Source organism: Patella vulgata, chromosome 3, assembly GCF_932274485.2.
Source record: "Patella vulgata chromosome 3, xgPatVulg1.2, whole genome shotgun sequence".
NCBI classification, from domain to species: Eukaryota; Metazoa; Mollusca; class Gastropoda; family Patellidae; genus Patella; species Patella vulgata.
The window spans coordinates 46,974,252-47,118,430 of NC_065881.2; the positions used below are offsets into that span (position 1 = coordinate 46,974,252).

The 144,179-nt window shown below is 34.5% G+C and overlaps 3 protein-coding genes and 2 long non-coding RNA genes across 5 annotated transcripts; 3 read left to right on the forward strand and 2 right to left on the reverse strand.

The window, feature by feature from the left end:
• The first annotated feature begins 8,524 nt into the window (after positions 1 to 8,524).
• Positions 8,525 to 44,451, forward strand: LOC126815524 (mothers against decapentaplegic homolog 6). Its single transcript, XM_050541212.2, has 4 exons — positions 8,525 to 9,569; positions 10,179 to 10,235; positions 16,009 to 16,080; positions 39,914 to 44,451. Exons 1-4 carry the CDS (start codon positions 9,173 to 9,175, stop codon positions 40,447 to 40,449), a joined length of 1,062 nt encoding a protein of 353 aa, XP_050397169.1. The 5' UTR covers positions 8,525 to 9,172; the 3' UTR covers positions 40,450 to 44,451.
• A 4,098-nt stretch (positions 44,452 to 48,549) lies between these two features.
• On the reverse strand, positions 48,550 to 68,731 carry LOC126815592 (dymeclin). Its single transcript, XM_050541305.2, has 16 exons — positions 68,601 to 68,731; positions 66,151 to 66,292; positions 65,550 to 65,696; positions 63,948 to 64,072; positions 61,566 to 61,674; positions 61,331 to 61,456; positions 60,702 to 60,835; positions 60,194 to 60,385; positions 59,652 to 59,836; positions 58,831 to 58,956; positions 58,461 to 58,574; positions 56,587 to 56,681; positions 56,224 to 56,356; positions 55,598 to 55,780; positions 53,679 to 53,795; positions 48,550 to 51,631 (listed from the first exon to the last, which is right to left on the reverse strand). The coding sequence occupies exons 2-16, from the start codon at positions 66,288 to 66,290 to the stop codon at positions 51,458 to 51,460; spliced, it is 2,100 nt and encodes a 699-aa protein (XP_050397262.1). The 5' UTR covers positions 66,291 to 66,292; positions 68,601 to 68,731; the 3' UTR covers positions 48,550 to 51,457.
• A 2,354-nt stretch (positions 68,732 to 71,085) lies between these two features.
• Positions 71,086 to 76,387, forward strand: LOC126814974 (mucin-2). Its single transcript, XM_050540464.2, has 4 exons — positions 71,086 to 71,341; positions 72,219 to 72,588; positions 73,537 to 73,862; positions 74,064 to 76,387. The coding sequence occupies exons 1-4, from the start codon at positions 71,168 to 71,170 to the stop codon at positions 75,762 to 75,764; spliced, it is 2,571 nt and encodes an 856-aa protein (XP_050396421.1). The 5' UTR covers positions 71,086 to 71,167; the 3' UTR covers positions 75,765 to 76,387.
• A 4,444-nt stretch (positions 76,388 to 80,831) lies between these two features.
• On the forward strand, positions 80,832 to 88,346 carry LOC126816013 (uncharacterized). Its single transcript, XR_008787753.1, has 10 exons — positions 80,832 to 81,039; positions 81,688 to 81,716; positions 82,740 to 82,760; positions 83,559 to 83,579; positions 84,488 to 84,625; positions 85,347 to 85,428; positions 85,873 to 86,019; positions 86,781 to 86,846; positions 87,228 to 87,326; positions 87,941 to 88,346. It is a non-coding gene; the product is annotated as an uncharacterized LOC126816013 (long non-coding RNA).
• A 2,588-nt stretch (positions 88,347 to 90,934) lies between these two features.
• LOC126815387 (uncharacterized) lies at positions 90,935 to 91,962 on the reverse strand. The gene is made up of 3 exons (XR_007677882.2): positions 91,874 to 91,962; positions 91,595 to 91,727; positions 90,935 to 91,137 (listed from the first exon to the last, which is right to left on the reverse strand). It is a non-coding gene; the product is annotated as an uncharacterized LOC126815387 (long non-coding RNA).
• Positions 91,963 to 144,179: the final 52,217 nt, after the last annotated feature.

Sequence of the window (144,179 nt, forward strand, 5' to 3'; positions counted from 1 at the left end):
ACATATTTATACATTATGATGTATACAATATACTTACTCTGAGGTCAAATGTATCGTGAGTATTACAAGACGACGTAAGTAAAATACGTATACAAATTCAAGTAAAGTTACACCTTATTTTAAAAATATACAGTATATGCCAGTGAGTCATTTATATCATTTTATGACGTACTATAACATGTATAGTAGTATTTTGTACTGCTTTTCTCATTAATTTGGAAACACTAAAATCAGATAATACCAACATGTTTACCTTTTTTGGTGCCAAGTAAATCATTGTAAACTGTTAACCATAATTAAACTCAATTTTCGTAAATCCTATTTAGATAAAATAGTTAAATAGTGTATGGATATTACCAGGACAACATACCAATGTAACTGGTGAAGTTGTATCAGATGCTTTAAAAAGTTTAGGCATACTCTGTCCTGTGCGCGACGCCTAACCAATTATTTTTCACCGGCAAAATAAGACATCACTTTATTCTTACAATAGAGGCAACTTTATCAGTTTTAAATTGAAAATCTCATTGTGGATAGGACTAGATGAATAATGATCTGCAGAACAACAGAAATTATGCTAGACTAAAAAATATATTTATTTATTTGACCATAACAAATGCAGTACACCTGGTATATTGTTGAGAGCAGATTTGGGTTATCTGTTCCTTGCGTCCTGACTGTTATGGGTTGTGACGTTCATGTACATATTTCCTCATAAATAAAAGCAGATCCTATGTGGGGGTGGGGGAAGGGGTACTGAAATTGAAGATGGATTTCTGAGACGATGCTCGTCTTCATTTTATCTAGATACGGATATCTGCAGTGTGGAGTGTGGAAGATCGAAATCTTGTATGTATATGCTTGGTTGCTAATGTTGAAGAAGGCGTTCTAGGAAGCATGTGGTCAATATTTCACCCAGGAAGAAATAGTGATGGTACATAGATGCTCGGTGTTTCACTCCTGGGCAAATGCTGGGTTTGATTCCGAAGAAGTTGGTGGTGTGGCCAGTGTTCCTCCAGAAAGTGAAAAGGTTTTGATCTGTGAGCCGGTGACGACGAGGTAAAGATATGGCTATTGAACTAGTTTGCACCATGCAAAGATTTATGGGGTCATATCTTGATGTTCCAAAGCCATCGGTCGTAAATTCATTAGTAACAAAACTGTTAATTACATTTCCCACCGCTGACTGTCATGAGTATTTGAAGAAGGTCATGACTAGTGGGTCCATCTTATGAATACAATGAGGTGGTACCGTGGAGCTGATTAATTATATTAACTCATTGGGTTGATCTTGATAAAGCTATTTTCGGTTTACGAAGAACTATTAAAATAACATTTTGAAAAATAAAAGTATTATCTAAAAAGGATAACATAATAATACGCCGTTAATCTTTGGTGCTGTCAGTAGGATTTGTTGAAGCCTGTCCACTAAAAAAACCGCTACCAATACAGTCAAATGACGAAATCTACCAAGAGATCTAGCTGGTGTTCCTCCTATTAAGTTTTGATTAGCTCGGTTCTAGGAAACATTTCATTAATGGAACGTAAATGGGGAAAACAACAGTAACTTTGAAGTTTCTTGTGCCATTCACTTTGGTAGCGATAATGGGACAAATTGGTCTACACATTTTGAAACCCAGTACACTTTTCATAGTCTCTTAGAAATATATTTCGAGCTTTATGGGGTTTTCTCATAGAACTGATCCTGTAAAATATTTGAAACGTTTTATGTGTCTTGCAATTTCGTCGTACAATGCCGTCGGGTCTGTTTCACCATCTGTATTGGCGTGTGGACGATCTAATGGTCACAGATTGAGACAAAGAAACCAATTCTGAGAATTATTTTAGTCCCACAATGACGCATGAATCAGTTAGCCCACTTCAGTTGAATGTCTTTTGAAACAAGAGAACAAATGCATAACTGTCTTAGCAAACGTATAACCAAGAAGACAATAACCGTGTTGTCATACAATGAAATGAAACGGGGTTACTGTTCTGCTCCAACGGGCTGATAGTAATTGTGCCCGGACAGCGGCGCTACGACCTATACTCATATTTCGAATTCCATCTGTCAAGGGTTCTTCTTTTATGTGGACGTCAACGTGGTTTTTCGTCCTATCCCAACGACTAGCCACTGTTCCATGTCAGGCCCTGCATCACTGTCCTGCATCACTGGCAATGGGAAACCACGTTGGAAAATCGCTAGGTACTTTTTCGGCCAACACCGGGATCGAACCTCGGGCCGTATGTATGTTATAGGGAGTCAGCGCCTTACTCGCTGAGGCTCACGACCTAAAATAGTTTACTTGTTAAAGCTTATTCATTTCGTCATTTTGGTTGCAAGGTGTATACTTGCCGACCACATAGATTTAATACGAACGTATATAGGGTGTATAAATTATGACTACAGACAAGCCAGACAATATAGATAGCCTATAACTATTTATTTATCTTTAATATATTGTTTTATGAATACTTGTATATAAAGCATTAAGGCTAATTTGTCATCATGAATTGAGCTCTGGCGCCAGTCAAATGTTATGATGAAAAATAAAACTACGATATACATCCCTAAAGGAAAATACTTTAAAAAACACCAAATACAAGTATATAATCACGGATCTTGGTATATTGCGATTGAAATACCGGTTTTTACATTACATAAATTATCTGAAGTGACTAACATGTATATGTAAGTGCAATATACATATTGTAGGCCTATATCAGACTTAATATTGAATCCTTTCTGAGAAATTAGAAAAAAAAAGATTTTATCTCATATTATGTCTAAAATATATAACTGTTGTTTGTCGTATTCGAAGATGCAAACAGCTAATATATTTCGGATGTCTTTATTGCAGACTCTACTTTCCAAATGCCGCAATGATGCTTATATAGCCTGTTGCATAAGTTTATCCGCCCTTGATGAATGTGCTATTTTTATCGACCAATCCCATAAATTGTTATTTGAAAAGTAAGTTGGCAAAGGTAAGTAACTCTCATCGGACAATCTTAGGAATTGGCATATTCAAAATCGTAATTATTAACAACCAATTATATATTATGTTAATGAAGACCAGAAGTTCATATAATAATGTAGGGTCATTACTTTTATTTAGAATCGTTCGTTCGTTCGTTCGTTCGTTCGTTCCCGGAATTTTATGTCCACGTGATATCGTAGGCAAGTTATTATGAATGAAATTGCCAAGTATAAGTTCAATAATAATAAACATAACAGAATGACATATTTCAGACAAAGAACGAATAGTAATAATAATAACAAAAGTCAAACATATAGATGTTAAACATATTTGAAATCAGCGAAACATACTACAGATTTTGATAAAACAATTAAATGTAAATAAATTATAAATATATTCATTATTTACATAAATCATTCAGTAAATGGACATGAATATGGTTATCTACCCTTATAAAAACGAAGGCGAAACGATTGTTTTGTAAACTGTTGTCTGATTGGTTCGTAGACTGTAGCTACATTCTAGGCCAGGGCAGATAATTTGAAATCGTGGAAACCCTATGGATTAACCCAGGGTATAGAGAAGTAGAACGGAATGAGTACACTGGGTAACCGTGGATGACTTTTAACAGGAAAATATACTGATTTTAATTCGTTTCCCATGTAAAATATTCAGTCATACATACAGCGCTGGTCGAAAAGAAATATGTTATGTATGAAATACGGTATACCGTTATTGGCCTCTTCTCGTATTTCAATTATAGGTTCTTGACTAGAATGATTTGAATTCCGGTGTGGACCAAGATGCACATTTCTAATTCCAAGATCAAATGACAAGCTTGATGCGTGTCGAAAATTATTTTAGACTAACGAATTCTCTCGTCCAGGAAACGCCCTTGTCTTTGACCGTGTTTTTTCATATTTTCGAAGAAGCTGTCTGGCCCAGAGGCGTACGCAGGATATTTGGTGTATGGTAGAAGGGAGGGGGGGGGGGGGGTCAAATTTGGAAAAATCGGGCTGTCAGTGGTGATTTGTGGCGCATATGGATAACCTTCAATTTGATTAGCTACAACCTAACTATATCAGCAGTATACTACTACTAATAAATAATAATGTCCTAAAACCCAACCGAAGCTGCTCTTTGGTAACATTATGGTCAGTATAACACAAAAGTTAAAAGAAAACCCTAGTTAAACATATATAAACTATTAATTAGACATTAATTAACTTATCCAAACCATAATCAACTCTTGGTGTCATCTTATGTGTCGGATTTTCACTGGATTGAAATCCAATCTGTTGTTCAAGGCTCATTGATGATTAAATCCAAAATTGGAGAGAGAGAGAGAGAGAGAGAGAGAGAAATGGGGTTTAACGTCCACTCGACACAAACTAGGTCATTTCGGGACTAACATACGGTTTATTTTTTTATTTCAATAATTCTCTTGCGCGTAGGGGTCTTTGGCAGTGGGGGGAAACCGGCGGACCTGGAGAAAATCCACGAGGTTGGACAGGCGACCCTACTCCTTGTCACGTACAACCGGGGATTCGAAACCACGCCAGCTGACTCAATGACAGGATTTATGATACAGCACGCACGTGCTAACCATTCGGCTATCCAGCCCCCCACCTCCAAAATTGGATAATCGAGACTATGTTTTTTATCGTACCGACTATAGTAATTCAAAAGCTAATTTCTCGGTTCATAGAGGAGCAATTTGACTGAAATTTTCAACATGTTCTATTTACGCTATCTATCTTTAAACTATTATAGCGAGAACAGTCAACTCTTTTATCTAATCTCCCATAATGTACGCGATTAAAAGAAAACGTTTCTCAAAAGGTGGGTTTTAAGATTCCTTTTAATTACTGTCAACTGACGCACAGTGCTTTATTATAGGTCTATAGGAAAATCGTTAGAATTCCACACTTCTGCTAAGCGTCTACCAAAAGAAGAGTTAGCAGTTACTGATATAATAAGGTACTTAGTTTCGGAACGAAGATTTCTGGTAGGGTGGGTAGGGTTGAATTAATTCTTTAATATATACAGGAGAGTCATCACATGACAAAGCACGGAACGTCAACATGAGAATTTTAAAAAAACGATTCTGGTCTTAATCGGTAGCCAGAGAAGTTCTTTCAAAACAGGCGTAATATTGGTGTATAATTGAAATGTAGAGATGAGTATCGTCAGCATAGATATGATAATTCAGATTGAATGAAATATAAAAACACGCCCTATGGGAATGGTATAAGCGGTAAAGAGCAGTGATTCCCGACGCACAACTGAATTTAAGTTCTATAGAAGAAGACTTAACGTTATTGATGACTACGGATTGGTAAAGGGGTATGAGATATCGTGACAATAGCAGCGGAGTAGGTACCACTATAAACTATGGTACATTTTGAATTAAGAACTGAACATACAGGACCAGAATACGGAGAGCATATAAAAGTTAGGCAATGAGGCTTCGTTGTTCTTTCTTGCAATCGCGCTAATTTTGGTCGAGAAGGCCTATGCCGAGAAGGTCATGTTTTTAGAGCATAAATACTCAAGAAATATAAATCCTAAAGTTTCGAAAACGAAAATGAAAAATGCAGCATCAAATCCACCTATATCACCATAACCAACAAAAAGATCCTAGACAGCTTGTGACAGTGAAAAATGTATACATTTTGACTCGGGTCTACTTTTTCAACATGAAATTGCCGTTTCTCTTTTCGTTTTTCTACCATGGTGGTTACCCTGGGGCCTTGAGCATGCGGGGTCTCCAAAACCTAACACAAGCAACCAGAACTTCGGCAGTCGACATATGTAGGTATCTACATCAAACCTAGTTTGAAGTCGGTCAGTGATAAATAACGGAGTGTCATATCCGCGAAGGCCGTAACGTTACAACATAGTAACCGACCGGAGTCGATTTTTGACGAACGGCCGTCAAACATTGTAAGAACCTTGCTATAATACGAGATTCAATCAAGAAATCAAACTATTTCATGTGATCGTGATGTGATGTATGCACGGAAAAATTATACAGCTAACTACAATTACGTACGCCATTCTAAGCCAAAATTCGCTATAACACCCCGTCTTTCAACTGTCTATATGAATATTATGTCGTCGACAGGTCCCTAAAAGAGTCCAAGTGTGGGAAGCCATATTACAACCCTTATGGTAATAACTACCCCTATTGTAATAAATGTAATAAAATTTCTCTTACGTGTGCATATCAGATAAAATAATCCTGCTGATAGCATATTTAAAATCCTTTACTACACCACATTTAGGGCTTGACTTACATTAATTAGGGGTTATACGGCTATACCCCTATTGTAGTAATTGTAGTAAAATGTCTCTTAATCCCTACTGTATTAATTGTAATTGATGTATTTTGCCATACAATAAAATCGACGTCTCAACATCTAATTTCAAAACTCTATATTTTGATTACCATTTCTGTATGAATATAAGTAGTAGTAGTTAGTTGTATTTTACGTCCGCTTCCACCGAGGTGATATCGCAGACAAGGAATAATGCCTTTATACTGCGTAGAATATTATGAAATTACACCACTGGAAACGTGTTTAAAAGCCGTTAATAAGATTGGAGAAAATATTACAACAGGGCCGGCGGAAACAGTTCATGATTGTTGGGGTGGGGTGGGGGCGCTACCATCCTAGGTTGTGAGGCGCGGGTCCAGGGGCCGCCTAGGCCCTGGAAGCTAGCGGCGGTCTAGATCGTCGGAGACGCTTCTGAGCGATTTCTGGCTAATGAAATTACTCAGCAGTGAAGTGAAATTTTATTTCTTTTCTAATTCCCTTACCATGAAAACACAGTCGATGGTGGTTTAATCCTGTGATGCTGACAAATGCATAATACCAAGGTTGTGGACACTGTAGATGTTACAATTTTTATCCGATTTTGATGAAATTTACAATGTATGTTAATAACCGAAAGATCTCGGTTCCTTTCGATATTGGCGCATATAGGACCGTCACTTCCTGGTTTATGGCCCCTGATTGTACGAACAATCACATTTTAGCTTGTGGGTCGTGTACATGTAGAAGTCACAGTTTTATCGGACTGTAAAAACCGTTCAAATATATCATAGTTACACCATAATTACGGTTGAGTTCAAATTTCGGGAAAATCGGACCGAAACTGTCCGACAAAATGGCGGCTCCGCTTAAAAGCATGTAATACCCAGGTTAGATTTAAATATTAAGGCCACCTACAGATTTCGTAAAGGTCATGAGATGTAAACAGGGCTAGCGCCAACCCTAACCAATAATCCTCGGCAAAATCACGTGCCCTAACCCTGTTTACATCTCGTGACCTTGACAAAATCTGCCGGTGGATTTAATGATTTGATATCCAATTTTGATGAAACTTAAAATATATATTTATATCCCAAAGATCTGAGTTCCTTTGAATATTGGCTCGTAGTGGACCATAACTTTCTGGATTATGACCCCGTGATTGTATGAAATATCTCTTTTTTTTAGCTTATGAGCCCGTCACAATTTTTGTCTTATTTTCAAAACTGTTCAAATATATAACCGTTACACCATAATTATGGTTGAGTCCGAATTACCTGAAAATCGGGCCGAAACTTCTCGTGAAATAGCAGCTCCCCGTTTCGCAAATAGTATAATAAAAGCATGTAATGCAGGTTGTGGACCATCCAGAGGTCACAAGTTTATCCGATTTATCCGAGCCTCTACAATAATGTAATGTAATGTGTACCCCTATTGTAATAAATGTGTTAGGGTTTATGGGAAATTTTATTACAATTATTACATTTATTATATAATAGGGGTTAGTATTACAATAGGGTTAAGATAAATTTTATTACAATCGGGGTTGTAACAGGGCTCACTGGTGTAAGAGGCCCTATATAGAGCCCACCGTGCTCTGTGGTTAATCCTACGCTGTTGTAAACGTAAGCGCGGATACATCAAAATCAGTTTGGCTTTAATTATAAAACGGATATATCGTCATCCTCGATTGCAATCACGTTCTTTTTAATTACATATAATATTCTCTTTATAACAAGGCGCCATATATACCCGTGTACAGGAGATGCGTCGTCTGCTAGATATCAATAAACTGGACGAGTTCATTATTAGCAGTCATACTGTATAGTTCAATATTCACGGGGTTTATTTGTAATTCAGAATGGTAATTGTCGTTTTAATCCTATCTATTCACGGGTCAGAAAAGCTTCCAAGGCAAACATCCAGAAAGGACATCGTCAATCTGTGGGCTCCCCAGTAAATTAAATATAGTATTTTAGAGCATGTGTATTGCGTCGATTCATATGTTAAATTGTATTGTTGTTTTAAAATGAATTCTCAAAAACATTCAGTAAAACATTAGATTTATTTAACTTAAATATAACCCACGCAAAATATCTGCAGCTATAGCCGAGTTAGAGCGGCAAGCCAGCGATATGTGATATGTGTTTGTGCCTCAATCAGTTTAGACGGCAGGCGCGCCAAAAAGTCTAGACTCTATGAGCGACCAACCAATCAAGTCGGCCCTTTTGTCGACCACTTCAGGCGAGTCTACGATCTAGTGGAGGGATATCAGATCATACCTTTTGTTTTATTGGTAGTTCATCGACAAACAAAACATAATTGAATCTAATTAAGTATGGTTTCGTGGTACAATAGATGATTAACCTCAAGATCGAATCAACGAAGCCAATCAATGACGGTTGTTGAATTATACACATCAATGAAGAACCCGTCTCCCCTCAGAAATTATGCGGCTCAAGTTGAGAAGAGAACAAGCGAAGATTGAGTTGAGGTTATGTGAATAGTAAGGCATTTACCGTTGAAAGGTAGCTAAAAGAACGGGAATGTAATGTGGTGAACGGATTTTACTGAAGTTCTGTTTTTAAGTCATGTTCTTTATGGAATATTGTGAAACGTTATAATTGTAGATTGTTAGTAAAATTCAAGTTTAAGTTCGTATCACATCACACTGTCACAGTTTGTCCGTGTCATATTTAGTGTAGTGTGTGTTAAAAATTGCAACTGGCCTGAGTGTGATAAACAAGGTATAACGTGGTAAACAGTGGGGTTATTTGGATTTTTCTTTTACTGTGGAGCATCACACCGTGCTGAATTGAGAGTTTTATACGGCTATGAGGGTACTAGCCGACCGACACGGTGGCCCAATGCTGTATGTTTCGGTCTAAACGAAACGCCCTCGTGAAGCGGCTTTGGAAGCATAGAGTAACCAAAAATGAAGGCGACAGTACGTCTGAAACTGCAGAGGATTTAGAAATCAAGTCAGTGGCACAATCTATGCTCAAAAGACTTGAGGAAAAACAATTACAGCTGTTAGTTCAGTCTGTAGAATCAAAAGGGGGTGAAACAACGGACTGTGTTTTGCTTCCGAAGGGGGACCTCAAACTGGGAAGAAGGATGGTCGCCCCTCATATTTTGTGTTGTCAGATATGGCGTTGGCCTGACATATCAGAAAATGTGGAATTAAAACGTTTATTGTGTTGTTCATCTGTAAATGACCAATCGCACATTTGTTGCAATCCGTATCACTGGAGTATACTAATCAAACCAGGTGAGAGTGAGAATTGTTTTCCTTCATGCGAGGTCGCCATATTGGTTTCTTCCTGCGACCTGATTGGTCAAATCACAAGAAGTCTTCATTTATGCATTATTTTTATGCTAAAATGCAGTTTCTCTTGAAATATCTTCCATACAGCGTCTGTGCATTAAGTAAATTTAAAGTTAATATTTCAGTCTATTATTTCTATAAGACTAAAGAGTTATATCCTTTCCAAATAAAGCTGAATATAGCCCAAGCTATTCCGAGATCTCATGCTGAGAGATAACATCTCCGGTGGCGTATTACTGGCGAGCAGTCGCATACCTGAAATAATTTATGATTTTAGCCATTTTAAATTGATTTCTTATATTAATTTCATGTCTAACATTTTCTTCGAGCTCTTTAGAGTGGACATCTGTTGTTTGACTCGGGTCAGACATGTGGTTAGTCCGAGCGGCGATCAAAACCGAGACAACCTAATACCCCGAAACAGACGTACAATTATTGTATGGCGCCAGCCTCCATAGGGCAAGTTTATCACTAGACGGAACACTACAATTATCTTTACGAACAACGCTCGAAAATATTAACATCCTCCACTATTTTTCTTTTTCTCAACAGATGTACAGATGCCTGCTCATTGTCAGTTAGATACAGAACGGGTAAAAATTAACACAGGTAAAGTATATTGGTCAACAAGTAATAATAAAAAAAGCTCGTATTACACCCAAGTTTTGTTTAGGATATAATTCCCCGCCAAGCAGACGACAGCATTAAATAATGACACATTGGAGACTGCGTAGGAAAAATAGTACATACAATTAAAGGATAAAAAATACCAGAATAATACATTGTATTAGAATGTCAACACAGGCTTGTGTTCCTATGTGAATTTTTATTTTATTTTTGAGTTTGTGCAGCCTACAGGATATGTTGGTATTTTGTTCAACAAAAATATGAAAAAAAAAATCTGTCCACCTATAAACCTTTATAAAAATGTACACCAGACAGTTCAACCAGTGCAATATTTGGCAATTAAGAAAAAATTACATGGAGATAATTTTATGATAAACAAAAAGACAAGATTCCTAATGTGTGTTGCTCTTGATTACTCAATTCACTTTGCTAATTGGCCAAGCTTCATTACACAAAATAAATACTTTTATTTCCATATTACTTAAAATATTTATATGTTAACTGCACTTCAGATTATTGATTAGGAATTTATCATTAGACATATTTTAATTTTTTACAAAAGGGTGTTATGTCTATTTAGATTTAAGTTGTAATTGGTAAGGCGTTGATACTCAGTTTAAACCATGAATGGAATAGACTTTATTCTTAATACATTTGATTGGTTGACTAGTCGGCGTTACATGTATATCCCTGGGAAATATTTAATATATTAATAGGTGATATAAACTGTCAAGTGTGATTATAGTAGTAATGCATGATAAGTTATTGATCTACATCTATGTAACCCAGATGAATAAGAACATTAGTATTTGGTAGGCCAGGGAAATAATGTGTTCTTGCTGCTGTAAAACTATTATTTAATGCAATCTCAAAAATGAAGGTTAGAGTGATATGTCTCAATTATGGTTTTACTAAGACACATGAACATGTAATGGTCTCATGCATTAGGTGGGGCATGCTGACTAGTTTCATTGTACTTTAGTATTTGGTTAGATTTTCAAATAAATATCAAATGAAAATACCATTGATCATGAATTGTACGTGACAAGGAGTACCTCTTGGGTTTTCTTAGGGTCCTCTGATTTCCACCTTAGGAACAAGCAAATTATTTATATAACATGGTACCATCATATGTTAGTCCCAAAATCACATTTATGTTTAGTGGAGAGAGAAATTAAGTTTAACGTCCACTCGACGCAAACTAGGTCATTTTGGGACTAACATATGGTTCAATTTTATTTTAATGATTCACTTGTGCATAGGGGTCTTTAGCTGTGGGAGGAAACCCACAAGGTTGGACAGGCGACCCTACTCCTTGTCACATACAACCGGGGAATCGAAACCACGCTGGTTGACTCAATGACAGATCTTATGATACAGCGCGCACATGCTAACCATTCGGCCATCCAACCCCCCCCCCCCTTATGTTTAGTGGACATTAAACCCGATTACCCCGACTATCGATCATGAAGTTTATCCAATTTAAAGTCCAAAATGACAAATCTGTGTAATAGTATGTGGACTTAACATGTCTAGATGACGGATTTTACAATAACAAAAAAGTATCAGTTCAAATGGAAATAATCAGCATACACTGTATCATCCATGGTACCTGTCCTACCATGTGAATCGCGCTTGAGTCTACATAGCATTTACTAACAATTTTTGTATAAGACTCATTTAGCATTCTGTAAGTATTACGCCTGTCCAACATCGTGGTTTTTTTTCCGGGTCCTCCGGTTTCCTCCCACTGCTAAAGACCCCTACGCGCAAGCGAAACCCCTACGCGCAAGCGAATTATGGAAATAAAATTGAACCATATGTTAGTCCCGAAATGACCTAGATTGTTTCACTTAAATCCCATTTCTCTCTCTCTCTCTCTCTCTCTCTGTATGTATTATGTGAATTTTTTTAACCCCTGAATATTGTTTTTGTATTCTGTATTATGCAATACAAATAAACTTGAGCACTTGTATCTGATATCAATATAAATTGCTACGCTCAGGAGCCTAGTTACCCAATTTCTCTTAAATAAGATCAAAATCATATAGTATTACTCAATTACATGTAGGTCTATATCTACATTTACATCAGTAACATGGCTAACATGTCAATTAACTGCAGTATGAATGACTGAGAAACATTAATTACTTCTATTATAGCCTACTTGTGAGATTATGCAATTATTACCATGGCATATATCTCTATTCAATGCATTATTTGAAGTGTAAAGGCTGTAATTGACAGCCAAGGTCACTGTTATTTTCTTTATTTTTAAAATTTTATTGATGAATTGTTTAAAAAAAGAGTAAATCTGTATGAAGTATTTTTGTAACTGTAAAATATCACATATGGTTTTACAATAACAATTTATGCTATGCTATAATGTACATGTACATTTTAGTCCTTTTACATACACGTATGATGTGCATGTATAAACACAAGAATCATTGTTGACATTTGATGCCAAGTTGCCAATATGGTCCAGCAGTAATAGCTTAGACCCGCCAAATACATCTTTCAACTGCAAGGGTAAATTGAATAGTCTGTGATATCACTATTGTTGAAGCAAGATGTAAAACCTCCAAGAGAAAGATACATGTGAAGACCACAGGGGAAAAACTGGTGATGTCCACATTATGCTTTTGTTCGATTACTTCCCCATAATTTTACCCCTTGGTCCCTTCTTTCTTCTCCATAAATATTGTATGGAACAACTGGACATGCCACTCTCTACAGAGGGTTTTTTGAAAGGCATAAAAGGGAAAAACTGGTGATGTCCAAACCATGGTCAGTCAAATCAAATGCCCAAAATACACCATAGGAATGCTATGGGAGTGTGCACCAGCTTAAATGTTCTCACTAAATGCATGATTCTTCATACAAACTTGAAATATTTAAAAAAAAAATTCCAAACTGAAGAAATGAGTGTTTAAACTGGAAATTTCCATTTACTTAAAAGTCAGAAAACGTGACATCACCAGTTTTTCCCCTGGAGTCTTCATGTAGATAAATGATGAGTCAATTGAACTCATGTATTTATGAACCAATATTTATATTTTAACTGCTCATTGGCTGGCAAGCATACGCTTAGTGTGCTAGTCTGTTAAAGCCTGCGAAACAAATAGCTGTGGTAAATGTCAGGGATTAATAACATGGGTCATTAAATGCATTTTTTAAAAAAGAAATGTAGATTACTAGTAAAACAGTAAGTTCATGATACAAGGGTTAAAGTTGCCAATGACTGTTAAACATACATTATGCAAGTGCTAAATATGTATATTGCAGGTCTTTCTTTAGGCCTGAAATGTTATCTAAATTATAAATTATTTAACCTACATGTATCCAGACCATAATCAACTCTAGATGACATCGCTAGCCTGCGATCTTTAGTGGATTATGAGCCGATTTACTGCATAACTTTCCTTCAAGATTTAACGATTAAATGAATAATCGAGACTATGCTGTTTATCGTACTGACTTTAGTAATGATGATCAAGGCTAGGGGGAAATTTCAATCGCTTAGTTCTCGATTCATAGTGGATGAATTTGAATGAAATTTTCAGCAAATTGCCTTTAGATTATCTTGTTTCTAACTGTTATAGTGAGAACTGCCAACTCGTTATCGAATCTCCCATAATGTATCTTTCAAATAACAACAACTAAATAGAAGTGATGATAAATAGTTAATGGGGCAACTCCTGAAAACGCAAAATAATTAAAATTCAGAAAATGCAAAATAAGTAATATTCAGAAAGTGATAAATTATGTTTGATTGAAACCCAAATGACCATGAATATGCTACAGGTTGAGGGAGAGAGAATTGGGCTTTAACATCTGCTTGACACTAACTAAATGTACATGTAGGTCATTTTAGGAGCATTTTAGGAGGACTGACATAAGTAAATTTTATTCCAATAATTTGCTTGCACTTAGGAGATCTGTAATACTGGGAGGAAACTGGAAGACCACGATTAAACCCACAAGGTTTAGCAGGCAACCCTTCACCTTGTCCAGTACAAGCTTGGTATCGAACCATGCCACTTAACTCAATGGCAGACTTTATGCTCTAAAGAACACTCAACCACCTAGCCCTCTCCCCTCTACAGAATCTACAGGTTGGGGCTTGATCCAATGTAGGGCAAGTAGATCACCGACTGTCAATGTACTCATTTTTAAAATGTATTCTATAAAACGGGCAATGAACATCCTTTATGGTTATAGATAAACTCAAATTGGGATGAATATCTAGAAAAATCTTGTCTTGCCCTAATAATTACAATGTAATATGGTTACTTCTTTCGCCTTTCAGTTCTGTTGAGTCAGGGAAGCAACAAACGTTTTATGAATTACAGTGATAGTAAAATTGATAAGGAGATACAACGGTTAATTTATGCAAAATCAATCGCCACCTATGTTGAAAAATAATTTAATCATCACTGGCTTTGATGCTCACCTGTTAAATTACCTATAGAAAAAAATAATTTATTCATATTAGCTATATAGAAATGATCTATTCCATTGATAAAATAACAATATTTTTCACACGTGTTATAGTATGTCATGCAACATCAGTAGGGCTAACAGGTACGATGACATTGTACATATTCACCAGACCTGGGAATGCTCTCACATCTGTAATAAAATGATATGTGAATGGGGCTTTATTTACTTTTTAGTATGACCACCCATGGGGTCACTTATTTTGCACTAAATATGAAATGAATCTTTTATGTACCAAATAATTGAATAATTATTGGTCTGCCAATACAAACATGAGGTGCATGCTCATAACATGCAGGAATTAACAAATAATTGTTACATTATATTGGCATCTGTAATTCTTAATTTACATACATAACCAATCGTTGATTTACATGTACATAACTATACATAACCAACTGTTAATTTACATAACCAATTGCATAATTTGTTGTACTCTACTGACAACATCAACACCCTTTCTTGACAGGTTTTCAGCTATTCTTATCATGCCATACATGTAACTACACCTTATTTAATTTTCTGACAACTGGACATCCTTACTTGTCAACCCTTGAAAGTACCACATTGAAAAGGCGGAACATCTAATTAGCTGGAAAATTTCTGTCAACTTTTGCATATGGACACATACGTTCTGTAGTCATTGCTATAAGTATATTAAAGCATGCTTTTGTCTTACCGAATAGATAAAATCAAGGCAACATTCAGGGTCAGTTTTAATTGAGGATTCAATAATTTAATTGACATCTTTATTATGATTTATGGACATCATTATGGAAATTAATATTTTTCTAATCTATTTTCAAATGATGCAATTTGAATTAGCTATACAAGTACATGTTTAAGTGAATGTTTTGTGGTTCATTTTATATAATACAACTTTTAAAGGATCTGCATTTATAAGGGTGGTCACAAAATACCAGAAAGTTTCCATTGTACATTTAACTTGTGAACCGTAAAGTATAAAATATTACAATGTATGTTGTCTCATTCCGTATGACATTGGCAGTTTGAAACTGACCGGTGCGATCCACGATTAATATTTTATTTGACTTGTTTAGGATTGATCTACATTTATGGACGTGCACATTCTTAGAATCTATTTTACCAGGGCAGTGCCATTTGAGCACAATTTTAGGGATATCTTAAAAAATCCCATCAGCATACATGTACATGTGGTTAGCTTGGAAATTTTATGAATATTTTGCATATTATAATACCTATTACAAAAATGTTATGAATTATTTTCCAGATCGACTGATGGGTGAGCAGGAGTCAACAGAAACAGGATTAACACCAACAGCTCACAGACAATATCTAACAGGTAAGTTTTCATAGTCGTCTTCACTAAAATATATACATAGACATTAAGGTGTAGCATACTTATGCTGTTAATGTAGTTCAGTCAGGACAAGACTAGTACGTCCTTGGTTCTAATTCAGTTTCAAAGAGCCTCCAGTAGTTTTCAATATACATGTACATGCAGGTTCAATATACAATGGGGTAACGCCAGTACTGCTATCAAAGGATATCTCTGTAGTCATTCAAATTCATTAATGGAAAGTAAAGGTCTGGTGTATAATTTGGTACTGTACAATGTACATAAAATATTCCTTGGAAGCTGGAATTTGAAGAAAAGTAGGTGAAAATACCACTATTCCTCTCCCCCACAATTTCAGGTTTGTCTTTTGGGTTTTGTTTGTGTGTGGTGCAGTCCTCCTGCACTTACTGTTAGTCTTAATATGAATACACTGTAAAAATCCACATTTGCCTGATTGAATCTTAAAAGACATCCATGTAAAGATCCATGTAATTCAAGCTGTGGCAAATAAAAATATAACTGTGCTTAAGGTGCAGTGAAAGAAATTAAACTTGTACTACATTTGGAAAGCATATTATCACTTTGAATGGAATATAAATTAAATACATTAATTACTTTAATATACATTAATATAAATTAAATAGATTAACATACTTTAATATAAATTAACATACTTTAATATAAATTAAATACATTAATATACTTTAATATAAATTAAATGCATTTTTCCTCCGTGTATATGTACATTTATATATAGGTTAAATGCATCAATATAAATTAAATGCATTAATATAATGTAAATTATATGTGACCTGTGGTGGCAAAATGGGTTGGAATGGGTAATGTCTAATAATGAGATACAGACAAAACAAGTGTAAATATTGATTTTGATCGAAATATCAGATTTTCACAAAAATGAGTCTATAGATATATTATCTATGGACCCAAAAGATCAAAATAGCAATAAAACATTTTAAAACAGCGAAATTAGTTATTTTTCTGCACTTGCAGCCGGACGACCAGTCAATCCTCTTGGCATCATTGTAAAGCGGCAAATGTCTAGTTTATAAATATGACCAAAGTATTGCTGATTAATTCATTTTGAACGAATATAAACAAGTTTTAAAAAAACCCTACAACATATAAACAAACCCAGCTTGTTGCTATGCAGTTGACACAATTCGTTTGCTGATTGGCCCAGAAAACCCTGTGCAAAGCATTATGGTATCCTGGCTGTCTCGAGGCTCAAGCTGACGATAGAAATTTGATTTTGGCGATAATTTTTTGGGGTACATGCAACGCTCTCTGAGAAGTGGCAGAAAAAAATCTTAAAATTCTGATTGTGTCTAGATTGCCGTTGAGTGTTGACCAATACCATGTGTCCGAATACCGCTGCTGTAAATTAATCAACAAGCGGATCATGTCATTGAGTAAAACTAATCAATTGTTACAGATTAAGGATTAGTTGATTGATAATTAACAATGAGAAGGCTGTCGACAAAACAATATTCCGATTAATTAATCCAAGCAGTGATAATTTATAAGTGATAGACCTAGACTTAATTAATCCAAGCAGTGATAATTTATAGACCTAAATGGAAATAAACTAAATGGCCAATAATCTTCGTTCCGAACAGAGAATTTTAAAGATGCAAAGTATACTAATATACATATTTGGATATTATTGTTTCAAATTCTATTATCACCATGGGTCGGAAAAATGAGAACAGTCAATGAGTCGAAAAGCTACGATTCTCAAGTCTGCCATTATTTGTCTTATTAGGCCTACATTGCGGCCAAAACGCAAAACATCATTTTAATTCAGTCGTGTGACGGCTTCTTTGATGATGAAGAATCTAAACTTGATTACCCAATCAACAATCTTAATCCCCTGACCATTGGCACTAAGGTGGTAATTAATTGATGGGATTAACTGAAGTTATTCTCACCAATATAATATACAAAACATAGATAACTAATGTATGGACTATTCTCATTTGTTCCAAATTATAACACTATTATTCCAAATGTGAATATGCCACATGTGTTGTGGATATTTTGTTATATGAAAAGACTAAAACAGTTCATTTCGGGTGAGATAAATATAGTTGGCGGAAAACAAATATATAAACATTTTTTAAAATAAAACAAATGTCAGATCAAATCTTTACTGCGATTTTCATCTTGGCATTGCTGAAAACCTATAGAATAAAACATTAAACAACAAATTAGCAAATAAACGACATGGTTGCTATGTGATTTTGTTTTGGAACATACCAATATCTTTAATTTGCTTTTTCTCAAAACTTACTTTCTTTGCTTAGGCAGCTTCAACCTAACACAGCTCAGTCAATTTTTGCCCGATTTAACAAACAATACATCATTTTGAAGGTATTGAAATGGAGAATGTGAAAATAACAATAACTCCATTTTCAAAATTTCCTCATTGCGACTCAGTTTGTCAGCACGGGTCACATATGCTTTAATATAAGTTAAATACATTAATAATGCATGTCAAATGTGTGCAGTTTGAAATATGAAGTAAAGTATAGGTGAAGCCATGTAGACTGACATGTGAAACATTATTTTGTCAGATGTTTTTTGGTCATATTTGTCAGGGTATGTTAGGATTGTTAGCAAATGTAAGATAAATATTATTTGTGTTATTTTTTTTCAACTGTATAGTTTTAAAACTCTTAAAGCTCTGGTTTTTTGTTTGTTTGTCTATTTCTCTACAACATGTGATCGCGGGTATTATAAGATTTACCATAACTAACAGAAAAAAAAAAATCCCAAATAAACATTGGGTAAATACGTGTTCATGTATTTTAGCCCGAGATGCAAAAGGTTGTCTGACCAAATTACTCCATTTTCTGAGATATTCACGTACCATCTTTTATAAAGTAAATTTTAAATTTTTATGAATGTTATGTGGTCAGATATATTTCAGTTTTTAGTTCACAGAACAAAGATTTTCTTGGTCCCTGTCAAAACAAGTGATATGTACCTAGTTGAAATATGGTAATGAACAAACCACCATGTTTGCTGATTTTCAAATTTGACAGGCTAAAATGTGTAGGCTACAAGTAGAGGCCATTTTAGAAGACTGAAATCCCCTTGCATTCATAAGGATTGAAGCTCTTGACTGAGTGTCTCCAAACTATGTAACTCTATCTTGGTGTGATGAGCGCAATGTTTACTAGACTTTGCTGTTGAGGGTTCCCTTACAAACGAGCGTGCTGATTTCTCTTGTAACATGTTTTAGAATTTAACTGCACAGAATTTACAATAAATGGTTTTATACCTAGCACTATACTCCTACTTTAACATAGGTAGTTGGTCTTATTTTAAATTTGACCAATGTGGTCAAGTAAGTGTGTTAGCTAGCTTACCCATCGTCCAGAAATGGACTGATCTATTGTATAGGGGAAACAATATGGGGCTAGCCAACTGTCTCCTGTGTGCTCTGATAGGCATCAAAGCTTTTATACCCAGCCTGTCTAATATACTCTATCTAACTCCACTATTTTACTGCTTAATGTTTTATTTATAGGAGCCAAATTTTACAAATATGACACTTTATGGTGTGCTGTTAATCTTGCCAAGGTTTTGCCATTTTTATACCCTTAAAACTTTTATTTTTGGCAGACGGGCTATTTTTATTCAGATATAGAAGTTTATTGTGTTGAAAATATTACATTAAAATGAAGAGAATTATCATGATGTTGGACAACTTTTAAAGAGCTAATTGAAAACAGATTTCTGGTTGACAAAGTGCTTTCATTTATCATTTTATGAAACAATTCCTCCTTTATGATCCAACTAGACATTTTCTCTACTGTCGCCAATTGACTGTAAATCTGTCCAAAGCGACTTATTTTATAGGTTTTATAAAAGGAAATTATACACCCCTACTAGCACAGTAAATATTATTATATATCTGCTGCGTACATGTAGGTACATTAGATATGTAATTCTTATACATGTACTTGTCATCATACATGTATGTTACAGTTATTTAATGTTTTATTTCTCCCGACCAATTGTGTATATTACTCTTAGTACATGACATTCTGTTAATAATATTGAAACAATAAACAACAAATTGTTGAACTTTGATCCTCTATACAGGCATCAAATCAGGTGTTCTTATAAGGAGGTTTCCAGTTTTGTCCTTTTGAAAATTGATTAAGTAAAATGTTCAGTTTGTGGGATGAATAGGAGTTTCAAACTCTGTTGATGAAAAGTTTTGATAAACAGAATCTACATGACAGTATGGACTACTAATTAATGACTTCACTTACATGTATTATTAGGAAATGAAATGGGTTTAACGTCCTACTTTTCTGCACCACAATAACTTGGGATGAAAAGTTGTGATAAACTGAACCTACATTGTATATGTAAAAACGACTTCGGTACATGTAACTTTATTCATTCAAAAAGCTTGTCAAAGTAACATATTATTATGAAGTATGAAGTTGTATGTAGTTTGGCCAGACCAGTCTCAATGACTCATGGCTAGTTTGAAGTTTCATGTCAGGAAGTCAGGAAGACAGTCATTTATTTTGCTTATCAAGTTGGTGTAACTGACCAGCCATTTAGGATCCAGACATCTTGAGTGGCCTAATCCTCCCTGACTTAATCTCATTAATCAAGATAATAAAGTATAAATGAATGTGGGAAGGTAATTAGGTTGGGGATTAGCTTTTGATCTGTATAGGTTAGTCTTATATGTCAATAATTTTTTATGACTGGCTCAGTAAGTATTCACCCCAGATTTATCTACTGTTTCCAGGTCTTTTCTTACTAGGGGGTAACAGCTAGGTGCAAACCGCTAAATAAATATCACTTCAAATTCTACTAAAAAAGCATGTCTTCATGTACATGTACATTGTATAAAGTAGACAATACAGTCGACTACTCTAGAAAATCATGGTTAATGAAATATTAATCCATTATTTTTTAATACAAATTTTTTCCCTTGATTTAAAACATATAAAATCTTTTATAAGCTGATGTTAAAAACAACATTAAGCAGTTTTGTGTTGTTCTTTTCTGTTGACAGACTGATTTGTTTTTTTTATAAAAACTAATGCATGTATAAATATTACATGTATATAATATATACAATTATTTTCACTGAAATAAAGATTTTATTTATGTAGAACTATAGGGATGATTTAATGTTATGATTTGAATTCAATGATTTAAATACATTTATGCAGTTGCACACAACCTAGGAAAGTAGATAGCCTAAAGATATTATAGTTAGATGAGAAGGAGAGGTTTACATATTACCTATCTTTACTCAGCAGACGGTCTAATTATTTATGGGCAGTTTATTTTATAGAATAAAAGCATATTGATGCCATACCAGAGTCTTGTCTCTTGTTAAAATATGCAGTTTAAGTGTCAAGTTTCCTGTGTTATCACAAATATTTGACCTCTATGAATGCAACTTTTCAGACATGATGCCACACAACTTCATGTTTTTATTGTGTTGTCTGTGGAGGAGAAACTGATGCGTAGATCTGCATGTAAGCACCTCGCCTATCTTAATGAAGTATTTTGACTCGTCTAGATTTTAGCATTGTGCATCTTTTTATAGGAAGATATTTGGTTCGGTTGACCAAGATAAGGCCTTATTTGTTGGCTTATAAGAAAAAAGCCATATTGTTTTAACCTTTTATACAACTAGAGGAATTCATAAAAAATATATTAGATTTAATTTAGGAGTTACATGTAAGGCATGTTTTTTTTCGACATTATTTACATGTAGGCTATCTGTTTTTTGAATCCTTCAATAACTTTTAAGGGAATGAGTCATGGCCTTTTGATTGTAAATTATGGTGTTGGGACTGTCAGGTAGGATTTAGATTAAAAATATTCTTTGACAGCGATTTTACATGTATGTTTAAAAGACCTTTCGGTCATAAGTTTTTAAGTTCTAAAGACCTTTCAGTCATAAGTTAAGGTACAGGGAATTTCTTTTAGGATTAAGAGTTTAAAAAGTGACAACCTTTCACTGGCTTTCAGTCATAAATTGTGATATTGGGATTGTCAGAAAGGATTGAGCATGATTTTACATGAAGAGTGTTAAAATTGCTAGCTATGAATTATGATGGTGTAGGTAAATAACCCTATCTGGTGTAAAGTGCTAAAAACTGTTTGCAATATACGATTAGTCCACTTATTTCAGTTGACCATACCCCCAGGGGATAAAGCCAAGAGGACTAGACTGTCATTAATATTTTATGGTAAATCATAGACACAGACAGATTGGCCAATAAATACAAGCTATGATAATCTCCCCAGATAAACCCCTGTATGTAATATATTAATAATATCCCATGAAAATTGATTTTAGTAAAACATTATTTGTAAACTAAGCTGTCAGCTCATTAAATTTTGATATTATATCCAAACTCCTGATATAATGCATTGATGGCGTCGACAGAATTTATAGATTGTAAATAGCACATCAGATATTATTTCACCATATTGAATTTTCTATCTAGATTTTATCTAGAGGATGTATTAACAATCAATATGTTTATCAAGAATTATGGAGCCATTGTTCAGATGAATGCGACACGATATATTTTTATCAGTTTAAATTTGCGTTATCTTGTCATTTGTTGAAAGAACTTGAAGAAGTGAAATTTTCCACTGAAAATGTTGAAGTGCTTTTAGCCGATCTAGTTTACACAACATAGGTAGTCATAAATACAGTAGGAAACTTGAAACCTGGTCTAAGGGTGATCAGCCCCAGTTTTTGAGAGCTAAAAGCCAAGCTTTATGAGATTTATGAGCCTCTTAGTAGGGTTGCTAGGCTTGAGTTGAAGACAAGCATTTTAGTATAGGTAGACAGCTAGGGTCAAGTTTTACCCCCGGTATGTCTACAAAGTATCCATTACCTTTTATCTGCAAGCCTTGATCCATCATTTTCAACTTCATACATAACTTAAATTTTTTTTCTTTTTTGGGCTGCATAAATTCTTATAAAATTAAACAATTTATTCAGTTTAATGTTGTAAGAGTAATGACCATAATTTATGCTGTATGTACCTCGTACATGTTGTACTTTGCTTTATATTTATTATTCTGTTAAACAAATATATTTGAAACGGTACTTAAAATAGTTTGAATGTTCGTATTATCGTGGAAAAAAGGGAGTTATACACTTATTATACTGGATATTGTAAAGATCATAAATATAATGGCCATTTTGTGTGTTTGATGAAAGATGCATTGTTTGGGCAAGCCAAAAGTTTGGTTAAATGGTTTTGGATGGTTGTTAACACATGATGCATGTGCGTTAAATATTTAGAATGTAATACAAGACATTGGACAAGGTAAAAATTGACTTAAAGTATGTAGCCAAAGAGTAGAGAATCTAAGTATGTTACACTATGACAAGTAATGCTACATATGAAACACTTTTGTTCAGTCAAGCAGAAGATATCCATATTATAGTTACTCATGAGAAAGCAACCAACCATTGTGACTGGTCATGATGGACGGACCAATAAAGTATTGCCTACATCATTCTTGTCTCTTTACAGAGTCATTTCTTAGGCAAAAATAAATAAACTTATGTCCGTTTAATGAAATATTAACAGAACATTTCATTAGTGTTGAAGAACATCATTCTAATACAATTATTTTAACACACTTGGCTGAATTTTGATGGATTAGCTCTTAACTAAAAGTTACTTCTTAAGTTGTAATAAATAAAGCTTACACTGCTTCAAAAAAACCAACACCCTTACATGAATAAGCTTACATACGTTGTAATAAGGACTAGGACTAACAGAAACTTATTCATCTTAACAGTCGGTTGATTTATGATGGACGTGTTTCAAAAGATGATATCTTTTTGTCGAATAAGCTAGTTGTATTAAAATAAAATATAATGTAAGGATGTCTAATAATACATTGTATTTAAAGGCTTGTTGTCTGATCAATTTATTTAGAAGAGATGTGAATATTTCTTTGGTCACACATCAGGTCAAAGGTCATTGGCGCCCGTGGCACCGGGCATGCTTAGTGAATAGCTAGTGAAGTGGGGGATTATATAAGATTAAGAGATTCTTTTGACATTGAAAAGGTTTGACTTAGAGTTGTAGTCTGTGCAAACATTGGCTCCATTTGAGGCCCAAACATTAGAAAAGGCAGAGACACAAATATGTCAACCTACTTGATGGGCAACCTTTACAAATGAAAGAAAAATTCTTTTGATTTCATAATTATTTGACTTTCCAAGGAGGCTTGTGCAAGGAAATTTTTTTTTCACTGGAAAATCTGGGAATGTAAAGTGGGATAGATGATATTATGAATAGCGTAGGGTTAAATCTGTATGTTTTTAAGAGTTATACTTATATCGGGGAATTTTACTGTTACGGCTACACATACTTTAGTTGTAATCAGTATGAAGGGTTTAGACAAGTGTTTTAAGAGTGGTGTTTAAGAGATGTCCTTTCATTGTGAATGAGGTCAATACTAGGACTGGTCACTTGAAGTTGGTCAGTCTGTGTACACATCCTTCTTTTAGGGTGGTCAACTCCATGCTTTGTTACCATAGTAATTTAGCCATAACTTCATTTGGTCACCCTCGGGGTGTCAAGTTGAAATTGTTTCCTTTGATTTCAGTCGGTGATCGGAATATGAATGCATCAACTTGATGAAATGTCTATATGAGTTAGTATTATGGGATAATTTAGGTGTATCTGATCTGAAACATCCAAGATTGAACTATGAGTACAGAACATACATGTCAGCCTACATGGTTTGCATTTAATTACATACATGTATCTCATTTTCCAAAGAAGTAACAAATTTAATCATTGAAAAAAAAACCCTTGAGAGAATGAGTTTCAATGTTAAATGGACATTAAACCCCTTTTCATTTCTTTGCCCCTAGCATGTGGCACCACAAGTGACTCCACAAGTTGCCAGTCTACTTTGGGCCAGCTCTGGTGACCCTACACAATCATAAACCTGGGATTGGACCTATGACTTGCATAGATAACGGGTCATATAATATACAAATGTATTAGACCACATGCTGTCTGATTGTAAACTGTTTTAGAATGAGATAAATGTACAAAGAAATAAGAAAATTGAAAACAAATTTATATTGGAGCATACATGTATAAATTGTTGGTACATGTATGTACATGTGGTCTGTTTATTCTATATCAAATTGCAATTTGACTTAAGAAAATAACTGGACCTACATGTAAAATAGGAAAGAAAGGTGCATGTACACTGTAGGCTATACACATAGGTTATAATAAATGCATGTTATTAAAAACGTGTCATACTTTGTACCACCCAAACAGAATATTACATATATTTTTTCAATTCATCTTGGTACATAAATGTACAAAGAAACTGCTTTACATGCATTGACATACCAGAATATGCAAGTATACACAGAGTGAGGACTGCTTCAGATACCTGGGGAGCCTCCCATTTCATCTTACCAATATCCTGGGGAGCATTCATTGTGGGGTATATGTTCCAGATGTTGCCGTGTCAACATGTTGTAGAACATATAATATCTAGGGACCATTCATTGTAGGGCTAATGATATCTGCCAGGTGTGTTTCAGTACTGGAGTAACTGCCTTTGGGAGCTTTTATTGGTACATGAAATATCACTAGAATGTATTCGATATTTTGTGATCAGTTCTATTTTTTTCCTGCCAAAAAACAGACTTACTCAAAGTAAATGTTTGGCAAGTCAGACATTCTGCATGAGTACATATGTTATTGGCAGGCAGAAATACCACATTGATACATATTCTTACAATTCGTTACTTCAACTATAGAATTAATGATATTTAAATTAAATGGAGATGACTGTAGAGCTCTTATATTATGTTAGAATTGAACAAGGTTTGCAGGAGCTATATACAGAATTAGCCTATAAACAGGAATGATTCTCTAATCATAGTCATTGATTGAAGAACTACAAACAGGAGAACAGAACTGATTATTCCATGATAGTCATTAATAGGAATGATTCTGTAATGACGGTCATTTATTGAAGAAATACAAACTCAAATGATTCTCTGACAATCATTGATTGAAGAACTACAAGCATGAATGCTTCTCTAATGATATAATATTTTTTATGTTCTAGATCTAGAAACCAAATCTATCATGATTTATTTTTTTGTATTGGATTTGATACATAAATTATTTTTAGTAGGATAATTTTTTTTACTATGCACATGTACCAGGATGTGCGGCTGGTTCCTTTTAACTGTGATTGTTTAAAATGGGGTTGGGGTTGGTTTGTGATTATACTTCTTATTTCTTGATCAAATGTAAAAGTAGTGAGTAGAATTACTGACCGTATAGGTTGGTCAGTATATCTGATACGTTCTATTTCAATCTTTCCTTCCTCCCACAGAGTCGAGTGCTTCTGTGCGTCATACATATTATATAAACTTAATGATTCTTATTGTCAATGTTGTAGTATTAACCAGTTGAAAATAAATAAAAAATAAATGTATCACATAAGATGTAAACATGAAAGAAGTAATATAATAATGCTAATTTTATAAAGATCCCTGTAAAGAAATGGCTGCCCATGTTCAGCTAATGCGAAGTCTAGTAAAATACTGCCCTGGAAAATGTTTTAGTGGTGCTTATTATACAGGTCACTGATATTTACAAACCTCATGTTTTGTACTTGAACCAATAATGGTAGATGCTTGGACAATTATCAAGTTATCATCTACTTTCAAGGCCTCAAAAGTTTTGTTTTGAAATCTGCTGGGATTGTTTGCCTAGTAATAAGGAACTGTAAAACCGGAAGAGAGAGCTGTGCTTTATTATTTGCTCCATTGTTTATTGGGTGGATTGATAATGATAAGAACAAGAGCATCATGTACTTGTAATAGGTGACAGTAGGTCATACATGTATCTTTTTAAATACATGTAACCTCCTACAATAAACAGCAAGTTACATGTATGAACAGTGATTGATGTTACTGTGTTGACCTTGAAAGAAAGGATTATATTGTTTGATTTGGCAGTGATTATTGATCAATGTTTTCTCTTCATTGTTGTCTGCAAATACAAATTCTTAAAAAAAAATTATCTCACTGCAAGAATGTGCATTTGATGTTTTTCTTGGTTAAATAGATCCAACAAAATAAAATCGTAAGCTCTGTTGCACATAACATGTTCAACTTAATGTATGCTTTGATTATTAATTATCAAACGTGTAAACGGAAGGAAGTTTGTGTATTTTATCAATTTTTTTTTTTTCAAAATGAAGTCAAACAAATGGAATGTTACGTGATTGTCTTCTTCGTCATACATCGACTGATGTGATGGTATATACCTAAGTCTAGAGATAATTTCCACCTAAAAAAAACCCCCTCCACTGTTGGGTGAAAACTGTAAATGTCAATCATTATGTCAATATATCTTCTGACAGACACTTTTTAAGTTCATTTAAATCTATTATCAATACCACTATTGTAGGTCAGATATAAAGTTTATCGTTTTCAAATTTGGCATGCATGTATGTCGATGTAATGAAAATCTTGGCTAGGATTGGCAACAAGTATTGATTGTGCAAACTGTAAAAATTCTAACCATAGGTGTTTGTTTGCGATTCAAGGACATTGAAATGGCGGTCGATTAATAGGGGAAACTTCACGAAAGAAGTGGTTGATTAAAAAACATATCAACACACAACATGCAGCAGCAAATTCACCAAGATGTTAATTCGGTGTTGACGCCACAGACCTACTTGTGGACGGCAAATTGTTGCTAAGTTTGTAGCGGCTTGCGATGGTAGTGTTGACTTAAGAGGAACAAACTGAATAGGGAGTTAAGACCACAGTAAATGGCAGTAAAAAAATGAGTTTACATTAGGAAGGTTATGGCAGAAAGCCAAGCCATGGGTATTACCTTGCAGGTCATGCTATTCTGGACTTAATTACTTTAGTGGATAATTTAAATTGCTATTTGTTATATACCTGAATTCTCAAAAGAACGAAAGGAAATCCTTATGTACATTTTTTGTGCTTGCAGATTGGAGATGGTTGCCAAAATGGCTGCTCGGTTAAATAGAATGATAGATGATAGAAAGAATTTAACCTAAATATAGAATTTTAGTTTTAAATGTATTCAGGTTTTTTTCTATGTTAAATTTATATGCTTTCTATTTTGAACTGCATGTCAAGTCATTTCATTTCGGTGTTAAAAACAGGTAAATCTATTTAAAAATGGAACATGCCAAGTAACATGCTTACGCCCAATAAACTCTTAACTTCTACTGAATGTGACATGTTCAGCTTATTTTCTTTGCTGTGGCTTGTCTGATATCATCGTTATTACAACTTGCTCTTGAAATTTTGATAGGAAAATGCTTCATTTTCTGAGAGAACAATTTAATGATGGTCGCCAAGATTGTGAGTTGTGAGTGAACTACAGAAGGTTGTTTATAAATTGTGTATATTGTTTTCCCTTTATAGAAATATTCAGCCAGGATTAGATATGTAGGCTAAGATAGAACTCCTTGGAGTCTTGCAAAATTTTATCTTTTAAAGAACTATGGCTTAAAGAAATAAAGAAGCATTTGTCTATTAAGATCTTAATTCTGACTTAATGTAAACTTGCTACAAGACTTTGCTTTTTCTGCACAAGGAATGCTTCTGATTTCACAATATTAACATTAAGTAATCGTGATGGAGTGATTGACAACTTAATAGATGTGAACTATTTTATGATAAAACCCAAAGGGTTAGGATCACAGTTTGATTATAAAGTTCATTGGTTCTTTTTACTCTCTAATACAATCAGATTTATTTATGAATGTGGTAATAAATGTACATGTATTTTCTGTAGACCTACTCGTATTAATATAATACAACAAAATTTAAAATTCAAATAGAAATAAACTTTGAGGCTACCATCTATTAAAAATATTTTCCTTTGGGTATTCTCGAAGAGAATATTGCCATGCTTACATAGTCTTCTATGACTTTTAAATGCAGTGTATGCATGAACCTCTCTCTACTGTAAATTCCTGTTTACTTGAGTAATAAATGACGAAACTAAACTCAGACTGTGTTCATATTGGTATTATATCAAAAGTTAACAGTACCAATCCATTTTGTGTAAATGAACACTAACATTTGTTGTAATTTGCTTCACGTAAAATACTGGATCTTCTTTCAATGGTTGGTTCAGACTAGAATAGGATAATTATTCATTCTTGTGAGTTTTTGCAGTGCCACCAAACGGCATAACCCATATACATGTACTTTGCTTTTGCAAATTTTAATCGCATTTGTTGATCAAATTATATTTGAGTCAAGTACTTTGCTACATGTACCTGCTCAACCACAATTGACAGTCATTTCGGGTGAATCTGGTGGTGGTTGTTTTGTTTTCTAAGGTTATAATAAAAAAGATGAAAGTTAAAAAGATAAATTTTGTCTTGAATGTGTTTGAATGTACCTATACCTTGACTACAATCTTTTTATACTCAAAACCACAATTGTTTAAGGGCTTAAAAAAATCTTGAAAGTCATGCCCCAGTGAGAGAAGCAAACAGTGTCTTATGTTGAGTCAATCAGACACCAATATAAAAAAATAAACATAGACACTTAAGTGAGGGCAGCTAATTGAATGTCAAGTGATGCTTTAACTACAAGCTTGTATGTCTGGAATACAGGTAGAGGGATATAGGTCTCCTACATATAACCTGACTTGATCTCCATCTTTTACATGTTCATCTGTTATTACGAGAATAATACAAGCCTTGTCTGTTACTAATCACAACGTGTCAAAATGGAGGAGATACAAAAAGGGTTCTCTTTCACGATATAGCAGCTAACAGATACATGGTGATAAACTCAGCTTTGCTAACATTTTATTTACCGCTGTGTTGAAAAAAATTCTAATTTATGACTGACTTCCTAACTTACACCAACCCCGATAATTTATCTCCATGTTCGCATACTTTTCTAGTGCTATTTAAAGTCAGATGTTGTTACAATCTATAATTCAGTATGTGTACTGTAGAAACAGGGAATATTATCAAAATGTATATAATGTATATAATATTTTGTTTTTCTTTTCTAAATATTACATGTATAGTAACTATTAAATATTCAGAATATACTATGGTGATACTATATCACATGTACCCATTTGTTCTTACATGATACATAACAAATATTAGATACATATTTTCTGAATTTTTCTCTCACTACTATCAGCATTTCCACCACTACCCATAAAGATAGTAGACTGTCCCCTATGTTTTCAGAGATTGCCAAAAATTTTTCCATTAGTGGTAGAGTCTATTATGAAAGGAAGGGACTGTAGTTTGTCTTGCGAACAAAGAACCATTCTTGTGTGGTTTTTGGCTGGGCCCTTGTGCCAATGATATACAAATAAACTAGTTGTGTTATTGAGTCAAGAGCAGCATTTATACACTGCAAACATGCCGGGTCAAACTTTGTGAATGGGGTAAGGGGGCTGGCTTTCACATTCAATGTTGTTAAGAATGTCATTACAAAATCATGAGATTGTATTGTTGAAATATAGGGTCAGTGAGGTACTAATATCTACTATATTATTCTATACAGTACTCTCAATTAACAACTTTATACGAAATACCCTATACATTATAAATAACTCATAGAATTACTATATTCATACTATTATTTCATTTTAACTTCTCTAACATGAAAGATTTCTTATAAATACTAATGTCTGTCTTGAGAGAAATTTGTTTTTCACATACATTTGTAATACATACAGAATGGTTAAAAGTTTTAGACAAGATTGTTATTTTCTGTGGTTTTTAAATGCAGGATAATGAATAAAGGCATACGCCATGCAGTGTACTATAAACGAAAATTGCCACACAGAGTGACACTACACTGTATAGTCCACTCTTATTTTGAATTCCAACTATCACGGGTTTTTTTTACGTGCACATCAACGTTTGCACAGAGCCACAGTTTTCATCAGGCCATGTAACCAGAAATCATGACACCAAACTTGACCAAACCCTTTTAAGAAAAATGTACTTTACAATTTATCTACTTCACTGATGGGTGACAATGATTCTTCTGATATGTCTGGTAGATGTAACTACATTATATTGAATGTTTTAGTACTTTAATGCAAGAAGGAATTACGGTTTTAGATGAAAAATATTTTTTGTAAATCTGATTTAACTTTTTTATGTTATGTCACCTTCTGATCAGGTTTTCATTTTTTGAATATATTTAAATAAATAGCTGACATGTTTTTAACAATTCTTTGAAATTTAATATCTAATGTTATAAATTTGCATGATAAAATACATGCATTTATTCTAGGAGATATATTCTTATCTTGGGTTGGGATGAGAAGAAATATCTATATTTATGAAGATGCCAAGTTGTTAAGATGTTTATGTGTTGCAATACCTGGGGCCATTTTCCTAGCCGAGGTTGAACATTTCTAAAAATTGGATTCATTGAATCTAGCACATGCATTTTATAGTGAATTGCCACAGACCACCTAGAGAGCGTCTCATGTTTACTTGCGAGTAAATTCTCGTTTCTTAAGAATGCAGTTGTATTGTGTGATACATTTTTTTTCTCTCTCTTGTGCCGTGTTCTCTAACTGCATCAGTGACTTGACAGTTAAGATATAATTTGCTATCCAACATAATGGCCTAACTATTTTGCCTTCCTTTTATAGTTGTGGTTAATAGAGGCCCTATAGAAGCCCTCTGTATTATTATACATTGTTCAACTTGCATAAAGTACACATTATATTCACCTTTATCTAACTCAGTGGGCTGTGCCTTAATTCTTCTGGAATTCTATAAATTTGGACTTTCTGGTTGTCATAATAGATTAGCTCATGTCCCTGAGATAAATAATTGGACTTATAGAGATTCCCTCCACCCTACATGCAGCAGATTTTGAATAATTTATGTTGGTATTATTGCTCCTCTTTATAAGATGGATTAAAGTGTTGTAATTTCAGCAGAAGACACTTCAGAATTATAGAGATAATAAATTTTGGTATTGAATATTCTCAAAAAGATTTGAATTAGTGATTATTCATGTTAAAGACATTAGAGCATTGTAAAATTGAGTAAACTATTAGTAATGAAGATGCCTATGTATAAAATATCCTTGCTTATGAACATATGACTAATAAGTAAACTAAAACGAAAATACATTACTTGATTTCCAAATTCTGCAGAATGACTTGAGTTATTTTTCTGTTTACATTCATTGCTGTTGAATGATGTTTTTGGGAACAATTACCTATCTTTTGTAATAAACAAGTCAGTGTATTATTCAGGTTTTTTTAAAATACATTTCACATGGACCCTACTCTATTTGATCAATGTACAAATTATTTAACTCATTTCAACAATTAAGCGATGTCGAAAGCCCTTAAAACTGACTAATTCCTCTCTGAACGAAAACACAAACACTGGTAGCCATTCTGTGTCCATGTTCAGTGATTTTTCTGCTTTCAGCCAATGAGGAGTTTGGAATGTGTGCTTTAATGTTTGCCATTCTACATGATTGTTTGATTTGGTTTTGAGAACTGAATGCCTGTGAAGAAAGTGCGACAGGAGAAAAAAAGGAAATGTCATTGAAATGTACGTGACGTTGATGACAGTGGCATTTGGGGTGTGTTGCTTGCTCTCACTGTGTTGTCATTTGGCTTTACATCATTTGTGTACTTCAGATGCAGGAATGGTTTCTGTTACGTGTACTTTAAAATGTAGCTTTTTCAGAAATGGAACTCAAGAGTTTAACCCAGGTCAAATAATTTTACTCCATTGATACATTACAAAAGTGCCGAGGGTTGATATAAAGAGAGATGGAAAAAGATTAGCCCAGGCACCAGTTTCACAAAACATTCTCAGACTTAAGTTAAGGATTCACTCAACATTGTTTGCCTTATTTTAACTAAAATATAGCCCTTTATAAAACTTTTGTTGTTTTGATGTATCAAATACATCAGTAAGACACTACATGTATGTGCAAATTTTTGTGTTTCTGGATCAAAGATATTTCTCATAAAGTCATGTATATCAGGAATATGATAAGATGGGTGTACGGGATAAGTCCAACAGTTTATTAAATATGGCTAGATCATCAAATGCCTTTCATGTCAAAAACTTGTCAATAAAAAGTGAATCATTCTCATGTGTAACTAGTTGGCTAATAATAAATGATAAGTTTGAAACATGTAGCCTGTATTATTGGACTGGCTTGATAAATGATAATTGAATCAGTGGCTATGTTTTCATACTTGAAGTTGATTTATTTGGCACATCAGGTTTAGCAACATTCACACACAAGCTATTCTGGAGGGGTTTTGGAGGAAGCAGGCGGTAGGGGTGCAGACATTAATCTGAAGAGAGACTGTCGTCCTGTTAACAGATCACTTTATGCCTTGAGTGATTTTCTCTGTTATTCATTTGGGTTTGAGCTGGAGACTGTTATAAGATTAGGATTTATGTGTAATGTGTTGTCTAGTCATTCTGACTACTGATATTCAGATAGCCCTGTTGGCTGCCACTACAACCACAGGCAATATAGCAATCAAGTACAGCTCATCAAAAAGAAACATCCCATCTGCTTACAGATAGCCTCCCCTGTGTTATGGTTATTTACAAATAACTATAGCTTATTAATATTTGTGTAAAATCCCCATCAAATACATTAATTAGTAATGTTTTTTTGGTGAAGGTGAATTAAGTACATTCTGAATCGAATTGTAGTTGAATAGACTATTAGACTGAATGTGGTGAACTCATTCACTTCAAAGAGAAAGGCTTAAAAAAATATGAAAAAAACCTGAAAGTATTAAAGGAAAGGGAAATAATACACATATGAATGCAGAGAAGTGGTTTAAAATTAGATTCACATGTTCTCAGTCATGTCTGTCTCAAGACTTTGAACAAAACAACAACTAACTTACATATATACGTTTAATTCATGAAAACGTGCAAATCTGTCTGCAAAATAATGTTTGAATTAGTTGTTTTCATTTTCATAAAAGGTTTTTAAAAAAAAGAGAAAATGGCAGATACAGAGAAACCTGCATATTATCAACAAACATAAGCACTCCATTACGAAAAGCCAACATGGCAAAACTGAGCAAATACTCTAGACATTTAACTCAGCCTGTCTATAGACAAGTCAAGTTAGTATGAAAACACTGGTACATAAAGTAATCTATTGAAAGGTATTCATCCTTCTATTGAAAAAGCCACTACAGGTTTCAAGTCTTGTACGGTATTGTGCTTGAGGTTTATATATGCCCTGCAATAACACGCTACTGTTTTTCCATGTTAAATCACATTATGTAAAAGTCAGTCGACTCACTTAATATTATATAGGCCAAATGGTTAACCAAAATTTTTTTATGACATTCTTCTTCTCTGTTGCCAAACATCATTCATTTGCGTGAGAGTGTATTTAAAATGAAATAAAATTCTGGTGTTTTGACCTCTCAGGTGTATTTCCGTACATCTGTATTGCGTTATGATTGCCGTCTAGATATTTAACTTATTCCAAGACAATTGAATAAAGAATCTTTTGACAAAAAATAACCTGTTATAAATGTTTGACTACCTTGTATCCACCCAACATATTTGCGTCTAAACCGGAGATTGTAAAATATAAATTGATATTAGTTCTGCAGTGCAAGTTGGGGGATTATCTGACATATATCATAATAATACCCACATAAATGTTTAAAATGAATAATGACATCAAGTAAATTACCCCGTCTTTACAGTACCCAAAAGATTCACAAGAATGTTATCAAATCTGGTTACATATATCATAATAATTTTGTCTAGACCTCTAAGTGATTGGCACCAGCCAGATTGGAAGCAAAAGACATTGTAGATTTACCTGCTTGCCTACAAGTAAATTACTTTTCTTATCATCTCTCTTGTCATAATTCATATTTATAGACTTGGCTCATTTACCTCTTGTTAACTGGGATGGTTTTTTTTCTGATGAAAAACACAAAAGGTAAATTTAACTAGGGGTAATTATATCCTCCATTATATATCATCTCTATTAGATTATAGTCTTCATCTATTGATGTTGAGGTTATGGAATTTAATAATACTGGGAAATTACCGATTAAAAGTTTACTGTTATTTTTGTTGGATTTAAGATCATAGATATTGATTTTATATGTGATCGGAAACACTTCTGCAAAATGTATACAATGTACATCATTCTTTTTTAATACACCTACATTGAGAGAAGGAAATGGGATGAAAGTCTCGGGTGTTTCAGAAATTATTTATGAATTATTTTAAGTCAACGTCGTCGTTATGTTCTTGTAAAATATTGTGGAAAGCACATATAAAAGAGGTGTTTAAAGATACGTTATGTGAGATTTAGATAAAGAGCTAGCCATTCTTGCTATAATAGTTTGAAAATAGATAATGTAAAATGAATATATGTAATTTAAAAATTTCATTCAAATCACTGTATTGCGAGCGAAGATATTAGCCTTTGAAGGTTTGACAAGACGTGTGCAATAATTTCAACCACCATACTGGTTGTTCAAAGCTAAGTCTCACTCCTCCATTTTTAGCTTGAATCAAAATATGTCTGAACTGTTCTAATCTGTTTAATATCGGAGAAATCTGATGCCATCGAGAGTTGATTATGCCCTGGATAAGTTAACTAATGTCTAATTAATAATTTAGAAAAAATTTCAGGCCTAAAGAAAGACCTGCAATGGGCAGATTTAGCTCTTGCATAATATATGTTAATTTAGCTTTTGAACTTGATTTAATAAGATAAACTTTTTGAAAATAAATGAATGAAATGAAATGGGGTTTAACGTCCTACTGTTTTACTCCGAACTGGGCTAATGAAGACGGGCATACGTCATACAGTGTGCTATGAGAGAAATTTTGCCCTGACAGCAGCACTAGGCCTACTCTTATATCAAATTCCAACTGTCAAGGGATCTTTTACCTGCATGGCAATGTGTACACGGGACCTTGGTTTTACGTCCCATCAGACCAACTAAACAGCTGAACTTGATTTAATAAGAAAATGGTAGAATATAGTTTTTAGACAATTTTCAATTATGGTTCTGTATTGTTTTCTGGCAATTTATCTTTGACAGTCTTAAAAAGTTTAAAGATAAAAAAAAGTAAGTTTTTAAAATGTACTTGAATATGTATAGGTGAGTGTATACATGTAGTTTATTATAACTAGGTGGTGGGGAAGTGTATATCAGTAAAATGGTGGCGGTTAGACGACCAACTACTTATATGCAGGAATCACTACTTTAATTTAGATGGTATTTAATTGTTCAAATATGTTATGACTCGATTCGAAATATTACACCTAGTGTGTAGTTTCTGTTGCTTATTGTGCATTTGTCGTGACATATGTTTTTAGTTTTGGCGAGAAGGGTTTTGCCAAATTTATGTCAAGTGTTTATTATGGTAGCAAACTGTTTTGGATATAGAGAGGTAATAATACAGTTAACAGAGCTTCACTGATTTTAACTCCACCTGTAAAGGTGAGCGGAGAACTGGAGACCATGAACAATTACAGGTATTCCTATCTGATAAGACCATGGTTACACTATCCCTAGTCACCTCTTCTTTTTTTGACATAGCCAGTCATTTATATAAAAGTCCCTCTGATATATACAAGGCCACCAGTATTTAACTCGGCCCATTATGTTGTACATTAGATACTAACCTTGTCACCCCTTTCTACCAAAAAAAAATCTCCAGCCATACCCTTGTCATTGTCCTAGAATTTATGAATAGCTCATCTTATAGGTAATTAGGCTATTTAAATCAGCAGTAGAATGGATGACTTGATGGTTGATGTAAAGTTACTCGACACCTGTGTTATTCTACCTTGGTGGGAGTTTTTGTTTAAAATTATGAAACCAGAAAAAAAGTCAAGATATACCAGTACTTGGATTTTATCAGTGTTTTCTTTTTTAATTTTTATGAAAAATTAACATTTTATGTCTGCATTCATAAGGTTTTAATTTTGATACCAAAATATTAAATTTTTCTTAAAAGCCTCATTCTAAAGGTCGAAGGATATGAATAAGTAGTAAAGCTGTCTTCAATGAATTGTATATATTATACACACCCTTAAAATGCATTTTTTAAAAGCCGTTATTAACTGAATTGTATTATTTGTAGGTATATTAAAGATAGGTATTAGGTTGGTGAAGTAAAGTCTATATGAACATACCACACAATAGACAAGCCCATTTATACCATGTAACATAGACACCAAGACTCCCAATAAGATGGGCCAAGTGAGATAAGCAGTATGGCTCTGATCTCAAACCTACATAGCTAGCAAGGCTACCGCAAATACACTCCTAGTTCATCATAGCTTATTACCACAAGACACACACAAAAAACCCAACCTCACTAAATTCATATACTTAATGATGTTATATCACTATGGTTCTTAAGGCAGTGTTTTTTTGCGGGTAATGATAATATACAAAATTAGTCAGACTGACGCTGTGTTCAACAATAAAACATCGATTTTATTTTCAAATACATAGACATGTTTCCGCACACTTATGTTTTGATATGCATGAGAATAAAGATGATATCGGTTGTTTTTATGTTGAAATCTTTTTCAGATTAAATCATGAAATATTGTTTGATGTGATATGTTAGTCTGGGCATTGAATGCGATTTTCCTTTAATAGCACAACAAAATAGATAGTTGAACATGAACATGTATGCGATAGAAGATTATAATCTTGAATAATTAAAAATATGTCCTTGTCCCACCTACATGATTTCATACCATTGTATTGAGACTTGTATGTTTTATAAATCCATAATACACCTTTTTCCTATTTCTGTGCCATATTGAATTTGCATTTATTTAAAACAAATGGAAATTAAACATACATTATGCAAGAGCTAAATCTGCCTATTGCAGGTCTTTTTTTGGCCTGAAATATTATATAAACTATTAATAAGACATTTATTAACAAAACAAGACCATAATCAACTCTTGATGGCATCAGATAGTCGAAATTTTAACTAGATTAGAATGGTTCGCGATTTAAAAATTTAATTTAAATACGGGAAAGCAAGGCTAAGTCTTGAATATACCAGCGCCCTGTTACTGCAATGCACACATCTTGTCAAATCTACAGTGATAACTTGGCTCAGATTGAAGTTATTTTAATGAAATTTTCAATATTTTCATTTTGCTCTATTTTTGAGCTATTATAGCAAGAATGGTCAGCTCTTTATCTAAATTATACATAATGTATCTTTAATAAAACAATTTTTATATTCTATCCTGTGCTCCATAGTCCATGAACATATTAGCTGTACATGTATATAAAGTTTCTCTCTCTCTCTCCCACCCACTAGTGATATTGTAAATTGTATTGGCCTAAGCCTATCTGTTGCTTTCTGTTGTGGAGCCAGTAAGACTAGCTACAACAGTTATATATCTCTGCTTGTCAATTCTAATATGCCCTCTACTCCACTAGCCCCTATACCAGTTATGTTCACTGGCATTCTCCTGTCGTCCCAAACATACACTACATAAGACTGGCTGGCTGAAAATATCACTAGTTTCAAGTGGTCTTGTACTGATAAATACACGATATTGTAATTGTTTTAAACACCATCCGCATGACTCAGGGCTTGATTATGTTTTTGTACAACATTGTTTGTTTGTGGGAACTTATATCTTTAACATTTAAAACTCCCCTTACTGGAATAGCTTGATGGCGATAGAATTCTCTGTACAGACAGATAGCCTGGCACATACTAGACTATTAAATGGAGACTTGCTTTCATATTGATTCGTTTTGTAGAGAAAACAAGATAAAACATAGCGTAAATTATAAATAATGGTAGAATGTGGAAGATGTAGTTTGATGCTAATACAGTAGGTAAAATGTCTGCCTTCCCATCAAAATCAATTCCAGTATTTCCATGTGCATTACTAAAGGGTAAAAATTCATAAAAATATAAAGTATGATAAAAAAATAATGTGAAATTAGAAATAAAAGAAAAAAGATAAGCTTGATAGATACCTTGAAAATAGGTTAGTTCTGAGTTTCCTTAGTTATTGTAAGCAATAGGTACATGTATTTTTACTGCACAATACATTTAGAAACCAACTATTTTTTTTTTTTTGAAAAAAAATTAAAATATTGGTTTGTGGTATCGAAAGTTTTCTTATTTAAGAATGAGAATTATTGAGAAACTGTCTCAGAGTGTAGAATGAGTTATATTTAATGTGAAACATTGATTTATAAAGTTTGGTCTATGTATTCTTTGTAAAGTGATTTCCTCAATCATTTCTAGAAGGTTTACAATGACTAGACCCTTTTGATTGGGCTCAAAAATAAAATTGTTGATTTTATTGGATCTTAGGTGATGATTTGTTTTGTGGGGTAAGCACTCTACATTAGATCAAACTAGTGTTGGGATATAAATGTAACTGATTTTGTATTCCACTGTCAACTCATTAAATCAAAAATTAAACAAAAATTACTAAATATTGACTAACGCTTAGTCTTTAAAGTGTGTATTGTAGAGCTTGCCCAATCACTGATGAAAGTAACACATCAGATCAGCGGAATTCCTTCCTTCTTGTTTACCTAAAACATAGAAGGTTTGAATGGGGCATTGGAGAAATATAAAAAACTATAATAGTGTCGACATACTTTTTCCATTTATATTTTTTAATGTTTTGTAATAATGTATTCCTTAATGAATATTAAAATCTGTTAACTAATGATTTTGTGTTTTTTTTTTCCAGATACATCTAGTACAGCTCCTAGAGGTCCTCATTGGTGTTCTATAGCCTATTGGGAACTTCGACAGCGTGTAGGGAGACTTTATCCTGTTTTTAACCCAACCATTAACGTGTTTCAGTTACTACCTCGTGGGGACGGAATGAGCCTCGAAATATTACAAACCGATGCAAATCTGGAATCTGTGAGACGAACTAGAGAAAAAATCGGTATTGGCATTATTTTAAGTAAAGAAACTGATGGTGTGTGGGCCTATAATCGTTCACAGTTTCCAATATTTGTGAATTCTCCAACACTGGATGACCCAGATTCAAGGACGTTGGTTGTGCGAAAAATATTACCTGGTTATTCAATTAAAATTTATGACTTTGATCTGGCAAAACTACTTGAAAACACTAGAGATCCAGCATTGTTAGATGGACCCTATGATCCGTGTTCCATCCGTATCAGCTTTGCAAAAGGCTGGGGACCGTGCTATTCAAGACAGTTTGTGACATCATGTCCGTGCTGGTTAGAAATTTTATTGAATATTAATAGGTGATAGTTATTGCTGACGTTAAAATGTTATATTAATTTACTGGTTAAAAGTTAGTATATTGCTGATCAATTCAGGGCATTGGATTTAAATCTTTGGCCAGGGCAGTGGATAGCCATTCATCAGTTTTAATACGTATGTAAAAGCTAATTTGACGAAAATGCTCCTAATACAGTATGCAGCATGAAAATGAAGATGTATAGATTTAATGAATATAAATGTGCTATAATAGAGAGTATATCGACTTAGTTCACGATGAGTGGTGAACATTTATTTCTGGTTAGTGCTGACACAATATAAAATGGTGCCATGATGTGAAGTTAGCAGGTGATTTGAATACAAATCATCCAGACTTCGCATCAACCTTGAAGTGCCTTGTTCCATAGAAGAAGAAAAATTGTAATATAGGCTACAAGTTCAACTGGCAAACAATCCAGCATCAACTTCAAACCATCAATTTATTTGATGCATTAATATATCACTATTTACAGTATAGTACAACATGAATTACCTCCCTTGATTTTAACACTTGGATAAAAAAGATGACAAAATTGACAAACATATTCAGACAGAAATTCCTTCTAAATAGAGCACCCGAAACGTTCTTACAACAAATTTATAAAATTATACCGTAACGTATAGATAAAAATACTTAAAGATACATTATGGAAGATTAGATAAATAGCTGGCAGTTCTAACTATAATAGTTAAAAGCTAGATAATGTAAAGGGTATTTACTGAAAATTTCAGTCAAATTGAGCCACTCTGAACCAAGAATTTAGCGATTGAATTTACGTCCTAGCCTCGATCATCATTACTAAAGTCGGTGCGATAAAAAACATAGTCCCGATTATCCCTTTCATGATTTAATCATGAAAGAAAGTTGAGCAGCAAATCGGATCTAATCCAGTAAATATCGCAGGCTAGCGATGACATCGAGAGTTGATTATGGTCTGGATAAGTTAATTAATGTCTAATTAATAATTTAGATAACATTTCAGGCCTTAAGAAAGACCTGCAATAGGCAGATTTAGCTCTTGCATAATGTATGTATAATTTTTAAAGTTTTAAAATATTAATTGAACAGGTTACAAACTCAGTTTTTTCTCAAAAGAGTATAGACATTTTAATACTGTAAAATGATTTATTCATAAAGTTTCTGTCTGAATTTGTAAAATTTAGGAATCAGTCACCATTTTAGAAATATCAAATAATATAACAGTATTACCTGGTAGCCTACTTTTGCTGATCTTTTCTTACATGATTTACTCTCTTACTGAATTAATACAATTCAAGGAATTTCCATTTGTTTTAAAATGATATAAAATGGTGGCTGATTTTTTAAATGAATCACTTGCATTTTGTCAGTATAATCTGGTATATATCTTGTCATATGGAATTAAGTGTACATAATGTCGACACATTACTGTGTAATTTATATAAATATGTGCAATGTAAATGTTGCATTAACAAAAGGGGGACAGCAGTGTTGCCTGTATTTGACATAGCGGGTATTGTTAATTGTTTTATATGTTTGTATTTGGGGTCACGGTATGAATGTTAAGTGATGAATCTTGTGTAATGTTTTTTTTTTTTTAAAAAAACCTATATGTTGTGTTGATGTATCTCGATTGTTGTATGATAGTGTTTGTTTGTTTTTTTTTTTTGTTTTTTTTTTCTATGGTTGTTGAAATATTTTTTACATAATTTTTTATTGAAAAATTATCATCAAAATAAACACTTATTGATATTAGAAATTAAATTTTCATGACAAAAATCAAAATGTTGCAGATATATATACTTATATGTCTAAATAATACCTCATAAATATAAAATAAGCTTTAAGTTTGTGTGGCAAATAATTAGTTATTATTGCCTTTAAGTGTGTAAAAATGCTTAGCCTGTGGGCTTAGAAGAATGTGTAGTTTTATCCCAATGGTCACCACCCTTTGCTATAGTAAGGCAGACAGGGACAGCACAAAGCAGGTTTCTGCTTCAGTTAATAGACCATCCATCATGGCAGACAGACAGATTATAGTCAATAGATTTAGATATTTTGAACTAGATTAATATAACCCTCCCTCTCCTCTTTAAATACTCGTCTTTATCTAAAAAATCTTTTACTTTTCTAATCTGTAGACACAAAATCCTTTGATTAATGCCGACTGTTATGAACTTTTTCTTTTGTTGTTTAGTTACCACCGAGTCAACAATATAGTTTACTTTTCAATAAAATAAATTCTCTTCAAGGAAACAATGGCTTTTAAGTTTTAATGTTAAACTTGATCTAACTACTTGCTTGATAATTTATATCTTTGAATGACTAGTACAATAGTCATAGTTTTTTTTGTAGTCATATCAAAGTTTTTATTTCTTTAAAGATATTTAAAAAAAAAAAAAATTTAAAGGATGATTTTGGAGGTACATGTAGTTATTTTTTTTACAGTAGTTGTAATAAAAACTAATATGAAAGGTTATAATAATGTGTAACTTTAATGAAAAGTCTAGCCTTTTAGCATTCCTGTGTAAGTCATCCTGTCCAGCCTATCTGGATTTGCTAGATTTTTTCGAGTAGAGACCAAGAAACTTGTCTCCAACCTGTCACTAAAATTAAGTCCTGCTCACCGATTTGGAAACTATCTGACTACTGCAGGGATAAAAAGGTGTACAATCTACCTTAATGTAGGTTCTGTCAATGTCACATAAATTCATACACTACCATAAATACACTTTTAACTCATTTGTATAGTATACCATAAAAACTGTGCAATAAATATTCTAGTAAAAACAGAATAGTCTGAAGGTTTTAATTGTTCATTGTTCTTTTAAGGTATATTTTAATAAATTCACAAATAAAGAGGCCACATAATGTTTAAAAGATACAGTCTAATCGAAAACTTAGTTTAACCAAAATGTACACTTGGAAATTTTTTAAATACTCCTTGAATGTTAGATTATGACCTCAATAAGATTTTTACTATCATAGTAACTTTTTTTTAAAAAAATTTAAAAATGCTATTCATCAATGGATTATCCTGTTGGTATGGATTTTTTTTTTATAGTAAATGTGATAACACTTTGTACATGTACATTTTTTTTTCATTTAAAATGGTTAGTAAATATCATGTCTTAGAGCATTGCTGAAGTTTGTATTGTGCTAGATCTTTTGGGGTAGCTATAAGCTTAGTTTTTTCTAGACTAAAGTAGCTTCTATTTGATTTTAAGATCTATTTTATCTTTTAAACTTTAGAAATTATCCGAGGTATTTTGTTATTTAGAGATTTATCAGTTTTAATAACAGGATAATAAAAAATGGCATTTTTATATTGTAACCAGTTATTACGATAATTGGTTATTTGTTATGGCATTATTACTTTAATATTTTAATGTCAGTTTTTGTATGTTTATTTATAAATGGGATAGAAAGCGAGGTGTACATGTTATTTTAGTGTAATTGTGTTGAATTGCCAAAACGTTAAGCTAAAATAATGAAAACAGGTATATAATGAAATACAGACAGGTATAGTGTTGAGATTAAATTCTTCTTAATCTACAGAACATATGTTTATGTTATTTTAGCCGATTGTTTACGGAGAAAAATTGAGCGGCACTGCTTTCCCCTTAACTGTATTATGATTGGTCTGTTGGTTTGTTGTCCATATTATCATATCTAAAATGTCATTTGATTGGTTATCTTAATTAAATTTAGCCCATCTAATAATTTCAATATAAAATTTTATTTAAGTGAAAATGAATGAAATGAAAAATAACATTTAACGACAAATGGATAGTGCTGTAATAATTTATTAATGTTAATGTTTCTTTTGTGTAGAATATATTATTATATATAAAACTATGGACAACAAACTAATTGAAATATTATATGATTATAATGTATGTATAATATGTATTGTACAGAACTCTGTATGTAAGTGTTTATATTAAAACAATATGGGCAAATCCCACAGAATTACAACAAAAAATAAAAGGAAAAATCTTAAAAATCTAGATGCTTTGTTATTATTGGTTTTTGAAGCATTACAAAATGTAATAAGACACTCTGCACCAGGAGCTTGTGAGAGGAACATGCTGCAGTGCAATTTATTGTCCCCAGGGGGACCATTAAAATGGCTTAGTCTGTCTGTCTGTCCGTCCGTCCGTCCGTCCCACTTTTTGGGACACAATAACTCTCTTTCTAATTGAGCTAGAATGTACAAACTTTGTGTAGGTGTTTATGGAGTTCGAAGATGAGCATTTTCTGCTTAGGCTAAGCAGAGATAAGCAATTTGATTGGTTGATGCTTTGGGATATGATAACTTTAGTTCTAATTAAGTGAGAGTGATGAAACTAGGTGTATAGTTTCATTACATCAATACCTTGACTAGGTTCGATAATGATCATTTTCTGCTCAGGGTAAGCAGAGCAATAAGCAATTAGATTGGTCGAGACTTTGGAAAACAAATCATGCTCATTCTAATTGAGCTAGAATGTTCACACTTGACGTAGGTGTCTATTATGTGAATGCCTTGATGGAGTTCGAAGATGAGAATTTCTGCTTAGGGTAAGCAGAGATAAGCAATTTGATTGGTTGATGCTTGGGAACACGATAACTTAAGTTCTAATTAAGTGAGAGTGAGGACACTTGGTGTATAGCTTTATTGCATCAATACCTTGACTACGTTCGATAATGAACATTTCTGCTGAGCGTAAGCAGAGCGATAAGCAATTAGATTGGTCGAGACTTTGGAACACAATAACTCCTAATTGAGGTAGAATGTTCAAACTTGGTGTAGGCGTTCATTAGGTGAATGCCTTGATGGAGTTCGATGTTGAATATTGTCTGCGTACGGTAAGCAGAGATAAGCAGACAGATTGGTTGATGCTTTGGGGCACGATAACTTTGGTTATAATGAAGTGAGAGCGATGAAACTCCGAATATAGATTCATTATATCATTACCTTGACTAAGGAGCAATAAGCAATTTGATTGGTCAAGACTTTGGAACATAACAACTCTGCTTTTAATTGAGGTAGAATGTTTAAACTACATGTTGATGTTCATTAGGTTATGTCTTGACTGAGTTCAATGATTAACATTTCGAGGTGAAGCTAAGCAGAGCTGACCAATTTCATTTGTCGATGCTTTGGGACAAGATAATCTTGATTCTATCTGATAGAGAGTGATGAAACTTAGTGTATAGTTTGATTGCTCGATACTTTTGAAAAAAATAAATGTAAGATTAATTAATGTGTCATCTATTTATTTTGGGATTTCGGAGGGGGACATCAGCCTCACTGTTGGCTTGTTTCATTTATATTGGTCTTAATGCCCATGATATTGCATGTACTGGTCTTAGCCCACAGACCATACATATGTATTCATTTGAATTCTAAAAGGGGGTGGAGCACACAATATTAAATACCGGTATATATTAATTGGGTGGGGTGGGGTGTCAATGCTTCCGTTAATGAAATATCCATAAGTCACTAATTATGCATTTTTGATAAAAAAAATTTGATGGACAAGGGGGGCAATGCTCCTCTATTATTCATATTCCCGAAGACAATGTTCACACGCATCATCAGCAGTCACATGACTCATGTCAGAAACTGCCAAAAATGCAAAACTTATGTGAATTCTGTACCATGCAGAAACTGAAATATACTTCATTGGTCATTGTAGGGTGGGGACATTTAGCACTTAATTTTACCTCTGACTATGTTACTGGTGTGATATTACAGAGAATTCTTTTGAACAAGACAGTGGCATTTATTTCCAGAATCCATGTGAAAATGAAATGAAATGAAATGGGGTTTAACGTCCTACTTTTCTGCTCCTATGCTGGGCTAATGAAGACGGGCATACGCCACACCTAGTGCTATGAGGGAAATTTTGCCAGGGCAGCGGCACTATCGCCTACTCTTACATCGAATTCCAACTGCCAAGGGATCTTTTACGTGCATTCTAATGTATACACGGGACCTCGGTTTTTCATCTCATCCGAAGGACTAGACAGCTGTCCTTGTCAGGCCCTCCATCCTGCATCACTGACAAGAGGAACCATGCCGGAAAATCTGGATGAACTTTCTCGGCCAATGCAGGGATAGAATCCATGTGAATGCTCCAATAAAATTATTAAATAGCAGAGAAATCAACTGGACTGATGTGACGAGCACAAGTCTTCAGAAACATGTACATCTGTTTCTCAATAAAAAATCCCCAGCAGTTTCTACATTTCTACAACCTGCTTTTATGTAGGTTTCCAATTTGGCTAAGCAGCTTGTGCAGGCTATACAAATGTTGTTATGCCATTGCTTAGGACCTTTCTTTTAAAGTCTGTCCCTTTGACATTTAATTTATTAAATTATTAATTTAACTGATCTTAAAATTGATCTTTAAAAACACTTTAGAAATATATTCATTAAACTCAATTCAACAACTGGTTACCTGTTTTAACCTGTACATACTTGATAATTATATTAAAATCTGCTGTTCTGTTTGTTAGATTGAAATGATTGACTCCTCCCCGTCCCCACTTTTAATCTTTCTCTTTGAAATGGGGTCGTATATTGTTGTCGCCCCTGTCCTTCGGTTAATATCCGATTGACTTTAAATTTATACACAGTGTTTACGGTCATGAGATGAAGAAGCCTATTGATTTTCACCGATTTCCCATCATTACTGCCAGAGTTATGGCCTTGATCACTAAGAAAAATCTTGTGGATGCTTTAGAGACCATAGTTATCATCTGATTGATTTTATATTTATTTATACACCGTGTTTACGCCTATATTTAATCATTTTTTCGATTGACTTTAGATTGATACAGAGATTAAGGTCTTGAGACGAACAAGTATATCGATAACTTGAACAGCTAAATCCATGATATTAAATGTTTTGTATACTAAACGTTAGCATGGGCCAAACAAATTCTAATCATTTTCTAATAATTACCTACTGAATGAGTTGTTACTCTTAATCAGATTTAAGTGTATTATAAATGTTTCATTACCGACAAAAGTAAAAACATGTGACAACTCTTGTTCACTGCCGGACATTTTACCTGCCTGGCAACCTATCTATTATACATATAAGTAGTATGTTTGAATAATTACATAAAAATGTTTTTAGTACAAATAGACAGATCTGGAGTTCTGAAAGCAGTAATAAAATAATGAGAACGGACCACACTCCACCATCATCTTTAAACCATGTTTCATTCAGTGTTTTGAAAGTCACAAAATGGAATCCAGATTTTCATGTCTCAAAAGTTTGCATATTTGAAACTGCAGTTACCTAGAGAAGGCATACAAGTACATTATTACAGTATGTATCTACACAAGTTAATACACTGTACCCACTTCATTTATTACTTTTGGATTAAATTATTGAATAAATACAAAATATAACCAACGTTTCGTAGGTATGTGAACTCCTCTAAAGAGAAGTAGTTTAAATTGTTCTAGAAAGTAATATAAAGTCAAGCCAAAACACATTTTTCATATCTTGAAAAGTCAACATGAATTATAATTTTTTGAGTGACATCCAGATAATGATATTCCTTGACCAGTGATAGTCTTTTTGCCAATATGTTTATAATATATAAAGGGGGTCACAGTGAGTAAGACACTGGCTCGCTAACCTGGAGGTCGGGTGTTCGATCCCTGCATTGGCCGAGAAAGTTCATTCAGACTTTCCGGCATGGTTCCGCCTTGTCAGTGATGCAGGACGGAGGGCCTGACAAGGACAGCTGTCTAGTTGTTCAGATGTGACGAAAAACTGAGGTCCCGTGTACACATTGGCGTGCACGTAAAAGATCCCTTGACAGTTGGAATTCGATATAAGAGTAGGCCGTAGTGCTGCTGTCCGGACAAAATTTCCCTCATAGCACACTGTATGGCATATGCCCGTCTTCATTAGCCCAGTTTGGATGATGTTCTTGAACAAAAGTAGGATTGTGTAAAATGGCCTTAAGAACTAGAAATGAGAAGCTTGTAACAGCTTGTTAAAAGGGGGGCAACTCACAATATCAGCTATTTTCTAGTTAATAAAATATGCCCCAGGACACACCAAAATGCATAACAATAAAAGACACAATAAAATGCCTTTCGTATAAATAATTTTTATTCCACTTCTCTGCATGACCAATAATACATGTAACAAATAAGTCAAGTATTTATATCTTTGACAGGAATAAATATAAATAATAAACTTAAAGATGCATTATGTAAGAGCTCAATCTGCCTATTGCAGGTTTTTATTTGGGCTTCAAATGTTTTATAAATAAATATTTAGACATTTATTCACATGACAAGCCTATAATCAACTCGCTAAATCATTGGATGGCAGAGGTTTAAATGAATTAAAAATTTACTGATAAAATGGATAATCGAGACTTGGCCTTGATTATCATGTACCGTAGCTACAATAATTATAATCAATCTCGCTACATCTTCAAACAATCATAACTAAAGTAAAGTAATTTGAATGAAATTTTCAATACATTAAGTTTTCATTATCTGTTTTTAAACCATTATTCCAAGAACGGTCAACTCTTTATTTAAATCTTACATAATGCCTGTTTAATATATCAGAAATAGATCAAATTATAAATTGTTTTTTTTTAGAAAGTAATAACAACTGACAATATTAATATTTAACAAACAGCAACAACCCTGTAATATATCATATTGAAAACTATATAATAAATATTGTTATACCCATTATTTACAATACTAAATGTGTATAGAAAATATCTTCAACAAAATTATTTTTCTTTTCTAACTGATTTGGGGGAAATAGTTCTAGAATTGGATAGTGTGTGAAGAAAGTAAGGAAGGAATTGGTGACGATGTTCATCCTTTCTAGTTTCAACTATTATACTACAGGTAAGTTTAAATAATAGTAATGTTGAGAGTAAATTACACTGAATTAATTAACTTTGTATGAATGAATAAAACAATAATCTTAACTGTTTGTTCTACTAGTTCTAGGCAGATTATTGAAAAATGAACACACTTTCAAACTGTCATACAAATAAATATTCAAATATCAATAAACCATCGAGTTCCAGTATGATTAAAACCCAAACTATCAACTGATGACTTTTTCATTAGGCCATATAAATTAAATATTCTCAGATAGGTCTACTCCTGTGTCACTTAAAAAATGATGTACAACCATTTTTATTTGATAAAATAAAAGCAGTCTCATTATTTACCAAACTTTTATATTTTCTTCTGGTTACAAGAAGTAACTCAATAAATCGTTTCTGATTGAAACCTGAATTGTATCATAGGCTCAGTTATCAAGTATGCAACCTTGATAAATGTTATTGACAATCATAATATTTCTATTAAAACCAACATAAAATAAATGTAATGTCTTGAAATGTGATGTTTATGAGAAGTCATTTAGCCCAGGCAGAATTGATCCTTGATATGTTTTTTGTATGGCCTTAATGATATAACTATCAATTTAATACATAATTTTAATGCAGAATTTATTTATATAAATTAAAAGTCTTGATTTGTATTCAAACATATACATCTTGGATGTATTACTTATATTTTTAATATATACAAGATAAATGCCTTTAAAAAGAACCATACACAAACACCAATGTGGACCTTGTAACAAAATATATTTACAAAATATGTATAGTAATATTTTACACTATAAAACAGAAATAAATTGGACAAATCTCCAATCCCCCAACAATTTATGTATATTAACCGAATTAAAAGAAGGATTTATTAATTAGTCAATGATCTAATCTACGTACACTCTTCTCTATACTATAAGACACCTCCTGATAATGACACCCACTATAAACATACCAGTAGTTAAAGTCCTGCAGTGAAATCCCAAAACATTTATCTGATGTACTCAGACAGTTTTGGATCTAATAACTTATTACTGAAGATGCATTTTCAGTTCAAACAAGCCAACACATTTAATTCAAATAATATATTCAAAATAAAAAAAGATTCATCTAATTATTGAATTTTAAAGTACTTGGCAAATTAGAACATAGCAATTTGAGCATTTGCTAACTTGAAACCATTATTAAATGCTTACTACTTATAAATTATATTCAAATGCATGTATCTAAGCCATAAATGTGCCGATTTCTTTCAAGTTTTGCACATGATCTAGCCTGAACATGCCCAATGGACCTGTATAGTCAACATCTTCGATTTACACCATTAGTAATTTGACCACAAGGTCAACATTAGATAGTAGCCATTCATCTCACAACCATACATATGACTATGTATAAAAAAATAATTTGTTTACAATAAAATTATTACTATGTACATATTAACAAAATGATATCTTGAAAGTAAGAGAGAGAATGTGTTTAATATTAATCTATATACATGTAAGTTGTTCTATCATCTAAATATTTACTGCAAAACAAAAAACTTAATGTGTCACATTTTTCAAATAGCCCAAAATATTTAGGTATGGTAGCCAACTAGTTCCACAAGACAATTGACATTCTTGTTCAACATTAAAACACCATCAAAACAAAAATGATGATTAATTGATAGGGTAATCAATATGGTTGATGTTAATGGTGTAATTATCTGATATTTATTTAAACTGGAACATTACCTCTTTTTCAATTTATAAGAAGCCTTCCAATTTAAGTTAGAAAATAGGATACAGTGGATGGCATTCAATTTCTGTTTACTTTAACTTCATAACGCACTAAATTCCTTGCGCCGCAGTATTTGTAACTTAAAATGTAAATGAGATATATATATATATACACAGAACATTATGAACCACAGTTCATAATTGGACAAACTTGCATTGAAAATAAAGATTTTATCTCGGTGATTTGAAGTAAACAAAATACACCAATATAAAACAGAATGGCAATGAATATACAAATGAAGTTTTGGTATCCTCTGATACAAATGTGAATGAACAATCCAGGTCTATACTGACCAATAGTCTATCAATAAGCACTGTCTTCTTCTTTACAGTACTGACACTGTAGAACTTATACCAATTTTAATGTTCCTTCTGCCTCTGAATTACCAACTGAGAATAGAATAATTCTAGAAGGATTAAAGTACATATTAGATGATTGATGTACTAATGACCAGATATATGGTATAAAAAATTCTTCTGGTGAATCTTCTTCCACGTATTTAAATTTCAGATCTGGAAATTTCTGAAATACAGAGAAAACATCAATGCATGAAGTAAACTTTTAACAAATATAAAATTCTCTATATGTAAACATAACTTAAAGATAGATTATGTAAAATTTAGATAAAGAACTAGCCATTCTTGCTATAATAGTTCGAAAGTAGATGATGTAAAATGAATAATTTGAAAATTTCATTCAAATTACTCTATTGCAAGCGAAGAAATTAGCCTCTGAAGGTTTGACAGACGTGTGCAATAATTTCAACCACCGTACTGGTTGATCGAAGCTAAGTCTCGGTCCTCCATATTTGATTAAATCAAATTTAAGTATCGCTGAACCATTCTAATCTATTTAATATCGGAGAAATCTGATGCCATCGAGAGTTGATTTAAGCCTGGATCAGTTAATTAATGTCTAATTAATACTTTAGAAAACATTTCAGGCCTAAAGAAAGACCTGCAATAGGCAGATATAGCTCTTGCATAATGCATCACACTAACACTATTTATGGAATAACAATCACTGGTTTATTAACATGCAACGTTTCGACGATGATACTCTCGTCTTTATCAAGCAACTGATGAGAGTATCATCTTCGAAACGTTGCATGTTAATAAACCAGTGATTGTTATTCCATAAATAGTGTTAGTGTGTTACTGTTCAATTACTAAATGCCACTTAAAGAAGTGCATAATGCATGTTTAACTTTTTAACCATGTCAGTTTCTATCATTTTCAAACTACATTATCAGCCTCTGGAATCACGGCTGAATAGGACATATAGCTCATGTGCTGTTAGCATTGCAATACCCACGAAAGTCTAGATGCTCTGACTAAATAAGAAGCTAGGTTGCCAGGCAACGAAACATATGCCCACAGCATCTAAATCGCATATTTATTCTTTTGTAGATAATTGGAAGCACTTATTAATAGACAATTTCATACAGATCAGATTATAATTTTCGTCGTTTAAGGGTTCACAAGGTTCTACAAACTGAAACAAGGGCCTTAACTTTGGAAATAATTTACAGAAATTTTTGAAATTCGACCGGCTTTTTCGTTTTACTAATTCAAATAATGCATATAAATTTCATACAGAACGGATTATAGCTTTGTCATTCGAAACAAAGTAAAACAAGGGCCATAAATTTAGAAGTAATTGACAGAATAGGTTCCTTCATTTCACTAATTTAAATAATGCCTATAAATTTCATACAGATCGGATGATAACTTCCATCATTCGAGCGTTCACAAGGTTTGTCAAGGGCCATAACTCTACAAGTAATTATTTGAAATTGCTGAAAATCAATAGGATTCTATGTTTCAGTAATTTAAATGATGCATATAAATTTCGTACAGATCAGATGATAACTCACAAGGTTCAACAAAGTTAAACAAGGGTGATAACTCTAGATGTAATTATTGGAAATGGCTGAAATTCAATAGGAGTCTTCATGTCACTACCGGGGGGTAATTCAAATGATCTGTATAAATTTCATACAGATCGGATGATGAATTTTGTCATTAGAGCGTTCACAAGGTCCAACAAAGTGAAACAAGGGCCATATAACTCCAGAAATTCAATATCATTGTATGTTTTACTAATTTAAATGATGCAGATATATTCCATACAGATCAGATGATAACTTTTGTTGTTAAAGCATTCACAAGGTTCAACAAAGTGAAACAGGGCCACACCTCACCTCCAGAAGAAATTAACGGAAATTATTGAAATTAAATAGACTTCTTCATCTCCCTCATGTTAACAACATATATCAATTTCAAAATAATCAGATGACAAATGTAGTCTGTAGAGTATTCACAAGAAAATGTGGCTGACGGATGTACGTACATTCGGATGGGGTCGACGGTAATATACGACCACATTTCCATGAGGGCGTATAAAAATAACTTGACCAACCATGTCAACATAATTGCTTTGTTTAATTACTTCACGATTCTACAAGAACTACCCCAGTTATTGAGGCTGACAAACAGTGTTATGACATTTGATATTCTGAAGTTACAATTGTACATTGTCATACTTGATAAAAAAGTTAATTACTAACCTGAAGTCTTTCTCGTCTAAATTTAACCGAACCCTGTTTAATATATTCCAGTACTTCATTAGGTGTAAGGTTACTTCTACCAGATTTCTCTAACATAGCTGAGAAGTAATTCAGTACCTGAAATATATAATGTCAATATCTGAAGAAAGTGTAACAGAATTTTGTTTAAGTGAATCATATTTGTGTACTCAAATTATCTTAAACCATGGTAAACATTTATCAAAATTATATCTGAGTCAGATAATTTAAATGGTGCACAACATACATACTCGTAGGTTACCTGGCAATGAAAAATACATTCGCCAGCAGCTGCGTCATCCAAGTTAAACAACACATAAAACTTTCAAATAAATTGGATTATAATGGAAGCCTCTATGATGCCAACCAATACAAGTTTCAGGACAATAGGTTCTAACAAGATTTAGTAACAACAGGGCAAACAATGGAGGTAATTATTGAAAAAACATTGAAAATTAATAGGCTTCTTCATTTCATTGTGATAGGCAGCCAATATCAATTTCTAAAGCTGTCAACAGTTCCCTGTTGGTGGGGAAAATAAGACACACAGATTATTGCATAGCTGCTAGTGTACCAACAAGAAATGTGAACAACTGCCAGACAAAGAGAAATTGGTGAAGGAAATATACAATCACATTATTAAAGTGTGGGAGAATAAAAAAACCAAAGACGGCCTTTAAACTAAAGATGCATTATGTAAGAGCTAAATCTGCTTATTGCAGGTATTTCTTTTGGCTTTAAATGTTACACAAATTATAATTTAGATATTTATTAACATAACAAGCCTATAATCAATTCTCTAGACCATCGGATGGCAGATATTTAAATATTCAACAATAAAATGAACAATCAAGACCAAGTCTCGGGTTTCAAGCACCATTGCTATGACAGTCCTTCACGCTTTAGGTGTGCTTTCTCTCCTGCGCTCCTCAACTTTCCTTTGCGGGAGTCATTAAATATGCTCGCAAATTAGCTAAATCGTTCTTCTAAAAGTTGACATTAATACACTACTTTCAGATTTTGTTTACTTTTAACCTGCATACGTTTATGTACAGTGACCCCCTTCGAGCTATCAGGGTTTCTAAGATAACTTTGAGGCTACCATATTATTCACCAAATATATCGAACCTCTTTTTCATTCTGATATCGAATGCTAATGTCTGGCTTGTTTTAATTGAATAGAAATCTTTAATCAGCCAACAGAATATGATGTTACTTGACAGCTTCGTATGTTGCCGGATGTTGATTTGAAATGACTCTGAGACTGATAGAATGTCTGACTCTCTAAGTTGTTTTTATCATGGACCATATATATGGTCTATGTTTTTATGTACCGCTTGTGTCATTGTGTTGATTATCAGTACTGGAATGTCAGAATATGTATGCAACATATTATAAGTGGAATACTGGAGGGCAACTAGCGGTGGATAGAAATAGGTTCGTAAAATTGGTTTTACAGAGTGTGAAATAAAGTTAAATAATTAAAATATAATACAAAATAGGCTAATCAGTGTTTTCTTCAACGTTATAGACAGTATCTTCCATAAGAACATATTAAAAAAATATTAAAGCATAAATGCAATTTTAATTTAAAAAAATATAGAAGTACTCTTACAATATAATTAAGAAAGGTTTTATACGGCAGCTGATTTCTCATTTCTGAAATTGACAGACGCTTTTTTTGATTTTGTAAATGTGAAGCACTGCTACGATAATGAACATCTACACTTTATCTTCAAACAATCATTACTTTGCTCAAAATAAAGTAATTTAAATAAAATTTTCAATATATTCATTTATCAGTTTCTATTTTGGATCTATTATAGCAAGAACATCCAGCTCTTTATCTACATCTTACATAAGGCATCTTTAAATATTTTAAAATTTTGTAGGAATCTTACCGTTTCAATATTTTGAATGATGTCTTGAAATGTAGGATGTGTACGATACAAGGTGAATTGATCACGTTGATATAGTAAGGTATAGATTAGATTAGGATTATGATGTAAAGATGAAGCTAAACAAGAGTTGATAATCTCTAACACCATTCTTATAACCTCTTCTAAAACATTCATATCTTGTAACTACAAATAAAATGGGCAAAATATTCATAAACAAGTTTCAAGCAATAACACAACACCTATTTATTAATAATAAGATATTCATTCAATATGAATGATAGACATTTGTTCAATGGTACGCTGAAAGTCGAAATATGGTAGACCAATATAATTGTACGAGTGACCTGTGCGTTGCCTTCACATTTTTTATATTTTTTTTTGCACAGTCCACTAGTCCTGTGTACTTAAACCAACATAATCAATTAAGATATTTTTTATCAAGCATAATTAAGTCACATATTTGACCAACAAAACTTATCTTGACATGGAAGTAGGACATTTCTGGCGGCCAATAGGAAAGATAAAATAAAATTTTGTAATAAATTATATGAGAATTATATAAGATGAGTTAAACGTAATATATATAAGGCGAGTTATATGTAATTATATTACAGAGTGGGACTTACTAATAAAGCACTCTCATCCTCTTTATCTTCTGTATTTTCTTGTGTCTTATTTTCTATTTGTTTTGCACTTGTAGCTAATTCACTGATTTGATCTATTAATCTAGATTGTTTCTTACACAGTTGAGAAAACAAACTAAAATGAAAGGGTCAAGGTTAGATTAAAGGCCTATTTATCTCTCTGGTGGTCAATTAGGTCTCCTCAACTTGGATTTAGGGAAACATTGTAGTGATAAAATGCTAAACGAGAAACATATTTATAATTTGACAATGAAATTCTATTAAAGGGAACTTACTCTGAATAAGAAAGACATATAATGGACATTAACAACCTTGCATTGCTGAAGACACACACTTATTAGTTACCTGACTATTTTCTGTGCCACAAATGGATGTAGATTGATAAACTGAGATGACATATTTGCCAAAGCTGCCAAACAATTAGTATGTAAATATTTATCCTGAAAATGAACAAAGATATAAAGCTTTAAAATTATATCATTGCCACAATACATGACATATTAACCCTTAACTGGTCGTCGTCATTTTGACGTCATGACGCCAAGTGGTCGTCTAAATAAAGGCTGAAGTGAAATATTTTGTATGCCTATTTCAATCGACTATTGCCGGATAATTATAAGTGATAGACTCTTGACACCAATAAAAAAGTTGAAGGGGATAAGTTGATCTATAATTTGCAAATCATTCTAAATCATTTTCATCAGAAATATCATCTTCAGAATTGGTGTCATCGATATAATCCGAATCGAAATCATTCATAAGCATTTAAATCACTTTGAGAGTCTTTAACCTTCCCGACATCGTTAAATTATGTTTGATGTCAAAAAATGTTGAACAAAGACATATTTTGTCAATGCCACATATGTGTAGCCAAATCAATTAAATACGAAACTAAATACTCAAATGCGGCTTATAACCAGTGCCTGCCAGGCAGGATACATCCACATTTTGCAAGAGATGGATAGAGAAGAAGCTAAAAACAAAAACGATTTTTTGTACAATCAGGGGCCATAATCCAGAAAGTTATGGTCTGAAATGCGCAAATATCAAAAGGGACTCAGACTATTGGAATATAAAGATATGTTTGTTAAGTTTTATCAAAATCAGATAAAAATTGTGACCTCTAGAGGGTCCATAACCTTTGTATTACATAATCCAGAAAGGTATGGTCTGAAATGCGCAGATATCAAAAGGGACTCAGATTTTTAGAATATAAAGATATGTTTTAAGTTTCATCAAAATCAGATAAAAATTTTGACCTCTAGAGGGTCCATAACCTTTGTATTACATACCGTATTTATACAAAGAGTGGCCATTTTGTCAGGCACTTTCATTTCGATTTTCCCGAAATTCCAATTCAACCTTCATTATGGTGGAATAGTGATGTATCTAAACATTTTTTAAAATCGGAAAAAAAATTGTGGCCTCTAGAGAATCCACAAGCTAAAAATGTGATCTTTCGACCAATCAGGGGCCATAATCCAGGAAGTTACGTTCGGATATGTGTGATTATAAAAGGAACCAAGATCTTTATGATAAAAACATATATTTAAAGTTTCATCCTAATCAGATAAAAACTGTGGTCTATAGAGGGTCCACAACCTAGATATAACATATTTTTACACTATTTGCGTACAAGGGGCAGCCATTATGTCCGTCAGTTTTTGCCCTATTTTTACGAAATTCGAACTCAACCATCATTAGTGTATAACTGTGATATATTAACACGTTTTTTATTTCAAATCGGATAAAAATTGTCAACAAGCTCAAAACATGATACAATCAAGGGCCATAATTCAGGAAGTTACCATCCGATATGCGCGAATATCAAAAGGAACCAAGATCTTTGGGTTATAAACATGCATTTCAAGGTTCATCAAAATCGGATCAAAATTGTGACCTCTAGGAGGTTCACAACCTCGATATACCATATGTTTACACTAGTAATTTTACTAGCCAGTAATTGTTTAGAAATGGGAGCTTCCAGGACCTAGGCAGCCTCTGGCCCCTTGCCAAAAGTCCTGTTATTTATGAAACCCTATCCAGATTGGAGCGAGAGTGGCACCTGCTTGCCATTATCCCCGCTGTAATAGATTACTATTATGTACATCACTTGTTTCCAGGAGCAACACCTCTTAACGTTTGACAGCCACACCCCTCTCTATGAAATAGATGAATATTATAGCAACTGTTGTCATAATGTGTAATACAGTACTTACTCTCATGCGACTCAGATTAAACTGAATTGTTCGTATTAAAACTAATATCAACAATCCTCCCAATGTTACTTCTGTTAAAGGCCGTTCTTTAAACCATAATACATTCTTTATTGTCTACAAAAAAACAAGGCAAGATATATGAAAAATTTAATTGGAACTGTTAGCACAGTGCAAGGTAAATATAATATAGCACACAATATATCAAAAGAAACGGACCATCAGGGATAAAAACTGACCCAATTATGTGGAATATTGAGCATTCCCAGACACTGATTAAAGCAATAAGCTATAAAAATTATATTACCTTACTTCTATAATTTTTTATTATCACAAAAAGACAGGCACATAAAAAAAAGTACTTCTGACTTACTATTTCGTGAATGGCTTTATTAAATACTTCATCTTCACTCAATATTAGAAGTATAATAAGAGCCATATAGATATGATGAGAGTTCCGTTCCATGGCTTGGTATAAGATCTTTAATAAAGGCATTACCTACACAAACAAATAAATCAGCTTTATTTTATTTCTCACCATCAATAACAATTTCAATTTGAACAAAATTATGAAAACAAGGGAAACAAAGCTACACAACTTAATATTCTGGTTCTCAGAATATCCTTAAAAAAAATCTGATTGTTTTCTTTAAAGATAGCCATGCAAAACATGAAAATCCACCAACACAGCAGCTATGTCTTGAAACAAGGATACCTACAGACAGTAGCATATTCGAAAGGAAAACTTCAAATGACGTTTAAGAATTAGAGAGTTTAAAGACTTTATATCCCATTTCATTCCATAACCTTTTAGTTTTTAGGCTATTTTTTGAAGGACATGTTACACTATGACCATAACAGCAATAATAGTATTACCATCAATGCGTATAGGGTCTAACGTCCACTCGACAGACTAGGTCAATTCAGGACTGACATACTGTTCAATTTTATTTCAAGTGGGAAATTAAATGAAATGGGGTTTAACGTCCTACTGTTCTGCTCCTAAACTGGGCTAATGAAGACGGGCATACGCCATACAGTGTGCTATGAGGGAAATTTTGCCCGGGCAGCGCCCTACGGCCTACTCTTATATCGAATTCCAACTGCCAAGGGATCATTTACGTGCACGCCAGACTCTATGAAAGACCTTATGATCTAACTCGCAGGGCACTATGTATAGGCTAATATACTTACCAAATGGTCTATATTTGTTCTAGATAGTAGATAATCTTTAACTCTAGGGTTTCGGTGTATTAATAAATATAGTAATAATGTGGTTTGATCATCACGTAGTGTAAGACATAATGTCTGATATAACTTAGAGAAATCAATTTTAAATGTTGCTACAGCATGTGTTGGACCCTGTGTAGCTGATTGATCTGAAATAAAGAAAGGAATACCATAAATAGAATTAATAATCTTTTAGTAATTGGATAGAGCATTTAACTGTAACTTATACTTATGGACAAACAATTACTAAGTTATTTGGCAGATGTTTAACCAGAATAAACTTTTTCAGCACATTTTTAAATTAAAATATAATTTAATAATTATGTATTGTTCAATTACAAATAGTGAACTATTTATCTGACAAAATATCTTGGAAATATATTAAACAATTAAATTTACACCATGTTAGTTTATATGTATAGCCTACAAATCTTTAAAACACATTCCAGTTAAATTATTTACCCACTTATTTCTATAGTAGGGCTTACTATTAAAATTCAAAATACCTTCGGAATCCAAAAACGAACAAAGAACTTCACGATAGGGATTGTGTAATCCTCTATCACAACTTGTACAATGGTTTGTCAGCACCAAAATAAATAAAAGACTCTGATTGGCTAATAATGTTTCTGTAAATTCATCCTCCTTCTTCTTTTCTTGTTGTCCCATCCCAAGGGTTACAACAGACCACAGACTAGCTGAGAAAACAAATTAATTTAAATCTATACTGATGTCTTTTATCTTCAATTATGTCTAGCCATTTCTAATGACAAAATTGTTTTACATGTTTTACAGTAAAATCTTAAAAGCTTTTTCAGTGTTTTTCTGTCAAAAGGAAAGCACAAACAGCCAGTCACCTAGGTACGTGTATCAGGCCATACATAATGGCAACATGTGGCCGTCACAACAAAATGGCTTTTGCCTACAATGAATGCTCACATCAAATTTGATACTAAAACTGGTTGATACTAAAAATAATCAATGAGACCTAGAGAAATTGATAAATTAACTTACAAGCTACAGAATTTGTCAAATGGACAATTAAACTGCCTCCTTCTTCAGATCCTTTATATAATTCAGCTGGACATTTTTCTTGATTTATATAGTTCCATAGTAAGGCTTTTAATAACAAAGGGGCATGGATTGCACTGAAAAAACAAAATTTATCATCTCTCAGGTATTTGCTATTTCTGAAAATATATTGAAATATATCTGGTATTTCTGAAAATATACTGAAATATATTTGGAATACAGTAAGTCCCAGATTGGTTGATTAATATATTGTCGTTACATTCATCTGCCATCTGATCACAATGTGTTTTTAGCACTCTAAAGGTCAGAATTCTTTACGATTTGTTTATCGGATCATAAGGAAGTCCTCTATAGAAATGTAGAGCTTTTCTAAATTAAAGATGGGTAAGTTATCCCTTGGTGTCCATTCAAATTTATGAAATGTTCAATGGGGTTCGCTGGCCCAAATGAACAATCCTAACATTAGCTTGATGCCTTTGAGAGAATACTCTTCGAAACGTCGACCAAATAAATTAGTAGCAGTTTTTCCAGAAGTATGTGCATAGCCAAGAAAAGTTGTATCGGCCATCAGATGATAAACATAAAATAAAGTTATAATATAATTAACCTACCATTTTCCTTGCATCATAAATCGATATAAAACAAAATTACTGGTAGCTTGTGTTTGAAACATCTGTATAGATAATAATACCAGTAGCGTATTCAATGATTCAAGATGAAGAGCATAGGTAAAATTCCTAAAATAAAAAACACATTGACTATTCAAATATCATTATAAATCAAACTTTAAAATTCAATGACGAGAGGTGTTTAATAATGTTTCATATTCTATAAAATATTACTTACAAAACTGGAACATCAACCAATAATTCTATTAAAGAATTCATCAAATCTTCAGCCATTAATCCCATCTGATCCCCTGATTCATTTTCATCTCCACTTTCCCCATCTGAGTCTATAAATAAAGATTTATTATTACAATATATGAGTAAAACTCCTTTAGTTTTCTTGATATGTAATATATCAATACACATCAATTATATACTATTCAAAAAAAGTAGGGGATATTTGATTTTGGGGGCATAATACTAAAATATGCAAATGACTACGAAAAAAGTCACTATAGAACCTAACAGAAGAAACATTTCCAGTTACATGTGACGCCCAAACGCACCAATAGCTACCGCATGGACTGCAGGTGATGCTTGGGATCATCATGGGGGTCCAACCCAAGATTTGCACGACTCTGACTTTGAATGTTACAGTCATTGTGGCATTGAATTCCAGGGTGGAAACATCAGTTTAATTGTTTTAGTGACCAGAAAACAAATTTTGATATGCGTCGGCTTACCCAAAATGAAAGGTTACGTGCCCTTGGCATGCTACAGATCGGCACAACACAGGCGGTTGTGGCGCGGACGATGAATGTTTCTCAGTCTGTCATAAGCAGGCTATGGTCCAGATACCGTGATACACAATCTGTACAGGACAGACCACGCTCAGGTCGACCAAGGGCGACAACTCAAGCCCAGGATCGATTTATCCGTACCTTGGCCTTGAGAAATCGTGTCATCACAGCAAATCAGATCAGCGCTCGTCTTCAAACAGACACTGGTGTGAGAGTGAGTGGCCAGACGATTCGGAATCGACTGCATAGGGGTCACCTTCGCGCCCGACGTCCTCGCATGATCTCTTGTTTGAGAGATCATCACATTCAGACAAGACGTCGTTGGTGTAGGGATCGTCAACACTGGGATAATCGACGCTGGAGCAATGTGATGTTTTCAGATGAGTCAAGGTTCACTGTTGATTTTTTGGACAGACGTAGGAGGGTGTGGCGTCGTCGAAACGAGCGCTTCCAAGACGTTAACGTCATCAGACATGATCGATTTGGGGGTGGTTCTGTTATGGTGTGGGGAGGCATCACTGTTGCTGGAAGAACGGCTTTACATGTTGTTGCAGGGCGTGTTACAGGCCAGTACTACCGGGACAACATCTTGGCAGTCCATGTTGTGCCGTTGGCACGACGTCATGGCCGCCGTTTCATCTTCCAGGATGACAACGCAAGATGTCACAGGGCCAGGATCGTTACAGGTTACCTCCAACAACAGAACATCACCACATTACCTTGGCCAGCACTGAGTCCCGACCTCTCCCCCATCGAGCATGTCTGGGACATGCTTGGACAGAGGTTACGTCAACGTCAACAACGTCCTGCCAATGTCCAAGAACTTGCTGCTGCGTTGCAACAGGAATGGGACAATCTGGACCAAAATGACCTTAGACGTCTCATTAGGAGTATGCCACGTCGGATCAATGCTTGTTTGGCAAACAGAGGAGGATTTACCCGTTACTGACTTGGTTGTGATGCTGTGGTAACTTTGCTGTTTGACCCCGGGTATCATTTTACCCTTATAATGGTCAGTCTGTGCCTTACTAAGTCTAACGATCATTTGGAATAAATCGATGAATGTGAACTTCATTTCATTTTGTCATTTGTTTCTTCGTCAGTTTCATTAGGTGACTTTAATAACACTTAAAAATCAAATATCCCCTACTTTTTTTGAATAGTATATTAAATTCTAAGGATCCATCAAGGATTTCACTTATCTGATTATTACTGATGAACTATTTGAAACAAAACAAGCCAACAGTGATGCTGATGTCAGCCACCTCAATCGCAGAAAAAATAGATCACAGATATTAATTAATTGCACATTCATCTTTTTCTAAAGCATCTAGAAATCAAACTGCTTGTATATACATAGCCTACTCAGAAAATGTGCGCGATCAGATCTAGTCAAGATTTTAAAGTAGTGAAATTATACATCAAGTAAGTTTCATGATTGGACTTAGTCATGGTTTTCAAGAAGTGAAACTATATACCAAGTTCCATCAATAGTCCTAGATTTGAAATCAAAATTATCATATCCTAAAGCATTGACTTATCAAATTGACTTATCTGCTTAGCTAACTAATCAATAGATGCCTGAAATTTTTTTCTAGGCCATAAGAAATAACATGTTTCATTTAAAAAATTTAATAATTATTCAAGATAATCTAAATGACCCAAGTAACCTCAACGGAACATATCATTAATGCCAGAATAATATTACAGATATTTAATCTATATTTAAAACATTGCGGAAAAACTACATGTGTGTAGGTACAATATTTATCTCATACAGTTTTTAGGGTCAGATTCATATCAGATAACAATATACTTACCAGCAGGATTAGCCCTACAATCAAACTGTTGTAATAGTAATTCCTCACTCAGATGTTCCACAAAATATTTACATAAGCTTCGAATAATAAACAATGCATTATAAGTCTGCCAGATAAAGATGTTGCTAAAAAAAAGATTAAAAAGAGAAAATATTATTTCCGACAATTGTTTGTGAAAACTGTCTTCAATATCTAATACCAGTAAATAAAAATATCAAAATTGATAGCATCATTACTTTTTACCGATGTTGAATACACATTCTTGACAAAAGAAAGCAGAAAGAATCTTCTTTTTATATTCTGTTCTGTAAAGATTCAAAGCTAAGTAAGCCAGGAAATGTAGAAATTCCATATTAAAGAAGTAAATACAGCCCATCACATTTATAAAATTGTGTGGGAGCCATAAAAAGCTCCTGCAAATTTAAAAAATGAGAAAAAAGCCCCTGTAAGAAAACTTAATTATATTGCATGAGTAATTCTACAATTTCTTGAATTAAGGAGAGCCAAATTGTATTTATGCTTTAGTCTTGTTTAGTATTTGGTGAATATGTTTGATGAATATGGTTGTGTCAAAATTATCATCATTGAAACTTATATAGCTCGAATGTATACAGTTTAAAAATAAACAAAAAATGAAAGTAGTTTATTAATCTCAATATTTAGGAGAGCAATTTAGCTAATTTGCAGAAGTCTTTAATGACTTCCGTGATTGAAAGTCGAGGTGCGTCGAGAGAAGCAGGAGCGAAAGCACATCTTAAACTTGAAGGACTGTCCTGAAAGTGATCTTTTTGTGGGAAAATGTCATGTGCAGATTTACAAAATACATTGTACAAATCATGATTAAATTGTATAAAGCTGAATGACTCCATTTTACACAAAGTCTTGCATCTATATAATTCTAGGGAATACATGTACATATAAACATGTCTGCAGAACCAATTACAAATGTATCTGGACGGTCTTTTAAAATCAACATTTTGGATATGGGAAATTTAGCATATCTAATAATGGACAAATAGTGAATTATTTGGTACTATTCATGAGACGATAATATTTGTTCAAAAAAAAAAAGCGAGAGAGAGAGAAATGGGGTTTAACGTCCACTCGACACAAACTAGGTCATTTCGGGACCAACATATGGTTTAATTTTATTTCAATAATTCGCTTGCGCGTAGGGGTCTTTAGCAGTGGGAGGAAACCGGAGGACCCGGAGAAAACCCACGAGGTTTGACAGGCGACCCTACTCCATGCCACGTACAACCGGGGATTCGAAACCACGCCAGTCGACTCAATGGCAGACTTTATGATACAGCGCGCAAACGCTAACCATTCAGCGATCCAACCCCCTCGGAAAAAAAAAAAAAAAAAAAAAAGCTGGCATGTTTCAAAGCACCAAGAATCAATGCATACGTATGTCAAGCTCCTCAAGATTTTTCAATACTGTTAGTGCAGTTTGACCTGGAACCCTGTTTAAATTGATAAAACTAATGATACTGTTTATCACATAGTCTCAAACCTACATATTTCCCAATAGTACTAGGCAATCAACCCATTAATAACACAAAATTATCTTTCAAGAAATACATTGGCAGTTGTACTTACTCCTCACATTGTGCTGAAGCTTTCAGCTCTGTGGCTCGAATTAAAAAGTTGTGAACTAGTGCTGCAAAATTACCAGTATGACAGTTATTGATAGCAAAGTTACGACTGATCTGAGATGTCGCTTCTTCTAAAATACGAGAATCAGACCTGAAAAGTTGAACATAAAATATATAATGCAATCTTGACAACCAAAAAGTTAAATGCAATACTATGTCTAGCACTGACCTGGTGATTTTAGGCTTCCAAAAACAGAAGCAAATGTTTCTGTTTTGTATTTCCACAATGCAAAAGATAATGTTAGCAAATGATTTCTAAAAAAGGTTACATAATATCTGTAGATAAGGGTGCTTATACTAGTTACTCTGTCCATGTTACTAGATACATTTTGGGAGATTAGATAAAGAGCTAGCAGTTCTCACTATCATAGTTAAAAACTAGATAATGTAAAGGGAATTTGCTGAAAATTTCAGTCAAATTGATCCACTCTGAACCGAGAATTTAGTGATTGAATTTTGGGAACAGCCTCGATCATCATTACTAAAGAAAGACCTGCGCAATAGGAAGATTTAGCTCTTGCATAATGTATGTTTAATTTACTTACGTGTTAATTGGTATCAGGAATGAGAATGAAAGTAGCTGGTTCCAGAAAGGATCGATTTTATCTATGGCTTCAGTGCCAGCAAGCTTCTGTAGATATTCATTAGATGACAAGTCACTCAAACTACTACTAGTAGCCCCCATACCTAAAAATATACAAATAAATTAGAATAAAAACATGTAGAAGACTATTAGCAGTTATTAAATTCAAGAACAATTTATAACAACAGTGTCAGTACAACTTTAACTGGCTACTTTACTTACTCTGTAAATCAAATAATATACACCTTGTCTTTTACAACTATTACTATTAGTTTAGTGGCAGAACGACCAATTTTTTCAATGACATTGACAAACTGAAGACATCTTAAGTTAATTTTGATGATAATTTATACTGGTAAGCTTATAGGCAAAGCAATGTTTGCAGTTTCTGTGACAATTTTTCAAGCATTGGGCAATAAATTGTAGGTAAATCAATGACTTGATGTTTCTATGGTTATATGTGAGGTAAGCTTATAACACACTGGTTCTAATAAGATGGGGGGCCTGGACCAGTAGGTAAAATGTACTTTTTGATAGATAGCATGGAAACAAAAATGACCATCTTTCTGACTTTCACTTAAAGCGACAATATTGTACTCGCATCCTGTCTTATCCTAGACTACAATTCATACACCATTCAAGGCTGTGCGCAAGTAAAATTAGGTTCAGTTGCAAATTTTCAACACAATCATCACAGTTTGCATGGAAATAAGTAATTATGTTACAAATAGTGAAAAGTGGAACACTGAAATCTTAATCTTATCTTACCGAACAGTTTTTCTGTATTTTCTAGAGACATGAAATCATGTGATTCTGGTTTGGCGGCCATTTTAAAATGAACAGAAATTTTGCATAGCAGTTGGGTTTAATCAAACCATACAATTATGTGGTAAGGTTTCACCTTTATTTCAATGGGAATTGGTTTATTATATGTTAAGCTATGTAAAGTACAGTTTGGGGTCAGTGTAATTGGAAATTAGGGAGTTATAGGCCAGTAACATTTTTGCTGCCAAAGGACTACAAAATTTGCTCAAAGGCCTTAGGACGATACACTACTATGTAGCAGAAATGTTATAAATAATTAATCAATCTTTGTTTTGAAGAAAAAATTGTCAATTTTGCTTATTTGAATCCCGATGTGATTAGTGTTGGGGGTTTGCCACTTGAGGTGTCTTATCTATCCTTAGTTCATCTCCGAACGTAGGTCTCATTACACTTGCCCTGTATGTTCAGGAACCGGCCTATTGACTTCTTGTCGAAAAAATTTCAGTTCCCAGTACATCTTACTGGGCAACTTTTTACTGCTAAACGGTCGCATCGCATGTAAGTCCCTGTGAACGCCAGTACAATGTAAAGGAACATTTTAGTGAGAAAATATGACCTTGCTTACCTTGCTATAGTCAGTATGTGCGACACAACATCCTGTTAATAGTCAGTATGTGCGACACAACATCCTGTTAAAAATTAGTCCCCTTCTGCTAACAGCTTGGCAGAAGCCATTGAAATCCAAATATAGGGTAACACACAAATTTATGTATCTCGGCCATATAAGATGAAACAAAATTTAGGTAAGCAGGTGAATCAAAATTGGAATTTGTGAAAAAAATTGACTGTAATTGGGCTAGGCAAAACAATAAATGAATGAAGATTCTCAATTTTTTAAAGATTCCAATTGTTTCCCCCCTGCTTTCCTAAATTTCGTTTTGTCATATATGGCCGAGTTATGTAAATCTATGCGTTACCCTATATTTAGATTTCAATGGCGCCTGCAAAAGTGTTTTTTAACGTCATGTTGTGTCAGTAAACAAAATTGACAAGATTTTTCATCAAAACGACGATTGATTATTGTTATTTATAATATTTCTGCCACATCCAACTACAATTAAACATATAATCCTACCTGAAACGGGTATAAATCATTGTATTTAAAATCGGGGCGTTCGTTAAGCCAACTGAACGCCATTTTTACTAGATGGGAGATGTTTGACGGTGTATGTTGGATAAAAACAATTAATGCTTCATTAAATTAAATTTGAATATTTGGGGTTAGGTGATAGTTGTGCCACTACATTGGCCTCTGTAAGTTTAAAATTATCTTATTTTTAAGATGTTACATTATGATTAATAACCTATTATTACCGGTAGGCAAAGCCACGAAAGGCACACAATCGACATCGTAGCTAAAAACAAGCACATCAGTATATCTCAACGTAGCTAAGAATCTCTGTGCAAAAGAGTGATGTCAATGGTATCAACACAAAAAAGTTTTGAAACTGGACCTAGAATCTAGTGTCAAAAACATGAATGATTATATATGGAATTGATGTACTGAAATGATTTTGTCACTGTTAATTCACACAATTTCGTGGGTAATTCAACATTATTCCCCATACATTAAAAAAAGAATCATACCGAGTTTGAACCGTCTGTTTTAAATCATATTCCTAGAAAGGAACTAGCTCTTTATTTCCTATATTCTTGTGATGATAATATAATCCGTCAAAATAATTGTTTTCTTCTCCATCCACGTTGGTGAGCATGCGTACTCAGCAGTTCCGGAAGACGACATCCTCGTTTTATCAGGATAAAGACCACTTTATTCTCTCGCCATTGACTTTGAACCATGTTAACTCCATTTTATCTTTAATCTAAGACAATACAAATTACTTTTTACATTTTAATATAATATCGGATAAGCTGATTGTACCGTCTGAGTTTAGTGATGTAGAGGCTCAGCGAATATTCAGTGCTGATCAGTTTGCCCATCATCAGCGCTAGAAAACGAGTATAAGAACTAGCTTACACGTATTATCTGGGGACCATGGGGATACCACCAGCCGCCAACGGTCATCTGAGGGAGCGTTGTCATCGACAGGTTTAATTGTGCCAGAAAAAAGAAACCGCCTAAACCAGGAACAGTACTAATATTACACTTTGTAATTAAGATTTCTTTAAAAATGCATTCCCTCAGAAATATTTATATATATTAATATATATTATGGAAAGTAGAGACACCCAATCATATATTAATATATATTATGGAAAGTAGAGACAACCAATCTTAGAAAATATTTGATTCCCTGAAAACATCCACGGGGGTGCACATAGGACAAACATGTAAGGATATTGCTAACTGGCAAACGGTCCTGCGATTAAACACCAGGAAAAGAAGTTGAGAGAGGATAATCCAAGAAATTATGGTAAATAGACAGCGAGTAACGACAAAAACAAGTTACAAAGGACCATCGCCCATTCAAGTCAAGTGACAAACAAGTCTGCGTAAAATGGGTTTTCTTTTTGGATTGGGGTAATTTCTTGCGATCAAAATGTTTTGAGAAAGATTTGAAGCAAATACATCATAGATAAATTAGTTTAAATATGTTTTTAGTCCAAAGATATTATCAAATCATACGGTTTGTACGCGGGAATGCATCTTTAAGATGTCTGAAATTGTATGTGGTTATGGTATCATAGTTGGGAAATAATACGCATTCATTTTAAGTTGTATATTCTTGTATTTTTATAGCAACTATTCGAATACTTTTCGAATTCTTGCTTGATATTCGCCGAATAGTCGAGTAGTGATTTAGTTCGAATGGTAGAACACCATTATTTGCCCAGACAGTCGCTTATCCGCCCATTCGTAATGGAATTCCAATTGTCAAAGGTTCTTTTAAATGCAAGAAAGATTAGACGCTGTTCCTGAGAAGTGGAAACCAGGCTGGAAATCCCGAATAACTCCCTCAGCCAGCACCACATGATTAGTGATCCATTGCCGAACCACAAGAAGGCAAGAAAAGGATAATATTGTAAACAGTGTTTATAGCATTAAGGTATACATATATACACACCTGCATACTTAATCCTCAGGGGCGTTCCTTATAGTGAAGATATATCAAATAATATAGGGTCTGATTTCACTGAATTACGACAGCGAAGCGGTTAAGCGCACCCCAAAAAAATATTAGTAGATCCTAAGTGCATCAATCTTCAGACATTTCAGAGAATGAACAAGGTTTATAATGCAACCACAGGGCAATGCAGTCAGCAGCTGACACAGACTATTAATTAATCCGAGTGAAACTGTAATTAAAATATCGCATCAGCATAACTGCTGGAATTTTAAAACACCGTAAATAAAGTTTATGTTCTTAATATGCAAATTCAGCCGACCCTGTAGCACGAAATTGATCTTGAAGATAATTTTGTGATGATATCTAGCCCGTTTAACTACGGTAACGAATTAGATAAATATAATGATTAAGAAACAAAGAGTAGTGTAACTGATTGTACAACAACGCAGCAAACGAACTTAGTTATCAACTGTCTGGAATCTCGGAGAATTGTTTCTATATGAACGTCAATATGCACTAACTAATGTCTGCTACTTTAACAGATAATCTCAAGAATGAAATTCAGAAGAAAAAGCCTCGTCCAAACTTCCTTTATAAACAAAGCCAAGAATAATTACTATCCTTGTTTTTCCTTGTCAACAAATAGCCCGAGGCCCATGTTGTACATGACAACTTATGAATAGATCTTTATGCCAGAAACACGTATACAAGTTATCCACAAAACTAACAGTATGGGAATATATTTTTTAATGTCATAATTTTGTAATATAGAGTTATTATTAAGCAATGAGTTTCAATGCTTTGCAAAAACAATTGACCTGAAAATTTCGCTCGAATGTACAGGAATGAACTGTCACACAATTTAATGGTTTACCACTTTAAACTGAAGCATAGGTGGATCTTCCGACGTAGAAAATCCTTTTTCATAAATTAAGATGTTGACGTACTGTTGACTTTTTGACATAAAGAAATAGAACAAGCAGAACGGTTTATGTCATAACCGTGTAAAACATCCCTAAGAGGAGACAACTATGTCGAATTAATTGACTCATATATCATATCTACTACCTCCGCCAAACAGTAACTTGTCTTTAATATTACTTTACAAACGTTCTTGTTGAAGGCATGGAAGTACCATTGTCATTCTTAATTTATTTCGTGATCCATCTATTGTTAGTGGAAAATGTCCAGGGACAATCAAAACTTATTGAACCCCCGTCTAGGTCGGCTATGTGGCGGTATGGATTTAACACACCTAGAAATACAAAGGACAACGGGTTGAATTGTGGTGGCATCAGCGTAAGTTTTTATTTAATTTTTTAAACTTTAATTTAATTTAAATAAAAAAAAATTCTAGAATCATACGTCATGTACATGTACATATTATACTAGGATGTAAGATGATTTAAAGGAGCCAAGTCTCTAACTCAATATTTTCCATAATTTTCGAAATTAGAATTAGAATTCAATATTGACCAATTTCAATCAATATTGGTGATATTATCTTGCCGTGAAACTATAGGTTCCTAATATCCAACATTTAAGACACAATTAACATATAATCAGTACACGAGTTGTGTACCCTATGGTTTCGGGTGCCATTTTGTAATGAACAAAAAAAACATATACAACACAATGTGGAATTAATTAGTAAAGGCTGATTCACAAACGACAAAATAATAATTTTAAAAAAGTGTAGAATGCACTAAGCAGGCGTAAACCACTGCCGTTCAATTTGACATGTTCATGTATTTCACCGAACATAATTAATAAGAAATTACAATATTTTTTTTTCAAAAAATGAAAATGAATCACTTTACATAAATTCATATTACATTATTATGTGTTTTTAGAACCATATTTGTCTATTTCAAGGTTAAAAAAATAGAACCGGGCGCCCTTTAATGTCTAATAAACTGCCAGATCTCAATTTTGTTTCCCTGCAAGAGATGAATATGTCCCCAGACCCCTGCCACCTTTGGGCCTTTAAATGTTACAAGGGAACTAAAAATGTTGCTGAAGCTCCTCAACTTGTGTACGGATATGATCGACACTATTAAAACTTTGAAGTTGAGATCTCAGAATTTTAATCATTCTATGTATTCATGGATCACATCATATATTATAAATGTGTATAACCTGAATGCAAGAAGTCTTGTTTGTGTGTTTTATTTAGACCTTGAAGGCCAATGAAGACAAATGTGGAATATGTGGAGATCATTATAACCGTTCACCAAAACCAAACGAAGATGGTGGAAAATATGCCACAAGAACCATCAGTAGAACATACACGCAAGGTGAAACTGTGGATTTTACCGTGGATGTGACAATTGGTCGAAGAGGTTTCTACGTATTTCGACTATGTAAATTGGTAGGTGTTTTTGAAGCTACCGAAGACTGTTTAAATCAACACGTGTTAACACTTGCCAATGGAACTTCACGAATAAACGTCCCGTCAAGTCGTTTTACGAAAAAAACGTTTCAGCTTGTATTACCGAGTAACATAACCTGTGATCGATGTGTTATACAATGGAAATATGTAACAGGTAAGATATGGAAGCATTTTGAGTAGCTCGTAACCGAATTATAAAGTGTAATGATGGTGGATATGTTTGGCATAGTTGGTACTGTTTTATTTCCCACCCAGTATTACCCGTTTGAATGTAACGAAGAGTTAATCAGGGAAAGTGACAAGGCATGGCCAGAAAAAAAGTTAGGTTGCATTGAATCACATTGTCAGCCCAGATTACCTAACCTTTCGATAATTCTATCGCATTGAAAAACCAAACCTTCCGACAATTTCGGTCGCATTGAATTACATTGTTTGCCCAGATCACCTAACTTACCGACAATTTCGATCGCATTGACTTAAACAATAATTTATTCATTTATACAGCACAACAAAATCCAACCAATGAATACTCTTGGGCGCGCTAGAAAGCTTAAACATGGAATAAATTTATCATTAAAACAAAGTTAAAAAATGAATAAACATAGCAAATATTTCCTTCCAAACGATCTAGCAGCATTGATTTGTCCATCGTGTTAGATGCCGTGCTGAGATCCAAGAGCATCAGCACTACTGATTATTTTCTGTCCACATTCAGAAGCAGCTAGTCATTGTAAACGTGCAACAGGCCTGACACACACAAATTGATGTTTATAAGCTCCATTTATACTATTCTAGAAAGAAAGAATTTTACTATCCAGGTTCGGTTTCTTCAAAATTGGTGACGGTTGGTCACAAGATGCGGAAGATACTAAAAGAACAATTCATCACAAGTGATGGGTTTGAAATCTGAGTTGCATCTAGTTTCGTCACTAATATTACTATCATAGTACTGATCTTATTAATGAAATAAATTGAATTTGTCAGCAAGTCAAAACAAACAAAAATTCATCCTTTGATTTTAGTAGAAGTGGCGAATCTATTTACAGTTCTATGTAAGTTTGTTTTTCTGTAACCTAAAAGACAATACATATATGCTTTTCAGATAGCATGTGGGGTTGTAATACAAATCCAAGAAAATGTTGCTTTGGTTGTGGAATCCAAGAAAAATATATAAACTGTGCAGATGTTAAGATTGATGCAGTTGCCACCGCTGCCACCACATCAGCCCCTACCACTACTGCAGCCCCTACCGCTACTGTCACTCCTACCACCACCACCCTATCTCCTACCACTACTCCATCTCCCACCACAACGTTACAACTAACTACTCTACCCCCCGCACCTGTTGTCAACATAGTGCAACCTTCGGAAGCCGCGACCCAATCAAGTCAAATGGTTGCCACGACTCAAACCAACAACCAACACTCGGTAAGATTATTTTCATCAACATAGTTCATATTCCGGTAATGTTTACAGTATTCAATTTGAGAAGGCACTTAGTTTTCTTCTCCGAATGTTGAATCATAATTTAATAAAGCAAAATTTTAATTAATGAGATAAATAGATATTAAAACAAGTGATAGTCTGTCTGTTCCCTTTAAGACCGTAAGGCTATTTTTTTTATTGTAGCATATCCATGAACTTCTAGAGGCACAAAGAGCACAGCTAGAAGAGTTAGCAAGATTAAGAATAGAAATGGAAGAGATGAGCAGCAAGAAAACAACCCAAACTACACCAGCAGCCACGACTCCTGCTCCCGTCATTAGTACTATGGGACCAGCACCAGATGATCCACAGAAGCTCAAAGAATTTGTTCAAGCATTCCTTTCAGTTACTCGAAGATATCACGGAAATGTGCCACACACGCCCGGAACACTTATGAATATACTGGAGAAAGTTAAATTATTTGAACCAACAACTACAACCCCAGCTCCCTCACATGCTGAATCATTTTTAAAGAATGTGCTGTTTCCTAGCAACGCGCAACAACCACAAGTTCAGCCAATGGCAGTACCCGATCAGCCACAAGCGTTGAATTTAGGTAACCAATATCCTTCAAACCTAGCACGCCAAAATGCGTATCCTTCTGTGTTTCCGAATCCTGTATCAAACTACCAGCCCCAGTCTAGCACATATTATAACCCATATCCACCTGAAATCATGAATGGCAACCCAACCAGCCCACTTTATGGTTTGAATCCAGAGGCCGCATCTCAAGCGGCGGGTGAACAACCAATGTTTGACATGTCTTCCTTCGCAAGTCCAATGCTTGAGATGGGCCAAGCTAATGAATTGGGGAATGGTGGTGCTAGTGGGTTTTCTCCAATGGCCATGATGGCTCAAATGCTTATGGCTCAGTCACAACCTGCAGCAGGGGTGCCAACCGCACAAATTGTCCCAAGTGCTCCAACAATGCCAGCACAACAAGCACAGTCCGTAGTTGCACAAACACCACAACCTGTAGTTGCACAAACAGCAGCACCAGTAAAAGAAGTTCCACTGCCTACCGCAGTTATTAACAAAGCCCTTGCATTGCCTGTTGTGGCTAAAAAAGAACCTTTAACTCTTGAAACACTAAATGACGCTCAAAGAACAGAAATTCTACAGAAGTTGAAAATTGCAAATGTCATACTTTCCAAGCAAGTCCCCACTGTATCTCTGGCAGAGAAACTGAAAGTGTACAGAATGGTAATCAACAAAGCAGTAAAAACCTTGAACGAAGAACGGGCTGCTGAGATTGAAAAAACTTCACCACTTGTTCTTACAGAACTAACACAAAACCAACAGCTTCTGGAACAGCAATTACAAATTGAAAAACTACGTCTAGAGTTAATGCATGTAAAAAACCAAACTGCAAAAGTTGTTGCCATGCAAGCACCCACAGCCCCTACGACAAAACAACAAAACAAACCTGTTTCGGAAGCTCAATTACTGGACACTATTTTTGGTTCCGGCACTCAACATGCACACGGTGCGCAAGGGGTCCAACGTGCTACACCTCGCGTTAATCCTAATATTAATCAACCAAGATTACCTGGTGGTGTACATGCAGCTCACCCTATGCACAGTGAGCCCGTAAACTTTAACCAGATGGACCCGTTTGCACTAATGGGCATGGGTGGTATGGGGGGCATGGGAGTTATGGGAGGATTCGGACCATTTATAGATCCTACGTCCACGTGTGAATATATAGGTGTCGCAGAAATTGAATGGCCCTGCAGACGTAATTGCGTACCTGATGGTTCAGGAATGTCTTGTGTTGCACGACAACCAACAATCCCTCAACACCAAACAAAATGTGCTATGGACTGTGCGGTTAAAGCAATGTAAAATCAGTTATAACAGTAAATTTTCTTATATAGAAGGTTTTGCTGTTGTCGAACTACCCAGGAATACACGGGCTATAATTGTGAAATGTATAAATACCGTTCTGGTTACACGTAGACTTTTACCGTAGTGGCAAAGGTTAGAAATATGCTGAAGTTATTGCAGTGATATATTTAAAGATACATTATGGGAGATTAGATAAAGAGCTGGCAGTTCTCACTTTAATAGTTAAAAACTAGATACTGTAAAGGGAATTTGCTGAAAATTTCAGTCAAATTGATCCACTATGGACCGAGATTTTAACGATTGAATTTCCCCCTATCCTCGATCATCATTACTAAAGTCGGTAGGATAACAAACATAGTCTCGATTATTCATTTCATGATTAAATTCTGAATGGAAGTCGAACAGCAAATTGGAACCTAATCCAATAAATACCACAGGCTAGCGATAACATCAAGAATTGATTATGGTCTGGATAAGTTAATTAATGTCCAATTAATGATTTAGATAACATTTCAGGCCTAAAGAAAGACCTGCAATAGGCAGATTTAGCTCTTGCATAATGTATGTTTAATAAAGCAGTATTTACTGGAATTTTAAGAGACTAATGAATATAAATTAAATGAAATACCCTAAATACGTAAAATTTAATAAGGAGTTCTTATTTGCAAGAAGGAATAAATAAGTGGGCATATAAATGAAATAGTCGTCAATACCAGATTCCGAGCATGAAGCAAGCTGTGTATTTAAAATTTTATGTGGCCATTAAAATATTTGGATTTCAACGGCCCGATTATCATAGTTTCCATTACTTCATTGTCCCCATGCAGTGGCGGCGCCAGTCGTCGGTGGTTGGAGGGGCAAAGCTGTGACAAAGTCCAAGGTTAAGGGGGCAAAGGAACGAGCTTCAACTAAAGGTAGGGAGGTTTCCTCCAGACAATTTTGAAAAACAGGCTGCCGGAAATGCAGCTTGGCAGTATTTCATGCACTGATCGTTGAGGTAAAGTGTCAAACTAACGGACTTGCGAACCGCGACAAAGCCCAATCACGAGCGCCAAATGGGAGACCGTCCACAAAATATTTTGAAAAATAGACTGCGGGAAATGCTTTCTGACAGTGTTCAGTCAGGCACCGATCTTCGTGATAAAATCTGACCAGATACCGTCCGTCGCCTAATCACTAGTTTATGCGACCAGAGAACAAAATGTCAAACGAACGGACTTACGAACCTCAACGAAGTCCCCTTAATTGTGAGCGCCAAAGTAGCCAGTCCGGGGACCTCCCCAAGGAGATTTTAAAAATAGACTGTTGGACTATAAGAAACATTAAAGCTCTATACTTCCTAAGTAGCCTATTAAAGCATCAAACAGTCTAAACATGTCGTAAACATTCTTACGCTTCTTACGCTCCTGCTTTAATTAAAATGGGGTTTAAATTCCTACTGTTCTGCTCCGACTGCATACGCCATACAGTGTGCTATGAGGGTTATTTTTCGCAGACAGCGGCGCAATGGCCTATTCTTATATCGAATTCCAACTGCCAAGGATTCTTTCACGTGCACGCCAATGTGTTAACGCGGACTCGGTTTTTCGTCCCATCCGAACGACTATACGCTACCCCTTGCCAGGCCCTCCGTCCCGCACCACTGACAAGGGGGAACCACGCTGGAAAATCTCCTGCTTAAAGAGAGAAACGGTCTGTTCAAAAACCGAAAGTTTAAATGAGTTAAAATATTTTATAAACAGTATTTTAAGTTTTTCAAATTTATCTAGTTAATGCATTTTTACATAATGGTTTAGGGTTGGCAATTCAGTATTTTTTCAAATCAATGTCGCAGGTGTGGCCAAGTATTTCGTCCTTTAATAACTCATTCATGACTTGATGGACGTGTTTTATTTGTTTACGACACACCATATGATATACGACAGACTGTAAAACCTTTATACACACGTACCATCATACTCCTCGCTGTGTTTCGTTTGATTAGACCTAATCCCACTCAAGCACTGCCGTAAAGAAAGCAAATTTCTGTTCCAAATTATGACTGGTCAATAGTCCGATTAACAACCAATGCCTAACTGCGTAACAATGTCATTCGGGTTTAAACAGAGCTCAACATTGTTTACATAAACGTTACGTCATGACACATTTACGCACGATTAACCGGTGCATAGCAGAATATTGCTGAAAAACTAATTGCGTGACAAACGAGGCTATCAACGCTTACAATGTAAACAATACTGTTTGGAGACGAACAATATACTTTCACCGTTTTTAATACCATAAAATTTAATACTTTAAATCACTGTCCAAAGTTTTAGGGAAGACCCCCAGATTAAACGAAGGGTTGTCATGTTGCTGTACTTGGGATAGATTTGATTGAACGGGAAGAATAGACACACTCCCTCAACAGGTCAAATATCATAAGTCAATCCAGCAATGGCCAGAGAGGAATGCGCGCCATTGCTTCAGGAATATGACGTACCATGTACTATAATTTCTTGAAAAATGAAAGCAAAAATAATAACGATCTGGAAATGAAATAGCAAAAAATCAGAAAAATAATAAATAGGGACTTGTGATATTAGAACCAGTACCAGTGTATAAGGTTGATTAAATTCTGGTTTAGAAAAGCACTATATTTTAAATTTTAAGCAAATAAGATTAGTTGATAAAAGTAAGTTATTCTTATAGTTATAATGATAATAGAATTATAGTTGCACAAAAAACTTCTATAATAGTAATCCCGAACAAAATATTCTGACAAGTCTGCAGGCTGGAATGGTTAAACGGCTGCAAATATTTCTTACATCTGTCTGGTATCCATCCTCTGTATCCCCAGTGGTTTTATTCCGTTCTACTCCACTAACCCCTAGTTTAATTGTGCTATTTTTATCGAACAATCCCATATATTAATTGAAAAAACAGTTTGCAAAGGGAAGTAACTCTTATCGGACAAGGTTAGGGGTTCACCTATGTGAGAGAAGTCCAAATTATTCTAAATGTGTATTTATCAACAAAAATTATATAATATTATATTAATGAAGACCATACGCTTTATTGAGAATCGCTCGTTCGTTAGTTCGCGGAGCTTTACGTCCGCGTGATATTGTAGACAAGTTAGTGTGAATCAAATTGCCAAGTATAAGTTCAATAATAATAAACATAACAGAATGAAACATTTCGGACAAAGAACGAATAGTAATAATAATAACAAACGTCAAACATAAAGATGTTATACATATTTGAAATCGAAATCAACGAAACATACTACAGATTTTGATAATACAATTAAATATAAATTAATTAGAAATATATACATTATTTATATAAAACATTCAGTAAATGGACATGGATATGGTTATCTACCTTTATAAAAACGAAGGCGAAACGACAGGTTTGTAAACTGTTTTTGATTGGTTTGTGACCATAGCTACAATCAAGGCCAGGCCCCGAGTTCACAAAGGAGTCTCAGACTCAAGTTAAGAATTTACTCAACTTTCAATCACTGTTTATGAGAACTATCTTTGATCCAGAAAAACAAAACTTTGCACATAGTTTCTTATTGATGTATTTGATACATTAAAGGGCTATAATTTAGTTAAAATAAGGCTAATAATTTTGAGTAAATTCTTACATTAAGTCTGAAAATACTTTGTGAACTCGGGGCGAGGGCAGATAATTTGAAACCCTATGGATTAACCCAGGGTATAGTGGAGTAGAACGGAATGCGTACAATGGGGATACAGAGGGTGTCTGGTATCTTTTGCGATCTATATTATGTAACTAACATAATTTGTAAAACATAACGTACAAGTGACAAAGATTTAGCATTTCAATAAATGCCGATTGGACCACTATTGCCTACAGGACCAGATTGAGCCTGTATGGGGACCCTAGCTAAAAATGTCGCTGGGGTATTTCCATCAGTATAGTGACAAAAGGGACATAATTATGCTGGTCATTGTCCGCCACACTCAAGCAAACGCAGTTTGTATGCCAGTATGGTAGATTAAAAGATTTATTATACAACATAATAAACACAATCATGAAATTGATAATATAAATTTTCTTGACCCTTGATTGCCTATTAGCTTGTCATGTGTGTAATATCTAAGAACGTACCCTTGAACTAGGAACTTAGCATGATGTCTACGCAGCCATCTTGGAATTGCGAATTTTCCAAAGCACAACCCTTCTCAACAGGGGCGTGCTGGGACGCTGGTAGGGGGGTCTCGGGGGGTTCTCCCCCAGAAAATTTTTGAAATTTGACAACGGGAAACGCGTTTTGCAAGCATTTCTGGGAGAAATCTAGGTATCATATTTTCCAAATTTATGCTGCTATTTTGACTATAACAGCTGTAGTCGGCAAAATTTTGCACGTCAGCATAATATATATTTACTAATCGTTGTGTATGTATGATTTTTCGCGTGCTTACTCTCAATTTTTTGAGGGGATTCCGCGTGAAAATTAGAGCTCTCAGGGGGGCCCGCTTATACGGGTGGACTTATTGTTTAATGGGGGCCTGGGAGGACACCGTCCTCCAAAGCTCCCTGCCGGCACGTCCCTGCTTCTCAATTTCATGACGATCGTTCTCGAACTGGCGGAGCATTAGGTTTTTTTAAGAGCCTCACCCCGGGAACAAGGGGAATATTACGAAGTATATGCAGTCAGTTCTTGGTTTAAAAAACCATAATCTTTAAAGTTGTCGCCCAAAGAGAACGTCCTAGTAGAAATTTATAAAAAATTATCATGCAAATAGGAGAAACGTGAGAATTCGAAATATGGCTGAGCCCTCTATAGCTTTAATTCACCTGCCCACGTCTATCTCATCCCATTATTTGCCCTGACCCGATCAGGTACAAAGAAAAACCTTGTACTCGTCTAGATAACCCCGAAAATATCCCGAATGTTTGTTATTTAAACAGTTAGATTAGCCCGAGTGAAATGTATGGTGATTTCTATGGTTGTAGTAGGGCTAATAATATATTTACATAACAGGACCTCGACATAATATCGTCTTATAATGCAAATACTTTATTGAGGTATTTTGACAATGGAAATCTCCAACGTCATTTCCTGTGATAAGGGAGAAGGAGGGGTCGCCTTGTAATTAGTATATATATATTCTAGAAATCTCGTCCTAACATGTATTGAGCAATATTGATCATTTCTGATTTTTCGACATGGAGGCGAACATTATTTGGTTTTCAAGTTTTCTGACAGTTTGTCTGGTGTCCCTGATAAACTGTATCCCTGTATCGGAATATGAAGGTAGGTCATAAGTTCACAATTTTACTATAGGCCTTACAGATGTTCATATCTTTACCGTTTATTGACTTAATGTGCCATATTAAATAAACACGGGCTTACGGGTTGTCACTGGGTTGATAAATTTGAATTTTGTCAGAACACATTGAATGAAGCATCGATGGATATTGTGATCATTATACGATTCTTACCTGGTCCTGGCTTCAATGTTGTTCTTATAATCATTTATTGCTTTATTGCAGAATTAAGGCTTTACTGGCTTGAAGCTGACACTCTGTCCAGAGTTTTTCAGGTTATAGTAGTAGAGTTAAGGATAAGGATACAAGCTCTATAGAAAGCGGCACATTTCAAACATGTATTAGATCAAAGCTTGTGTTTTGAATATGTAGGCATGAAGTCACAACTACATGTACAGTTATTAGTCTGAACCCTTTGACCCCTTATCTCAGGGGCGCGGTGCCCCATGCTTTTGCATGAGGAACAAGATATCAGGATGTTATCCTTCTCCACCCGCTTCTCGTTTCTATTTAAAAACATCGAGGCCAAGATAGCATCCAACCTAAGTTATTTTTTAGAATTCAGTGTTGCTAAAGAACACATCTCAACCCTTTTTGTTTAATTTACTATAATTTATATACCGTATATTTACAGATAAAATCTTGAACCGACATACTCGAAATGTAAGTTAATTATAATATTGTTTGGAAGATGTTTGTTTAAATAATCAAATATATCATGCACCGTTTATTATAAATCACATCGAAATTAAATAGAATCAAAGTCATTTATGAAAGAATTTTAGAGCGTCAATGTGTATAATACAAATACTATTACTGACTATTAAAAATATCGTGACACATCTTATGCATTTTGTTGAAATATAAATTATAATATAATATCATGTATTTTGAAATATATCATGAAATATATCATGTACTTTGAAATATCTCATGTATTGTAAATGAAACATAATATCATGAAACATATCATGAAATATGTATTTGGAATCTATGTATTTTAAAACATACCATGAAACAATATAATAACAGAAATTTTGAAATATATTATTAGATATTTTGATATATATTATCAGGTATTTTGAAATAAATTATCAGGTATTTTGAAATTTAAACCATAAATACGCCATGTTATTGCCAATAATTATGAAATATTATACATTGTACTTAATCTGATGATAGACGCAGTAAACAAAAGATATGTGATTTTTATCTATAGATGTACCTTTTCAATGTTATCCATACCATTGACCACATTTTCGATTGTTGCGCTATTTGAGGTTATCGATGGGTAATTGTATGCCCAATTTCTTGATGATTGTTTGACCTTATAATATGGCGCATATTTTCATATTTTACGAGTCGTACACTTGCACGATTTTAATCTGTGATTATTTATAAACTGACTCATGACCGCATCCTGCTTTAGCTATTGATAATTCTAATCATGTGATATTAAATTTCATTATCGATCTTAACATTAAGTTCCAATAGAATGAAGTTTATACGTTTTGTTGTACGTAGGGCCCAAATATTGGATGTATAGCTGATGTAGGGTTCTTCTACGTGTATGCAAGCAGTTTTTGACGCCACCCGAACGATAAGACGCCTTTCCTTACTAATCGAATAATAAATATATATGTGTTTGATTTCTAAACTTATTATGTGTTTATTTTCTATTTTTAGGCAGACGATTTAAAAACTGAGGTAAGCAAGAATTCTTGAGAATTAATTTTAAAGTAATAAAGTACTTCCGGTATCTTTCATGTCATTTTTGTTGTAAACAATTTAAATAGGCCAGATATGGTTAGATTAGGTACTCGTAAAATACTGTTTGTAATAAACAGGTTGGATGGCCGAATGGTTAGCACGTGTGCGCTGTATAATAAGGTCTGTCATTGAGTGGTTTCGATTCGCCGGTTGTACGTGGCAAGGAGTACTGTCGCTTGTCCAACCTCGTGGGTTTTCTCCGGGTCCTCCGGTTTCCTCCCACTGCTAAAGACCTCTACGCGCAAGCGAATTATTGAAATAATATTGAACCATGTGGTAGTCCCGAAATGACTTAGTTCGTGTCGAGTGGACGTTAAACCTCATTTCTTAAAATAGCTCAGAATGGTTATTTAAAAGGTCAAAATTTCAAAATCTTGTCCCCGCAGTTGCAAAACCTTAGAAAATGGCCTGGGGGGGGGGGGGAACCCCTGCGGCCCCATCCCCTCGCCCAGTTGCTTGTCTCTGGCCCCGGAGGGTCCTGTTGCGGACCATGTATGATACCCCCGACAAATTATCATTGCTGTTGAAGAATTTCTCATGTTTTGGTAAATATGGCTATCAATAAAACAAAACCTAAAATAGGAACTTTTTTTCTTTGTTATTTTCTGTGTCTTTCTGATGGATTAGATATAGCACACATGACATTGTATGGTTTAAATTTTACCTGTCGTTTATTTTGGTGAAAATAGAGGTTTTGCTTTAAGAACGTAAAAGATCGATATTTCTTTTTTTCAGCTTCAGAAGCTAAGACGCATAGTAAGTAAACATTTCGATTTTTTGATTCAGTATACTTTTTAAAACATCAATTAGCTACTGATGTTTCATATAAAGGATTCACCTTTAAAATATTATAAGTTGGTAAATCTTTTATGTTATAAATGAATTTGTCCATATCATTCGGTCAATCGGGTCCAAAGAAAATCTGCTCCAACCAGTATCAATGTCACTGTTTAACCAATTCCTAAAATATCTTAAATCTGTATTACCTCTAAACCAATTTCAGTTTCAAAACGTTTTAAAAATAATTATAATTTCACTATCAATTTCAAACAGAAGTAATTGTACATGTTTAATATTGTATTTAGTGAGCAATGTTGCCCTGAAACGATGAACAGAAAGTTGGGCGTTGAAAGAAGTGAATTAATGATACGGTGTCTTCACCTGTTTTAAAAACTATTAAACCCAGTAATTAACATGGTATGCTTGTAAAACTGATTAATTGCTACAGTCATCTGGCAAAATACATCTTCTGTCACTGCCACCTAATGTTATACAATAAATATGTCACACGATGCATAGATATAACACCCCTTCAAGTGGTATAATGTCAATACCCCCCCCCCCACTCCCCCATTTAATTTATCATGATATTGTTAGCCCTAACATCGTAATGACAAGGAAAATAGTTGAGTGCCTCGCAATTAAATATCCTTGGAGAAATTGACAAAAAAGAGAAATTGCCAAAAAGAGAGAAAAAGGAGAAAAAACCCTTCGAACTTTTAACAGTTGCTGTGACGTGACACAAAATTCGAACATAAGTTTGAAGTTAAAACTTGGTCAAACTACACGCGCTGTGGTTTCAAAATAATCTTCATGTTAGCGAGTCAATTTTGAATCATTTCAAGGAGTAAGTGAATAAGGCTTTGGCAAATTGAATATTTCAGCTTCAAGATGTACATGATCATAAATCTGATTTAAAGATTCCGAGGACAACTACTACAACTAGCAAACCTACAGTAGATGATGATAGCTTTAATAAACTTATTATACAGCTGAAAAACAGTGACCAAGCCACGTTGATGGTGAGCTGTACATAAATTTACACATACCCCCCCCCCCCCCGAACAACAACAACAAAAAAACAAAACAAAACAAAAAATGGGTGTGTGTTGGAGAGGGGTCCGGAATTATACGATTATCTGGCAATTTCAGAATGAAAAACGTTTTTAGAACCTGCTCACCGATTGTTTGATATAATAATATGTATTAAAATCAAAATGGTGTCAACATTTTGATAAAATTAATGCAATGAAAACTCGATGTCACGAGTTCTAAAAAAACATGCAAACATATCCAGAATAAATAGGATTTGAGTCGCGTAATTTTAGGTGTTTAGGATTTGGTGACTTTTAGTTTCAATGGCCAATGGATAATCTCGATTTCATAATAACGCGGCATTTGATTGGTTGTTGAAACTTGAAACATTTGATAGCGAAAATGTCGTTCAATCTAGCACACTTGTATTGGACGTTACAAAGGAAAGGAAATCCAAGACTCACGAAATAGGGATTCATGTAATTCTTGACCGTTTTAGTTAGAATCTTTGGTCTTTTGATTGGTATTACTGGTGAAATATATCCCCCATTATTAACAAATAATAAGGATTTAAAAATGTTCTTTAGATGATAAAAATTCCATTAAAAAACCCCGGTTTCCATGTAAATATTTGCGCTCAAATATTCGTTTTTGATATATTATATCAATGTAACGAGTTTTATTTGTACAATGTTCATTATATTTTAGAGACTTTCTCAAGCCCTGGAACAATTAAAAACAGAAGATGAAAGCAAACCCCAAAGTCTACCAGAAAAGAATTCCGTGGGAGGTAAATTAACTTTCTTTCTCGCCAAAAACATTGTAAAGTGTGGTATGTGTTCATATTCTTTGTAACTTTTGAGCAAAGCGAAATTTTCAGATCGCACCAACGTGTTTTAAGTATTGTGTTATGATATTCAATGAAAATCTTTTGAACATGACTAAATAAAGATAGAAACCAAACACAATTATTAGAGTTTTAATGTTTGTGAATTTCTATGTATGGTGGTTTTCCCTTTCACTGACAAGCACACATCCAAGAACTTTGTCTATATCGGGGTTGGAAAGCGACTAATTTAGAAAGGAACATTGATTTTGTGGTTAATATTTAACACTGGTGGATACAAAGGGGATAGGTTGGTAGCGCACTCTTGATTAAGCTGAGCTGGAATCCCCATTATGGCCATTAACATGTTTTGTATAGCACTTAAAAAACAATTCTTTAAAACCGCAGATTATTTGGGTGTTGTTCAAGACATATCAGTAAGTGACGACAGCAATGACGGTAATGGCTCAAAAACTCAACAGAAAATCCTCGATGCTTTAAGGAATATTGGAATCCTAGACGAAAACAAAAATAATCAGGAGGTTACTAAAACTGGTAAGTCAAAGATTCTGTTCGCAATAGTTTGATTCCAATTATGCAATTTACTTAAAGTTAGACCGTTTCCCATTTCTGTTTTGTTTTCTGTCCAGAAAAGGCTAACCAATATAATGAGTTGTTGATAGTGATTAAGGTAGAGAGAGGTGACAACTGCACATATAATATTTAATTTTACGAACACTAAGATGCCAGTTCTTAAGTTAAATTGAAATGACCTTTTCTAGAATTTCTGATCCCAAAGTCATGGATTATGTTTAATTGGGATAGATTCAATGTTCTAATAATGCGAGTAGTAATAAATATTATGTGTGTATATGATTATTTTGTCATTTATTGAGGGTTCATTTTCTATGATCCCTGGTTCAGCCGTACCACTGAATCATGTAACACTGGAAAAAACTCATTGCCCGCCCCCCATTCATTGATCTCTAAGCTGTGCTGATTTTGCGTAATGGTTCATCCATGGCTTGTGGTGGACACCTCTGTTGGGTAGCCTACTACATTTTCGTAAACTTTTTTTCTCACTTTATTCCTTTGTATTATATGTCTGTATATTATCTGGGATTGTATATGCATATGTTCCGGTATAGTTTGTTCTAAGTTTTGTTGTGCAGTTATACCGCATTGTCTAATGACTCCTAAAACGAGCAGAGTGACAATTTAAATAAAGTATTCATGTGTACAATTTGCTACTACCCCACTGAACGGTATAGTCATTACAAATATCATATTTAAACTTGTTTAATCTTTCTTTAAAGAAAGTGTCCCACGAGATATTTCGCATGAAATAGACGAAGAAGAATATGACAGCTTTCGACACGAGGGTAAGCAAGTTTATTGTTTATTTACATGCAAGGCAGTATCTGAAAAACGCCACGCCGCTATAAAGATATGTGAAATATAAACTGCACATAGCTACGTATAACAAAATTTATAAAACATGAAAGTGCTCTAACTTTTTTTCTGCTGTCACATTGTTAATTTGGGTGTGTGAGGCAGGTGCTCCATTATGGAGCTGCGAGCGAGCGTGTGTGTGTGTGTGTGTGTGTGTGTGTGGGGGGGGGGGGCTGGTGAGACTTGTTGTTTAAAAATTAAAGTAGGAGATAGTAGTATAGGAAACAGGATAACACTGTTTTAACAAGAAAAATTAATAGCGATGAACAACTCCCAATTAGACGAAAAGGTGTTTTTGTTTTTTCTTAAAGTTTTACATGCGTTAGAGCAGCGATTGCTGAAAGATGTTGGTTTAGCATTACAGTATGGATTTGATCCTAAAGATATCATTAAAGACCTCCGGGAACGAGGTAAGACGCTAAGCCTTCCAAATTAATCTATCCTAGTTGGGGGCGTGGCATTTTGGGGCGTGTTTGTTAGGGGTAACCCACCGCACAAACTGTCTGGCAGTGGTCATTCATGACTCCTGTGGTGGTACTGAACTCCAAAGCTGTTTCAGGTGGTACAGATTTCAGCTAATCTAGCCTAGCTGTCGCCTGGAAAATTAGATAACTCTTGTCAGAGATACTCGAGCACTACAAATGTCTGGCTATTACATAGCTCTGTCAGGGGTACCCCACCACTAGAAATGTCTGTCAGAGTGTTTTTGTAATACTTGAAGATGTACGGTACACTGCTGTACGATTTTCATTTGGTACACGTATGAGCTAATCTAGCCTAGTTTGGGGGCATGGCATTTTGGGCGTGAAATACCACACCAGAAACCCGGCAGATTTACATTCTGATGATACCAGATATACATACATTGATACCATATAGGGGAAAATTGGTACATTTTTCAGCTACATGGGCTCCTGGTCTATGTTTCCAGTACATTTTTTTAATGTAGTGCGTAACATCGTAGCATACTGAAGACGAAGACATTTATTATACATATTTACTAGTTTTATTTTTCTGTTTTCAGAATCTAACAAGAAAACACCAAGAAGTATTGAGACAAATATTGAAAAGGAATTGTCAAAAATGAGAAGCCCACGGTAGACTTTAAATTATAAGTGAGCTACGCATGCACAAACCCTTTCAAAAAGACTATGGAGATTTGGTGACTTTCCAAGCATTTTATCCCCAAAAGTTGAAATTATGAGACTGTTGATATGGAATGTAAACCCTCAAGTAAAAGTATTCACATAGGTCAACGGTTGAAACGTCGCCTTACTCAACAATAGCGATAAATAAAGCAAGGTAGTCACGATTATCTTATAAATAGAAGCCTAATAAATATATACTGCCATTGTTGTTCTTTCATAAATGACTTATATTATACTGCATTTATTTGTCAACACGTTTTAAATAAATATTGTCTTTAATAACATTATTGTTTTAATTTACTCTTACTAAAATAAGGCAAAAGAATAAACTTATAAATTATAAGTGATTTATAGGTTCGCAATAAAGAAAATGGTGAAGGTATCCGACCATGCCATACAGGAGATTTCACATAAGCAATAAAGTACCCTAGATGAATGATTTTCAGCAAAACCTTCCTGGGTATGCGAATATTTGATCCTATTGGCCTGGCGGTTATCATAATTAAGATCCGGTATGTCAAAGAATACATATTTTAATATGAAAGTGGATCACGATGTTATGGGCTATGTCAATTGTTCAACCATTCCTGTGTTTTACTGCAGCCATTTCCAGATTCAGCTCATATGCAGATGCCAATTATTTAGACCTACAAATTGTGTAGAATCAAATCTAGATATAGCAAAATGTTACTCCTCATTGGCTTACAATTAAAAATAGAAAGAAGATGTAGAATTTGATTGGCATTCTAATTTGTACATGATGTTCCTTTCTTTGTACATGGATTAAGGCCAGATTGTGGAATCATTTTAAGCTGCCGAATATCTCCATGATGAAGAATACTGGTTAAATTGTATATGTTTATTTAATATGAACCCGTACGATCGCCGAATGAGCTCGTCCACTCCTTGCCACGCTCACACACCTTAGATTTACAGGGATTGTTCATTGATAAATTCAGGATTAGGTAGACCTCCATATAAATAGTATTATCCAGTGGATCACAAGGAAACACTATAGAAATTCTGAATGTTTCTATTTTCAAACTGTGGAGTTCTCTTGTATTTGAAAGCTTGTGACGTACTGCAGGATATAGTTCTCAATGTAATTTATAAATACTTGGAACGATTGGATTTGTTCTCAATGGATACTGGTAGAAATGTTTCGTTTGATTTGTTGATGTTCCGTGCAAAATGGAACCACAAGCGTTTACAGAGCCTATCGATTTTCTATGGTAATTCTAGGAGATAGTTTCCGATTTAAGTTGTGGTGGCAATACACAATAGAGTTCTCGTAAAATTGTAACTTGTTAGAATTCTTCATCGCGTCAAAACAGATTAAGACTACTAATTATATCCACTTAATGTAGTTCGTCTATTCCTTCTTTTCCCCCTTTTTGTGCCTTTTGTATGACCAATGATTATGACCCCTCTCACGGTTAACCCTCTTCAGTATTTGTATCTGATGATTGTTACATGTTGGGGTCTTTGTTGTTATAAAGATTAAGATCAAATTATTATAGACCAAGAAATGTCATGCAATTGACATTGAAGTCAATGAGGACAGATTTACTAGTCGTAGTCCAAACGGAGGCATATCATCAATGAATTATCTCTCTTTGGTCTAGAGGGTTTGAATTGGTAAATATTCATGGTTTAGAAAAAGGGAGAGAGAAATGGGGTTTAACGCCCACTCGACACAAACTGGGTCAAATCGGGACTAACATATTATTCAACTTTATTTCAATAATTCGCTTGCACGTAGGGGTCTTTAGCAGTGTGGGGGGACGGAGGACCAGGAGAAAACCCACGAGGTTGGACAGGCCCCCTTCTCCTTGTCACGTACAACTGACTCGATGACAGACCTTATGATACAGCGCGGACGTGCTAGCCCCCCCCCCCCCCCCCATGGTTTAGAGGCGGAAGAATAACCGTTAAATTGGTTACGGTGATATGTACGGTGGATAGTTACATGTTTTTAGTATGCTACTTCAAGTTGGTGTATATCAAAAGTTGCCCCGGCTGTAATGTAAAGCGACCAGAATTAACATTGATGTCAATGGCGAAATTAATGATGGTCTGCATCCATCTGAAATTGTGGAGTAGCTTCCCCTTCTACGGTTCGACTTTTAATTCCGGCGACATTGAAACTATTTTTGTAGGTAGATCGGCCACATCTCCTTATTTGGCAAGCCACAAGTGTCTATCGAGACGTCATTACATCCCCCACCCCACCCCCTGTCGGATTGGGCCCTTTCTAGAGTATATCCTGATGTTTCTAGCTTATGCACAAATTTAGTGTGAGGCGGTCTCACCAATTCACAAAATACAAACGACGTCAATTCAACACTAAAAAGGACCCCAAACAATGTGAGAACATTGACTTCTTTAGTTGATCCCCGACCCTACCATATTCACAGGCTCCAACCATCATAACCCTCAAGTAATATGCGAACATTATGGTGACAATTGTTTTGCATTATATAATTCTAGTTATTTCACACTAATATGCCTTATACGATTGTCTTTAGGTATTTTAAACTGTGGGGTAGTGTTTTCAAAGTCAATACCACACTCCCTTTTGTTATTGAGTAAGAAACCGACTAACTTGGTTTGTATGATACCGATCTATGATGGATACCGCTACGCGTTGGACGCCCACATAGTCGGAACACAAATACAGGTATTATAGAATTTTTAAAAACCGAGAAACGTACTCGTATGTATATTAATTGTACATAAAAATAAATAAACATAGAAAATTTGATTTGAAGCCACCTCACACGCTTAAAAATCGGCCCTACCATATAATATGTCACAATCTGTTATAATCATATGGATAATTTGACATCGGGTGACAGTTAACGGCAAATCGTGATAGGTTTGTATACTGTATTTATTTAATTCAAAATTTTCTTGGCCTCACAGATCCTTTTTCCTGGCAGCAACTTCCTTTTACCAAATTTATCTGGGTAGAAATTACAATGTAAATCTTTAGCGCATCCACAGTGCAAGCCATTTAATTGGCTGATAGGGTCACACGTGGAACCTACTGGTAAGTACGTCATGCAGTGTCCTGAAAGTATATCCATACTCTAATGAGAGAGAATGAGAAAGTGAAGGGGTAGAGATGAGGGTCACAGGTGGAACCTGACGGGTAAATACGTCATGCAGTGTCCTGAAAGTATTATCCATAATCTAATGAGAGAGAGAGAGAGAGAGAGAGAGAGAGAGGGGGGGGGGTGTAGAGATGGGGTTTCAAGTCTACTCAACACAACCCGATTCATTTCGGGACTAACATGAATAATTTTAGTTCTAGAGGAATCCAGTGAGCCATGGCAACAAGCTTGGGTGGAAACCACGCCACTTGAATCAATGATTGACCTTATGATCTAAATCGCACGTGTTCTGAACTACTTGACACCCCCCCCCCCAATACTGTAATGACAAAAAATCATATTTAGTTGTACATAACGCCTGTAAATAAGGGTTTAAGTGGGCTTATTTTTCATTTAAACAGATTTTTTGTTTACCAATTTTTTGTTTTGGAGTAGGCAGAAGTGCCAATCTTTTACTCATGATGGGATACAGTGGAGGAATAGCACAACATTCTCCATCATTACATTGTTCTTGGAGTTTACACTCGCGTCCAGAGATAGCATTCACCTGAAATTTAAAAAAAAAACAACAACATTTTCTTTAAATGCGTTACCGATAGGACAACGCCCATTCTTATTTCGAATCACAAAAACATAAGTATTAATACTTTGTAGCCGAAAATGATACCAGCGTCATAAAATATATTAGCCTACCTGCATATGTAAAGCAGAATATGTTAATGTCACGAGTATAAAAAATAACACCTTCATCTTGATTCCTATTACAGACTAGGATAGAGCCTTGTAAGTAGGTCAGTGATAAGAAATAAATATCTAGATTATATAGATAAATCATGGTATTAGACATCTGCGTCAAAAATTAAATTTAGGATAGTGCCATTGTGTATTCAAATGCTAGCCTGGGGGAATACATACTCCACTCCTATCGGAGTCAAGTAGCCTACATATTGACAGTTTTAGCAGAATTTTAATATGCGAATTGTTTACGCAACACCCGTGAATTAGAGTCACCATATTATGCTATGGGTATTGGGTGTTCTAGAAAGAGTAGAAATACCCTGCCCCGTGCTATTACAGTCCGGGCTGATGTCTGCTTCCACACCAGGTCTTCAAACAGTAAATTAATTAGTTTGTCAGCTGTCCGAGCTCTTGTGTGTTTTCTGTTTATCATCCCCTGCTAAATCACGCTTTTAGGCGACATGTAATATACTGGTCCCGAAATGACCCAGAGTGAAGCCCCATTTCTGTCTCCCTACCTGCCCCGCATAGAACATATGTTATTGGATTTGTCTCCCTTTAAGTAATTCCCCTTTAAGTAATTAAATATATTTTTATTTCGAACAGATACTAAAATTCTTTCAAACAAATCCATTAAATTGCACATTGAAATATAATTTCTTACCGGGAAAGAGAGTGATTAAATTGGACTAAATAAGACACCCAAATTTTTAGTCATCAATAATTTTGTAATAATTGTACGTAAACAGTGATCGTGGGATGACACACTCCCGAAAGGCGCCAAAATTCTATTGGGTTTGTTTTTCAGCATGATAATAATTGAATGATATGATAATTATTTCAAAGGGACGGCAGAGACGCGATGCGAAGTAGAATTCAAAAAACATTTTCGGGCAAAATGTGCTTAAAACTGCAAATTATCTAAGGGGCGGGGCGGGGCGGGGCGGGGGGGGGGGGGCTGGCAATAACTTAGAATAGAACTGCAAACAATCTCCCGAATAAAATATTGTTTATAAACATTAAATTCCCCAAAAAGGATAGAACTGCAAATAATCTCTCGAATGAAATATTGTTTATAAACATTAAACCCCAAAAACCTGCAAACAATTTACCAGACCAACGGGTTTAAAATCACAAAAGTTTTCGTTGAGTGGGGGGGGGGTGTTATATATTTGATTTCTTAGCAAGCTTTGCAAAAGTTGCCGAAGTCGCAAATTATGAGTTGTCAGTAGGAATTAGAATTGAAGCAATTTATAGAGCAAAAATGGTATTCAAAACTGCAAAATTTCCACGGGAAGTACGCCACATTATCACCGAGAGGGTGCTTCTGCTGATAGAAAACGGGATCAAAATCGGTTCATATACCCATAACTGGCTTACTCACGAGCTGTGGTCGTTTTGTTTAGCGCTACTAAAGCGCCTTGGGTTGCCTTTACGAAATCCCCCACCCCCTTTGCTGCGAACTTTCCGCCATGCTCCTGTGTGTAAGCAGTAAGCACGGATGCTCAGTTCTGAATTCCACCTGAATGGGGGTTATTGTACTAATGACACAATCGAGAAATCAGATGTTGAATTCTAGAGAGAAATACCTTTTCCTGTCAAGACATAAAATCGATATTACCAACATATTATACCTTTCCGTTTTTTTAACAAGGCTAATTTCAGTCGTCGCTTTTCTATATATTCAAGAGAAGATATTTTATACACGTTTCCATAGTAACACAGCCTGAGGGAAAGCTAGTGATTTGTCAAGAACCAAACGAGATAGTAAAATCGATGATGTAGATGTTTTGTAAGAACATAAGAACATATTTTATATATATAGTGATAATGTCTTCTCCTTCATCTTAATTCAAATCATCTGATTTTCTATGGTTGACCCAAGAGAAGTTCAGTTTTTGCTTGTTCTAATCAACAGATTTAAAACATTCTTTTTTATCTACGATTTTTATCGATCGTCTACACAACAGTAATAATTACAATGTTACATTTAGCTATATCGTCGTGTAATTAAAATATTACATTTACCTGTATAGTAAGATAACTACAGTATTACATTTAGCTATATCATCGTGTAATTACAATAATACATTTAGCTATATCATCGGGTAATTAAAATATTACATTTAGCTATATCGTCTAACAATTATAATTTTACATTGTTTTATTGTTATTTGTAGTTTGAATTCGATATTATAGTAATACGCTCTTACTTTAGACTTTTAAAGCGTAGGCAGCTAAATTGAGAATCAACTCTAACGGATAACGGAGCATTAGATGTTCTAGAAAGCATATGCCAGATATACGCCAAGTTTGGATAATCGAATCAACACCTTGACTTCAGAAATCAAACCTGGGTTCTACCGACAATGCCATCGTTCCATATTGATAAACATTAAGAGGGATGTACATTTATTACATTCCACCAAAGAACTATTTGGAGACATACAAATAATAAGTGCGAGCGCACTATATGGACCAGGAAACGAGCATGGTGTCATAACAGCCATATTTGAATGGTGACGTTCATCGATGCGCAACTGTCGAAGGAACACGCATGCCAAGTTTCATGTAGATCGTACTTGAATTATCGGAGTATCAGGCTTTTTTCGAGGAGCATTGCTCCCAAGAAGAAGAACAACAAGATGAATAGCGCCTGGGGACCATTTCCTGGTGTAAAGAATAAGGCTTAATGTTATAAGATTTTGATAGGTTATACTTTTTAAGATATCAGTTTAGACATGCTCTCGCCTCAAGGGACTTTTCCGCCTCTGTGTTCTATTAGGCAGATCTGTTCGTTGGTTGAGGTCGCATGATTAACAAAACATATAATCTTTACTTATAAAATCCTGATGATTACAAACACAGTTAAGTACAGTACCATGACATTTCCATTATTTTCTCACATTTGGCTTAGTAGTAAAACAAAATACGACCGACGTTCGAAGTTCGATTGACTTATTGGAATGAAATACTGGGTATGTTTGTGTGACGCAGAATGTTTGGAACATAAATTGAACAACCAAACCGACTAACGGTGGATTTCGTTAATATCCGCGACGGTTATTGAGAATATTTTTGGGTCGGCAACTGGTCCCCAAGCGCTACTCATCTTCTTGTTGTTTATGTTTTTCGAAAAAAAAGCCTAAAAATGACTACGATTACGTAATGCCCGGTTCCTGATCCATATAGTACGCCCATGTGTGTGAACAAAATAATATCAATTCCGGAGTATAATTGAAGAAGGTCATAACAGCAATACGGTCGAAAATATAAAGATAATACACCAACATTACGTCATCGTGATTTCGAGGTGTCCGCTGGGAGAATGATTGTTTCCATGGGAGAATATATTTTTCTAATAAATATTGTGTCAAAATATCGTTAACCTTTCTTAGCACATCAAACAGATGTGTAAAGATGTCTTTATAAATAGTGTAAATCGTTATGTTACCACGTGTGATCATTGTTTTTGTTATGTCTACTGGTGATCAAAGAAGACCCATATATAACCGGTAAAATTCATTTTTGGTAAAAAAAACAACCCATTATTATAGTTTTATATATTGCTTCCTACAAAGCCATTTGGTTGATAATGTCAAAATACTAAGTATTACTTTGTCATGGGTAGATCTTTTAAAATCGATGGTGGTATATTTTATTTATAGACTATATCTTTCCCTGTTATACCTCACTCCCTGGGGTACCAGTAAGGCGATGCAATATTAGAAAGACCTCAACAAGAATATGATCAAATGTTATAAATTTATAATCCTACAGCCTAGACACAACCCAGGTTTTGGCAAAATCCTGCCTTACAAGAACTATCTTATGTTAATTTTAAAACTGTCATCAGTAAACAGCAATACTTATTGGAAATAACCATTTAACTTAGACGTTTCGTAACAGACTCCCTAGTTTTCATTTTCATTGCCATTCAATTTGTGAACCTGGGAATGATGATACATTACCATGTTTTATATAAACAAAGGTAACTTTTTTGACTTTCTCCTTATGCAGCGAAATTTTTTTAAATGATGGAACACTCCTGCTATCAGGATTTACTAAAGCGAAGAAGCATTATCCTGTTGCTTATACGAACACGTTCAACCCCTAGCATGGAGGGGTAGTTTGGTCCCTGTTTTTATAGACGGAAGCTACGCAGCAAATGTTATGCCACGGCACTAATTATATTATGTTTCACAATGTGTGTTTAGTAATTAGTCATGAACAAAAATTTACAATATAATTAGCATGCATCTAAAATCTGATATCCCCGCCCTAGTCCTTAAGTAAGTAGTCATTTATTTTTTTTCATAAGCATCGAGAAATCAAACTATTATCAAACTGCTTAACCAGAGGAGAAGATGACCACCATCGAAACTATAGCCCAAGTTTAATCAATCTCGCCCAATTATAATCAACGTTATTATGTTCCAAAGCATCGGGTGATAAAATTGATTATCTCTGATCGAAGGCAAATAATATACAAACAAACCCTTCGTATGCATCTCTAGCTTAACCTAGCGATATTGACTGCCACCAACACATATACTTTCATGTTGTCTAAACAAAACAAGATCAGCTAAAATCAAATCAAAGACGTTAAATCCTTGCTACAGAGAGATAAATTGATACAGGAATTAAATGGGAAGAGAGGATCCTTTGATGTTTCTATGATGTTTCTAGAAAAACAAATAACTGTAGAATCGGTTTTACGGAGAGAGGCGATCATTTTGTCATTAGGCTAATTTATGACAAAATCATTTAATTTTGACCACGAGCCTGGAAGAAAGTAATTGTCTTGGAGAATAATCTTCCAGAGATACAAAAACTAAGCAATGAATGAGACCACAGAGAAAAAAATTGTACTGTAAATCGTGTTCAAATATTTACCCAGACTTCAATATTGAACACCCACTTTAAAAGTAGTTGTTAATATTTTCACAAGCTGTGTCTCATTTTTCTTCTTTAACAATCATATTGAGTTTTGGTTTAGTCTTAAGGCTGTTTGTGGATTCTTTGATATTAGCTTTCTTTTCTTCACATATAATCCAAGACTTTGCTTCCATTATAAAACCCTGGCATTACTTCCTTATTAGAATATTTCTCCTTTATGTACATTGTCTTTTTTTCTTTAATATATCAAAATAAATAGTTGACTAATCAATACGAGTATGCAATACAATACCTGAAAAATGTCTACATTTTTAATAGCAGTTCCGTGTGTTTAAAATATGTAATCCTTTGTTAAAGTTAGTTATGGTAGGTAATTTTGAGAGGGGGATAGCAGGCAAATTAAACCAGTGGCTGCCAGGCAGGATACGCCCACCTTTTGCAAGAGATGGATAGAGAACAAGTTAAAAACAAAAGGGATTTTTGTACAATCAGGGGCAATAATCCAGAAAGTTATGGTCTGAAATGCGCAAATATCAGAAGGGACTGGGGTCTTTGGGATATAAACATATGTTTTAAGTTTCATCGAAATCGGATAAAAATTGTGACCCCTAGAGGGTCCACAACCTTCGTATTGCATACTTTTACACAATTTGCGTACAAAGAGCGGACATTTTGTCTGGCAGTTTCATTTTGATTTTCCAGAAATTCGAATTCAACATTAATTATGGTGGAATGGTGATATATTTAAACGGTTTTTAAAATCCGAACTCAATCAAAATTACGGTGTAACGGTGATATATTCAAACGTTTTTTTTAAATCGGGTAATAATTGTGACCTGTAGAGGGATCTCAAGCTAAAAACGGGATTTTTCGTACAATCAGGGGCCATAATTCAGGAAGTTATGATCCGATACAAGCTAATATCGAAAGGAACCAATATCTTTGGGTTATAAACTTACATTTCAAGTTTCATCAAAACCAGAAGAAAATTGTGACCTCTCTCTAAAAACGCGATTTTTTATAACAATCAGGGGCCATAATTCAGGAAGTTACGGTCCGATATGCGCGAATATCGAAAGGAACCGAGATCTTTGGGTTATAAACTTATATTTCAAGTTTCAACAAAATCGGATAAAAAATTGTGACCTCTATAGGGTCCACAAGCTAAAAAGGTGACTTTTCGTACAATCAGGGGCCATATTCCATGAAGTTACGCTCCGATACATGCCAATATCGAAAGGAGTGACTTTTCGTACAATCAGGGGCCATATTCCATGAAGTTACGCTCCGATACATGCCAATATCGAAAGGAGTCGAGATCTTAGGGAGATAAACCTATATTTCAAGTTTCGTTGAAATCTGATAAGAATTGTGACCTGTAGACTGTCCACAAACAATTGTGGACGGGCGGACAGGGGCGACGACAATATACGTCATCATGAAAATGTGGGGTTATAAAAATGGGAATGAGGACGTCGGATTACCCGGACCCCATTGTTTTATTACGTACAAGTCTGAGATTGAAACCATGACTTGTATAGACTGGCTAACAGACCACGTGGTCTACACCGTACATCATTCCACCCAGCAATCTACCCCACTAAAGATAATCAAGTATGGTTGTTTTTTTTTATACGAAATGAAATGGGGCTGTTCCAGCTGGGCCAATGAAAACGGGCATACGTCATATAGTATGCTATGAAGGAAATTTTGCCAGGGCAGCGCCGCTACGGGTTACTCTTATATCGAATTTCATCTGCCAAGAATCTTTTACGTGCACGCCAGTATGTACACGGGACCTCGATTTTTTGTCCCATCCGAATGACTAGACAGCTGACCGCGCCAGGTCCTATGTCCTGCACCATTGACATGGGGAAAAACGCCGGAAAATCCATATAAACTTTCTCGGCCAACACCGGAAGCGAACTCGCGACCTCCGGGCTAGCGAGCCAGTGTCTTACTCACTTAGCCACTGTGGCGCCTAAGGTTGTTTTATACGATCTTTATACCAAATTTTGTAAGAACTCTGGAGACCGTAATAATCACTCAATCATTCAAAAAATGTTATGGGATACTGTACTCGCCGAAAGATAAAGCTATATTTAATCTCATTTATTCTCATTTTAGTTTGAAAGATGATTTCTGAAGTGGTCAGAGCAATGAAATTTTATAAGCAATTCATATTTCTCATTCAGGCTCAACGAAATGGCTGATAGTGAGTATGTTTTTGTAGTTGCCTGGCAACATATCTTTTGTTTTTGGTTTTGATCAATAGCGTATGTCTGAGTGGAAGAATTAAACATAGATTTTGTAATAAATTGTAGAAGTGGTTATGGTCGCATAGAATAAGCATTACGTTTTAAGTTATCCGAGGAAGAGGGTGACCTCTACCAGTCTAGAAACTAGAGTAATCCTCCCCTTATCAAATGATATCAATTCTAGCATTAATCAAATTTTGCAATGCATTGAAAACAACATTTGATTTATTTAGTCATTGGTGAATGGAAACAGTTTTCTTTAAATCGATTAAGAAACTTCACAAAATCATCTTTGTAACAGTCTCGCTCCTCGGGCCTCGTCTTCTATTTTAAACAAAAATTATTCATGCATTTTTAATAACAAGAACGTTCCATTGTTTACTGCAACTGTTCAGTAAACATCTTCAAGGCACACTTTTCATCCCGTTGCATGATTTTTATTACCAAATAGCCCCCTCATTATTACAGCGTAAACATAACGGAATCCTCACTTTGGAATTGTCATCTGCTCCATTAACAGGTGTCGCGACTTGTCAATATAATAAAACTTTCATGAATTTTAGATCGTTGACTTGGCTGTCCGCCATCTTCTCAAGAGAAGTATAGCAGTAACAGTTACATGTTATTGAATAAAAATGTTCCAGTTTAAATTGGAAAATATGCTTGCCGTTGCCGATGCTTGCTTTTAATTCTGAATGTCACGAAAGTCAAGGCTAAAACGACTAGTATCCAGTCAAAAACGAAAAACAGTGCTAGTTATAGTAACGTGCATAGTATCGTTGAATTGAACAAAAAGACGAAGATTCGTGTTCTGGTTTTGGTTGCGTGTCAAGTATCACTTAACAGTTTGAAATCGAGTATACATGTGAATTTATGTCAGGATCGCAACAAATTGATACAAGATAAATTCAATATTTTCCCAAAAAAACGATGATTATGTTATGAATTCTCTTCTTTTAATGTACTATGGTTTAAAATGGCCTAATCAGATCCGGTTATGTTGTCCTCCCCTTTCAGATTTTCATTAGAAAAGAGGTCAATGGCAATGTATGAGGTGTATTGGTGTTTATCCTATAGAAATGCATGACCTAAGAATGTGACATCAGATAGTTTCTTTGTTTCTTTAATTGTCTTTCTTCTTTGTTTAATTATGCATGATTCATTCAAACTGCTTAAACCACGTATGTTATTTCGCAAAATGCCATTAGCTGCAACAAGACTGACGTTGATCTGAAAGCAGTGTTGTTGTGTTTGCGCTTCTGCACTTTCTTTACGTAGACTAGAGGTATTCTATTTACCGCTCTGTCACACCAACAGCACTCAATACCACCAGATGTGAATGTGTTTTAGGGTTACACAAGAACGATTCCCATCTTTTCCCGACAAAAACAAAAAAACTGTCTGCGCTTCATGTCACCCTTCTGTTAATTAAATTGAAGGAAAAAAACCTGACTGATACTTTCCAAACGTTGATTTCCTGTCAGAATTACCGATATTTATTGTTGTATCAGAGTGTGATTGTTTTGTTTCACGCCAGACCAAGAGCGAGAAACCATATATTGCAGTGATGGTGTGTCACTCATATTAAAGAATTGTCATCTCTGAGCAAGTAAATGTGGAGATCTGACAGGCCATTGATGATCGCCCGGTTACACGAAGATAAACAACGTTTTGAGAAACACAACAAATAGCTGAAGAATTTTTTAAATATTGATTGAGCTGATGTTGTCATTGGGGAAATATGAGATTTTTCTATGTTACCGTGACCCTTAATGAATCTTTGGAGACAATGAAGACTAATAAAATCATGCTCATGGCCTGTGGCATTTTAACCTTCTCTGGTGTTTCAAAACCATTTTTTTTAGAATCATCCTATAAGGCATCGATGTCATTATGCGACGTTGATTGGTGTTTTTAGACAGACAATGGTTTCCAGGATTAATGAAATAACTATGGTCTCTTTCAGAAAACAAAGAATAGCTGGAGACAAAATTCACCCCTAAGACTAGGAGATAAAATCATCTTGATTCAAACAATTGGGGGCTGATGAAAACAAAGTGTTGTCGGCCTTTAGTTTAGTCTCAATTAAACAATAAATTCCATAACCTAATTAAAACCGTCCATAAAATTCCGAGAGATAATCTCTAAAAACACCCATTTGCAGGAATTATTTTAATTATTCATGGTTTTCAGCAGCGTGGTTAATATATTAAAATTGTAATTAGATATTATAATGGCACGGACGTAGCCATTGTTATGATAATACAGCACTATTTGAAAAATCTAAAATGTGAAAAAGCATTCACTCTAATTGTGCTTTAGGTAATAGCGGAGACGAAATTCTCTAGTTCTTGTAACAGGCATCTTAATTTAATTAAATGGATTTGCGAATTCAAAAACCAGATAAACAAATTACATCTTTATGAATTTTTTTAATTATCTTTATTGACAGCTCCCATGACGCTACTTTGCTACCTCATTTTTAATTCATAAACTAGTTATTTTTTTCTTTTTTGAAGAAACTGCACACAAAGTTAATTCTTGACAGCGTTACCGCATTGATTTAAAATTATTAATATGGTACATTATTAATAGGGTTATCATTTGTTTGGTTTTTAGGTGTGGGCCTTTGATCCGAGATCCTAAATCCTAGCTACGCCGCCATTAAAGACATTTTACAACGTAGGCGTAACCAAAACGATATCGTATGTAAAATTTGACCTGTTTACGGCAAATTAGGTTCTCCTCGTAAACTGAAGTCCCACAAGAAGAGAATTCTATAGAAACCTGATAAGCCAGATTAACCTGTTTGATAATAAAATCAATATTTATGTCTGAATCTTAATATCATATAATATAGAACTATGTTTTACCATTTTATTAAAAATGGATAGAAAATGAAGTCTACAAATAGCGTGGATGCCAAAAAGATCTGGGTTGAAGTACTGTGTCACGATTAAAGATAGTTTTTTTTTCAAACAACGAAACATACTATCCTAGTTGTTTTGAGGATTAAAGCAAGTCTGAACAAAGCAACCTGTAGGGTAGTGACAAGGGCAATAACTCTGTAATTAAATGAACCCTTTGAAAAATATTTTCTATGATTAGTTGAAAAAGCCCAGTTTGAAATACGTGATCGACCGATTAGTTTACAGGAAGGGCGATCGCACATGGGCGACAATATACATTAACATGTGAATGTACAAAAACAGTACTGAAAGATACTCTTAATTTTGTTATTGCTCTTTTTAATTGTCAAAATAATAATTGTCAATTTCATATAAAACTATCCACTCTATTCTTTGATTTGTTATAATAAACATTTTTTTTTGTGTCGGTAACAATTACAGTTGGGAAAATAACATTCGCGCTTCAGAGTTTTGGTATTCAGTTCATAAAACTCAAATAGATGAAATACCTACCCCAGATAAGATTACATTAAGTTAACATTAACAGTTATTTTCTCATAGGGGAATAAATCTATCTTTCATTTATTTGTACATACAGTTTTTTTTAAATAGTGTCACTATTCACACTATTAACTATAAATGAGTCCAAACTCCATTTAACTGTAATATAACCTCAAAGGTTATTAACAGAATGCGACAGAAAGGCGAGTATTAATCGGCCAAAATAATGATAGGGTTAGTTCAGTATTCTGATCTGGGATTGAAGTCTCTTTAAGTAAAGAGGTGTGGGACTAAACAGTGTAAAGACTGTATTTAATGTTATAACACTTAACATATCAAACAGTTTTATCATTTCTTATTATCATACTTAACATATACCTTAATGTCTCTCCTTGGAGCATACCCTTTCCTGATTAATCATAATGTTTGCTTATTAAATCTATTTGTGTTTCTATTCAAGTGGCAATTTTCTCTGAAGATCTAATCTGATTTCCTCTCAACATCCAGTCATCTTTTTTTTATCTGTCTTGAATATCAGGTGAGACAAACAACGGATTCTCGTCTAATTTCAATGTTGCTACGCAATAACCACGTACGCAATTAAAGTTTAATAAAGCAAATTTTAAACCGATCAATATCAACATCTCATCGTCAGAGAATAGATAAAATAACACTCCAATTTAAAGACAACTTCCACAAATTGAAAAGGAATAAAAAAGAAATTTATTCAGAATGATTTATTTAACAATGTAGCCTACCTGTATACATACAAAATTAACGATAATACGATAGTCTTCAAATTAATTACATACATGTACATGCACTTTGTTAAAATTCTGTGATCAGTCAATATTCATAAACATCGGTCGAATTTTTTAATTATCTTTGAGATAAAGTTTTATATCTAATCAATAGTCAGAACTTTGGTTCGGATTCCGAATTGAAAAAAAAAGTCAAGATATCTACAAAACATTTACGCCTTAAAGCGCCAGTGTTATAAGAGTTATATGATGGTTGATTATTATTGAACCAGAAATGTGTGTCGATTCAAGATTAGAAATATATTTAAATATTGCAAAAACAGATCTGTTTTTACTTGAACGAGCCCGATACTTGATAAAATCCAGAGAATCCCAGTCAAAACGTCGTTCATAAATAAAGAGTAATCGTATTCCGTAGATATGTTCATCAAGGCACATTTTATAAGTTTTCGTTTTTTCCTTCTCTAGTTAATTATTTATCAACTCAATGGCTATTGTTTTTATATTTGGTGTAAGTCATAATTTACAGATCCATCAGACAATGTATTACTAAAAGATGAAATATTTCAGTAATTTTACAGACTACATATTTTTACATAAGACTATAATATATCAGAAAGAAATAGTCTAGTTGTAAAGAGTTCAGGACCTCACCTATAAATTTCAGGTACTTTAGAACAAGAGCGCTATACGATGGGCCATTATGTAACTTAATATCACTAAAACCCTATCGATAAACATCGCCTAACCCTTATTATGTTAAATTTATTGACTTAAACACCGGTTTGTGTACTCCAAGAAACAATAGAGAAAAACTAAAGCAATGAGTCATCGTAATTCAACCATTAACAAATGCCTTTATGATAATATGAACAATTGTTTGGGCATTATTTTCGGGTATGTAGCCACCCCTTTAATCATAAATTCCTTTATTTAGTATGTAAATGTCTAAACGTTGACACATCAAGTATTGTTTAATATGCGTTATAAAACTAAATTTCGCCCCCATGTTATTATCAAGTACATGTACAATTTTCTGTGTAATCGTAGAATTGTCTGGGACGCACATACTTTATCCCCCCCCCCCCCCGGCAAATATTTGGGGATTTCAGAACACATGTTATCGTACGTAATGTGACTTTTGGCAAGGGGAATTTTTCCCATCCGTATCACGTATCCGTATCGTCACGTGATGTGTTCCGACAATGTAGTTTTAGAGTTTTGGCAGATTTTCGCGCCGTGTACGTATGAGTAGCTGAGCTAAGCTTAGTTCTATTACAGCATAATGACAGTTATCTACCAAGATCACCATCAGTAAGTGCCTAGCCTACAAATTACTGGAGTGAGTGAAGTCGATCGACTGTCGCTGAGCCATTAATAAAAAAATAATGTCGAATCTTATTATAAATCTTCGACTTCGACAGCAATGTTTGGTTTATACCCCTTTACCATCGAATCACATCATTTACAGATTTGCACGGTCCCACCTCCCTAAATATAGTGCGTAGATCACCCAGCATGCGCTTGTCAAGAAAAGTATGAAAATATCGAGAAAAATTCATCAAAAATAATGATTAAATTCCAGTCTTTATCATGGTTAAAATCACACCAAAAACACCTTCGTGTTCTAGGATACTTATAGATTCATAAAAACGCTGTGGCACAACATTTTAGGGGCTAAAAGTAGCAGAAAAGACGGTAAAAAGACAACGATGTAATACGGACCTTTTCCGAATGAAAGCTGTTCGATACGTATAACTGCCGTGTCCGTGTGTCGTATCACGTATGCGAAATACACACACATACTGATCACGTCACACGCACAGTCGATAGGGATACGCGTTACGGACCATGATTTTTTAATTTACGCTTGCCAAAAGTCTCTATCTTGTCTTATTATCGTATATAATTGATATTTAAAGGGACGTAATAATGTCGACGTATTTGCTTCTTTCTCTAAAATCGGGTTGTATTCAATTTGAAATAATTGTAAAATTTAAATTCTTCGAAAGCGCGACAAACTAAAGTGACCTACTAAAGAAACAGCGAGTACACATAGTAAGCAAGTTTATAAAAGTACGAATTTTAAGCCTTAGAAATTAAAAACGCAGATCAATACGAATACTAGCACTGGCTAGCTAAGGTCAATGGGTGGATCCAGGGAAACATTTTAGTTCTTCAAACATTCTTACAGAGAAATAGATTATATTTGTGATAGCCAAAATACATAATGTGCACCTGGAATCTTTCCCAACCTCTAACTAACATTATCGATATGTTTATATTAGCATAGTGTTGTCATTATGATTGAAACAAATATCATCAATCATTCTTCCCCAAGTGATTAACATAGGTAAATCCCAAATTTAAACTAAAGATAAGGTAATGCAATGACTTGTTGATAAGTTAGAGATTGGATGGCAATCGCCTAGATTTACCCAGATTACCCATGTCCTCTCTACCAACTCGCACTTAGTTAGCTAAGAGTCTATTGTACACTCAGCGGGAGACTTCTAGAAGATTACAACCTGTCCATTTGTCAAAATTCCCTTAGACATGGCTTTCACGTTACTAAAGAGTGTGTTAAGCCTAATGAGGATCGATGGGACGAGTATAGCGTTCTTCTGCTTCATTGATCTGTCCAACTCTTGCCCCTTAAAGCGTCCATGTTAGTCGTAATGGTCACATGAGCTCTTCAATGAAAGAAGGTAACATAAAAGAGACAAGAAGAGGTATTCTAATATTTTTATCATAACCAACCACATCAAGTAGAATATGGATTAGTAATAGAGGGCTAAGGCAATAAAGGACTATATTGTTCTTTGTGAAGTACCAAAAGAAAACTTCTGTAGTTCGATGTATCATTTTTTGCTCGATAAAATGGCTGCCATCAGCAGTTTGAATTCGTAATAAAATCGAGACAGGGCAATGATTACAGGAATTCCATTGCGTTGTAGAGGAATCTCCAATATCGAACTGGTTTTTTTTAATTTTATCTGAATAATATTAAAGAGTCTTAGTTTTAATTATGTTTTTAAACTGACAAGGATTTAGTGTTGACCTCAAACTATATATAAACAATCTACTCCGACAATTTTCGTACCGAAACCAGAACAAATCCGGATGGTTTGACGCCTGTTTATAATAGTACTGGAGCCACGGTGGCTCAGCGAATAAGACGCTGGCTCGCTACCCGGTGTTGGCCGAGAAAGTTCTTCGGGGTTTTCTGGGCAGTTTCCCCTTGCCAGTGGTGTAGGACGGAGGGCCGTCTACAGATTGGCGTGCATGTAAAAGAAATCTTGATAGATAGAGAATTCGATATAAGAGTAGGCGGTAGCGCCGCTGGTCCGTCAAAATTCCCCTTATAGTACACTGCATGGCGTATTCCCGCCTTCATTAGCCAGATGATAGGTACGTTTAACCCCATTTCATTTCATTTCATTTTGTAAGGGTACATGAGATAAACAGGGATATTATATGACGTGAATATGTTGTGATATTCTTCAAGAGTCACAACCATTGAAATAAAGGTATTGTAGCCATATGGGTGAGTGGAGTTTAAACTTAAATTGACGCAGCTTGCTTGGATGTACATATATTGTGTGTAGTCTCAGCTTCAAACATCAGATTGGATACTAAATGGTATAACCGAAAATGAACATGGACGGGTCTGCTGACTTTATTACAGACGTGTTCACCTTTTTTTCCGAAAGGGATGACGCTTTGAAGTACTCTGGATATTTTAATTTGACGAGGTATTATTTTAAAAATATCCCCCCCCCCCCAAAAAAAAAGCCCCAAACAAATCAAGTCCCTGACAATAAGCATATACGCATAAATAACAAATATATAAGAGAAACAAAGCTTAGAGTTGGAAAAACCATTCTGAACATCTCAAATATGAAGAAAAAATCAGGATAATTTTGATTATACGGTAAAAAAAATCTGTGAGCAGATCCATTACGGACTAATCTCTAATTTGATACGCCGTGAAAGATATATTAGACCGAAGGGAATCCTAATTGAATCTGAAAGATGGTTCATCTTTTCAGCCTGTTTGAAGAAAATATCTTCAGGGAAGGACTAGCATGCCATTACTGCGATGAATTATTCCATTTCTGGCTCTTCAGCCTGCGGATAAAACAGAAAAAAGGGATTGAGAAGCGCATTATGGATGGGCATGTCGTTTGTTTCTTTGTTTCTAACGTTGAGCTAGTTTGTTTCTAGCCATTGTTCCATCATAATGTCAGCATGCTACTTTCATTCTATGCATCTATCTTAAAGCTATCTGTTGTTGGAAGTAAAAAAATCTTTTGTTCGGCAATGAATCTCTGTCACGTCTGCCTTAATTTATAGCGGCTAATTTATGATTAAAAAATATTAAAGATAAAAGCCTTTACACCAAGTTACGGAAAATACTGAAAGCCTCCGACTGTTCTCAGCACCAGCTAAACTATTCATCATACTTGACTAAAACGAATTCATAATTTCTTAACGGAACTGTCACTTTAAAATAAAAATCTATAAATCAACCGGGTTATAATATATAAAGATCTAGTCTGGGTTTATGGTTGCTTCACATTACGACAAGCATAAATTGTATAAGCTGACATAAAATCAGACCAGATCTAGTCCAGTACGTCTGATAAGACACAACCAACTCATTACTCTTTAGCTTGATTCATCTACCGTAAACAATCGGCTTATAAACAAATTAATTTCATTGGGTATCGTGGACCTTATGCTCCACTAGCCTTCCTTTAATTGCTTTCTGTTCAATACACGGCCAAGTAGACGACTTTAAAACTTTGCCAATTTCCATTGTCTTGCAATATCTATTGATCATTTTCTTCTGTACCAATGAATAATTAATCTTTCTTGTGAAACAATCTTCCAATTACTAGAAACTTTTTGAAGAGTTTCATATACATGCACCATCCACCGAGGCACACATTTGACATTTATGCAAAAACTCGACTTCCTATCTGCTATATCCCTTTGTTCTTTCTTTATACCTAGCATGCTCCGTTTTATTTCGGTTATAAAGTGATACCAGTGTGGTAAAAGCTGCTGGTAAAATGCTTCGGGAATTTCACAATACCTGTTTCCAATTGTCAGTAGTAACGTAGTTGTCATATTCCTTAATCAATGGTAATGAGGGTTATTATCTCATTAACCATTGCCACGGCCGATTGATTTCATTGGTCTACTAAGTTCCCTGGTCGACTAGTCGATACACCGTTTCTGGTGTTCGTACCTTGTAATTATGTTACACCTATAAATCTTAGAATGACTTGACGTGAAGTTGCACGACCTAACATCTTTCAAACGGACCTCGATGGCCTTTTCGGAAATATATCTTTCATTGCAATCCAAGTGGTAATATCAGGGAGAATTAAGTTTAAATCCCGATTCTACTGTGGTAAAACCATATGATTAGTATTTGGTCACGGTGCCTATAGAAATTCGGTTTCCAAGATCACCCTACCTCTAATACGTCGACGTAAAACTCTGACCCAGTGAAAGATAACTAATCAGGAACACACCTTTATCGTAGTAAGTGTAGCAATGATTAATGTAATAATAATATTTATAATCACTGCTTAATGGCTGCCAAGAAAAGCGCTCAGATACGAGAGATAATGGAACACCAGGGTGAAATGTGGATGTACAAAGTCTTTGAGCAGCTGGAATATATGCACGGGCATTGCATACTTACCTATGTAAAGAAGTGATGTCCTCCTGTCACCACCATCCAAGTCCGGATTCCAGGTTTTCAATTCCAAGTTCGAATCACGAGTTTTACCTGGCCAGCCCAACCCTTTTTATTGCACGCGTAATCATTGTAAATTACAATAATCATCATAATATGATATCAATATGAAGCACTTTGATGTTCTCGAGTTATTAATGGTCACACAAATTTTATGTTTTATTTACATTTACTTTTTGGTTTCCAAAAATACAAACAACTATACATACGGATTAACCGGCGTATTAAAGAAATCAGACGTTTTCGAGCTTTGTTTAATTTATCTAATTTAGTACCACGTTACGACACGTGTACGCTTCTCAGTTTTCATATTAGTGAGCATATTACATTGTATAATGAAGAAGCTGTCAATCACATCAGCCAAGTCTAATCAAAGATGTCAGCACCATCATTTAATCAATAATAATGCAGAATTTATAAATAATTAATTCTTCTCTCTTTTGCATTAGAAACGGTCAATAACTATGTTTTCACAAGTATTGCTGAAAGTGTGGGGTTACTTTGCTCTGTCGACATCCACATCCACGTCCATTTTCATTTTCTTTTATTTGCTAAAACTGGAATCGGCTTTTGGTAACAATACAAACAGTGAATATCAATAATGGTATTTTGTATTGCAACATCTGGGGAGAACAGAGGTACGTGTATAAGGCGCGATACGTCAACACATATTAAAATATAGCAAACCTATTCAATAAATCATAATTGACAGTGCTGGCTACAGATTGAATTTTTGAATAAAGTAAAGACATTAATAAAATAACTAGATGATGGATCAATATGATCTGAAGATGGTTCAATAAAATAGGGAAAAACAAAACTCTCGTCCCAACAAGTACAAATGCAGCTTCTATTAAAATTTCATGTCACTAAAAACTAAACTCAAGTCCGCTTTAAACGAACTCGTTGTATAATTGATTTATATTTTATATATAACAAAGGCTCCGTTTATCGCGTGATGTTCTTTGGGATAACTTCACATTGGTTTTTTTTTTGTTATTATTTTGTGGAAATGGTTTTGCCTCACTGTAGCACTGTTGTAGAATTTCATCTTTGTTATCAAAGTGCGTATTTTAATTTCTGGACAATTTGATTAATGTGTCTAAATTAGTTGAGATTGAATCAAGTGGACCAGAATCATTCTCTGAGAACAATGACCGACAGCTCTGTACATGGGTGTTGTAGGTTAAGTGCAACACAATCATAGAACCTTTTCCAAAAGGAGAGAAATCTATTTGTAGTTCCAATGTCATTTGTTTAATGAACTAAAAGTCCCTTTTTAAAACACGGGGTATTGGTTAACGCGTTGGATCATAAAGTCTGTCATTGAATCAAGTGGCGTGGTTTCGATTCCCCGCTTGTACGTGACAAGGAGTAGGGTCGCATGCCCAATCTGGTGGTTTTTTTCCTGGACTTCTGGTTTTACTCAATTGAAATCAAATTGAAACATATGTTAGTCCCGAAATGACCTAGTTTGTGTCGAGTGAACGTTAAACCACAGTTCTCTCTCTCTTTTTTGAAACAACTTGTAGATATACAACATTCCAGATGGTTCTCGGATAATTGCTTTAATTTGTCGAATTGTCCATGGACTTTGTTTCTTGACTGCATACCGGGCCCGATTATACTTCTATTTCATTACTTATACTTTCTATCTGACGGTAGTTTATAAAACATGTGAAGTGAGAGTCTTACATGCCAATGCCCGTTGTAATAATAAAGATGCGTTTATTTAAATGCGAAGAAACCCCTTAAAGTGTCAATTACAAATATTTTCTCTTGATATCCTCTTCAATAATAATTTGATATACATATATTTTTATTTTTTAGAGTTAACATAAATGCTATACACCTATCTAAAAGAAAATCATCTGTAGTAGCCTATGGAGCGGGATGCACGATTTTATTGTACATGATATTGTAAAATACATTTTAAACAGTACCATTTGTTACCGTAAAGAGAGTTAGAATTTTGCCCCGTCGTCGTTGGTACAGAAAAGTTAAACGTTAAACCCCATTTAATTTTAGAATAGTGTCGTTTTCATCGCGTCTGACGGAACTATGGGGCTAGACTGCAATCTGCTTTAATATAAAATAAATACGACACTAAATTGAAAGTAATAATATTCAAAAACATATAGTTATGTAAATTGAAAGTATGTAAAGCCTTTTTTTTAAGCTTAATATGTGAGTACGTGTAAGATGTTACATGCATTAAGTAAACATATTAGCACAAGCATTACTAGGTTAAGAGTTACAATTATGTCGTGAATCCCACTCCATACAGTAATTCTATCCCGTCGTCATTACTATGGTTGGCGCAGAAAAGATGGACGCTATCCCATTTGATTTAAGAATATTGCTATTTCCATCGCGTTATACGGAAATAAGGAGCTAGACTGCAATCTGCTTCAATATAAAATAAATACGACGCTAAATTGAAAGTAATAATATTCTAAAACATATAGTCATATAAATGAGCCTTTTTACCTTAATATACTAAACAGCAAAAAAAAAAATAAATAAATAAAAAAAAAAAAAAAAAAAACCCAACAAAAAAAAAAAAACGTCAGTACGATTTCAAAATCAGAGAGGCACTTTAATCAAATCATTCTAGAAAACGACTTAGTAAATGGATCAAAGCAATTTTTTGTGAACAGTATGTTGACACAACAGTGATCAATTCATCACAATTCCAAGACATTACGAGAAGGTTTAGAGTCTGTACACAGTCTATACACCAGTATCTGGTTTGTCCACCGCGAGTGTCAATAACAGCAGCGCAGCGTCTGTACATGGAGTGGACCAGACGATTGAAGAACGCCATTGACACCTGGAACCACACTCTGATGTTGTAGTGTGAATGTTTCAACCGGGTATGGGAGTGCATTTTATAGGGCTGGTCAGCACATGCAGCACATGCAGCACATGCAGCATGAGTTACATGAAAATCATGGAGAACACATCACCATCTCAGAAGTCAGGTTGCGTTATTGAGAACATTTCCTTGGTTCAAGTCTGTGTTTGGAAAGGAGCCTTATTGCTTAGGTAAAGTTGGAGATGGGGTCACAAATATACAATAAAAACATTTTTCAGAGTAACATACCAACCTGACGTTTCATTTGCTGCTTAGTATATGTGAGTAAGATGTTACATATTAGTACAAGCATTACTAGATTAAGAGTTACAATTATGTCGTGAATTCCGCTCCATACAGTAAGCATTTCAACCTTTAACCATATGTATTATTTCAATGGTCTCAGATCTCTCCAAGCGTTCACAGAATTCAAGGAAACTATTAAATATCATAATATTTAGAGGCTGACTATTATACAAGTAGCTGATAACAGAAAAACTATTTCATAGCAAACATATTTCTTCATGGTTAAGATATGGTGTTGTATAGATTACTACACCATCTGATTTATGTAGCTCACGCTGCAACCACATGTCGCTTCAATTATAACATACTTCTTAGGTAACCGTTTCTTCTTATTTAGCCGAATACGTAACCATACACTCCATCCATTAAAGAGGTATTTTGTTATTTCTACAAAGAATATAGATGTAATTAAATTTATATAATATCATATTCGAAATAACATTAAACTCAACTAATTATTAAAATCCAAGTATTGGGCTATTCATATTAGGACATTTTGAAAACCACTATAGGTTATTATGCGTACTGCTCGCATATTCAAGTGATTGACAGATTTCTGTTAGAACATACCCGGTGTAACTACATTGTATGGTCAAATCCAAAACCGTTTTACAGATCGGTAAAGCGCTAACGACTCTTTAAGTTGGCTAAATTGACAATAATTTTACAGCCTGGTTTCCCCTTGTCAGTAGTGCAGTACGGAGGGCCTGGCAGGGCAAGGCGTCTAGTCGTTGGTATGAACAAACTAGGTCCCGTGTACAGGTTTGCTTGTACGTAAAAGAACCCCAGACATTTGGAGTTTCATGAAGAATAGACGAGTGCCGCCCACATCAATTAGCTGGGTGGTGCATACAATTGAGACGCTAAACCCCATTTTATTTTATTTCGCAATATGATCTTCACATTATTAACTTGAAAAAGTACTACGATGTATTCACCCGAAACGTACTGCATATTTTACGTTCACCAATCCAAACAGAAACGAAATTAAATATTTTATATTGGTAAAGAGTCAAAATAATTGTTACCGCGCTGAATAAGCATTTCATACCATACATATCCCCTCCCCCCCCCCCCCGCCTTCTCACTAAAAAGTTGTCGCATCTTTGGAAATGGGTTTTATATACGGCGAAGGGAATATGCAGACACTCTTTCGTTCGTGATATCCTACATTACATCACGGCTAAACAGTTTTTGATTACAGAAACATAAGTTAAAAAGTATTCTCGTAATTAAATGTTCCATTTGATCCCTCTTTGTATCTGTACAGATATGGCATAATGACTGGTTTCAAAATATAGTCTTTGACATGTACACTGTATCCCTCACCAAATTTATATACAACCAGTAAAATCAATACATATCCTTTACAATAATGTCAAATAATAAAACACAAAATTGATCAGTGACATGGCACGTTACCTAAAACTGAAACACCACGTCTGTTTCAAACACGATCCATGACATATGAAGCAGGCGCCATCTTTGACTAGTGACAGATGTTAATTGCTGTCAAATATGAAAATGATCTTCATAAGGAGCTGTCAGTCATAGCAGTCTATGGGGGATCAGACGTAAAGGATTTCAAGATATTAGAATTTGCCTGTGCATTCAATAGCAAGCTAAAGTTAGTCTTGCCATGGCTGTTTCTGCCAATCACCATATTGGAAGTGAATCACAATGTTACTCATGCCTGATTTGTAATTCTTGAAAATCGTTCCACTCGCAAGTCAAACCAGACATATTGTAAACTTTAGCCTGGGAACGACAGCGGCTGAAGAGAGTTTCAGTTCGAATTTGCCTTAATTAATACCCAAAGGTTTTCTAGTTTCAGCTGCCAGATATGTCGAAGGCAACGAGGATATAAAATGTTAATTGGAGGACTGGATTAGACTAGGATGACGCCATTGTTTGAAATATAATTAGTACACCGCAGTATTGTTACTTTATCGGTTTCGCCATATTGTTAAAAACGTAAAGCCGTCTACTGGTTATACCCGATGGCATGTTTTGTTATAATCAATCAAATGCTAATATTCAACTAGTGGAATTCATCCCCTAAATATTTAACAAGAATGGTTTCGTATAGACATTTAAAATGACACAGTAGGTCATATAGGCTCTTGGTAAATAATTATTTATAACGGCATATAATCAACAGTCTATGTTTTTTCGTTCTATCATTATGAAGTTTGGTTAATTCAATCCAATTTACCACATAAATGCTTATTATTAGTTTTGAAAGCATTGGTAAGCACATTATTTCTTTGTCTAGTAGGTTGAGTTTGAAATAAAGAGGGTCGTATTGATTTCCGACGATAACTCATGGAGTGATGTCCATTGATGACCATCCAAATTGGTCGAATTATTACTGGAATATTAATAAATTATTCAGCTTGGTGAAATAATGAGACATCTTGATTTTTGACAATAACCCTAGAGTTTTCTCCGTTGGTTTCGATGCCTGTTTTTCACGCTAGGTCCGACAATTGTCAATGGAACGTTGTGTGCGTTGTTGCCGGTCAGCCTATGTTTTTTGGATTTTTTTTGGGTTGTGAAATAGCATTTTATGTACAAAATCGTGATTACACTCATATTATATACAAGAAACAACAGTATGGCATAATATACAAAGCAATATACAGTCACTTTTGAACAAAAATATACAATCGGATATATACAACAATATCAATAGTATTAATTATATATGCATAATATCTTATGGTTTTATTGTTTTTGTAGATGTAGAACCATTTGAAATTGTTTTAGATTTATTTAACCTCCTCCTTCTTATAATTCTTAGGAGCTCTTCTTAAACCGGCTCAATTATCTTAATTGATAATATAGGTATTAAGTTACCCAAGTATTGCATAACGTGGCGCGTCTTGCTGTGCATTCACATTAATTAACGTGGGGTCAATCTTAATGTATTTACATGTCATAACAGAGAAAATTACATAATATATTATCTTTACTAATGTGAACTATGTTAATGAATAACTGGCATGCCAAGTACGTGTACAATAACGTATGGCATATCATATCTTGTTTTAGTATATCTCGATTATTGTTTGTTGTGCGGTTATCCTTCACTTACTATTATTTCATTTGCTTTGATCAAATAAATCCATTAATGCAATATTTTTAAAAAGCTTAGACGAATGGTTCAATACGTGTATATAATTCAAATATATGATTGTGAAACTATTGGCCTCATAGGAATAAAGAAATCTGTTTTTTCAGTCAGTGCTTCACGTAAACCATTATTCTCAAGGGCTTTAAATATTTTCATTGTCAATAAATTATGTTTTATAGTAATGTAGATGTTAGACGTGTCATTAATAATGCATTGTTTGTATATTTGAAAAAGGTCCCTGAAACATATGAGTTAAATAATACTAGACGATTTTATAGCTTTAGTTGATCCAGTCAATATTCAATGTACATACAAATATAACATAGACTTGTACATGTCGTTTATATAGCAGTACACATAACAAACAATAAAGCCCTCCAATTTCAGACCAAAAAACAAAACAAAACAAAGCACACTGTTCCAAAAATAAGGAAAAGTTGAAAGGATTTGTATTTCGGTATCATTAAGTCAAGTAAAATGAACAAAGGCAGACACATTTGTGCAAACTATATGATATTCCACACCGATAAAATACAGAATTAAGTTGATCGGATATGTTATTTCGATTAATGATTAGTCAATTTCCCGTACGCTATTTTTTGAAAGATTAAGAGAAATACGGCTTGTTTACTAATTTGAGTTAAATTTTTGGCGGGACTCTTTTTTATATTGTGTTTTAAAACATTTCAAAGCGTTTAAAATTAGCAATTAGAACCACGAGCGAAATGTTGATGGGCTGTACTCTGTTTTATCCCGATCAATCAAAACGAAACACATCACTCAACCAACCCCTTTCAAAACTAGGCCCAAACAAAAATATTTTAAATGGTAGAGCTGAATGTGACGAGTAATAAAGTACGAAATGACATTACATAACATATTGACATGCTAGCATGTTGTAAAACATTCAGCTCAATAACAAGTATGTGTTGAAATGTGTCTCTCTTAATTAGACTTTACTATTTAACATTACACCTTAAAGATGACATTTTATTCTGCGTTAACTGTATACATTTTTGTACGAGCAAGTTGTTCCGAACCAAGATCACCTAGCGTGAATAGATTTGGGGCATATCATAACTAAATATACAAAACCTTCTAGATCCTAACTAAGTAGTATAAATTCATAAAGCAGAAAATTGTAAGTGGATTTTTAAAAGGGAAATAATAACCAAATAATCAAAACCCCCAAAATAACAACCATACTCTACCTCGGGGCTTCCTGCACTGGGATGTGCAAGATACGTGGCTAGGTTTAAGTACTTAGGATTTCTAGAAAATGATCTGATTTCTGTCGATTGGACGTTGTACCCCAGCTCTCTCTTCCTCTTTTCTTGAACATCATTTGAACGAGAATCAATATTTTATGGGCACGAATTGAAATAATATCCTTGTTATATCTGCAGTGTCATATTATCAAGATGAAACAGATAAGTCATGATTTAGAATATTGACACATATCAATGACGTCATCAAAGCTTGGAACCTTTTTAAAACATAAACATGGTTAAAATATTGAAAATGAAAACGTTCAGACGTAAATTGTATTAGTTTATTATGTGCTACACCCATTTGGCCTAAAATGGATATATTCAATTTAATGTTCTAATGGTTCTTTGATGAATATATCTTAAAGATACATTATGGGAGATTAGATAAAGAGCTGGCACTTCTCACTAATAGTTTTAAACTAGTTAATGTAAAGGGCATTTGCTGAAAATTTCAGTCAAATTGATCCACTCTGAACAGAGAATTTAGCGATTGAATTTTAGGCCTAGTCTTGATCACCATTACTAAAGTCGGTACGATAAAAACATTGTCTCGATTATCCATTTTTTGATTTAACCATCAATGAGCGTTGAGCAGCAGATTTGATTCTAATCCAGTAAATATCGTAGGCTAGCAATGACATCGAGAGTTGATTAGGGTCTGAATAAGTTAATTAATGTCTAATTAATAATTTAGATAGAATTTCAGGGCTAAAGAAATACCTGCTATACGCAGATTTAGCTCTTGCATAATGTATGTTTAAATGCGCACATTATTCAGCCAGGTGCTATTATTACAATTTAGGTATTAAGAAATGTGCAAGATGGTGTAAATATCAGACATCGATCATTAATACCATATTGATTATTTTGACAGTGATTGACAAGGTTGACACCGCAATCGAAATATTTGTTTATTTGTTAAAATCGCCACTGCCAAATATGATCGATTAGACGGATGTAATTATCTAGTCTCCAATATCAGTTTCATTGTATCTTACAATCGGCATTGTGTCTACACGGATATCCGTTTGGAAATCTTCGTCGGCATAATTCGCCAGAAACAAATTCATACTTGTCATAATTATTATAATGTTGCTTTATCCAAAAATATTTCTATTTAAATATAATTTTTCATAGATTTCATATTATCAGTATGCCACCTTTGTAGTCGGTTTGTAAGACCCCGCAACCAAAACTGGTGTTGCAGACTTCCAAGGGTTTAGACGACACTTATTTCTCTAGTGAAATCAATACTAATCACTGAAAGTCGACAACCGCCACGATTTCGTTGGAAACTATAACTTGCAGCATATGCACTGAACATTGCCATGGAACTTTGATTCGGGAATATTTCCTTTCCACGATATATGATCTTCATTCTATTCATGTAATATACTAATATACATGTAATTACTTTTTCATTTTTTATTGTGTTCGGTGTTGTCCAGCACCTTGTTATGTACAATTGAAAATATTAGCAGCTACCTCAATTCTTAAAACCAAATCTGGTGTTCTATTATGAAAAGTATAATATACCCTCATTATATATTCGTATCACATTTAAAATACCCAGATGACAGGTCTAATATTTACTTCTAATCGTCTTATGTCGAAATTCCATACCCCTTTTGTCGGGAAAGGGGCGTCATATACAAACTTTGAAATGAAACATTATTACTGGAGTGAACTTGTAAATGTCTGCGTTATTTGTATTGTAGCTAAAATTATATATGGCCACATTACGTGAGTTGAAAAGAAAACTTAGAAGGCCTAATCTTAGTTGTAGAGCTGTTTTTAAATTTGAAAATGTATTTTAACGTGTTTGTAATTTGAAACATAGAATTTGAACACGGCAGAATAGGTATATTGGATGAATTGCTCTTTGATTTCACCCAATCTGAATCACAATTGGCACCCGAGTTAGTCCCGAATCTCGCCTGTAGAGGATACACTGGAAACTTACTTTTTGCTTTTCTTTCAATAAAACTCTAAAGACAACTCATTTTGTGGTTCTGTGACCTTACCGTCAATGCCAACTACCTCTTAAGATTTGGGTGCTGTGAGTGATGAGACGGTCAGTTTCTTCTCGAAGAATGAGAGAATGCTATACATATTTACAATAAATATCTTAAAGGTTTTATATAAGTAGAATATCTCAGTGCAGAATAACAATCTATTAACGCCAGATAACCTCCTGTCCACTACGAGTTTTTACATTGACGTTCAAAAGTATGGAATGGGGTTTAATGTCTCGTAGACGCTTTATTTATGCCATTTTCAATTTCTGTATGTTTACATATGTTATGTATGTGAGGAGAGTGGTGGTTCTTCCTACGCCTCTTGAAAATTTGCGCGCATTACCAATTTGTAAACAGCGTTTCGTATAATATAAGATACATACATGTACCTTCCCATGTCAGCCCCATAGCCCAAAACAATTGACAAGTGAGAACTCCAGAATGGGGGCGGGGGTAATCGACCCAATCCACGATTCGAACACGGGGCATTTTTGTTGTGACATTAGTGTGTTAGCTACTCAACCACCTTGTCCCCGACGGTACAAAATAAGTTATACACCAATATCTACTTTTAAACGATTGTTAAACATAACGCTCACGGCCTAGTTTCTACCAATGTATCCGTCGGTTTGAATTTCCAAACATTTTGAGGGTTTGATTCAATAGTTTCTCAGTATCGTTCATCATGGTGCACAGATTTTTTTTTATCAAAGGTTGTATCTGCCATGTTGAATAACATTATTGAGTAACGTGAGATAGCACGAGACAGAACTGAAATTTAACAACCGTAATTATACCACATAAATCCCTTTCTTGTTAGTGAAGTTATTCAACTCTTATTAGAGTCTAATGGGGAGCTACAAGAATAGAGTCGCCCAAATAGTTTTCATAGTGATTAATGACACGGAACATGTAAAATGTGATATTAACACTAGCAGACGTACAATAAACACGATCTATTTACAGGCAAATAACCGCCTGTCATTTACAAAATATGTTAAACACGATCTGCCGCATCCCCAATCGGCAGGAGTGACAAGGGCTAGTTTAGATGACAGTGATAACCGAGGGGAACCTGGTGCGGAAGACATACGGGGATGTGTACGTATTGTTGAACTGTGACAATTAAGCCCATGTATCACAAGGTGTTTGTCGTGTTAAACCCCTTGGATAACACCTTCTTTATGTCTGTGAAATTTGTTATAGATCGTCCAGGTACCCTTTATAGACATGATTTTACAATTCAGATGTACTAGGTATTCATGGCTACTACAGGTGAATGAAATCGAGACTTGGGGTTGACACGTGAGAAGCGGAAGTAAATTATAGAGTATATCTGATTATTAGTCGACTGTAGTTGATAAAACCCCAAACCCTATAATTTCAACACCATCATTTTAATGGACAGAAAATTCATCGTGGTGGGTATTATCATTCTTGTCTTGTTAAATATTTACAAAAATAACCAATAAGGTGTGAAGTTGTCATTCAGTCTAGTATAGTGGTTTTGGGACAAGGAGTAGGATCAAATGTGTAACCTCGTGGATCTTCTCTAAGCACGCCCCACCCCACCACCCAACAACTAAAGAGCCCCTTGTAACGAATTATTGAAATAAAGGCATACATATTCGTCAAGTGGACGTTGAAACTCTCAATAATTTGGTTAGTTAAGGGGGAGGGGCAAGAGACCTCCATCGAGAACTTTAAAACTAGTTTTATCAGTAGTTTGCTCAAATTATGCACAATTCTGGAGATTTGTATGTTATAGACAAATGAAATGGGAAATGAGACTCTAAAACGAATAGAAATTACGTTTAAAATGTAACGCAACATTTCAAACCGATTTGATCTTATTTCATGTTTTCACATTATTAAAAATAGATAAAATTAAAGATACATTTATATGGGAGATTATATAAAGTGCTGGCAGGCCTCACTATAATAGTTAAAAACTAAATAATGTAAAGGGAATTTGCTGAAAATTTCAGTCAAATTGATCCACTCTGAAACGAGATTTTAGCGATTGAATTTTCGGCCTAGCCTCGATCAAAGTCGGTACGATAAAAATCATAGTCTCGATTATCCATTTCATGATTAAATCATGAATGGAAGTCAAACAGCAAATCGGAACCTAATCCAATAAACATCGCTGGCTAGCGATGACATCGAGAGTTGATTATGGTCTGGATAAGTTAATTAGTGTCTAATTAATAATTTAGATAACATTTCAGGCCCAAAGAAAGACCTGCAATAGACAGATTTAGCTCTTGCATAATTTATGTTTAATAGTTCGTAGATCCATGACTGAGACTTTTACAAAACAACATTTTATTGAATCTGCAGTAATATTTAATAGGATATTCAACATGATTTTGTGATAGACGTTACTCTCATCAAGACGTGTCGAGGGTTAGTTTGGGTTTAATATTATTTCAACTAAAATGGTAATTAATTCACGTGATGAAAGCATGTTTCCATTTTAATACATTGATTCACTTTAAATGCTGAAGAAGTGTCATGGTGTCCTTTCCTCGCTGTCCGGAAACTATTATGCAATCTCGTGAACATGATTAATTCTTGGAAAGTGAGATGTAGCATTATGTCAGGATAATTCAGTGTGAATGAATATTAAATACTTGCCAAAGAGTGTTCAATTTATAAGTGACAAATCTTCACACATAATTACTATGTTTCGTGGTATGATAGATGTTGGACGCTGTCATCTTTATCGTGACATGAAACAGGTGGAATCTGATAACCGTTTGTATTCTGATATTTCCAAAACAAAAGTCGTTATAATTTCGCGTATTCAAAGCAGCGACATGTTCAGCAGCTCAGCCTATTCCTCGATCCAAGCATGACATTATATATTTGCGACTTGGATTAAATTCGATGTACACGACTTACAATTGTATTAGAAACCCGAGCGTTATACATTGCACTGTTTAATTATTATAAAGACTATTTCTTTTACAATGGATGGCATCTAATTCATAGAAAATAATCAATGTTTATTCAAATTTTGACGGTTATGTGTGCAAACAGTGCAAATCTTAATTGGTTATGCAATAATGCACAGAATCCTCTCTTTGGAAAAACAAGGAACGGGAGTTATAATATAGCCTTTGTTGTCCATACATGTAACAAATTGGTAAAAGCGATGAGTAGGGATTGAGACATGTAATGAGGCGAATCAAATCATTATTGTTTCATGAATGAATGGGCACTTGATTATGGGACAATCGAGTCTTTATCGTTTAGCCAAGCATGTCACATCATAAGGAAGCAAATTGGAATTATGACGATTTCGTCACCAGCTGTCCGGCTAATAAACAGTACAGGGGTCAAGGAGGGGGCACCACTATCTCAATCTCTGGACCAACTAAATGAAAACCTCAATAAATTATGCTGTTTAAATTAAGAACTCATATTATTAATAATATAAATGGATAATGAACAACGTCAATTATATTGGAATAACTCCATGTTGAAGTCGTGTATGAAGTGCACATAATTGGGGGAACACAATTATTAATGAACAGTGATATTTGATAGAAAATCCAATAGAAATTATTGAAAAATTGTTTTGCTTGTTAAAGGGTCTCTACGTAAACACGCTGGATATTAAGACCAAGGCACAGAAACGCAATTAGTTCCAATTTGTTGAATTATTTAGATTATTCATTCTCATGAATATATTATGAGTTAATTATTTCAAAATTAGGGTTGAAATTCTTGATTAAAATGAATTGCATTTTGCCAGTATAGCTCGAGGTGTTATTATTTTGAGCAACATTAAAATGACATGATTTGCTGATGTAAAAAACGGTGTGTGTTGTATAGTTATATGTCTCGGGCAATATCAGTCGCCTGCTTCATATACAAAGGAAAAATTCCCTAATATACCCTTAAAGAGCAAATGAGGATGGCCACAGAATATTAATAGACTTACCCGGAAGGACAAGTAACTACGAACGCAAAATCTTTCATTGCCAGAATTATGAATTATCCGAATTCTACTAACCGTATTTATCCGTAGTGGATGAACAAAGAATTGCATTCACAGAAATATAAGTACTATGACATCAATTTGCAGGCCCATAATAAAACTTGGACAGGATAATTAAATCGTCGTAAGTAGGTATAATATTCCACTACTTCACTTCCACAAATGTTCTAGACCAGATTCTGATAAACGGAAATTATATTCTGTGACTCGTTGCTCTTTAAATGGCAAATCCCAAAAGAAATTTACACGATTAAATAATCTGTTATTGGATATGAAACAATTACTGTCCGAAGGAAGTTTACTGTATATTACATATACGTGATGCCATTAGATCCGGCAAAAGCAATATCAGATTCATACTGATCATGTTATTATTCCCCCTGAATACCAGACATATTTATTATATGGGTAATAATGATATATGAATACTTTATACAGCTTGATGCCAGACAGTACGAATACATATTATATGTATATCTAATCCATTATTAAAATGGCTAAATATCTCGTTAAAGACGAAAGAAAGTATAAAATGACAAGACATTTGCCTATTTTGAATTCCATTCATAATAAGTCTCAAATCAATGGCCTAATTAAAACATAAGATTTTAAATGCCTTTTCATATCGTCCTGAAATCAATGGCGTAAAGCATGGGATTTTAAAATCCATTATATAATCGGATAGAAATCAGTGGCGTAAACTAAGCTTAATCTTAAATTAGTTATGGAATTGTTAAACTCAAATGCAAAAAAAAAAAAAAAAAAAAATCTGCTTTTGTGATACATGAAATAATTTACCTGAATAAATTATGTATATCTTTTGGATGAGATAGTTATAGTTTATTTACCTATAGCCTGACTAGCATCGTATAAAAGGGAATTCTAATATGTGCGCCCAGATCATGCACAGTGGACGTTTGTTAGATAAATCAGCCCCACAAATGAAACTGTCCTCCAAATTCTCCCAAGAGCTGTACTTTTGCCCCTTTATGTAATCATGTCCCTGCCAAATGGCCTATTTGCAACAATATATGCCAATTAACATGGCCAAACCTTTTATATATGAGACAGTTTTTTTCTCCTGGCTGACTAGTGGCCTATTGGTAATCATGATGATTTGGAAAGCTGCACGGGTAAATCGCTAACGATATACCAATATATCTCAAATATAGACGATCAACAAACATGTTAGAAAAGAACAAATTAATGATCAGTAGTAAAAGTGCTGGTTTAATTAAAGAGAGTTATAAATTTTAACGTGGGAGGAACATTTTAAGCGTGTATAAAAGGGGGAGATTGCACCGATGAAGATCATTTAAATCCCGCAACATGATAACCGATTGGATAAGATCTGTTTGTACAAAGTAATCAATGAGTACCAACAACTTGAGGCCATAGTAATTTGGCTTGAAATTACAAATTTTGATTCTTCCTTGATAGAAACTGGCACGCAGAAACAGGCTGCATGACGTTATTCTGTTCACTGGACTGTTATTTAAACAGCGGTACATTAACCCCAAGAGATTTAAAAAGGTCACACGAAGCAATAATCACATTCTCTAAATTGGTAAATAAAGTTCACTTATCGAGATTTTTATTGTATAATTATTCTTCGTTCGTCACATGTTGCTTGTTTTTTTTGTACAATTCAACAAGAAGACTGAAACGCTATGTAGCGTTAACTTGGATTTCTATTTACTCTTTCGTGTAATTATAATTGTTGTGTTGCATGTCGAGTCCGTATATATCACAGCAAATGGATGTAGGTTATTGAAATTACCGTGTCTTTAAACCGAACACCGTGCATCATGACGTTTTTGTGATTTGATGTTGCAAAATACTTGTATCGGTTACAAAACAAGATCGATTTTGAGAGAAGAATGAATCTTAAATCATCAAGGTTGACATCTTGATTAAACCAATATTTTCCACGTCCACGTAAACCCTGCTCTAGTGAAAGTAAAAACCGTATTGAAATAACAGACTTGTCAATAACACAAATCGCCCAGTCAGTGGTTAATGCACATAACGCCTTGATTCAAGATGGCGGGCAATCAATATCCGGTTTAAGGAAGAATGAAGGTGATAATAGTTGTCATCAATTTCGAATTTAGTCGATTTTTTTGTGCTCTGGACATGTGTTGCTCAAGGAATCAAAGTTCGTTACAGTCGCTTTCGGTGTTAGTCAGCACTCTTTTCAATTGAAGAGAAATCTGAAAGACGTTTTATTATTAGTAGGCTGGTCAAACTAACACTTGACTAAGAACAAATTCGTGGTTTCCCCTTGTCAGTGATGCAGGATTGAGGGCCTGACACGGACAGCTGTCTAGTCTTTCGGATGGGACGAAAAACCGAGGTCCCGTGTACACATTGGCGTGCACGTAAAAGATCCCTTGGCAGTTGGAATTCGATATAAGAGTAGGCCGTAGCCCCGCTGCTCGGGCAAAATTTCCCTCATAGCACACTGTATGGCGTATGCTCGTCTTCATTAGTCCAGTTTAGGATCAGAACAGTAGGACGTTAAACCACATTTCATTTCATTTCATTTCTAAGAACAAATTGCAACAAAAGGTTTTTTGATTTCTATTGACTCATTATGATGCCCCAAGTACCTAAGTAAGGATAAGAAAGTAAATGTATTGCGGACGTAACAAAGGCATTTCAGACGGCGCATGTCTTCCAAAATTGGTCCATTTACGCATGTTAAAAACAGAAACGAATGCAGAGAAGAGTGTATGCCTATTATGGGTTGATAAAGAAGAACAATGTGTTACAATTACGAAGAAGGAGGCTAAACGTATTAAAAATACTGATAGATTGTCGATAGGTGATACTTTAGTATAGGTAGCCGTAGAAACACGGATTCATTTCAATTGTTGGCAAAAATAGCCTACATCAACAGAAAGAAATGAAATGGGGTTATACGACCTACTGTTCTGACCCGACTGTGTTACACTAGGGTTTAGTCGCTTATACCCCTTCCCATGGTTTCTTATTAAAAAAAACAAACCCCCATCCTACATTTCGTATATTTTTCTTTAGGCGATACAGTCCCCAATCTCCATTAATAATTAATAAACTATAACACATATTTATGGAAGAACAGTTACTGATTTTCTCAAAGTTTCAGTGTCTACATCTTATGGTCAAGCACGTAGTTCACCGTAGTGCCATTACGGTCAACTAGGTTGAAGTAGGCTGAAGTAGGTTCAAAATTTGCAAACGACCCTACTGTGACCGTGGTTTTAACATAGTTGACAAAACCCCTCTGTTTCTGTTTCTACTGTAATTTCTAATCAGTTATGTTCGGCGAAATACGCCAGAAGTCTCAATTGAATGGCAATCATTGGCGTCTGGTTATTCCAGTCTATACGGATGGTATTTATTGCGATTCGTGTACCAATGGTAAAATGTTTACTTTGTCTTGAATATTGGATATCAGAAGCCCATCTTTTCCCTGTAAGATCAGATGACCAATGTTGATTTGAAATGACAAATAATTCGTGTTTTCAATGTCGAAGATTTTTGATGATACTTAGCTACTTTAAATATTGCACGTTAGGAATATCGATCATTAAAATCATTGGGTTTTGAGACTTTACTAGTCGATATCGTTCTGGCTCGACTCAGAAATACTTGGTCCTGTAATTTGGAAATTTCAAGCGAATTTCGAATTATTTTTCAAATCCTGCAATGTGTTTCAACACATGCATCTTTCAGTTATTTGACCATGACAACACAGCGCTATTCTGAAAAATCTGCCTAGAAATTGATCTCTCTTGTAACTTTTTTCATAATTGTAATTCATCTATGATTTTATATGTAAGTGATTTGAGTTTTGTATGTAAAAGAATACTATTTTATTTGAAGATTACACTAATGAACATGTACCGTAGCTGTAAAAGTTGTCCATCTGAAATAACCATCTGAAATATGCGTAAGATTTCTTCATACTATCATTAAGCTGTTGTTTAATGCAAATCCATTGTCTAAAAAAAAAAAATTTGCCATTGTTGAAATTGCAGTAAACGTGATTAGCAAACAATAAGCCTACAACCATCGCATTGATGAAGCCTGTGACAAAAGGATGAGAGCATAGATATTTGCGTGAAATTAGTTATAAGCTTATTATGTTTTCATTTAATTACGGAAATTAATTTTATTATACCTTACTTAGTTCAGCCATTAGCATAAATATAATATAGTTCCATCTTTCCTAAAGCGCAAACAAGCTCAAAATCCGCACATTTGCGTAATGATATGTGTACTTTACCTGGGGAAACACGGCAAAGTAGTATCGGGCTTTTGAAAAGAGTGAGCATCTGGTGCCTCGTACAAGATACCCGTTAAAACTATATATAATAACACGTAAGATGGGTATGCTATAGTAACACCCTTGTAAATCATGTTATTTTAGAGCGGATGTAGTGATGATAATGAAAGGGAATGGGACGCATTACGTTTCGCGAATACCTATTTATTTTGTCTAATATACTAATATCATAACTTGTAATATATAACTCTGCTATAAACACCAGTGTATCAACCTTCAATCAAATACATCAAAGTTAAATAGGAAAAAAAAACCTAACAATAATGACAGACGGACGGAAAGAAAACTTGTACGTCCGTGCATTTGTGACTAACATTAATGTAATTTTAACAAATTATATTAATTGTTCCACACATGTTGTTTTAAACGGTACTCCTCTCTATATTCCAAATCATCGGCATGGCACAATCACCAGTGTCATTATTTCACGCCGCATGAGACAAAAGGCAGTATCTGAAATTCTTTAATGAAAACACGTCATGCCATTATGAAATGGTGAAGCATAAAGACAGAGAATCTGTTGTTTTTCAGAATTCCTCTTCTTGTATTACATGCAAGTGATTTAATACAAATAATTTAATCTTAACTGGAATAAACTGCTATCTTCTAAGAGAAAACAGAGATAATATTAAATCAACGAAGCTTTTTGAAGGTTAAAATTAGTTGTATTGCATATTTGTCTTGTTAGGTTGCACACGAACTACGTTTTTCTTGCCATCTTAGAGACATTACACCACCGTCACGTGTCAGCCATTCTCCAACTATTAGCTATGCTGGTGTAACAGACGTTGTGGCATTGTTGTTTCTAAAACAAAGGGATTATTGAACACACATAAATCTATTAATCAGGGAGTCCATTAAGATAATGGCTATTCTTTCCTCAATTTATGAGGTCTGGCATGCCCAGATAATTCAGTTAGTCCAATATGGTGGCGGTGAGCTTGAACATATAATCGAACAGAATATAACCAAATATGTTTCTTTTTGTTGAACTGGTGTCTAAAATGTCTGTCTAGGTTCAAAATTATTGACCACAACTTTTAAGAAAAATCGTTATTAATGAAAATGTCCAGGAGAATTAATGAACCTACTGATGTTTTATGACATTGATAGAAATATGGTTGTAAATAAATGATGTGGTTTACTGTACCAGGTGATGATGAAGGCGACGACGATGGTGGTAATGAAGATGATAAACTATTTCTAAAAGCATTTTAATGTCTAAAGATCACGTTTGATTATAACTTAATCTATCAATTTGCTGTACCGTGGCCAAAATTTTGGAACATTTATTATTAGGGATCAGTTTTATTATAAAATTTTATATACACCATATTTACCTATTTGTTGGAATTGACCAAACAGGCCAATATAGAGAAAGGTCAAGGTGTATAATATTTTTAACACAGTCATAAGCCTTTCGTACACTCACTGCCCTGAAACATCCGCCATCATCCTCGATTTTGCTCATTTGTGTGTGAAACACACTTTCATCTTCCAATAGCCGTGAGGGTGGGCGATTGGGAGGGGCCTCATACTTGGAATAGCTTCGTCTATTACCCGACACTGTGTACTGTACTGTGCTGTGATGACATTCCTGAAACAACTAGCAGTATGGTGTAACAGTGGGGTCATCGCATTAAATATACAAATATCAGTGTCTATCAACGATGATAGTCCATTGATTTTTAACAATTTGTAGACAATAGAAGAATATCGATCTAACGATCATGTCCCTAACGGTATATTACATTCAGAAATCATCTAGATATAACACGGTAATTATTGTTTATAAGAGAAAATAAAATCATATAGTTTGATCGATTTTGTTATTGATCTTCCGCTTGTTTTAAACACATTAATGATAAAAGCTGTTGCGAATTCGATTTTACGATTCTATCAAGGTATTTGTGAAATAATAAATAAATGAATAAAGGTTAGGATATGTATTTTAAGCTAGGCATTGCGAGCTCACAAAAGATTCGCCTTTTAAAAACAACAAACGATATAATATCCAAGTGCAATATGGACTATTACAATGATAACAGTATGCCGTTAATTTACCTTGGTATATGAAATATCTACTTGTGTGAAAGGCATTATTATTCCCATCCTTATCCCAGTGGGCCTCGGAATATTGGTTGACATAAAACTATCGCATGAACACCTTTCCGAAGATCTAACACTTAATTGGTATAAAGAATAGTTATGCAGTCATTTTGTTATGCTCATCAGTCCGCCCATCTGTCTGTTTGCGGTCATACTTTATGACACAATAACCCAGCTTCTAATTAGCTGGAACTTTAAAATTTGGTTTATCGGCATTACATCTACCAAGTGTAGATGTTTATTTAGGTGAATGCATTGATGAAATTCGATAATGAACATTTTTTGTTGAGGCTAAACAGAGATAAACAATATGAGTAAGGCGCTGCCTCAATAACCAGGAGGTCCAGGGTTCGAACTTGGTTTTGATCGGAATATTTCCTGCAATTTTGTGATGTCCCGGGGGACTGGCAAGGAATAGCGTCTAGTCGTTTTGATGTTACAAAACCAATGACTGGAGTGTACGTTGGTAGAATTTCCCTCATTGCACACTGGATGGGGTATGTTTGTCTGCATTAGCCCTTATGATAGGACGTCAAACCCCATTCATATACATTTCAGTGACCTCGTGAAATGCAAAATCTACTAAAGCACAATCTTCACATATATAGTTGATTTTACGTAACTAAAACCCTGATTTTTGCTGAAATCGATTGGACGATATTTTATAGAAGAAAGTCCGAGAAGAGTTTCGTGTTCCTATTAACCTGACAAAACACGTTAATTAATGTGACTGAAGTTAACTAAGAAGTATCGATCGTAAAGTCTAAGAATAGGCTTAAATATTAACAAATCGCCTGTAAAAACCATTGTTCTTTTGTAGAATAACAGCGGGTTATAGTGGTTCGTTCTCGTGGATAATACTCGGGGATTTAAACATATTTTGTAGTAATCTCATGTTGGTTAAATTTTGGAAGCATTAGAGAAAATGTGTCTTTATGTTTATAATGCAATTAAAGTGAATAACATTTAGAACTATAATAAAAATACTTCCTAAGCATGGATAGAACATAAAAAGTACGATAGTACTTTATGGGCCAGGAAAAGAGCATGGGGTCATCACCGACATCGAAGTCTCTCAGTCGATGCGCAATTGTCCAAACAACAATCAAACCAAGTTTCATGTCGATCGTACTTAAATTGGCCGTGTAGTTTTTGAGGCCAAGTTCCTGGTCCCCAAAAACATGACTTTGAACCTTTACGTTTGGTACATTTTCGTAGATGTTATAGAAAAGCGCCAACAAATTTGTCCTATGTATATGGGCACAGGAATCCGGTTGTTTGAAAAATTTAACCAGACACTCCGATAACATTATAATATCTTTAATTCAATTAGAATGTGAAAACAAAGGTGGTTGGTATTGTATATTGATGACTAATTCTCGTTGAACATGTTCACGAATCTCTTAACAAAATACCAGAACAAAAGAAGTTAGAAATGTCAGGAATCTAGCTTCTATTTTAATGGATGAGTTGAGCAGATTGTTCATTAGAAATACAATCATTAGAGTCCGTTCTGGCTACAGCTTCGGGGAACAATGGTATAATTGTATTTTTCTCATTGTCTTATGCAAGACAGTTGGTTTCTGATTAGCTTTCAGAGCGCTACATCATTATTCGAAATCAAAATAAATGAAAACAACAGTATCCTCAGAATTGTCTTCGTTCTTAATATCTATTAATTAGAGGTTGTTAATTTTAATTTTAATTACTTTCCACCAACAAATAATCAATTTGTTGAAATCAAATATTATATGTCATTTTAACAGTTTCATCTCTTTTACTTATACAATGGCAATTAAAGTTCACAATATTGTCTGAGATTAATTACTAGCCATTCAAAACAAAACATAACTCTTGCTAGTATCTCGTGAGTCTTGATTAATTTGTCTGCAATTATCACCTTTACTCATGTTGTTATTATCATAACGTGACCTTCACTATGCAATCACATTAAAACACAGATCCTATTTCGTTTCGTTTTTTTTATAGTTCAAAATTTCGTTTTACTTGTCTTTAGGGCACTAGGATCTGGAAGAGTTCTTGTATAACCCGCGTTTGTGATTTCTGCGTATTGTGCTTGTCCGTAGATTTGTTTTGTTTTGTGTAAAGTATGTGTTATGCAACCCCCCTGCGCTTACTAATAGGGTCAAAAAACGTTCGTATGACCCCTGACGTGACCTCCCGCTACAACTGGCCAGATCTTCATGTAGTAGAGGCCATCGAAAGTATAAAAAAACGAAACGAAATATAGATGTGTATTTTAATCAGATTGCTTCACTGTGTTACACATTGCTGTGACAAAAGTAATCAAAATTTCGAAACTTCCACAATTTCATACAAATGACCTTCGATTTATCCATATTTCTACTTAAATATTTGAATATTGAATATTATATTTTACTAGCCTGCGCTGATCGCACTGTTTGCGCAATCTGTTCTATATTATCCGAACTTTGTTTAAGGTAGTGAAGATAGCGCCTTGTTGAACGTTATTTCCTCTTCGTCACGACTACATTTTGTAATAAATTTGAATATATACAAAGGGTGTTAACACAATAAGCTGCAAATGCGCAGAAAATTATACTTAGAACTGGTTACAGCTTTATCTTATTTGTTCTCAATCCATAATTCGACAACATTCTGTTCAACTGATATGTGCCTCAATACCGAATAACACTTGTCTAGATAACCAACGGGGTTCCAACTCGTATCTTATCTTATGAACGTGAAATCTCCACGTCTGTGCTACTAAATAATGTACATTATTGTGTTACCAATTGTATTTATAGGTCAAAATGTACCAGTTCTTTTGTGTTGAATTATAGCATGACTTTACATTCCAATATACCATATATATTACCCCCTATATCGGATACATACGTTCTTAACAAACCAATCCGCTAAAGCCACTAGAGATGTATAATCTTGCATCGAAATCGAAAACCTAGCCAAGGATAGTTCTTTTGGGTTTTGATGGGATATGAAAACATGTATTTTGATACAACTGTGAAATTTTCGAATGATTCTAATTAAATATTTTGAATGAATCCAATAAGAATTTTTGAATGATTCTTTTTGAAATTTTTGAAGGATTCTGATTAGAGAATTTGCAACGCTCAATTCGTAGATTAGCAAATCAGCCGCTTCATAGCATATTGTAACTTTGGGCGTAACTCATACCAAGACCATGTTATCTCTATCATAAACTCTTTTTCAACCGAACTGAAATTTCACTATGATGACACGTGTCATTAAATTGTGTGAAAATATCCTCAAAATATTTAAAGATCTTGTATAATTAATAAATTCAGTTTACATATGCCACAACGCCCAATCTACAATACATGTTTTTTGCACTGAGTTAATATCTTTAAATCAAATATATCTTTAAATAAATCCAAATGTATCTTTAAGTAAAATCAAATGTATCTTTAAGTAAAATCAAATGTATCTTTCACTGGGGTAAAATCTTTAACTCATTGCAAGTACGATAAATAGAAAGTAATTAATTACATGCCATTAAATCTTACACACAATCAATTGATGGCAGACAAGATTGACTTTATAGGTAGGCAAAGTGGAAGTATGTTACTGTTTTCCTTAAAAAAACATCACGTAAGTAAATGAGAAATCAAATATTTATAATGTCTAACAACGGACCAGACATTGATCCCTGAAGATTCAATTTAATATGTTATTAATATAATCACGAACTTTCTGTCCGGTATTCAGTCTCCTTGGAATATAACACATATTTTTTAATTTGTCTGTACAAAGAGTGACAATGAATTTATAACTACCTTTGTCATGGGATTTCTGTATTAAATAGTATGAACCCTTATTAACTTCAGACTATATATAATATGAAAAAATCTTAAATGACAAAAAGTTTACGGTGGCTGATTTAGGAGAGTCGAGCACTCGAGATACTAAGTCGAGCGCTTGAGATATTAAGTCGAGCGGTCGAAATAGTAACGTCGAGAGCTCGAGAAAGTTAAGGCGAGCGCTCGAGAAAATTAAGTCGAACGTTCGAGATAATACAATCGAACACGTCCCAACCGATGTTTTAAGCTGTATAATTTTGTGCATTATTTAATGATAAACATGCAGAATAAAGATATTCATTTGTTTGTTTTTACAGCCCAAAGCTGCAGTGACGGAGCGCCCCCCCCCCAATTATTTCGAGCGCTCGACTTAGTATATCGAGCGCTCGACTTAGTATATCGAGTGCTCGACTTAGTATATCGAGCGCCCGACTTAATTATCTCGAGCGCTCGACGTTGTATCTCAAGTGCCCGACTTAGTATCTCAAGCGCTCGAGATATTATTTTTTTTTTGCGTGTCCTAAATCAGCCACCGTAAAAAAGAGACATTTCAGCTAAGAATTTGTTCTCAAATATGTTTTCAGAAAAGGAAAACCAAACCAGTTCAAAATCAGAAGAACTAATTATTTTTACCACAACCAAACATTAGTGCAACTCTTCACGTACAAGAATGAAGTTCGGTTCCAATTCGTATGCGTTTGTAGTATCTGTTTTCATGACAATACTGTTCTATTGAAGTGTAATGTTTGAGATAATAGCAACTGTCAAGAACACGAGTCATTGTCAGGCATTTATTCAGCAGAAGCAATTATTTTCTTCAACATTTAATTTTACAAACGACAACATTGTCAATATCAATGATTCTTCCTGTACGACGTCGTCGTAAAATTAGTTTCGTTACTTCCTGAGAACACGTGTTCAAGCTGTCATCATTTTTTCTCTAAATCAACTACTGTTTTTAACTATCTACGTCATGTACAATTAAGGCACGTCGCTCGAAATTTGTGTCAAGTAAAAAATGTTATAATAGTGCAAACAGAATAGAAAATCCCTGCTGAATCCCACGTCATGAATAATAATGGAAGACTATTTATCCTTCGTCATTTATGATGAAAGTGTCTAGACAAATGATTGTTTACAATTGTATTTAATGAATGTTAAAATTATCAGGAATCGGAAGCTAGACACCCAATACGGAAAATCAAACAAAGATGGAACAGTACTGGCGATGAACAGGACATTTCTCAGACTAAAACTATCATTAACAACGGTTTGACAATGGAACAAAAAATAGGTAATACATCAAGTTGTCTAATGAAAGCTTGCTATATGGAAATTTCGTATATCTTGTAAAACGACATTCAAGATAACGAGAACTAAAAGTCGCACTTTATATTGTCGGGAAACAATATTTATTTTCTTTCAGTGCTGGTAATTTAAGTACTTGGATATTAATTAGTATCCACACTAGGTTATTTCCAACAGGAGTTAAAATGCCCTTTCATGAACGCTGTTTCTGTTAACACAGACGCGTAAATTATCTAAGCATAGCTTTGAAGAGAAGGTATTCAGCATTGACAAAAATGTTAATATATTACAGATGGAGTTGGAAACTGGGCTATACACACAGATTCAGTCCATGATATTTTACTAGAAAACGCTTACTATTGTAACAAATAAAACGAAGAACTTTCAAGGTTTAATGAAATTGCAAGTGTCCCGGGGGTATTTAAGATATAAGAACTTTCTGTAGGTTTTGGTATGGAATCAATACAGTTACTTTATTATAATTATACTACACCAGTAAACAAACCTAACTGAGATTACAACTACTAATCCGATCATGCGCTCACATGCGCATTATCGTCTTCATATCTAAAAACAAATGAGTAGCTAAACTTTATTCGATTTTATGAAGGATTATTATCCACTCAATGCAGCAAGCTGGGACAGCTGGATGCGGGTCAGCCATCTTGTACATGCACCGAAGGTGAAGGCCAACATGTGGAGTTAGAGAAGGTCACACCCTTCGGTGATTCTAATAAAATTCATCGATTTTTCGTACAAGGTGATTACAATAATTAGTAAAAATATTTTCCTTGGGATCTCAATGAACACATATCTTCTCATTATCTGGAAATAGTTTCTACTGGAAAATACGTTTCCAAGGAAACCCTTGAGTAAATTAACAAGGCGTGATGTTAATTTGAATCAAGATGCACAAATTAAATTTATTAGAAATTCACCTTAGGTGTATGACTGATGAAAATTGATGTAGAAGAATATGACAGTGTCAGGAAATTAATATCTTGTTTCGCATTAGGTGATGGCAGTTATCGTTGATTAAGGACTACGAGCACGGAATATTAGCCATTTTTTCTAACTCTGCGGTTTTCATTTTTTAGACGTTAGATCTTCTCGGCGATTATCTTATTAGATAAAGAAAATACCGCTACACAAGCGAACATAATGACTGGATTTTTTTAGTAACAAGATCTTGTTGAAATTTATCAATATACTATACCATTACTTTATTAATTCTACTTTGTGTAGTTAATCGATATTGTAGCCTATATATTTGAGCGGGTTCTACATAGTATATCAGTACTTCTATTTAGAGTATGCACATGGGAATCTTCAACGATCTGAATAAAAATCGACCTCTCACTACGTCTTATCATTATATTTTGATAACCTTCCACTGGCACAATGAACTCTATTAGGAAATGAATACGGAAGTACCTATAGGGAATGTTATGGTTTAAGCTAGCATGTAAATAGTAGAGATGGCTGTAGTCTATGGTGTTCTATTTCGGCCACTTCCCGCGTTGCCCTTGAATAAAGCGACGCGCGACGCAAAATCCGCGTCGTGCGTCGCCTTGTTCAATGTTAGGATATAGAGAGAAAAAAAAGCGACGGATATTGTTTATAGTTCTGGTGATGAAATGCGCATGTACCATGAGAATTCATTTGCAGTTTATTTGCCGTTTGGTATTTTATCTTCAATACAGTAATTTATATTGGACACAAGGAACTGCCATTAATATCCTTTATATAACAACACATTTCTATATTACCCAGATTATATGTTATATTTCAAATCTCTCTTCTAAACTTAAAATCGTAAACTCTGGCGTAAATGATAACGTTGTGGGTATTGTTTCCGTTAATTACATCAGTTGTTTTATAGGTTCTCAAGTGTTCTATTATTTATAGTATGAACACTCCTTGACATTTTTACAGACAGAATTAATACGAGAATATTTTTGTTTTGTGGATATCCTACGATGAATATATTAGCAACCCTGACGAAACCAGATTAAGATAGATGTTGAAAGAATCCAAGATTACATTCACTTCTAAACTAGTTAACCTAGATACACAGTCTGTAATCATTGAATGAAATATGGGAGCGAAAGTCAGCCACTAGTAGGGCCCTCACAAGCTTATGTGGCGTCCCAGGGCAAAAGTTTAACATTTTAAAAAGCGGCGCGGCAAGTGGCCGAAATAGAACACCATAGTAGTCTGATGTTAAAATTCAGCTCCGCAGCGATACGGGATTTAGGGATACATTGGTTTAACCAATCTAGAAGGCGTAAAATTGTCAATATACATGTAAGTATTGGAAAGGTTCTGGTATACATTAACGTGAAATTGGCTGTGGGCTAATGGCGATAGTCGAACACATACACAAGAACTGTTCCAATCCACAAAACATTTACCATCAAAATATTTCAGAGGTATTATTATTGATGGAAACATATCGACTGTTATGATTACAAATGTTTTTAACTATAAGTTCTAATAATGATAATAGAAAAAACAAAGATATATTATTTGGATTCCCAAATATACGTATATGTCAGCCTTCATGTTCGCGGTAGAGTTTCTATATAATCGTCTGGGTTTCACACAGCATATGTAGCTATGGGAGGGTGGGGCCGATTGGTTTAACCCGTGCTCTTTAGAACATAGGGTCTGAGAATTAGTCGGGTTTCGTGGGTTCGACTTCGATGAATTAGGTCGCCTGCCTAATCCCCCCCCCCCCGCGTTTCCATTCACTGCTACGGATTCATGCGCGCCAGAGAATAATTTAAATGAGATTGTATCATAAGTTAATCCCGAAATGAGCCAGCCCCCTCTATCTCTATGTGTAGCTATGAGTATTTATGTTTTTACCTTTTTGGGTCATACGATAAACCAACAATACCAGATTTCACCCCAGCACGAATTATTGAAAAAAAAAACCCCAAAATTTCGAAATGATTTAGTTTGTACTTGAGTGAATGTTAAATCACCTATTTCTGTCTTCAAATGGTTTAAATATTATATTCTTAAAAAGCAAAATCTCGGGAAAACAGAGACATGTAAAAAAGTGATTTTTACTTCCAACTTCAAGAGTGGGGGTGTCTTTAACGAGTTGTCGATGGTATACACGAGAACCCGAGACCTCCATACTCACCGAGCCACCAAAAAGTAGTTTAAATACAGTTTTTAAAGCTATATCACCAGGCGTAAATCAGTGTGTACACACATCACATTAATCTATGTTTTATCGGCCATGTTCTTTAATCCCACGTGTATTTTTTTTATTCCAGACGCACCTCTTAATATTATTAGTTCGACTAAGCTGATTCCAGGATACGTTTGAATAGTTATTTACCAAGCATCATCAATCTCTTATTGATCTCTTTTAAACAAAACATTGGCTTGAAAATCTAAAATCGCAATGAAAGAAAGGAAATTCTACTTACACAAAGAGAAAATTGCTTTGTAAATTTTTCCCTGCATGCTTGGAAAGTTCCATTATAAGTGGATGGGGGGGAATCTAAAACAATAACAACTTAAAAAGCCGTTGAGACTGATTTTCGATGGCTAGATTTCTTCCCAACTTAATGAAGTATAGGAAAATTACTGCTATTAAAAAGCTATGTAATTTGCTTCGTGCATGCTCTAGAAGTTCCATTAGAGAAATCTCTATAAGGATATTTCCCAGTGGCTTTCTGGTTACGAGTAGTAAACGGATACGAAATCACAACTCTCACTAATGTACCAACATTAAGATTCATTATATGTATACAAAAAACCGAAGTTACATAGGTTTTAACTTTGTACTCGATAGTTAGTTTAGGTTTCGTATAGTCGATCAATACTATCCATGTAATTAAGATGTAAAAGAATCCGCCGCTAATTTTAGTTTTTCTTTAAGTGAAGGATTTGTTTCTTTATATAATTTGTGTAACTAACGAAATTAGGCAGCTAAAAGAGCTATGCATGGGCGATGATGTTTGGCTGATAAATTAATTACCGAATAAAGACGATTTCAGAAAATCACGCTGTTATTTTCCTTTTCGTGCAATCCAACGTCTTTACTATTTAAAGTATTGACATTTGGTGTCTTTAATTGACGTAAAGGCACCAAAAATAAATCTAGTCTTCAGTGGTACTAGTTCTTAACACAAGTCAATGTCTATTTACAGACTTGAAATGGCGGCTACAAGTAATTCTAGCAGTCAAGTAGCTTGTCAAAATGCTCCCAGATTAGAAGAATATAAAAAGTCGATGAAATATTACAAATAATGCATTTTTAATAGATCAATTAGTTTGTTTGCTTATAGGAATAGTAATTACCGAAACGAAATGGATTTCAGTCATCATTTTAGGGCGAGATGGCGATTGAAACGAGAATTTTGTGATACGTTCCAAATGCTGACAAATGTAACCGTATATACAAATACTGGATGGTTGAAAGACCGCGACAACATTAACACAGTCACCCATTCCCTAACATTTAACAAACATGCGTGTGTGAAACATCTAATCCACCAGAAACACACACGAACAGTAAATATTATTTAAATTATTCTGCTGTCTACGTCCTTTCCTTTTAAACAGAGCAGCAAAAACCGCCCATTTTAGCTTTGTATTAATAGCCATGCACCAAAGATTAGAAATATTCAGATTCTTTTGCAAATAGAAATGAAATGAAATGTTCAGAACTGGGCTAATGAAGATTGGCATATGCCATACAGTGTGCGATGATGGAAATTTTGAACGGACAGCGGCACTACGGTCTACTCTTATATCGAATTCCAACTGTCAAAGGATCTTTTACGTGCACACCAATGTGTACACAGGACCTCGGTTTTCGTCCCATCCGAACGACTAGACAGCTGTTCTTGTCAGCCCGTCCGTCCGGCATCACTGACAAGGGGGAAGCAAGCCGGAAAATCTGGATTAACTTTATCGGCCAATGTAGGGATCGAACACCCGACCTCCAGACCAGCGAGCCAGCGTCTTACCCACTTAGCCTCTGTGACCCCATCTTTTACAAATAACATCCGGTTATAATCACCAGTTATTTTTCGAAAGACATCAATTTTGGACATATAATTTCTTTGACGTTGCTGCCATCGGCAAAGTTGACGGAGGGTGTGATGTTATATTTATGGCTAAATAATTTTAACGTTATAACCAGACAACAGACATAATCCCCGTTTACGCTTGGTCGCGATAAGCGTGCCGTTATCGGCACGGTACCAGGCCGCGATAAATTTCAAGAAATTGACCCGTTTATATTACTCTAAAATAACCGGTCTCGGAACCGTGCTAGGCACACCAAATGAGGAGCTCTTCACAGAAAAGTTAATTTCAGTCCCTATGCAAATTACCCAAATGAAAATAATTATGGTGGTTGATTTTGACAGAACTGATCTAAGAACTGTAAAAGTTGGCGGGAAAAAAGGTCAAGGTTAATTTGGCGCAGTAATCCGTACTGAGAACCGTTCTCAGACCGGATAGCGTTTACACTACGAAAATGTAACGGCCGTGACTGGCACCGTGCCGAAACCACCTCACTTCAGTGGGCCAAATTGGCACGGTACCCACCCAGTACGACACGCTTCTGTCTGACCTGTTTACACGCTTAAAATTTGTAACCCAAACGGGGTTATAGCTATGCAGCTGTATGGAGCGAATTCTAATGTACCTTTCCCAAATACAATATTTAAGAAACCACAGCAGTGTTTCGTTTCCAGTTCAGTTATCTCTGAAAAGATAGATTTCCGTTCATCAAAGTGTCCATTATCACAGGTTGAGTAGACATCTGCTAATACGAACCTTATTGAGTTTGTCTGGAAACGGGTTGAATAACGTATTTCCAATTTTAAAGCAAGATTAACACATTTGAGCGTGCAACAAATACACGAACAACCGGGGAAAACTTTATTACTGGAACAATAAAAGGAAATAAAAGGATCTGCAATGCTCATTTCATGTTTGGATTGATCGATAAGTCAATTATGGAAATTGATACCCTCGCCCATATCATAGTAGTAAATACATGAAAGGGTTAGGCATTTCTATACACTGTTAAGTCCATTTCAAATGAAGAAAATACAAGCCTAAAGCTGCGGAAAGATGATTTCCAATATCATATTCTCGAGGCAATCAATACATTTCTCGGACTCGAATAATAGCTAGTATAAATGAAGTGATCATTATATGCAGCGGTTCTGGTATAAAGTGGGCATTAACGGCTAAAATAGGTTATTGAGAAACATAGAGGTAGTTATATCTAGCTCTAATCGTAAACCAACCCTTGGCACCCAATAATTATACAATCTCACTTCTCTATTTCATATTGAATATCTATAGTCAACATGGAGTCACAGTTCGTAAGAAATCCTAGCTATTAAATTCTATGTACTGATTGCTATAAAAAAGAATTTCTAGCAAACTAATAATATGGTTCCCACTATTCTATTGGGGCAACGTGCTTATGAATCCGATATTCTGCAGAAAGACAACACAAACGTATGCTGGTGTCGAATGGACGTCCCATGCTATCTGTGTCCGGAATAACTAAACTCCATTACCCAATAGCAAAGGCGCATATTGACTTTAAATTTGTGTTCAGATATTGAATAAAAGAAATCTGTAGACAATGTTGTTTTGGTTAGTTCTTAGATATGTAAACAAAGAATATTTGGTATTTTACTGGATATAAGTTGGATAAATATTGATGACGCAACCAGAAGACTGCCAGGAATAGGCATCGTCTATTGGGCAGACTGTTACACGATATAATTCTAACTCGATCTTAACCTAGTAATGCTTCTTACTTATAGAAATCTGGCTATTTATATTTGATGTAAAAATGCTAATTATTATGACTTCATTTCTTAGATATTGTATTTTGAATCATATAAATACAAATTAGACTAATTAGTATTTTATTTAAAGCGTTTTATGTCGTAGCATCTGTCAGTCCGTCAACAAATGACTTGTGAAGAGGGCATGAGAGGTTGAAGCCCACTCCCCGTCCTGAGATAATCCCTCTTTCCCGAAAACCTTCTGAACGTAATATACACGGATTTTGGTGTGCATTTTGGTGGAGCGACAGGACCAAACCTATCAACAATATACAGAATTCCGTTTCGCAGTTAGTCCCCTTTCCGAAAACAGTTTCTAATAAATATATTTTTGAATTTGGCGTAAAGCATTAGGATTGTGAGAGGATTAACCCTATTCAATGTGATCAGTAGATTTTCAACATTCTAGGACTTTCTGTCCCAGATATGAATTATGAATCTGGAAAATCTTGTGAACACGATAGAGATCAGATTCTTTTCAGCCGAACGCAGATCTCAAGTTCGGACGAGTGAAAACAAACATTTCTGATGCAAACGTTTGCATTTTAACCCTACAGATCATTTTGCCAAACCGGACACTTTCTGTAGCCTAGCTATTTTCCAGTATGGTGTATACATGTTCTTGTAAAAAAACCTTTCCTACACAACTTCTTTTAAAATAAATCGATTTGAACATACTTTCTAAAATAATCAATGACTGCATTGCGAATCGGCCCAACTGAAATCCTATAAAAGATGAGAGACCGATCAATTTTCACTTGAATAATCGTTACAAATTGGGTTTAAGTTGACCTTGCACCGCCATTAAAACTACTCTTTGCAAATCTTTCATATCTTAAAAGCGTGTAAACAGGAAGTTAGAGATGTTTCGGAATAAAACATATTGACTCAAAAGGTAAATGATCGCCTTTCCAGTTTCTTAAAGCCCACTAAAAACGCTGGTGCTTCAAAATATTTAATGATAAACGCCATTGTAAGATTGCAATGCAAACACTAACCGTACTGAATAAATTCAAGCCACGTCGTAAAAACGGAAACATTTAAATTATTTCATGGAAATAAAACGCATTGAAGGATACTTAACTTAATTGTTTTTACCTAATATTTCAAGGATTAAATCAATTTTAACCGAATAACCTTTTATTATTATTATTTTATATGGAATTCTTAGAAAATAAGTCTTTTTTTTTTCAAATATGAAAAAAACATTTGATGTATTTTTCAGATATCATAAATACTTAATTGGCAATGGTCACAGCTGCGGAAAAGGTTTTTCTCAACACGAATCCTAGAAAAGACACATGTCAAAATTAATAAGCAATACAATTTATATTAGCTGAATATTGATCTCGAGCGATGGTTGTTGAGAAAAATACAGATTTCCTTTTTTTCTTTTCCCGCAGCAAAACATATTGTGTTGCCTTGTACCTTATCAACTTCTCTTGGATTAGAAGACTATATTTGGTAAGATTGACTAGCGTTCAGCGGCTAAGGTTTTATATATGGAGCTGAATCGTTGTCATAATATTATGTGTAAATATGGCAAATGACGCAAGCCAAATACTTGAAGCATTATTTATCATGGCGCCATTCAGAGAGAGAGAGAGAGAGAGAGAGAGAGGGAGAGAGAGAGAGAGAGAGATGGGGTTTAACGTCCACTCGACACAAACTAGGTCATTTCGGGACTAACACATGGTTCAATTTTTATTTCAATAATTCGCTTGTGCTTAGGGGTCTTTAGCAGTGGGAGGAAACCGGAAGACCCGGAGAAAACCCACGAGGTTGGACAGGCGACCCTAGTCCTTGTCACGTACAACCGGGGAATCGAAACCACGCCAGTTGACTCAATGACAAACCTTATGATACAGCGCGCGGCGTCATTCAGAAAATACATAGACTACAATGTCATAACATATATGATCTTTATATATATATATAGTATTTATATAACCGGTTTTATTACGTTTAGACCTGTTTCGATGATAATAATGGCGACTTTTAGATGCCATTATTGAGCAGGGGCGCCGCGGAGGTGTGAAATACTTACTGTATTGTTTGGATTATAAATGATATGCACATCAAAGCTTAAAATAAACGGCATAGTGTATGTATATTTTATGTTGTTGTAAGGGTTTGTTATCTGAACTGATAAATTTTAAAACAAAAACAACCACCAAAATATTGTCATTAATGGGACAGCCTTCGGGAAAAGACTTCAGTAACGGCCTGCATGCTGTATGAAATGGTATTCTACTAACCAAAAATGAAAACATGGCAAGGTATGACAGAACAAAGAGAATGACGTCAAAATCAAGTATTGCCTTGTTGGGATTACAGATATTATTTATGAAACAGGTTTCAATGTGGATGTAACATCAACTGGTTAATAGACCAAATCATTGTCGTCAACATATTGTGGTTACCATCTACATGTATTAATTGGGATTTTGCTAACAGATTTGGAAATATTTAAAACAGTATTTATGATTGGTTACATGTTATGTAATAATTTTATCCATGTGTTTGTTTGTAAATATCCCCAACGCTAAATGCTGACACTTACATATACAAGGGCTGACTGAGAAAAAGATAATGTTGTCTTAAGTGTTTTTATTATTTTCTTTACGTGTTTCGGACCATATCTCGGTTCTTCCCCAACGGATCTTCTTCGGGTTTTCATTTTTTGATTCTTTGGACGAATCCCATATTGGCTCTGACTGACGGTTTTTCGAAATTCGGAAGTTCGCTCGATTAATATTAGCATCAAAGATTTGCGAAGTTTTCTTCATCTTTTTTTCGACATTCAAGGTGGCGTATCTCCGTCACTATTTGATGTATCAAGTTGAAACTTCAAAATGGCATATTAAAGAAATTTGTGACGGCTTCCCGATTTTTCCCGAACATGAATAGTTTTCTCCATTTTAAAAATAGACAAAAAATAACATATGATGGTGTTCATTTTCAAAGACCCTATTCCATAACATTTTCAACCTCTTGGCCGCCATATTGGATTTTACAAAAAACATTCAAATCAATATTGAGCCGCCATTTTAATTCCGATTTTCGAAAACTTTTTTTTTGTATTGAACCTACTCCAAGTAGCAACAATTCTTAGGGAGCCGATTTTTGAATTTAGATTTCGTT

What these genes read in the sequence shown, in the direction of transcription:
- LOC126815524 (XM_050541212.2), top strand. Translation starts at nt 9,173, where the DNA reads ATGTTTCGGTCTAAACGAAACGCCCTCGTGAAGCGGCTTTGGAAGCAT. An exon ending in GAGTATACTAATCAAACCAG is followed by an intron (nt 9,570 to 10,178) that starts GTGAGAGTGAGA and finishes TTTTCTCAACAG; the next exon opens with ATGTACAGATGCCTGCTCAT. An exon ending in TCACAGACAATATCTAACAG is followed by an intron (nt 16,081 to 39,913) that starts GTAAGTTTTCAT and finishes TTTTTTTTCCAG; the next exon opens with ATACATCTAGTACAGCTCCT.
- LOC126815592 (XM_050541305.2), bottom strand. Translation starts at nt 66,290, where the DNA reads ATGGGGGCTACTAGTAGTAGTTTGAGTGACTTGTCATCTAATGAATAT. An exon ending in GCTTCAGCACAATGTGAGGA is followed by an intron (nt 64,073 to 65,549) that starts GTAAGTACAACT and finishes TCTTTTTTTTAG; the next exon opens with CAACATCTTTATCTGGCAGA. An exon ending in TTAATCTGAGTCGCATGAGA is followed by an intron (nt 56,682 to 58,460) that starts GTAAGTACTGTA and finishes GTTCATTTTCAG; the next exon opens with GATAAATATTTACATACTAA.
- LOC126814974 (XM_050540464.2), top strand. Translation starts at nt 71,168, where the DNA reads ATGGAAGTACCATTGTCATTCTTAATTTATTTCGTGATCCATCTATTG. An exon ending in TGAATTGTGGTGGCATCAGC is followed by an intron (nt 71,342 to 72,218) that starts GTAAGTTTTTAT and finishes TGTTTTATTTAG; the next exon opens with ACCTTGAAGGCCAATGAAGA. An exon ending in AAACCAACAACCAACACTCG is followed by an intron (nt 73,863 to 74,063) that starts GTAAGATTATTT and finishes TTTTTATTGTAG; the next exon opens with CATATCCATGAACTTCTAGA.